This window comes from Xiphophorus couchianus, chromosome 9, assembly GCF_001444195.1.
Source record: "Xiphophorus couchianus chromosome 9, X_couchianus-1.0, whole genome shotgun sequence".
Classification (NCBI taxonomy): Eukaryota; Metazoa; Chordata; class Actinopteri; order Cyprinodontiformes; family Poeciliidae; genus Xiphophorus; species Xiphophorus couchianus.
In genome coordinates this window covers 10,072,403-10,216,581 of record NC_040236.1, presented here as the reverse complement: position 1 = coordinate 10,216,581, position 144,179 = coordinate 10,072,403, and the positions used below count along the sequence as shown (strand labels likewise).

General features: G+C 37.2%; 4 protein-coding genes across 7 annotated transcripts; 2 read left to right on the top strand and 2 right to left on the bottom strand.

Annotated features, from left to right (window-relative positions):
- Positions 1-48,922: 48,922 nt before the first annotated feature.
- On the bottom strand, positions 48,923-61,493 carry cth (cystathionase (cystathionine gamma-lyase)). Of its 2 annotated transcripts, none has more exons than XM_028027928.1 (12): positions 61,228-61,492; positions 59,019-59,100; positions 57,683-57,778; positions 57,438-57,547; positions 57,098-57,232; positions 56,953-57,010; positions 55,823-55,900; positions 55,276-55,428; positions 53,443-53,564; positions 52,887-52,939; positions 52,502-52,640; positions 48,923-49,354 (listed from the first exon to the last, which is right to left on the bottom strand). In XM_028027928.1, the coding sequence occupies exons 1-12, from the start codon at positions 61,408-61,410 to the stop codon at positions 49,337-49,339; spliced, it is 1,227 nt and encodes a 408-aa protein (XP_027883729.1). In that variant the 5' UTR covers positions 61,411-61,492; the 3' UTR covers positions 48,923-49,336. The 2 variants fall into 2 exon arrangements, with proteins under 2 accessions (XP_027883729.1, XP_027883728.1); XM_028027927.1 differs by lacking the exon at positions 48,923-49,354 and adding an exon at positions 49,409-49,541 and having other exon boundaries at positions 61,228-61,493.
- A 3,141-nt stretch (positions 61,494-64,634) lies between these two features.
- LOC114151162 (ankyrin repeat domain-containing protein 13C) lies at positions 64,635-96,035 on the top strand. The gene is made up of 14 exons (XM_028028186.1): positions 64,635-64,716; positions 64,818-65,283; positions 69,162-69,203; positions 74,424-74,528; positions 81,107-81,192; positions 82,088-82,133; positions 83,362-83,428; positions 84,597-84,741; positions 86,704-86,835; positions 88,653-88,814; positions 91,990-92,069; positions 92,193-92,291; positions 93,094-93,194; positions 93,287-96,035. The coding sequence occupies exons 2-14, from the start codon at positions 64,920-64,922 to the stop codon at positions 93,415-93,417; spliced, it is 1,560 nt and encodes a 519-aa protein (XP_027883987.1). The 5' UTR covers positions 64,635-64,716; positions 64,818-64,919; the 3' UTR covers positions 93,418-96,035.
- An 815-nt stretch (positions 96,036-96,850) lies between these two features.
- LOC114150867 (serine/arginine-rich splicing factor 11) lies at positions 96,851-103,687 on the bottom strand. 2 transcript variants are annotated; one of them, XM_028027601.1, is made up of 12 exons: positions 103,366-103,687; positions 102,036-102,169; positions 99,755-99,864; positions 99,571-99,660; positions 99,440-99,486; positions 99,225-99,358; positions 98,876-98,957; positions 98,678-98,791; positions 98,474-98,563; positions 98,319-98,390; positions 98,067-98,244; positions 96,851-97,906 (listed from the first exon to the last, which is right to left on the bottom strand). In XM_028027601.1, exons 1-12 carry the CDS (start codon positions 103,485-103,487, stop codon positions 97,703-97,705), a joined length of 1,377 nt encoding a protein of 458 aa, XP_027883402.1. In that variant the 5' UTR covers positions 103,488-103,687; the 3' UTR covers positions 96,851-97,702. The 2 variants fall into 2 exon arrangements, with proteins under 2 accessions (XP_027883402.1, XP_027883403.1); XM_028027602.1 differs by lacking the exons at positions 102,036-102,169; positions 103,366-103,687 and adding an exon at positions 100,131-101,969.
- A 339-nt stretch (positions 103,688-104,026) lies between these two features.
- Positions 104,027-127,381, top strand: xxylt1 (xyloside xylosyltransferase 1). Of its 2 annotated transcripts, none has more exons than XM_028028778.1 (5): positions 104,027-104,181; positions 105,194-105,814; positions 109,525-109,672; positions 116,332-116,464; positions 125,218-127,381. In XM_028028778.1, the coding sequence occupies exons 2-5, from the start codon at positions 105,284-105,286 to the stop codon at positions 125,612-125,614; spliced, it is 1,209 nt and encodes a 402-aa protein (XP_027884579.1). In that variant the 5' UTR covers positions 104,027-104,181; positions 105,194-105,283; the 3' UTR covers positions 125,615-127,381. The 2 variants fall into 2 exon arrangements, with proteins under 2 accessions (XP_027884579.1, XP_027884580.1); XM_028028779.1 differs by lacking the exon at positions 104,027-104,181 and adding an exon at positions 108,976-109,042 and having other exon boundaries at positions 105,683-105,814.
- Positions 127,382-144,179: the final 16,798 nt, after the last annotated feature.

Sequence of the window (144,179 nt, the reverse complement as noted above, 5' to 3'; positions counted from 1 at the left end):
TCTGTAACCAAGTAGATTATCAAACTATGTGAATGGAATGAAACGCTCCCTATAAAAGTGTGAGCTGTGTTCGCTCGAGGCTCTTTCTCCTGACTGCAATCAGTGAGCAGAACCTTCGAACGCTGTAGAGCAGGGGTGTCCAAAGTCGGTCCTGGAGGGCCGCCATCCTGTGTGTTTTAGTTCTCTCCCTGGTTTAACGCACCTGGATCCAATGATGGCTCATTAGAGGCCTTAGGAGAACATTGACAAGCTGAGAAGGTTGTTACTACAACCAGGGAGAGAACAAAAACATGCAGGATGCCGGCCCTTGAGGACCGACTTTGGACACGCCTGCTGTAGAGCCTTCGGATAAATACCAATTAAGAATATATTCTTTCTATGGTTCTTTGGGTCTTGAAACAGTTTTCCCTCATTCTGTTAAGGAAAATTTCCACAACAACATCCTTCTGTATTATATTTGAGTTGAAAACAACTTCTTCTCTCTGTCAGCCTCTGGACAAATTTCCAGAAGATAATCTTCCACTTCACCACACTGAACAAAGAACAACCAAATCAGAAAGCTTTTCTTTGAGTACTTGAGTATTCTAGTGCCCTTTTCAAAATATCGTAAAAATGTTTTTTATACATAATTGTATGATTATGAGTTTAAAACCTGGCATAAAATGTTGCCTGAATAAATATGCCTATTATGAATGTACACTGAATAAAAGTTTCACACAAGAGCGTTTTTTCTGGACCTTTTACTTCATTTTTGAAGACAGCATTGCTGCTGTTGTTGATTTTCTGAGGTTTGAAGGCAGCACATCAACAACCTGATACAGCCTCAGGTTGAGAAGGTGCATACTACAACAGAGAAAAAGAACAAGAAGGAAAGCTATACATTTCTGGGCATCAAACAAACACATTTAGAAAAGTCTTTCATCTGCTTCCATATGGAAAATAGCTCAAGATCATAAAAGATCTTGAAGATCCAGAATGTGGAACAGCTTTAACCCTGGAGTTATGGCCTGAAAACACACCTAAAGATCTAAGTTACCTAAATACACAAACACCAGAAACTATGAAAGCACCAAGTCCTTTACTCCAGGAGTTTCTGTTGTTGCAAAATCCTTAAACAATATTATACTTTTTGCACTATTGCACAATTTTTTTTTTAAATTTTGCTAATAAGAACCTTTAAAAGCTTTCTTGTCCTGAAATTAATTTCATTTATTTTTGACTTAACTGAAGCTTACATTGTTTTTCCAAAGTCATCTAACAGACAACCTAAATCTTCAGATGATCCAAAAGGCCTAATTTAAAGCTTTTATTAGTACAAGACGAGTTTTTATCTCAGTGTTAACTTCACTTTATTGAATAACTGTGAAAGCGGGATAAACAAAACATTGTTCTTCTGATGAATACATGGCCTTGCTAAAATATTAAATTTGGGTTTTTTTTTCAGTTTTGTCACGTTACATTGATTTAATGTAGCTTTGATTGATAATAAAATGACTAATTGTGAAGTGGAAAGAACACTATCCATATTTTTTTTTTTTTAAATTAAAGAATAACTGAAATGTCTGCTTGATTCAGTGATTAAACAGACTCACTCTTCTGTTTAAGGGTGAGTCTTAAACAGAAGAACTGTATTTATGAAAATACAGTTCTTTTTATTTTAACTGTATTTTTAGGAACATATATTATTCCTATTCATAACATAAAATGTAGCTCTGGGGGGTCAGAAATGAAAATTTCAATGGATTCCAATAGAAAATGCCTTTTTAAAATTCCCAGTTGACTGTGGTCCAAGTTAAACTATCCAAACTTATTATTAAAGATTGCATTTTGCATTGTATTCATCAAAGCTCAATACACTTTCCATTGCCCTCAGTGTCACTTGTGAGTAATTTGTAAGCTTAAAGTCATGGATCATGGAAATCACTGGCTTCAGTCACCTGGCTTTGCATACTGTAGTGACATTTTATTGCTGAGTTGGGGCAATATATGCATACAATAAATTTAAATGAGCCAGTTAAAAGACTAAATGTCACTTTATTCCTCACAGTTGAGGTTATTATAGCCTCCATGAAGATAGCAACAGGAAGAAAAATATTGATATGTTGGCTTTGATTGTACACATAAAAAGTGTTATACTTGATGTGAAGATAAAACCTTGTACAAATTCAATGTTCGAAAATATAACATTTCCAATATATGTAACTTTTGAAATTTTTATAGAACCTATCCAAAGAACAAAGAGCTTACATTGCTGTAAACTTTGTCACAATTATCTCATCAAAAACTGTGTGTAACTGTGATATAAATGTAACTCCAGAAGATCCTAGTTCCCACTTTTACAATTGTGTGGGCATGTTCTTAGAGGATGTAGTTCACTATAAGTTGGTAATGCTTTCCTTCCACAGACCATTATGCTAAGAGAGATAAATGTCTCTTTAATCTAATAGATATAATTAGTCTCCAGGGGCCTTTCAAGAAGAAGCAAAGGCATGACTATAACTGAATTAATTAGCATAGTGATGGATACCTCTATCTTAGCAATCTTTGCACTGACTGAGTTTGTTTTTCTTAGTGTTCCACTGTGAGCTGGAAAATAAGGCAAGACTGTCCTGCTGCGCTCTGTGTGAGGACAGAGAGACCAGAGGTCAGGTAAACAACCACAGTGAGTCAAAAGGTCGTCCACTGATTGCATCGAGGATCCAGGAACATCCACGTCTTTTCACACAAATACTCAAACTGTGGCCAAAAACATGGCTGTACTAGTGAGTGGACCTTAACATCAAATGTAGCTGTTTTTTAGTACCTCGTTGAAGACAATGAGGTTCAACGAGAAAACATCAAAGTCATCATGTTTGGTTGAAGTCCCTTGCTGTCATTGATACTTTTCAATCAAACAACAGACAAATGTCAGAGGTGTTATAACAGAGTTGATTTTCTCAAGAAACTTCATAAAAATGGGCATTTAAGCTTTTGCTCTAACCATGACAAACTGTTCAGACTGATTTTGTTTCTTGAATTGTTGATTGGTTTACACCTGGAGCATGGTGTGAGAAAATATTTTTATCTTCACTGTCACTTTTGTGCGTTGATTATATTTAGATTGCAATCCAGAAGAAAAATAGTGAGTATTACACTTGGAGGACTTGATAGATGCATTTGCACTTGCATATCACTTTTGTTTTATGAATGAGATAATAAAGTGAAACGTTCAGCTCAGCTTAATTCCTTCGTTTATCTTTAATATGTGCAAAAATATGGTGCAATAATGTGGTGCAATAATACAGGCTCAAGTCTTCAATATTAGAACAAACAGTTCCTAGTTTATTGCTGTGTAACAAATTGTTGAATCCAAGTACTTAGAGCCCCTATGTTGACCTTCATTCACTTATGTGTTTCCTGAGGGACATCTTGGAAAAACAGATGCAATCCTCAGAGGCTCCACCCCACATCAAATAGTCTGTATTGTTTTTGTGGCTGATGCCATCTTTAGGCTTACAAACAAACTAATGAACACAAACTAACACAAACTAGTGAAGCCATAAATCCATCCCACACCCACTGGGTAGCTTTACTCCAGAAAAATCTGTCACATGTGATCGATAGTTTGCTCATTTTTGTAACAAATGCCTAAAGCCCGCAGCATCACCCTGTTGATATCTCAGGGATAATCCCGGGAAGCGAAACTGTGAAGCTTGTGCTGAAGAAGATAAATATTAAGAAGGCTTGAGTTCCTCTCCAGAAGGTACCGATGAGGAAACTCAATTTAGAAAGGACCACACAACTCCGCTCTTACAAAAGCTCTTATAAATAACTGAAGAAACTTTTAATGAGAAAATGTCTTTAGTGTTTTAAGAAGTCTATGTTCTCTGAATATCAATGAGCAGAAGCCAAGGGTGTGATCTCTGCTTGGTTTGTTTCATAATCTGTGGTTGTTCCCTGAGGCCATTATTGATTATCTAACAACACACTACATCAGAATTTCTACAAGCAAAATAAGACATGTAATGTTTGATGGCACACAAAATTTTCCATAGGGTGCTGCCTAATTTGTAGAACCACATCAAAGAATGTAAGATTAAAACTTTGCTTTTCAACATCAGGCATTATTGTATCTCTGAATCTGTAATTAGTCACACACTTAAGATTCTTCTTCTGGCTCTCAAACATGGCATGTTTCCATTTACATCTTTATAGTTGCTTTAAATTCACATTCAATAACCTGTAAGTACAGAAAAATGGGAGGCTTTTCAAATTAGCATAAATAGTTTGTGGTAATGTTTTTTGTGATGTTGTTTAAATGAATAACACTTAACGAGATGTCCTTAAGATAATCGTTGCAGAACACTGTGTGATTGTTTATGCATATTGATGTTATTTGGACCATTTCTTTGCATTAAGAAAAAAAGACAGGAGCAGCATTCACAATGAGGAAATATTTAGGGTTTAATTCAAGTTTTAAACACTGTTAGTTACAGTTAGTTTGGATTAGTTGTGAATCAGGATGAACCATAATTTAAAAAAAATAATATCATCAACTATATATTTTTAAGCACAGCAACTTAGTTATGGTACTGAATTGTGTGAAAGCCTTACATCATCATCACTTCTTTATGTTTAGCTTTCAAGGAACTCTGCTTTCTTTTGCTTCGAAGTGAACACATGTAAAAATTCTTTTCAGAAACTCAGAAAATGCTACATTTTTTTTAAACCAGTATTTTTTTAGCCCATTATATGGCATTTTCAGAAGATTTGTTTGTATTGACTCCCAATTTGGCCATTTGAGTTACTCCATGTGACTAATGCTCCATGTGACTTTTTTTATTGGTAGTTGATCAATAAAGCTTTGAAACCTCAAAGACCTCAAGAGACCTCATCATCGTAATAACACCAAATTAAACCTGGGCTGAGAAGAAAGATTTAATTCGCTTTCCTGTGTTTGTCAGAGTCAAAATAGAGTCAAATGTCTCCATCTGCAGTAATGCATCAGTTGGCACTCTGATAAATGTTATTCGGCACTAAATTACACCAAATGCTCATTAATTCTGGATCGTCTCCACACATTAGCTACAACTTAACAGTTTTCTTCTACACACTACTACAGTGACATGGATTCACCTGTAGAGGCTGTCAAAGTCATTTACTTTTCAGTGTGTTGGGCTAAGAGTTGAAGAGGGCGTTGTGTTTTCTAGAACGCAAGTGTGAAATAACAAGAAGAAGGAGCACTATAAAGCAGAAACACAACAGCCAAAATGTATGCGGTAATTTACTTCATACGCCATATACTTATTCATCCATCAGTCTGCAAGATTCAGGGTTCTACAGAGCAGGTTAGCAGCCTTTTGCACAGAAATTTCAGAAACTGTTGCTTGAATAGAAACCAGGCATTACTCTGAGGTTCATGCCAAAATGAAGAACAGATTCTCAACAAAATAAACATGCCCAGACTCATTTCAAAATAACCACATTATGCACTGGTATGCACAATAAAGTTACCTCAAGTTACCTCAAAATTGCACACAAAAGCTGGATGCTAAGAAAAAAAGAGAAGTGTGACCCGAAGTCAGACCAACGCTCTATTAACTCAAGAAAATCATGCAAGATGGTGACTGTGATGGATTTACCTCCTCCCTAACAGGTGCTGTTTTTTGTGCTTCCTATATACTTGCTTTATTTAATATTTTGTTTTAATCATCCTCTCTTCTCTTTGAGGTCATGTGTTGCCATGGAAGCATGCCCATGAGCAGTGCTGACAGGGACCTGGTGTTTTCAATCAACCTCACTGGGAAGGTCCTTTGTTTGAGAAGGAGGGGAGATGTTTTGGGGATTTTGTTTGGGCCCAGCTTGTTTTTGTTTTTGTTGTGAAATTGTTACTTGTAATTCTGTAAATATTTGTGTAGGAATATTGTTTAGCACAGATGTTTTGTTTTTTTTCTTCTACTTAGAAATGTAATTGTTGCCTCCGCCCCTTGATTAGTCCTGGCCATGCTTTAAAAGCCAGGTGGTTTGGATCAGAGGAGGACGCTCCCTCCTGTTGTTTGGAATGCATGTCATGCTGTGAATTGTAGTGCAATGTCTGAAGAACTGCATAATGAAAAAATGAAGAAATTTAGAGCTCTACAATTGCTGGACTTTGTCTGATTTTTCATCGCAAACCAACAGTGACAGAAAAGACAACAGAAGACTAAAAGTGCTTTACAATTTTCAATAATTGGGGTAAACCCCAAGATAAAAAACCTACTCTGAAAGTCTTAAAACACTAATATTTCAGTTCACATTAAGCCCAAGCTGAAAAAGAGAACGTCAGCTAGGAAGGGTGGAAATCCTCACAGCAGTTGTACACACCCTAAAGAGAAACATGTGATCACTCAACCTTATGGATTTGGAAAGCAGAAACAGAGTAGAGAGCTACTCATCCTAAATCACAGGCCAGAGCCAACCTCTCTTCTTATTCCTTGAGGTTGGTGTTTTCCCCCTGTTGTACCTAGTTCTTCATGCTTCATTTGTAACCCGCCTCTTGTCCGTAGACTGCTGGAGATGAGCAACAACACCCGTTGCTGCCTTGCAAGGATATGTGTGTTAGGTAGTAGTTGAATAGATTTTATCATTTTAATATCCAGAGCTTTTGCATTTGCACGTTTCTGGTATGGCATTAAATCTGATGAACAAGCATCAGCAATGGATGATACAAACTTTTCTCTTGGCACACTAGGGGTTAATTCTTGCTACAAAACACAGTCTGATGAGATGTTTGAAAACACTATTGCTTTTTTCCCATTGTGGAAAAAGTAGTTGGACATAAAGCTCAAACAAGTCAATTTTACATAATGACCTCCATTTAAGAGCCCCTTCTGGTCTAAAAATATTTAGGAGGCTCACCAACTTTCAACACACATTTCTTTTAATTGAAATCTGCACAGGAGTAATTTTACGCATTTTGTATTTGTTTATTTCATTAAAGTTTCTGAGTCTGTTGTGATGTAATAGTTTCACACAGCTTTCATAAGCATAAACTTATGTTTGTTTTACGAGCGCTGTGTTAACACAAGCATGCTCCCATTTTCTGTTATTGACTCCACACTCTCTGTGCATTAATGACCAAGCCTTCAGGAATCAATCTACCTAATTGATTTACAGTTAGACATTTTGGGTCAATACCCTTCATTAAATTTCATTTGGTATTTTACAAAGGAGCAACTGAAGCACATTATGTACAAAACAATTGTTCAAAACTCTACGACTTCTCAAAGCTGACCTTCCACATTAGTGCCTACACCTGGGAAGAATTTTGTGTTTCCTGTAACAAAATGGAAAGTGCAAACCTTGTAAAACGCTGGGCTAGAAGCTCCTATTTGGCTTTTGTACAACGCAGTTCAGTAAAAGAAAACATAATCATGACTGAATTTTACTACAGGCTCATTCTCCAGAGAAATTATGCGTTAAAGACAATAATACAATTACAAGACAAATGTCCATCAATGCTTCACTGCAGCCAGTTGTCACACCAGACCCTTCAGCTGTAATTTTCCACAAAAAGATATACTCTAATTTTCTAATCTGTTTAAATGATCAGCTCAAATTTAGTAAGATGTACCTCTCACGTGTCTTTGTGGAGTTATGTGGATTCTGCATGGCTTTGCAGAAGATGTGATGAGGTTGGAGGCTTCCAGTCAGCTTAGTGCCGCTTACTGTATCTTTAAGAATACTTTGATCTGATTTTCTGTTCCTCTTCAAACATACAATTTGTAACTTACAGTATGTCTTTATATGTAATAATAACAAGAAGTTATTATTCCATGATAACCTCTTCCTTCAAAAGTCACCATTAGTTGTTGTTTTTAGGAGAGCAACATAAAGACTTAATTAAATGTTCATGAAATGTTTATTTAACCTCATTTAAATAAAACTGTGCCACTTTATATGATGATATATATATGATAACCAACAATGCAAATTATTATTTTAAAAGAAACATCTATGCTTCAGACTTTTTGCTCATTTTTGTAATTCCATTTGGGTTCTACCTTTTCTAGAAATAGTCCAAGCACTTAAAAACAAACCAACCATTTTCTGCCAATATTTCTTGGTGTCTTGAAAATTATGTGTTTCAAAATCCTTGTGACTGTTAGGTCCCAATCGGTGGGCACTGCCTGGTTACCTAACAACCACAGCTAAGCCCAGCCCCTCACCTAGCAACGCAAGTGGAGCTCGAGCAGATTTGGTCAGCTGGTTTTCCCCCTGTATGTGCTTTACAATTGATTGTGGAAGAAAGAAGTGTTAGTTGTTGATTTGCCATTCAGAAACCACTGCTGCATTGTCGTTAGTTGTGCAGTAGACTACACTTCTTTTGCTTCTTGGTCTGATATGCATATTTACTGTTCTACTAAAACTCTTCATTTTGAAATCAGCTCAGAATATAAACAAAAATCTCATTATCTGAGAAAAAAATGCAAAAAATGTAATAGGCATTTCTTGTATAACCCTGAGACCTAGAATAACTTGTTTGGAAGAATAATAATGTTTTCTATCATGGCCTGTAGGTTTAGTTTTTACTTGGCTATACTTGATTTTATAAATTACCATATTTGTTTTGCAAGAGAAATTAGTTAATTTCCACTTATTTTTTAACAGTTCTTTTCATATCTCTGTGAAATTGCTGTTTGATTTTGCACAATATATTGGTAACAAGTTTAGGTTTTTTGAACTTCTGCACCCCCAACTGGTTCCCATAGGTAATTTCCATATTTGTATTCAGTGTGTCATCATTCCACGCTTTTTATGTACTGCATATTACTCTTGAAAGAAACACAGAGATGGGGTGCGGAGCTACAAATCACATCCTGTTGTGATGAAATGTTCATCATAAAAGCATCAGGTCTTGCATGGATGAACAACAAGGAATTCTTCTTATACCAGAGATGAGACGCCTCTAGAGGATGCAGTCGATTCCTCTTCTGGTTTGTTCATCTTTGAAACGTCGCTTCGGCTGGATATCGTCCCCCTGTAATGACAGCTGTGTTCTGCATAATGAATCGACCTCCCTATGTCTATAATTGAATGCTTTTTAAGATGTAATGGGTTTACCTTTAATACTAATCCAGTCTCAGCAGAAGGAAAACTTCCTTGCTGAGTCTAAACAGGATGTTTTTCCTAAAGCATCTTTGTAGTTAGTGAATTTCAAAGGAATTCGAGTCTGCAATTAAAGCAACAGGGGGTTTGTTGTTGTTATTAAAGTAAAAGAAAATCAACATTCTTAAAATATGTCACAATTTTTTTATCAAGCAAAAAAAAAAATAGAACCAGCCAAAGGTTATGTAATTTTTCTTCCATTTCTCTTTAGAGCTGTAATTTGGGTTTGACAGTTATATAAAATGAGCCAGCAATGAAGCAATGCTTTCAAGAAAAGAGGCCAAACATTTCTGCACACTTACATAGTTTTACAGACAGCAGCCTCTTCAAGATAATGCTCACGAATGTGGTTCAACAAACTATTGAAATGTATCATAGACTTGGTTTTTCACATAAAGTTTTTTTTTTTTTCTAATATGGCTTTATCTTTGTTTATTAAAAATGACAGTGTGGAATCTAATATGTGTTGTTACATAATTGAAGTTAGTCACATTTAAATGACTTTGTAATCTAGAATCAGGCCATAGTTGTAGTCGTAGTGTATGAAGAAGTTTTCCTTGCTCCAATGTAGCTGAGGTCATTACCAAGGGAAATAAAAACAATTTCTGCATCAAAGATGAGCAGAGAGAAACCTCATAAAAAGACTACAATTGAAAATTAAGTTTAGAAGTTCATGACCTTAAATGAAACCTTAGGAGGTGATATAATATGGATTGCAACTGTGGTTTGTTCCTACCTCCAATAGAGACCAGAGACTCCACTCTTCAGTTTATATGTGTTCATATATTGACCATGGTCCTCCACTGTGAAGTGTTATTTAGCCTGTAATTTCCCCCTTTAATTCACTTCTAAATGAGCGGCTGAATAAGAGCAGAGAGGGAGAAGCACCACGGACAGCTAGTAGAAAGAAATTAATAGCTGTTTGAAGAGCATGCAGTGTTAGAGATGAAAATAGTTGCAGGAGATTAGTTAAGCAGGGGCGACGCAAAACAAATGCATAATATTTCCTAGTTGAGATAGGAACATGTAAGGTTGAAACTTGAGTATAGTTTTAAATATATAGTGATACTTTTGTTCTAAGACATTCAGATTTTGTGTCAAAGTTGCATTTTAGTCTGTTTGTGGTTTTGCTGTTAGTCTTGTCATGTTGTAACTTTAGTCACGTTTCAGCATTCTCCTAAATGCCAGTTAGGTGAACTTATTCTCCTTTCAATGGTAAAATGATTAAAATCTTTATCTAAGTATTGTGCTTGAGCTTCAATATCTGTTTCCGTCCAGCACTACATCATGGTGACACATCAGCATGGTGCTAATTGGCACCTGCTGAAAATATTCTAATCTAATTGTTCATAAATGTGATGCTGCAACAAGCAACTCATCATATATTAGACCCTTAAAAGTAAATTAGATTGTATTTACTGTCCCATCTGTTTTGTTTGAATTTTTTCAGACTGTATTTTTAATTAATCTCTTTAATGGGTAGAGTGTGCATTTGTTATTGTGCCTTATTGTTGTTAAAGAGCTCTATAGCAACAATTTTTGATGACTAAAAAAAAATCAGCAATGAGAAGCTTGTTAATGTATTTTCTCCTTTTTGACATCTTATCACCTAAATAAGAATTGGTGAGAATGGTTCTACTCTGACCAGCAATAAAATTAAGCTGCAGATAAAGGTAGATTTCTGCAGCTTACTTTGAGATAGATATTGACTTTTTTTGTTCTACAAAAGTCAGCGGGTTAATGTGCAAATCCTTTTAGCTCTGTTGTTACACCATACTAAATCTACCAGCAATTGATTAAATAGAAGTCGTGGGACATTAATATTTAAAGGTTTCTCTGCAGCCGCCTTGTCAGAACAGGAGGAGCGTCTTGTTGGCAGGCTATTCTTTCAGAGAGGCAGTGACATTCTGACACTCATGAAATGAGCAAATAATTAGAGGAACAAGTAACCAAGCACAACTCTTTCACACCCACACTTGTACTCTCAGAACATTAGTTCACAATGACACTGTCTCTATCTTCAAATTACAAAGGCTTCTTCTGTTTTGATCAGTACTGATTTTTGATTAGGTATAAGTTTTATCTTGTGAATTCAGCTGGCTTATTCCTTTAATGCTTTCTGGCCTTCAGCCCTGTATGACCGGTGTCAGAGTCTGGTCCGCATTGCCGGCAGTAAGTCGGGCTCGTTTCCGGTGAGAGTTGGACTCCGCCAGGGCTGCCCTTTGTCACCGATTCTGTTCATCACTTTTATGGACAGAATTTCTAGGCGCAGCCAAGGTGTTGAGGGGATCCGATTTGGTGGCCTTAGGATCTCATCTCTGCTTTTTGCAGACGATGTGGTCCTTTTGGCTTCATCAGATCGTGATCTGCAGCTCTCGCTGGAGCGGTTCGCAGCCGAGTGTGAAGCGGCCGGGATGGGGATCAGTGCCTCCAAATCCGAGGCCATGGTCTTGAGCCGGAAAAGGGTAGAGTGCCTTCTCCGGGTCAGGGGGGGTGTCCTGCCCCAAGTGGAGGAGTTTAAGTATCTCGGGATCTTGTTCACGAATGGGGGAAGAAGGGAGCGGGAGATCGACAGGCGGATTGGCGCAGCGTCTACTGTCAAGCGGGCGCTGTACCGGTCCGTCGTGGTGAAGAGAGAGCTGAGCCAAAAAGCGAAGCTCTCGATTTACCGGTCGATCTACGTTCCCACCCTCATCTATGGTCATGAGCTTTGGGTCATGACCGAAAGAACGAGATCGCGGATACAAGCGGCCGAAATGGGTTTTCTCCGTAGGGTGGCTGGGCTCTCCCTTAGAGATAGGGTGAGAAGCTCAGTCATCCGGGAGGGACTCAGAGTAGAGCCGCTGCTCCTTCACATCGAGAGGAGCCAGTTGAGGTGGCTTGGGCATCTGGTCAGGATGCCTCCTGGACGCCTCCCTGGTGAGGTGTTCCGGGCACGTCCCACCGGGAGGAGGCCCCGGGGAAGACCCAGGACATGCTGGAGAGACTATGTCTCTCGGCTGGCCTGGGAACGCCTCGGGATTCCCCCGGAAGAGCTGGAAGAAGTGGCCCGGGAGAGGGAAGTCTGGGCCTCCCTTCTGAAGCTGCTACCCCCGCGACCCGACCTCGGATAAGCGGAAGAAGATGGATGGATGGATGGATGGATGGCCTTCAGCCTAGTCTGCTGCCTCATTCTTGTTGTATTCTTTTGTTCCTGTCACGTAAATCCTGGTTGGTCCTGTTGCATCCATCCATACTTTGATTAGAATAATTTGTTCATTTTTAGTTCAAGTCTGTTTAGGACTTTCTGTTTTAGTCTTTTTTATATATAATTTGCCAGCTTATTGGTCAAACAATTTCTCATTTTTAAAGTAATCACTGTGCATAGTTTCAAGTCAATGTAAAATTACATAACTGCATTACTTAAAAATTACTGGTAGTTTATTTAAACAAATTAATACATTCATGTTGACCACACTTTTCAATGTTCAACGTATTAAACAGTATGAAATCAGTTTGTTTTTTATGTAATTAGTGAAGAACCTTATATGTTTCCTTAAATGCAAATCTTATCAAAATATATGACACAAAATGAGCCCAGACATTCTCATGTGCAAAGTATTCATATAGTGAAAAGTTAACGCTTGGAAAAGCTGTGTCTTCTGTTGATACCAATATGGCCGACAGTGTTTATAGATCATACCCATGCAAAAGTTTCCTTTATGCAACAAAGTGTTTGAAAGACTGTGGTTGTTACCTTCAGAATCGTTTTAAGTATAATAAACTCATGAAAGACATCCTCAAGCAGGTACTCAATTGAAAGAAACTTAACATCTGTTCACTATGAAAGTGTTTGTGTCTCGGAGCTACAACATGATCTGCAAAAACAAACCTCCTGTCCTCACAACATCCCCACTAATGTGAGAGTCCTGTGCAACCATGGCTGGTTTAGGTCAAAATGATCGCTGCAAGGGATTATGGTTTTACTTTAAGAAGAAAGTTTTGAAAAACTTTTGATGCACCACGATTACTTTAAGAGACTACAAATGGCTTTAATTACCTCAGCACAATTATGAATAATGTTCAAAGACATCAACTTTTCAAAGAATTGTTAACCAGTGTGGAATAATTCAGTCCAGGCTTGAATTGAACATGTACAGTTGTACTCAGAGATCTGAATATTTCTGCCTTTTAGACGCATATCACGGAAAATATGGACAATATTACAGAAATTCACCTGTCACTCTTGGTATTTGGTTCGTTGAAGCAACTCTTTATCAAAACGTGTTGCCTCTTTTTAAGTCTATAATGACCAGAGGAACTACCCAAACACTCATCAAAAGTTTACAAAATATTACAAGTGTGGCCTGATGGCATGAACATACTTTGATACATATACTGGTTTCAATTACTGATAAAGGTAATCATTCGTATACTAATCTGTGGCAAATGATTGCTATAGAAGTGCCCCGCATCACTAATGTGAGCTCTAAAACAAATTGGACCTTGAACTCACCAATTTAACTATGTCTCAATGATTTTAGTGTGTGTTCCCCTGTAATAATCGAGACTTGCAAAATAAAATTTGAGGGTGGTTATCAAAAAAGAAAAAAATGATTCATGAGAAGGAATTTCATGGTAAAGAGGTACTCTGAAAGATACCTAAGCTGACAAACTTCTTGAAGTCGGCTAATATGGAAGTTGGACGAAGTGGATAAAGTGTCACCTGTTGTGCCATACCTGGCGCAACAGGTGGCTGCTGAGTCTGGAGAGGATCAGACAAATCAAGCGCAGGAAGAACACAAAGCAGAAGATAGAGGATGCACCAAAGCAAGAAGAAGAAGATTTGTCTCGCAATGATTTGGGACGCTGGGGGAACATCTTTGGTGAACAGACAAGTTCTTTCTCTTCAAAAACTGGACGAGAACCATGTCAAAACAAATATGTTGACTTTTTCTGCATCTCTCTCTTTTTTATTTTTTCCAAAAAGCTTTTGCAACCACAAACTAAATAATAAGGAACTTGTGTACAGAGAATGGCTGACCTATTCAACTTTGAAAGGAAGTGTGATTTGTTTTGCATGTAAAATATTTGGGGAGAACAAGGAAATGCCAGCACTGGAAGCATAATATGAAGGTTGTCACAGTCACAAGCTATGCTTTCATGCCAACTTTGACACAGTGGACTCTGAAAAAAATAAAAAGTTTACTGACAAGTATGAGTATTGGACACAGGTTCTGCAGAGGATTGTTACTGTTGTGAAATATGTGGCAGAGAGAGGACTTGCTTTTAATGGAGAAAGGTCACAGGTTTGGAGGCATTGGTAATGGGAACTGTAGGCAACAATCATTTTTTTTAAATATAAAATTGAAAAGTCTAGAAATGTTGGCAGAGGAATTCAATGCTTCCTCTCCCTAAATGTTTGTGAGGATCTCATCCAACTGATGGGACAAAAAGTGCTTGATGAAATTCTCAGCAGGGTGAATTTGCTGAGATTTTCGACCGCAGATCTTTAGATGGTGATCTCGCATCTTGGCCCTGTTGCTATCTATGGATCTGAATGGAGTAGTGTGTGGGAAGATGAGAGAGAGGGATCCTACACCGATCTGTTCCTGCTGTTCTTGGTTTCTGATGTTATCAGTATTTTATTTTTCTGTAGAGGTTATTGTTGGTGGTGGTAGTATTTCTCCTTTCATGGTGTTCAGTCAAATCTTTACATGGGTCTGTTGGTTTTACCATCATATTGTTTTTCATTTTTCTAATGTCAGTCAAAAATGTGAACATACCTTCTCATTCAATCTAATGGGAAGATGTGTTCAAACTCTCTTTATCTTATGTGTGTAGTCCCAGACTAGTTTGTGATCTAATTTACGGTAAAATACAGGAAATGCCAATTTAAATTCTGGTGGTTGCCAGAATTTTAAATATTTTTAAATAAATTATACGGTAGACTTCTGGCATCTAGTAAATTAGAGACTTTACAGTATTTGTACAACTATGTGTGTAGATTAAACCACACAATTTTACAGCAGGGTCCCATAATAGGAGCATAGACTAATTTCACCATATGAAATCATGTTTCAGGCAACTTAGACACATCACCCTGAGAAGATGGCATGTTTTCTTTTTCTTAACATTTCTTAACTTTCTTTTCAGCAAGTACCGTAATACTGTCACAAACTCTATGTCTACAGGGTTCTAGTGTTCATGTTTCCTGATCAACCATTGCACGTTGATAGCATGTATAATGTTAACCTTTTAAAACACTTCCTTTCCTGCAAGGGTGTTGATCCTCCCAGTTTTATCATTTACATGAAGGACAAAGGACTGTATAGGTTTTGTGGAAAACGGACAGAAAAGTCAGCTGCGTTCGGGGGCCACATTCATTAGCACCGGTCCCTAACAATTCTACCAAATTTTATTGACTGATAACAAGACCAGAAACTGTTTAAACTGAATTTAATTGAATCACATATCAAATGTATACATTTTGTGTTATGTCTCATGCAATTTAGAAGAAAAGTACACATCATAAACAGCTACCACTTCAGAAAGTTAAAAGCCAAACTGCTTATAGATAATATAAATAAGTACGTTTATTTATGTAGCACCTTTATCAGACAGAAGTCACAAAGTGCTTCACAGTAAAAAAAACAACAACAACAAAAAACAGTAAAAGCAATAAAAACACAATTAAAGATATGTTTAGGAAATATATCAAAAAAAATAAATTGTCACAGAAGTCCAGTGACCAGTGAGGTTAAAATGTCTTAAGTAGTTTTTTTAAACGCATCAGTAGTGTTCAGTGATCACAAGTAGAGTGGAAGTTTCATTCCACAATGTTGGTCCAACAGCTTTGGAGGATCTGTCTCCTCTGGGCCCTAAAGCGAATGTGAGGGACCATAAGTAGGTTCTGCTTTAGCAGAACCAATGAGTCACCCTGACACTCTGCACCAACATCAGAAAATCTCTGGGGAAAAAAACCAACAGAAAACTATGTAAAAATATCAATTTGTTGTGTTTGAGTCTGCGTGGGAGGCTTACTTTGATGCTGAGGGCATTAACCGTCGACTGAAACAGGCTCTTGGTAAATGGGTCATTATTTCCAATTATCTGAGTTCTAAACACAAGGTTTTTTGTATTCTGCAAGGTCATTTATTTACTCTTTGTTTTTTTTATTGCTGTGTGGGATAAATCGCCCTCAGTGTTCTTGGTTTTAGAGCATACCTAAATAAAGGACGGTTTTCTGAAAGTCATGGTCAGAACTGTAAAAAGAAAGTATTGCTGTACTTTTCCTCAGAGTAAAAATCAATGGAGTGTGGTTTTACATATTCCAAAATTCAAAATAAGTCAGAATTTGCAAACATTTTACATACCTTTATTATTTTTTTCAACAATGAACTTCTTGTTGTCATTCTTCCCTGAAGGTCAGTCTGAGTGTATGATTAGTTGTCATGTCAACAGACTTTCTGTTTTGTGCCTGATTATCATTCACTGAGCATCTATTGGTAATTTCAAAATATTTATCTTTTTTTCCAATTTGAGGCTATCCTGCCCTTCATAAATTGCTTTTGTGATAAAGGAGACTGGAGCCAAAATGGTAAAACATATTTCATTACAAACTGATCAAGTCTGATATAAAATGAAGCACTGGGGATTTACAAGTAAATTCTTAACAGTAGGCTGTATTCTAAGTGAAATGTTTAGCTAATTAAAAAGTTTAGTCATTTTATCGCTCTCATAAGTCTAAGGAAACAACTACATTTGTTCATTTAGACATTATTCACTTGATTTATAAGACTTCAGTGAAAAGAGGTTGACAAAAATTGGGAAAAGCACAAAACAAAGGCAACAAAAACAATTGACCAGAATGACACAACAGTTCCGGACAGAGCCTATTTGTATAATGACCCCTTCCCACCTTTCAGCACAACAAAAGCAATATGATATTTGAAAACACACATAATGAATAGAAATTAGCTATTTACTGCACTCTCCTTGAGTGTTCATTTCCGTTAGACTGTGTCATCGCTGAATTTGTGAAAACTCAATTTGAGCAACCCTTTGTTTGGGTAAAGTGGCCATTTCTAGTTCACAACATCTGCAAAATTTAGGCTTAAATGTCCAATGTCTTTTGCATCATACAGCAAAGTACAAATCTAACCACTATTCTTTTGTTAATCAATAAATTCACATATCTACTTCATGAAAGTATTCATGTTCTGTCTTCGCCTGCATTTACAGTGTAGAAAATGCATGTGTCAGCATTGTTACCTGGTTCTCATGTGTCAAACAGCTGTTCAGTGTTTTGCTGATGCAGGGCAGCATAAAGCAAGGCAGCAGCACCAATGAAGCATTAACTTTCTGACCAGTTCTATCAGCGTGTTGCTTTGTTTATTGTGTTCCAAATTTTCTGCGGTGGTTGCAATTGAATTTTCTCCCCGGATAAATGAGTTACAAATGTATTATACCAGACGAGGGGAAGAGAATTTTGTACTCTGGATTAAATAAGGTGAATGTTTTTGCCTTTTGAGTGTTTTATGAAAAAGAATCCAAAACAGGAAACATCCTGCAACAGAAGAAGACCCTTCATCGTCCTGAGTGGTGCGTTTGAGAAATTAACAAAACAAAAGAGGAAACCGATGGAAGCAACATTTTCAAGGCTGGTTCTGCAAGGATATTTATCTTCACCACAACCTCTATTCCCAACTTTTATTTCACTGAGATAATATTACTAATAAAAAGGAGATAATGGTGCACCTCTTTCTGGATGTCTGCTGAGAAGTTGGAAGACACATTTTTATTACAAACGCCACTGCCAAGAGCTTGAAGTGGCTCCCAGGAGCACTCTTAAATTACCTCAGCTTTTATTAAGGCAAAAGTACAACTTTATGCTTGTTCATTTAAAGGACAAATTGTGTGTGAACTGAATTTTAAATGAAAGGTTTACTTTATGTTACACCTACTGTGATGAGAGATGGCTCAAAAAGAGAAGGGGAGAAGTCCTGCAGACTTCACAGACTGCAGACTTTATTTTCAAAGCTATTTATATACTGTATATACAGTATATATACAGTACAGACCAAAAGTTTGGACACACCTTTCTCATTGAATTCAATGAGAAGGTGTGTCCAAACCTTTGGTCTGAACTGTTTATATAAAAAAATTAACTCTCATCTGAGATGAGCAAGATCACTTGTTTCTCACTTAGATACTTACACTCTCTCACTTTCACTCAGATCCTATTACATAATATCCTAATTCTGTCAGAGTTACTACTAGGTATGCTACAGCTGAAATATGTATCGTTCAATAATTGAACATAAAACACTTTTACTGTGACACAGCAAGAAGGACATAAAATACATGTCACTTTTGGGAACAACTGTACATCAGAATCAGTGACTTAGCAGTTATTTCACTGTTAGTTATGGTTTCTCATCCTTAAAACATATTTTCCATTACTGGATAGCGATTTAGTTGTAACCATGTCATATTCCAAAGATGATACATCTTTGGAATGAATTCCACAGGAAGTAACAACCTCTCCTTGACACAGTCGCTTAAGCAAAAGCAAGGCTGCAAAAGGATGACTTTGTGCTTTTTGTGTTTCATGGGGCCTGATTGACAAAAATCTTTCCAAAATTTTTGAAGACAAACGAACGAGACGTTCAATGACATTCAGTTTGCTGAATGACAATCAACTCAATCAGGTGTGTTAAAGCAAAGAAACAATGAAGACATACAGGGCAGTGTGAGTTGAGGAGCAATGTCTGGAAATACGGTTTTATTGATTTATTAAATGAGTGCTTTACAAAAGTTTTTATGCATATACACATTTGAATTATGCCCTCACCTACTGCTTTTAATCATGGTCAGTGCTAGTCTCGATTATAGTTAGGCTTCATTTACACAGCTGTGAAATCAAGCAACACTGCAGCTCTGAATCACTTGTGATAGGGCTGTGTTGGTTTTCCAGATAAACATCAAAAGGTGTTTATGATGAATAAACCACCTTAAGCTATTTTCAATTTTGCAAACACACAATTTTGTGACGCAATCCACAAAAAAATAAAAACATAAGGGAGTTAAGGGAATAATCCTTTTTAAAGCTTTGCTGTTTCAAATGCAAAAACATCATCCTAGATTAGCCTCGAGGTATGTAACATTTCTTGACAGAAAAAACATTTCATTCATTTAAATAATTATATTCAGTAATTTTCTTCAACATGTATTCCTTTGATTTTTTACACTGCACTTTAAACAAATTTGTGAAACTAAATTAAATGAATAAAATACAGAATATCAAAGAGACTAATTAAAACTTGATTTCAAATTGTTTAATGTTCTCTTGTGAACTCCTTGCATAAAAAAATCTTAAAAGCTTGTTATTAATAACTGAATGCATTACACAACTGTATCAGAAATTCTCTTTATAATGCAAGCAATTTATTTGCATCTAGTTAAAGCTCCTCTAAATGTTATGTGCATCAGTGCATTATTTAATCTACAATTGGCCTTGAGCAGAAATGCCTTTGTAAATTCTCATCCTGTTTAACCTCCACCCACTGCTGATTATTTATTACTGTCATACCACAGTTGCAAAGCCACTATCTATAAAACAATAAATCTGCTGATTCTCTTTCAGCTGTGTGAGAATGTCTGCAAAGTCCTGATATAAGGAAAGCGGTCCCGGCAGCTTTCTCAGCTGACCAAAATAGTTTTTCAGCCCATATTTTTTAGCTGTGAAACAGCACATGTGCTTTTTAGTGCTAGAAAAAGTAATTAATCAAAAAGGATGACTGAATAAAACTTCCCTTTCTTCTTGTAGACAAAAAGACAACCCAAAGACAGCCCCACTGGTTGCAGTACTTGTTATTTGTGCAGCCTCATTTTTCCATGCACAAGTTATTAAGCTGCCTTCATCTATTTGTGAGGGAGGGACCGAGGCATTCGGCAGGGAACAATAAGATTTGTCATCCTATTTGAAGACATAAGGATTTCCAGTCATTCCAGTTTATAGTGATTTATGAAATTGGAGGATGGAAAAAGGAAGAAGCAGTTAAGACTATCATTTATAGGTTTGCGGGGGCAGATGTCTGGACAACTGTGTTTGAAGCAGACCTCTTTAGATATGCTCATACCTTTTTCAAACAGTATCTAATTATGCACGCAATCTCTTTGATAAGTAGATCTTGCATCTGAACAGCATAATGAAGAATTCCCAAACTTTCCTTTGGCTCCTGGCATCCAAACTCTATTTGTAATTGTGAGCGTGGGAGCTGGGATTCTGTGTATGGCTGATTATAAAGTACAAGAATCCTTATCTGCTGGTTCTTTTTCTCCATGTGGGCCACATGCCATTGATGATCTGCCACTGCTGCTTCCAGGTTCTTCTACCCAGATATTGTCGGGATCTATGTTTGTTTCTATGTGAGTCTGAGCCTCTTCTGATTGACTCCCTGTTGGGAGCAGCCTGGGGCAAAGCCGCGCACTTACAGCTCATTGGGTCATCAGCCTGAGAGGATTTAAGAAGCTGCATCCAGTGGAAAGTGGACATCTTTCTTCTGGATGATTAGTCACATGGTTCTCTGCTGGGCTTGCATGTTTCCAAGACAGAACCGAACCTTACCTTTATCTGCAGCTCCAAGCCTCACCTGTCTGACTGATTGTTCCAGTTCTCAGTTCAGCCTCCTCGGACCAGCGAGGCTCACCTCAGACGTATTGATTGTTTTCACCCAGATTCTACTTCCTCTTCCCTCACTCTGAGAAGCCTCCCAGGAAGTGTAAACTTATTTAACCTACCTCATCAAATTAACAACCATCTGCACCTCGCTCAGTCATTAATCCGTCTCTCCTCCTCCAGACGACCCTCCAACCTGATCCATGGAGAGAACTCCTGCGTGGTTCCTATCTTTGTACATATTGTGAATAAATGTGAATCTTTGTTTCCTGTGGGTCAGAAGTCTTCCTCCTAACATGACAGATATGTTTCCAACACAACCTTATCACAGAGGTTTGACCTTCAATACAACTGGAATCTCCAGTATGTATTATATGTATACAATGGGGTTATTGATAGAATACAGGAAACCACCCCAAGAATACAAAAGGTTGCATTACTATTGCAGATACATCAGTGGGTGCCTAACATGTTAATCACTGACACTAATTACTTCATTATATTAATGATGACTTTTTCAACCAAGATCTTGAATGTTAAGATTGGCAAACACCAAGTAGTAAAATATGTACTGAATATGTTGAACTTGCTTTGCAGAAGGCTTGGAGTGCAATCAAAGTGAAAACTGCTATCAAGTGTTGGATCAAAACTTTAAAGACTTCTTCCACACCTCCCACACAGCTGTATGTTGTCTGTTACAAAACAGAATCTACTGATTAGAAGTCGGCTCATGATTTAAAAGATCTGTTGGCCCACAATCAGCATTCGGAGACACAGCCAAGCTCCAAATGCTCTCTGTAATTACAAAGATCTAAAACACAAATCAAATCACGTCTCTATGCGAAGGGATGGAATGTGGTTTATTTCTGGATGATCTGAAGAATCCATTAGAAAGATGTTCCAGTGAAACAGATGAGCATACATTTTCAGTATCAGCAATTCTGTGAAGATGATGGACCCAGATGGCAAAATGCCATTATTATTGCATCAGCCCTCTTGGAGTCTTCCTGCCCTTCATAGCTAAAGAATAATAAAAATGTGTGACCTGCACATGTAGATTAGAGTCATTGGGAGTAATAAGATGTTGAAAATTGCCATGTTGGATATTAGAGTTAATGGCAACTTTGTTAAAGTGCAGCATCTTGATAGGTCATTTATTGCAGGTAATTCCATTATGAACATATTTATTCCAGCAGTTTCAGGCTGTTGAAGCAAAGTAATCAAAATATATCATCAGTGTAATTACTTGCCAAATATTTAACTGTAAAATCAAAGCAGGGATTTTAGAGGTTGCTGTTAGTAAGAATAAAAGAAAATCTTTTCTTCCTCTTTATATCTTCTTTATTGATGTCATCCAACTATAAAAGGAAGTGTTTCTTCACTCTTCAGCAGGAATGAAGTGTAAACTGCTTTAATCCCAGCATGAATGTTTCACCTCAGTGCAGCTGAGTTATTTAGAGTGCAGTGGAGTAGAAAAGCCTCAGTCACAGTCTGCCATGTGTCAAGCCAATGGACCTCTGGAAAGTCCAGGCAGTTGGACTGCTCTGCAGCTTGCTGTAGCTGTGGCCTCCATGTCTGCTAGTGGTCAGGGAGTAAAACTGAAGAAACTGTCAGCGAGTGTCAACTGCGACACAAACCAGACATGGAAATTATTTCTGTGGTTCAGCTCATAGGTGGCTTTTTCTATCTTGCAGAGGACTGTGTCATACCCTGAACACAGCAAGTAACCAATGACCTTCAGCAGTTTCACCTGGAAATCTGATCTGTGCTGTTATCTGCAAGGTTAAGCATGAAAACTTTAATACCATTAATTCTGCATTCTGTTGGCTTTTGTTCCCTTTTCATAAAGCACATTGCAGTCATTGCATTCCTTCATATTTATATTCCAGTAACGTGTTCCTTATGTTATTTCTTTACATTTTCTTTCATATGCAGTTTCTGTCTTTTTGGCCTTGATGTTTTTTAGAACATTATGAGCCAATCTGTTGTTTGTCATTGGAACAATAGCAAAGAAGGCCAGGCAGTGCTTTTATCACCTGAGATAACAAGGAGACTAATACTCCCTACACACACAAGTACCAACCAAACCATCTTGTGTGGGAGCATCACCACCTGGATAAGAAACTGCACCAGACGAGACTTCTTGTTTGTAAAAATGGTGTTTGTTCAGCCAATAAGGTCATCACATCATCAACTTAATAAAGGTTGAATGTATAGAACTGAGAGGAGATTTGGTTATTTTTCTTTTCAATGATAGCCAATGCCCAGATGCATGGATTATTCAACAATTTGACCACTTGAAAATGTAAATTTTTACAATTTATTGAAAAAATAACTACCCATATTTAAGATGTCATGTCTAAATTACTTTGGATTTGTTTTGATATTTTGACAAGCTATTGCTCCATCTGTAGGTTTCTCCTGTTTCTCCAATGTTAGTGATGTTTAAATTTATCTTGACCTTGTTTTATGGGTGTAATTTTGAAAGTGCACATTGAGCACTGATTTTGGTGAATGTATACGCTGACAAAAAGTATTTGTTTTCGTCTTTTTGTCTTTATGCTCCCAAATAGCAAAGATTATTGGTAGTTTATTAGTCATCTTTGTTTAGGTGTCACTTTTTAAAGCTGCACTACAGAATGTTGAATTGTGTAATTGGTTAAATGGCAAATTAACTGAACTTGTACATCACATTTTAGTTGTACTGACCACTAAAGGACGTTACAGTAGAACCACTCACAAATATTTATACACTAATAGCTAGATCTTCAGGCAACTTGAGGACATGTCGACATGTGGATGGAATCTAACCTACAACCCTCTGACCAGGACATCGACTCTACCCACCTAGTCACAGTCTTCACATAAATACGCATCTGCTTAGGCATTAAATAATTTTGCATTTGTTTGATACACGTGCTTACTGCACCAACCAACTGCAGAGAGCAAATGTTGTGGTTCTCTACATTGTGTTTTTAGTGTTAGGGATTCTGGAGGTTTATTATGAGACATGAGTTCCAGATTGGATTAAGAAGCCTCTCAGGCTGAAAGCACTTAGTGCTTCACTTTGTGCTGCAGATTTAGTGATTCAAATAATGGCAGCTGTCCAGGGTACCGGTGTAGGAGACCTTGGGACTGATGGTGACAGTGTGGTGAGAGGTCCTGCTAGACTGAGACAGAAATTTTGCTCAGTTTGCTTTTTTCTTTATTCTTCTCTTGTAACATATCTGTTAAGCTACAAGATCAAGCTTCAGTTATTCTTTGTAATTCAGGAAGAAGAAAAGAGATGTGACATGAAAAATACTGGAAAGCTATGAGAATTTATGTTAATTTATCAGCCCATGCATTTGTCCCAGGCTTCATTTCATTATTGTATTAGCCACACAAAGCAAACATCTTCAAACATATATTATAACAGTTTGGTATTGTTGCTAACTCTGCATCCTTGCAATCCTGTTAGTGGCTAAATGACGGGTGAGACAAACAGCAGTGACAACACACATCAAAAAGAACAGCCCTCAGAGTGACAACCTGTACAGTCCTAAACATAATTCAGCCAAAACTATGGTGACATGCTGATGACGCAACACCTACAAGCGGCCTTGTTCCTGTCAGCATCAGTCAAGATTGACAATAGCCCAATATAGGATTATGAAACTGGAGAAGAGTTTTAGTTTTTGCTTAGAGAACACTGTGATACATCTCTTAGACAATGTGTAGGGACACTTTGATACTGTATAAGACTTTAAATCTAGTTTTTAACAATTGGGGGGTTTTTTGTTTTTCTTCCATTTGTTGTATTTTTGTATTTCCGTCAGTTATGTTTTGTATTTCTGGTCACAATTTAGTCATGCTCTGTTTGTGATTGTTTCACTCATTTGCATTTTCCCATCTTCAACTTGTTCTGTTTTTTCCCCTGTGCTGCTTTGAATTGTTTCCATGGTTTCCTGTTGTAGCCATTCTCCCCAAATCCCCCGAAAGCTGCTCCATGTTCATTTAATCAGGTTAACCAGTTTATTGTTCCATTAATCACTCTTCCCAATATTTCTCTACTCCTTGCCAGATCCTCATGTTCTCTGAGTGTCTCTGTTTGGCTCCCAGTTGTTGTCCCTCTGTGATGGTATCGGTGGTGTTCTTTTAAGTTGTCATTAAATTCAACTTTATCTTGAGTCTGCCTGCTTCCTACCTGGTTTTGGGACCTACCAAGCCTAAATGTTTGACACAATTAACTTGAAAGACTAAATGCTTTTTCTTGCTATCAAAGTTGTGTTTTATGAGGTATGCTAACACAATTTTCCTAGGCTCGTCATTATGTTTGTTAACAAAATGATCACACCTCTAATCATCTTTATCATACAGTGTAAGATGAAGATTACCGGACTCCGAAGAATGAAGAGGTCCATTCTTAAGGACTGGTCATTTATCCTGTCTTTGCACCCATCAACCCTACATGCACTTTAAACAGCCATATGTGGAAAAATAAATCAATCCAATGAAAATATAACATGAACAATATTTTAATTATTTAGTTCCTAGTGATATATCCAGCATAGTCTCAACATCATCTGCTTCAACCATCACAAAAACTGTAGTAAAAGCAGCTGGGCAACCTGACCCATTTCCATCATACCTGAACTTCTGTGTCCAGGTTACATTAGCTGATGGCAGTGGAGAGAACATGTTGTATCACTGTTATGTTTGTTAACAAAATGATCACACCTTTATTCATCTTTATCAAATACATTTGGTCTTAACTAACAGTGTTTTGTGTGGTTTTGACTAAAAGTTAGAAATTAAAGGTCTGTGGGGAAATGATAAACAATGATTTTTTTAAAAGGACACATTGTCTATACAGATAATATGCTTTAGCTGTTTTACTTTTTCTGTAAGGCTCTTAAGAGGTGGTACTCAAGAGCTGCTTTCTAGGTGATATGTATTATCTATCTGCTTGTGATCTACCTTACACAAGCTACCTTATTTTTTCAGGCTTGGCTTGTTACTAAACTCCACTGCCATTATCTGTGACTTGATCAGGTTAGAGTTGCCCAGCCACTCACTGTACATACAGATCTGATTGTAGAAGTGTGATTTATCATGATTTTGCTAGTTGCAGTGCCATTTTTCTGCCAGGCATACACAGCATTAAATAAATAAACCATGATCTTAAAGCCAAGATTTTTTTCCACATCATACTGGAGCAAAGTAAAACCGGCTCTCAGTTTCTGCAATATTTTAAAGTGCATAATGAAAATGTGAGAGTTTCAAACGTAATAGCTTTGATAAAGACAATTACAATCATTTCTTTTCCCCAGAACTCCAGGCTCCATAATTTTAATAGAAAACTACTTCTATTTCTACCCCCTCATATTTTTTAAGATCGTTTTGTCATAATTCTCAGTCATTAAATCATGCCTAATTTCTCAATTCCACACCTAACAAGTCACAGCGAATTCCTGTGACTAAAGATAGTTCATATATATGGAATATTTCTCATGAAATGTCCACATTTCATGTCACCGACCAACTGAAAATACAAAAACAAAAACATCTGTTGACTGATAGTATGTAATGATTTCTTTTTCTTTTTGATACTGATGGGTAAAAAATGTGTTAAAATGAGATTGGATGACGTGATGGCACCCCGTTGTTCAGTTCTGTCTGAACATGAACATAAGACAGATATGACCAAAATAAAACTAAATTCCTTGTCAAAGAAATGCAATTTCCTATGTGCTATTGAAGAATGCTGCTGTTTACAGCAAATTTCTGAACCCAGACAAAATGTGCCAGAAAGTAAGATCCAGAATCTAATCTGAGCTGAAGTTTTTTGCTAAAACAACAGCAGACAGAAAATAAAACACACTGTATCAAAATAATAGTGTTTTTGTCTGCAGATGTGTGGCAGCAATCCAGAGGTAATAGATTTCTGTATATAATTCATCACTCATAAATCAGAGAAACTTTTGGAGGGTGAAAACACCTCAAAGTGTGAAACGCCTTAAAGTTCACAAGAATGTGACAGTACTTTACCGAGTTTGTCAAATAAGTTTGGATGAAAAAATGGATGAGTTTGCTTGGACAGGGTTGACTTTGCATTCCAGTCAAATGCAGCTTATCGAAATTTATGAGCTCCAAGTCGAACTGCACTGGAACACCACTTGGAAGTGAAATTCAATGAAAATCAAAAAAGGTGAAAATATATTTTTGTAGTATTTGCAAACTAGAGTAAATAATATGGAGAAAAATGACATTGTATCTTCAGTTCAGTAAGTTTATATATTGATACAGTTCCCATTTCAGTATTTAGAAATAGACCTGAGAGTGCTTTGAAAGCACCAAACATCTTTGGAAAAATGTACTTTTTGACTATATTTTGTGCTTAAATATGCACAGTTATCTTAAAGACAACGTAGTACTTAGTACAATATAATGCATAGCATTTTATTAAGTATACTTTTCTGTATACTTAATATAATGAAAACCCTACTTTCTACTTGATGAATACAGATCTTTTCTAGATCTGGGACTGTTGTTAGGCAACACAAAGTTTCAGGTCCTTCCATAGACTTTCTGGCCTTGCCAATTCCTGGAGATTGGCTAGGCTACTAATAGTAACTGCTGTTCTTCAGAGAGATGTGATACTTGCAGGGCTGCTAAATCAGTGATTCCACTCCAAAAGTTGGCACATATGTTTCTGGCACTGCTCAAGATTAAGGTCATGATAACGCTCCTCCACATTGTGCAGCTCTCTGATTTTTTTCTGATCCACTGAGGCGATTGAGATATTTGTAGTCTGCAAAAAACAAATAAAAAATGCAGTGACGTAAATCAGTGGCTGATCAACTAATGCAGTCTGATGTCAAACAAATCGCTTGTGCGTAATGCCCAACTTAGCGTGCCTAATACTACACCTGAAGTATTTACGAAAAACAGAGAAGAATGGTGGAGATCTGTTCAAACCTTGTTAAGGCAGACAGAGAGCAACTTTAAAGACCAACTAAGAGGTCTGTGAGACCCAGAATTGTTGCTGGTTAGAAGGTGACTTAATGCAATAAAATGCAATTTAATTATTTAAAAATCATACAACGTAATTTTAGTTTTTCTTTCACAGTTGAAGTGTAAGATGAAGATTACCGGACTCCAAAGAATGAAGAGGTCCATTCTTAAGGACTGGTCATTTATCCTGTCTATGCACCCATCAACCCTACATGCACTTTAAACAGCCATATGTGGAAAAATAAATCAATCCAATGAAAATATAACATGAACAATATTTTAATTATTTAATTCCTAGTGATATATCCAGCATAGTCTCAACATCATCTGCCTCAGCCACAATAACTGTGGTAAAAGCAGCTGGGCAACCTGACCCGCTTCCATCATCCCTGAACTTCTGTGTCCAGGTTACATTAGCTGATGGCAGTGGAGAGAACATGTTGTATCACTGTTCCAGGTGATCTTTTTATAAAGCTCAGTTCTCAATCTAGCTGCCCTCTTTCCCCGAAAAGTAGAGCTTCATATTCATATTTAAACAGGCACAAGTGTGTGCTGCCAGTTTCCAGCTGGTATAAAAAGCTGGAAACTAAAGGAAAAGCCAGGTATTTCACTTTTCCTTCAGCCTACATGGCAAAGTGAAGTAAAATTTGTTTTAATGGACGTTTTAAGACTGACAAAAACCTGTCATGCTGTAGACAGTTTAAGGAAGAAAATTCAGAAGTCTATGTTTTGCCATGTAATTAACTCTTAATCAAATAGAACGGGATAGAAATTTTAAGTATAACTACAGGAGCATTCTATTGTTTTTTCTGTTGTCAAACATGATGAACACATTGAGTTGGATGCAGTGTTACCAAAAGAGAGACGCAGTTGTCTGAAGCGCTCTACTGAGAGGAAAGAAATGTGCAAATCACAGATTTTTATATCGAGTCATTGAAGAATTTGATGCTCTAAGGCTGATGGTTCACTAAAGCAATCAGACAATTTTACAACACTGCATCATTTTCATGAGTCCAGGCTTGTCATTAGGCATGAAAATGCCTGAATGGCACTAATCCTCTGATGTTGCAAGCAACAGGCTGCTTACTAATTACTTCACAGAGCGAGGACTCATGTCCTACAGTGAGCAGGACTGTGGCATAAACTCGATTCTTGTTAACTAATCAGTTTGTCTGAATGACTGAAGGTTCTTGTGGTGCTGCGGTTTCTATGGAAATCTTCAAGAGAATTACCACTATGCACACCTGGGGTTCTCCTAACAGAGCCGCCACATGCTTCAGGGTGATGCTGATGTTCCTTATTTGGAACAGGTTCTTTTCATGCCTGCTTCATTACGGAAAGTTTTCCGTCTTATCTCAGAATAGACCATGAGATTTATGACTCTTATTGGTGTCCTAAAAAGTCTGAAAATGTTCCCTTTTATCACTTTAACCTAAGCGGCACCACTTTAACAGTGTTTGCTGATTAAAATCAGTAAATGTTTATCAATGTTAACATGAGTGGGCCTGGTGTAGAAGATGTTTATAGTTTCTTGGACTTGAGTCCTGCTTAGCAACATTGTTTGCACTGGCAACAATTGGAATAGGCACAAAATTAAGCCTCCTGCACATTGCAGCTCATCCAAACACACAAAAATGTTGTTACTGGCATTTAATGGAGCAGCTACAGCAATAAATCCAATAAAGTATATATATAAACCTTTCCTAAACGTATGATTAAAAACGCTGTACCTCATAATCATCGACTGGTCCAAACAGAGGAGAGGGTTCACAATTACAAAGAATTAGGTTCAAAGTGGTTAAAGATTTGTATGTTACAATAAATCATAAGCCAATTACTTTTAAAAGGGGGACTGGCTCGGGGCACAAAGAAAACTGGCTTTGGTGATTGTGTTACCATTTGTACTGGCCTGGTGCTGCCTCAGCGTTCTTATGATGGCGGAGAACCTGGCAGCAGCAGTAGGAAACCTCAGATCAATACGGAGCAACTCCACATTACAACAAATAAAGACATGAATAAATAAATAAAAAGGAGAAAATGAATGACTCGTGCTGTAATTACACTTTGGACAACAAGTCCAAAATGAAAGAAAGAAATGAACTATGTGAAACTGAAATGAAAGAAAAACTAAAATTACGTTGTATAAGGGGACTTTTGAAAAAATAAGTGGGGAACTTGGCTGGAGTGAAATTATATTTATGTTTAGCTGAGACTACAGGCGTTTGAATAACCTAAATTATTTATCTAATCTAATCTCCAAATAAAGGTTTCAAGGGTCGGTGCGCTGCAAGGGTGTACTGCTAAATAATGACACTTTTAATGCAAAGTTGACACTTTTAATTGGCTTTTAATGTAAGATTTAATGTAACTTTGCATTCAAAGTATCATTATTTACTCAACAATGCAAAGTTTACACTTTTAATTAACTTTTAATGTAACGTTTAGTGCACCTTTCTATTAAAAGTGTCATTATTTACCAAATGACACTTCAGGACAACAGTCATAATCATTTATGAAGAGTCCTTCCTGTTCATGACAGGTGTTATGTCATGTCATGTCAGTCTTATACACACTCCTTCAAATAATGTGTTACCCAAAAAACTGCATGTCGCTTAGAGCTTCAACAAATCTAAACATTTTCTCAGTTCCACAACTCCTTTAAAATTTAAGATAGCAAATATAAAACTGAGCTTCACAGTTAGTATTGTTGCCTTGCAGTGAGAAGGCCCAGAGTTGAAATCCTTGCTTATGTCTTTCTCAATTTTCTTTTCTTTATTGAGCTCCGTAGTTTGGTCACACAGGCCAACAGCATGCAAGTTAGACTAAATGTCCACTTTAAATTGTGTATGTATATGTGTGTATGGGTTTTTTTTGTCCTTTGTGTCTCTGTGTTTCTGCTATGCAGCAGCCCCTAACAGCAGCGCCCTGACCCTGAACAAGATTAACAGTGTAGAGAATGTGCTGCGGTTCTCTTGTATTTAAAGTCAGGGTTAGAATGTGTTTCAATGAATCGTCTGGATGGCTTTCTTAGCTTGTTTGCTTGACCTCAAAAGTGGTCCTAAATACCAGGGTATTCAATTAGGAAGTAATTGAATTGAATATACATACTGTAACTGATAGCCAGAGTAACACCAGAGTTACTTGTAATAAACCTTATTGTGAAACATTTTCTTGCCTGAGAACCTAAGCTCATACCAGGGGTTTATTACTGCTCTGTCAGAAATGAGGCACCCAATAGCGAACTATGAGCATGCATGTCAGTTAACCAGCAACTTTTTAAAAATGTTTTTCATCTCGTCTTCACAAATATGAGCTGTTCTTGCAGTCAAGAAGTGAGTTTCGTTGTGTCACTCTAGGCTGTGGACTGCTGACTCACGAGAATTGGTTTTGCCAAAACAAGGTGCTGCACTCATACGAAATGATCGATCGATAGCATAATAATGACCAACTCTCACTCCCTGCACTTAAGACATGACATGAACTTTTATATACTAGGCAGAAAATGCTTGTTAATCTGTCAGAGTGATGCCAGCAGACCTATCCGACCAGAAAACAGCAAGACAGCATTCTTGCCATTTCCAAGCTCTTTCCAACCTGGACAGAGAACCTTTTGCTCTGCAGGGAGTGAGGAATTTGTTATTGTCCAGCCTGTTTTGATTGTAGCCTCAATTTCTTGTTGTTATCTGACAGGACTGACACTTTGTATAGACTCATATATTCCATCTGATTCAAGGTTCAACAAGTTTTGCATTCAGATATGGTACTCTACACACTTTGATTGTAGCAAGTGGCTATTTGAGCTACTTCTGCTTTTCTGGCCTCTAAAATCATAAGATATTTTAATCTAGTTGCTACTTATTGAACATTTTTACCTCCCTGACCATTCTCTGTACAACTGAGAGATGGTTTAGTTTGGAACAAAGTACTTTGGAATAACATGTACATGCTACAGAAAATGTCATTTTAGTCTCATTTATGGTCTTATTTCTCCATATTTGATGGAAGGCATCTATATACAGCTGTACCTATACAGTTGTGTATATGTGTATTATATACAGTCTGCATCTAAATTCCAGCTTCAACCAGGTAATTGCTTTTAAAGATTTAAGCAGGTTTTGATTGGTTAAATATTGATTTGATTTTCATGACGAGAATTATAAATGTCCTTGCAGAAACCAACCTGTGCTGGGTGAAGACACTTGGTTTCAAAAAGGATATTTGCAAGGTCTTTTCAGAACATGACGTAACCAGGAGATAATTTAATACCTCATAAAAATATGCTTAAATATGCTTATACATCAGCACTATTTTTTATCATCACTGATTTCTTGAAGACAACATAGTTTCTTTTTAATTTCCTACAAAACAAAGAACAGCTTGTATCTACACACCTCCAGTAGAGCAAAACATTACAAAATGATTTGTTTCATAAACTTATAATAAATATTGTCACCAGAAAAATAACAATGCAGCAGTCCCTCAGTTAGAGCAACTGTGGCGACAGTGGAGAGGAACAACTCTCTTTAATCAACTTCCAGCAGAACCGAGCTCAGCGCTGGCAGCCTTCTGCTTCAATCAACTGGCTATTGAGAGAAAAAGGAAAGAAACATGAGAAAATAAAAACGTAACCCTCATTCAGGACGGCTGTTGCAAGGGGAAAGGAAAGGAAATAGAATAGTTTTCTAAATGCCCTATGAGGGTTTATGGGTTGTTGTGACTTTACACACACAAATGTTCTTCCAAAGCTGCACCAGGTTGTTGGTATGCATCAGTTTACACCTTTGTAACGTGTGTGAGGGTTCAAATTCAGGAGTCTCTCAAATGACAATTGCAGTTAATTCACCGAGAAGACAAAAATACTTCAGAGAGCACAGCTAAACACATGATGTTTATTGACTTGACATCTATTGCTTTGATCAACAATGTGGCAAAACATGGATGAGGAAAAAGAAAATGAGGTCTGCCATGTTGTTTTCTACAGTTTTTCTGTTCAGTTATTCTCACAAAAGTGCACTGAGAAATTTTGTTCAGTCTTCCATCCAACAGTATACCTCCTCATTCTAACCTGCATTTACTCCTCAGCGAAATACACTGAGCAGAGAAACATGCTGCAGGTCCATGATCAATCCTGGCTTTAATGATTGCCAATGTCACTGTGGTTAATGTTGTTCCCTGGATAAACCAGTTCCCACAACAGATGGAGTCGATGCAGCCAAGGGAAGCCTCAGCTCCTGTTTAAACAAATTAGCCAAAGACACAACCTTAAATATTTCACCGCTCAGTGCACAGGCGTGTTCATTAGATCATCTATATCAATGTTCCTGCATGTGACGGGCAGTTTCTACCAGATGGCTACAGTCGGTCCAGGCAGGATCTGATGAATGCTGCAGCAGCTTTATTAGTTTTACTGACAGGTGCTTTTATCTTCTCTCTTGAGTTAACAAGCCAAGCTAATTCTGGATGTACTTGTAGTGCAATAAGCAGGAAGTTAGTGGGAAAATATTTTTGTTCTGTGAAAAATTTACTCAACAGGATCTGACCAGTATGCAAAGACTGATCATTTTCTTAATTTCAGCTGAATGTTTTCATCTCTGAACATTTTTTGAAGTTTGTGTGATTGATTGGTTGTTTCTGTCTTGATTACATTACATGGCAGCAATTGTTCATAATCTGTCAAAGTAACTTGACAATTTGTAATTTTGCACAGCATTTAAAATTTGCATACATTTTTTAACCACCATGAAGTACATGAATATTTCTAATGTTTCTTATGTATGTCTTAAATTTTAAACATTGAAAAATCTTCATTGATAATACATAGGCCAAACTCTTCTTTTAGTTGCTGACAAGCACCTTGCATGTTTCATTTGGTAAATTGATATGTGCTGCAGTTCCGAGCCCCCAAGGCTTCCTTCCAATTACCCTAATCTTTCTTTATTTTTTCATTGTTATTTTTATTAATTTTTATTACTCTTACCATCGTCTTTCACTCCTTACACAGATTCTCTTTTAGTTTCATGTCAAGACTCTGGGAGAGCCATTCCAAAACATTTATATTGATTTAAATCGGAGGAGACAAGTTTGTAAAATTAAAAGCTTACTTTAAACCAGGGATATAAAGAATGCTGAGCTCAACTGTAGCTTTGATTTATAGTATGTCTTATTATTATGCTCAAATAATATACAAAGAGTCATGTGATTAGGTAAACGATCATTTATTTAAAGAAAACATAACAATCCTATTTAAGAGCCAGACAGTCAAAACTCAAAGCATTTATACAATTTAAAAACATTTTACTAAACCACAAAACAAAATGTCAGTACAATATAATTTAAAAAAAAACACACAGAACCTTACATATCAGGGTATTAAGTGAAATGCCTAAAAGGTGGAAAGGCGTCTAGAGACTATACGCAGCAAAAAAGACATACTGATAAGATACTGATAAGATAAATAATGTGTAGACAGATCTATAATGTTCACCTGCTCAGTGTCAGCATAAAGTGTTGTTGGCTCCATTCCTGCCAAAGATTAAAGCTGGTCATAAAAATAAACTTCTGAGAGCCTGATGTCAGCAGTATACCTAGAGGTGGTTTATGAGTTCCAGGTCCCTTTTAAAGTCATAAAAGATCAATTTCAGTGAGGTAATGTTTTCATGAAGTTCTCTGAAAAATTATTTCCAAATCAGCAGGTTAGGATGTAATAATCAGGTACAGAATTTGTTCACTTGATACATTTAGTTTTATTTTTTTCAGAAGGTTTTTTCTCAGACTTATAAAGTATCATACCTGAGCTTATTAGGTATAAAAAGTGAACAAAAATAATGAACTGGCTACAGAATTAGATTTCACAAACATCTCTTTCTGAGAGCAATGTTTGTGACATTTACAAGTCTTACAACATGTTGTGATCAACCTCCTGCAGAAATTAAAATCCCTACAGCTGCAGTAATGGAGCTGAACAGGTACAATGATTAGCTCCCCCTGTAAAGCTAAACAGACAACAACTATATTGTTTTGCAAACAATATAGTTGATTATTTATGAAAGGAAATAAATGTCTTTTTACAAAATTCTTAGTGACTGCTTCTTAGGTATTTAAGTACAGCCTCATCTCAATATATCCATCTGTCCACAGCATAATACTGGTACAGAACAGGTACTGGAACAGGCTTCACATTCTAATGCAGTATCACAGGCCAAGGATGGAAAGTGGGTAAAAAAGATGTTGTGTTAAGAAAAGGAAAATATTTTTCATGAACTCTCTTCCTCACCCTTCTTGGATAAATGACCTTACATTTTTTTAGAAATTTAAATGTGAGGCATACAATTTAAAAAAAATGATGATAAACCTTTTAAGATCATGCCTTATGCTTTCAGTGTATTATGTAACTTCAACTATTGAACTAAGCTAGTAATCAGTAATCTGCATTCACTTCACATTGCTTCTTACTGTAAAGTGTCTCTGTACCTGCTCTTTTCTGACAGATGGTTACCGTGATATACCATCTGGCACAATATCATGTTAATTTGTTCCAGAAGGTAACAAAGTCATTTACCAACCGTAGCTAATTGATATTATATGAAGAATGTCAGCAGCACTATCTAAAGAACACAAACAGTCTTCATGAGTCAGTTAATGTACAAGGAGCTTCATAAACAGGTAACAATATGTTTGGCTTTTCATCCACCATGGGTGTTTGTGGCTCATTTCTGATCCAAGTCAGACCACAACATGACTAATTTGTCATGAAGTGACAAATTAAGTGATTCTTCATGCTCACACTCAGAGTTCTGCTCAAATAGGAGTCATTTATATGCTGCACATCACATTTTTAATATCACTGCAGGGTGTGCACTGGAAAAAGTTGGCAGGAAATCCAAATAAATCGCACAACCACTTAACCCACTGCTGTGGTTAGTGGTGCATCTTTAGAGCACCTTCATGTTCGCAGCATCACATTGTGATTCTGTTCAAGGAAGTCAGCAGCGGCTGAGACGGAGTCAGACAAGTTCATTCCCACTTAAATAATGCCAGAGCAATGACAGAGTCTTGGATTTAGATGTTTTCAGAAAGGGACTGAGAGTAAATTTCTCAGGGGGTGTTTCTGTGTTTGCAAACCACAAATATAAATTGGCAACATGTAGAAAGACATATATTTTTCAGTTTAGTCTCAACTTAATCATAGGCACTCTGAGTCAGACAAAATGGATTTTCCACAAAATTTTGTGTGTGGGGGTGTGTGTGCAGATGAAAAACATTTCTTCTCAAGTGCTCCATGTGTTGAGCATACATTATACTCCTTGTTGCTTTTCATGTTGGGATTTATTTATATAATTTTGCAATGAAGTGAACTCCCACCTCTATCGGCAGCTGTTTTAAACATCAGACAATTTGATGCCTTTTATATTTTTATATGTGAGAACCCCTGGGAAAATTTTCCAAATCATCCATGGGGAAGGAGGAGGCAATTCTGACATTAATGAAGTATGCACACACACCTTAAGGCACCAGAGACTCGTGCAGAAATTTTATTTGAGGATTTATCTTCTACTTTTAATACTATGATATCAAAGACTCTTGCAGATATGCTGACTAATGAATTTTGGGCTATGGACTTGCAAGTGAGTCAGAGAAGGCTGTTTTCCCTCTGATACAATGACAACATGCAGGGATGTTTTATCACCTCTACTTCATGCATTAGCACTTTACCTAAGAGGCACTTTATTAAATATGTGGACAACTCAGCTTTGGTGAGCCTCCTAAATGAAAGAGATGCTGTGGTCCAGTTTTATATTCCCTTTTCAACTGGTTCAATAAGTCAAACCTCATTTAAACACTAATAAGAATAAGGAAATGTCCATTGATTTTAGAAGGTCACAACCCTTCTCTGCCACACTCATTAAGGGAGAGACTATTCATGCTGTCACTAATTACAAATATCTTGGCACTGTGCTAGTCAACAAGCTGGATTGGGATGGATCTCATGCATATTAAGTCACAGTAAAGAATACACTTCTTAAAAGAATTGCTTGTTTCTTGTGTCAACAGCCAAGTGCTCCAAGAAAAATACATTTATTGCAAGTATTTTAGCTTATTGTACAATCTGTTACTTAGCCACTTATGTACAGAAAAAGTCAGTCAGAAACACAGTCACACCTGCCAACAAGTTACTTGGGATTTCTCCAAGTATGAAGAGAATTTAAAAAACTTTTTGGTTTAAAAGGAAAATCACATCATCTGTGACTCTACATACCCACTAGTCTTTTCATTCAAACCCTCGCCATTGATATGTTTCTGTAAACCCTCTCCCCCTTACAAACCTGTCACTTCTAACCAAGAACTGTCATAAATTGTCTTTAATCTCAGAAGCAATTGAAACTTTAAATGAGTTGAAATAAACCAGTCATAAATCTGACCTGGTCAAACCCAAAGGTAATCTGCTGTCCAAATTGATTATGAATGGTCTATGTTTGTTCCACTGGTGCACACTCATATTAGAAAACAAGTTGCAATCCCTGAGACACCTACACACAGTCAGAAGTATAAAATTGTTCACAATGTCTTAGTATGCTGCAACATTAAAGGTCCCATTCAGTGGAACCACGTGGCCTAATCCAATGATTTTAAAAAATGTTTACATTATAACTTTACACTTGACACAATAAAAACAAATGCTATTCTCCTGACAGCTGCAGAGCCTAGATTTAACCCATAAAGACTCAGACAGAGAGGCATGATGATTAATCACTCCAGAGAACATGTTTCTGTAGTCCACAGGCAATTTGCTTTACAACATTGGAACCAATGTCTTCCATTGTACGTGATGATGTAAGACTTGAATGGAAATTTATTTCATAAAGCTAGCTACGCATCATTCTTAGATTATTCTGAAGGACCAATGAAGCTTAATGATCTGCAACTAATGCAAAAAGTTAGCTCAGCTCACGTCTTGCAGTAGCGTCAGTGACGTTGCTCTTTTACATAATCTACCACTTTATCGCTGAGCTTCTGTCATTACTAATCTCTTCCATTTTCTTGTAACATCCCTAAAACTTGATTGTGGAAAATTTAGCACAGAGAAAATTGCACGACTGGAATTATTTTTATATGAAGGTTCCCATCACAGTACACACACTTGGAATTTACTAAGTTCCCTGAGAGCCACCCATTGTTGTACAAATGCTTGCAGAAGCAATCTGCATGTGAAAATTACAACACTTTGCCCTTAACAGCTATTTTATGATGTTGTCCTTTCAGTCAGCACCATTTAATCAAGCATTTATTGACTTCACTAAATAAAGCAAATCATTTACATTAAAATGTTTTACTTAATATTGATAACTGTGAAATACTTCAAACTTAATTTCTAAATTAAACAAAAATAAAATCTTATCTGATGTCTGATGGATTCTGACGTTAACTAACTGTACAACATCAAAACAAGGCAGTCAGCTCCTCATCTTTAAAGTGTAGAGAAAACATAACCATGTCCCTGACAAATTTAGAAAAAATTGTTAACGTGGCAGACTTAAAAATAAGTGTAGCACTGGAGAATGGTATTGATGTGAAAAAAATCTCTGAGACCCCTGCTAATTGTTACTATTGCAGCCAATGCCTCTTTGAACAAAAATCTTTCAAAATTCAGGTGCTTCACTTCAAAGTCTTAATTTGATTTTCTTTTTTTCTTTCATTTTTGCACCAGTCCACCACTCAAACATCAAAGACTTGATATTCCCCTGAGTATAATCATATCGATGATGGTCTTTATGTGTAAAAATGTTCATTGCAGAAGACAAGGTCCCAAGAAATCTGGAGCATCACTAACAAGTCAATCTAACTGTTGCCATGGCTGATAGTGTGAAACCAGGTCGCTTTGTGATTCTTGTCTGCTGAAACAGATGCCTGATTTAATTACTAAACCGTAGAGTGGCTACAGATATGTCAGCCAGATCCAATTTCTAGTTTAATTTGAAACTAAATCAATGCAAGAGATGTAAAATAATTTCCCAACAGTTAGTGTAGACACATTGTTTTTTGTCAGGCAGTTTGTGATAGTATTGGTTTCATCTCTTTAAGTGTGCCAAGTCAAAAGGCAATATCATTACCAGGGAGCAACGAATGTCAATGTAAATGTCTGTTGGCTATCCAAAGATTTATCTCCTCAGGAGCAACTCTGCATCCCATTTAAATAAGTGGAAACCATTTAGCTGCCCAGCACATTCATTATTAACTTAAACTGATAATGTCTTGTATGAATAGATGACAAAGAAAAAGTTAAGATGATAAATTGAAAAGCAGAGATTTTTGTCTTTTTGCTCCCTTTTCATGTAAATGTTTGCAAAACTTTGGACAGAAACTCAATCAGTTACTATCTTGTGTCTTAAACTTGCTTGAGGTAAAAACCAGACCAAAGTAAGAGAAAGACATCAACCTAAACCTACTATCTGTCTTACAGTTATTTATTCAGTTTATTTATTTTTCATTTTGTGTAATTGAGACATACTTTGTACTATGAGTACAACTTAGAGCCAAAATCCATAATAGACTCTATGTTTATTCTTAATTCATGTGTCAGAAAGATATTATCTTGCTTAGTATGTATTTGAGGTATTTTAGCTACTAGTTCTTCTTGAGGCAATAAAACATAAAATAAAATAAAAAAAACTGTAAAAATCCCAGTATTTATCAAATATTCTGAATTATACCAACAATGAGAATTTTCATTCTTGATAAGAGAAATGGTTAAGAAGTCAAAATGAGGAGCCTGTTCAGGGTTCATGAGCTGTTGTAAACGGGACTCAAAGTGCCTGCTGGAGTAACCATGGTAACGAGCTGAGCAGATAATGGATGAAAATGTCCTCTGGATGTGTTGTAAAGTAGTGATGAAAGACTGGTGGGTGACAAAACAACATCCTGCTTTTAATTTTTTATTGAGAATTTACGAAACCATATATTCATTTATTCATGACTGGGGCATTTTCTGCTCTCACAGCCAAAATATAATCTCATTTATGCTTCTCAAGTGTAAAAGTTGTAAGAAATAGGCTTTCAGTTCAGGTGGAAACTGATTTTTATTCTGTTTATCCTTGACTTTATTGCCCTGAAGCGCCTCCTGGAGGACAGGAGTTTGAAGAGGTGGTGGCAGGAGTGTGAGGAGTCCTTGATGATGCTGCTGGTTCTCCAAAGGCAGCGAGTCATGTACAGTAGATCTCCATTTACACCACACAATCTTTTAAACAAATATTGCTGTGGCATTTTTTTGTCTAAAGATAAAAAATATATATCCCACGAGACTCTATCAGGTTGTATGTTAAAGAGCACAATAAAAAAGCAATGGGGGAAAAAAAACATTTAAAAGTTAACAATCTAATTTAACGACTAAATTTATTTCTCCATTATTCTGTATTTTTGTTATTCGAGTAGTCCTACATTTTATCTTGAAAAAATTATGATTCATAGTATTTGTGCTGTTGCTTTCAGTGTGCGCTGGCTGTGACTCATGTTGCTTGAGAGACTGAGGGTCAGATTCATCTCTCATGATAGAGTGAGATACAGTTAAAACATTTGCAAGCTGATGAAGGTCTTGCAGAAAAAAAAACAAGGACTTCGGGGAAGCAAATGAGACATCACAGTGAGCCAGAGCCAGAGATCAACACAACCCACCTACGGAGTTTAAATAATTGATACCACGGCTCTACTGAAAGGTTAAAAAATGAGTCAATAATCCCGCTAGCAAAACTCTTCTCATTCATTGTTTCTTTCCCCTTTTAACACCAGAAATTTGTTTACAGATTGAGGTGTTACTTTATCCTGTTCATGATGTTTTCAAATCCTTCTGGGCTTGGATGGTAAGGAAACAGAAAGACCAACACGCGGTTGAGTGCCCTGGAAACAGATTCTGTGCAACGAGCAGATGGAGAGTAATAATTCAAAAGAAATTGTAAATTCATGTCGGATCTGTACATTTCCAGACAGCAGCAAGTTGTGATGTCCTGACATGTCTTTTCCTACAATATGTCTTTTTTCTTTGTGTTAATAGGAAACTTTAATAACTAGCACAAACAAAACATAACATGCACATCTCTCAGGGGATACTAGTTTGTTTATGTTGTAATTAATAGTTTATCAGTAAAGGTAGAACTACTCGTTTTGGGAATGCAGCTAGAAGCATAATGTAATATTCATGCACTTGGTCACAATGCTTATCAGATGCCAAACATTAACTGCAACTATAGTTAGTGAAGAAGATTAGGCCAGAGATCATTCAGCTTTAATTTCATTCTCAGCAAAGGGATAGTCTGTATTCAACTCTAGCTGCAAAAAATAAATCACTGCAGTTCATTTTCCAAACAAGCAAAAACAGTGTTGCTTCGCATGTTCTTCTTCTATGGTTTCTAAAGGAGTTTACATATTTTATGGTCTGCTAGAAGGATTCGCGAACTGTGATTCATTTTCACTTTGTTTGAGTGGTGACTTCTTACTTAAGAGACACACCATATACAAAAAGGTTATTCATATACAAAAAGGTTTATGAATTTCCTTCTTTTTCAAACAACAACCTCACCAGTTTGGATTTTGTATACTCTCTTGCAAGTAACAAGGTGGGAGTCATTGCATTTCTTTCAGAAACATTTAGATCATGCATGTCAGTTATATTTAAAAACTTGAAACACATCGTTCTGACAAGTTTCCCTGTTTTATATAAAGCACTCCTTTTATTATATCTCCTGAAGTACCATGCAGGTTGCCTGTCACTTCCCGCAGCAGCCTGTGAGGCTGGCTAAAACCTTCTTCACCAGAATTTGCTGATCCATACTAGCTGCATTTTCCTGGACAGGGTCCATCAGCAGAATTGCTGGTATTGTTGCTGCAGAGGCACAATCTTGGAGTGGCTGATGTTTATTCTTCTGCATGTCTTTTGTTCAGTCAGCCACAAGTTGATGGATGATTTTGTTTTCTTGGTGTTATATTGTCTCAACATGTGAAAAAGCCTATTTTACCCAACTGTGTTTGTGATTACTGATATACAATAAACTGATATACTGATATATACAGCAGTTTTTACATGGCAAGGATAGATGTCCTCAGTTTTACAGTGTCATTTCATTTTATAGCACTGTCCTCTTCTAACAATTGTAGCTATGTTTAATGATCAACTATTATTAAGGTGACCAAGACTGTCAAAAGTGATACTGGCAAGTTTATCGCATTCTTTAACAATGCCTATACAAACAGTTATTATTCCAGACTGAAAGTGACCCATGCCAAGAGAAAAGGGTAAGAATGAACTCAAACCAAGAATACCTATGCTTATTTACGTTTTAGTATTTACAGATTTTTTTACTCTTAAATAACTGAAATTCCAGCTCTTAAACTTTATGACAAAGAAGCAAAGAAGTCAATATAAGAGCAGCATTCCTTGGTGCTGATTGGCTGTAATGCCCATGACTTTTTTCTTGGAGATGTGATGGAGGAGTCCCTATCTCAGGCAGCTCACTGTGCAGACTTCTGCTGTTTAAATGTGTCACTGTGTATCAGTGTTCTTTATTTATCTTTGTGTCTCATTGCAAATCTTTAAGTATTTGTTTATGTTTTTGATCATGCCCTAAGATGACCTCCTGCATTAGGATAAGAGTTTCAGGTATGTTTTGTGTTTTAACTATCAAAATGGACTTTTATAAACGTCTCCAGATGTGGTCTCAACTATTTGAGGATTTCATCAAGGGTTTATTCTATTCCCTAACACTTCTATAAAACCAGGATTAACAATAAAATGAAGTTAAAAAATTTATATACTGGTGGGTTTTTTTTTGGTCTTGTTTTATTTTTTCAATTTATCACCAATTACTCCTATTTTTCTATATTGTGGCATCAGCTCTACTGTTTGGTTATTGATCACTACTGGAGGGATGGAAGTGAAGCTTTTGCTAAAGTCAGTACACAGAAAAAAAAGAATATATAACCTACAACATGAGTCCTACAACACTAGGCATTTCATTTTACTTTGTGTATTCTTGTTGGCTTTAAAATGCAATGAAGCAATATCTGACAAAATAATATAGTGGTATTGTGCACAATATGGAAGAAGAGCTCCAGCAAATGGTGCTTGAACTCCATTTTATTGTGCAAGCAGATCATTCTCGTCACCCGTGACTTTTCTATTCCCATCCAAGGCCAAGACCAGACTGCTGTCATGATCCAGCTCTGCCGCAAAGCAGAGGCAGAAGAGTAAAATATGAGCTGTCAACCATAAATTTAATATTTGGTGCCAAAACTAAAGATAAATTATATTTGCTACTTATATTGAAGATGTATTTCAATAAAATGCAGGGGAGAAGAAAGAAAACAACATTTCCCATCAAGTTCTTGGTCCTTCACTTGTCATTTCATCTGCTGAATTGGTTCACATGACTTAGCCTTTTGCCTTGACTATCTAATGTGTTTCACTCCTTAGGCCATAAGAGCAAAAAGCAGCAGTGTTTCAACAAACATTTACTGACTAAATTAGTGGTAACGTTCCTTTAAATGTCGACTGTGGGATCCCAGCTGCATCTAGTTGTGACTGTCGGTAAGATAAGATGCTTAAACTCTTATCAACCCACAGATCAACAGCTTGGACCACTCATGGTTTTTCCAAGAACAGCAGCATAATTGATGTTAGTCACAATCGATACAGGAGTAATTACGCTGTGTTTTTTAGGTGAACACAACTCCAAGTTCCAAGACCCTGTAATCACTGCTCTTCAAACCCTTGACAGCTAAAGCATTATATCAACAGGCATGTCATGAAATGTCAACTTAAAAAATTGTAGTCTCCCTAGCAAAGATTAACGACTACAGCTTGTTAGGGTTACTCTTAACCATATAAACACTGAGTAGTTTATGCAAACTTAAAAATGCCAAATAAATATTTATCCACCTAACAGCTATTTTTTTTCCCTTTAGAAGGTGCATGATATATGAGATCAAATTCACAAAATATAACAGTTTTAGAACCGAAAACAAAGCAATACTGTCTAACATTCAGGAAAAGGAGCTAAGCTAAACATGTTGCTTATTTTTGGGCATTTTTCTTCTTACTCATATCCTGAATATAGGTATTTTCATAGTAATTTTTGCAATTTACTAAACAAAATAAGCACATTGCAAATAAACTGTTTTTTTGAAATTATATGACAGTACATAATATTGAGTAAATTGCCTTCACAAACAATAACTTTAGCGACATCCCATTCTTAACCAGAGTTTGGTTTTAACAACCTCAGCTCTACTCTGAAGGCTTTCCACAAAGTTTAGTGTGTTAAGCTGAAAATGATTCTGTCCTCCCAAAATTTATTTTGAAAATGGGAACAGATGTTAGATGAGAGGGCCTGGCTCCCGGGCTCCACTCTAATTCCTCCCAAAGGTGTTTTATTAGGTTGAAGTCAGGACCCAGTGCAGTCCAGTCACGTTTCTCCACACCAAAGTGATCCATAATTTTATAGACATTTTCTTTGTTCCCAGGGGTCACAGTCATGTTGGAACAGGAAGGGGCAGCTCCAAGCTGTTCCCACAAAGTTGGAAGAATGAAATTGTTCAGAATAACTTAATATGCTGGAGGATTATGAGTTCCAGTCAGGCAAGTGCTGTTCTGGTAACAGCAAAGCACATTGGATAGCCACACAGAGTCATGATTCATCTCTCAAGAGAAAATGTCTCCACCCCTCTAGAGTTCAGTTGCACGTTGCTTTATATTGCACCCGGCATTTTACATTGCACTTGGTGACGCAAGTCTTGGATTCGGCTTCCTGACCATGGAAACATACTGCATAAAACTTCACACACTGTTCTTGAGCTGACTTTAAGACCTCATAAAGACTGGAGGTCTGTAGTAATTTACTGGTAACCACAATTTGCCTCACAATCTGCCTGTTTTCTTCAATTGCTTTTTTATTGTCATAATACCACTAATAGTTGGCTATGGAATGTCTATAAGACAGAAAAGTTCACAGCTGGATTTTTTGGATCGTATTACACTGAAATTGGCTTAGCTCCTAAGAGCAACCCATTCCGTTACAATGAGAAATCTGCATACATAGGTTTTGATTTTTTACGTCATTGGCCATTGAAGTGAACACCTGAATTAAATTATCTGAAGGGGTGACCAGATACTTCATGATAAATTTATTTAGATCATTTCTAAACAATACCAACATAAAGTCTGTTTTAAAACAGTCCAATTCAGTTCTCAGATCCAGTTGGTGATTTAATGTAAATTAGTGAAAACAATTCTATATAAGGAGGCCCAGGTCAGGTGATTGATTGAAGTATATGCGTTTTCAGCCATCACTCATTCTGAACAACCCTCTGCTGTAGCTGACTGAGGGTCAAGCGAAGGGGAAAAAGTAACACTTTCTGGGAAAGTTTAAGAAAGTTATAGCTCTATAAATATTTTTTATCCAGAAACACAGTTTAGTAATGTCCTTTGGAGGAAGAAAAAAATGCCAAAAATGGACATACTGTCAATGGCAACAACATATTCTTCAAGTATTCTATTCAGGAAGGATACGTAAGTAAACACAAAGCCAGTGGCAGCCATGATAGCAAACTAGAATAGACAATAGAAGAGAAAAGTCGTCACTGAGTATTCCAGCAATCCAGGTCTCTCAACTTAAACCCATAGCAGTAACACTACTGAGGACACCTAAGCCACGCTGACTATAAACTTTATTTACAGAAAGGAATATTTTAAATCTCCTCTAAAAAGTAGAAAAGGTTCCTGCCTCACATGCAAAAACTGGGAACTGGAGAGGAATCTAACGGTAAAAAAAAAATATTAATGTGCATGATTGACTAATTATAAAATTAATGTTATCTAAAAATGATGTATCATGCACTGAAGGTAAATGACTGCATTATTCACATGCATAGGGGGAGTGGAATGTGTGGTTTTATTTTATGAAAAAATAAATTAACAATGATGCTGAGTATAAGAGCATGAGTGCTGCACGCTCTTTGCCTCATGTTTATCCATGTGATGAAGTGGTGATTTGTCCAGTATGTGCCTTCCCTGCCCTCGTTTCTCCCCCAGCAGTCTGCGCATACTGTGACCCTGAACAGAGCAGATCTTATGAATGACTGCAGAACAGCCATTTCATCCCTACTAAATGAAATGAGGAACATGAAAAAGTGCTTTCATGGTCAGATTCAGATTCAAAGCCCACGGGTTTCTATAAGGAGACAAAATCAAAGCTGTGTTCTCAGTGTAAATGCAAAGCTGAGGTGTGAAAACTCATGAAAACCTTTTGAGAACACTGCTTGTAGCTCGGGAGAAGTGATTTTATAAATTCTGAAGTGGTGATGCTACGAGTGCGCAATCACATCTGCAAAAATAAGGCACAAATGAAAAAGATAAAAATAACATTAAAAAAAAACAACTTTTGGTGCATGTGAAAAATATCACTGGTAAAAAAAAAGAGAAGAAACATTATGATTGATCAAATACCAAAAATTCTGAAAATAAGCAACATCTGTTAGCAAAAGCTGAAAACTTAGATTTGTTTTTGACAGCACAGTAGTTCCTGTTTTAAAATCCTCAAAGAGGCACATGGGTTGGAGTTTTCTCTTAGTCTTCTAAACAAGGAATTATGAAGAGGCTGCAAGAAGGTTATTAAGTGTCATGGACCCATTGAATTGCATGCAAGTGTTTTTGGTTTGATAAGGGGTTTTAACAAAGTTGAAACCAGACATTTGTGCAACAATTTAATTATGATTACTCATATTATCTCTATTTGCTAACAGATTGAGAGATTTTTTTCATTATATTCTTCAGACTCTGAAGCTTACATAATTAGAAATTAATAAATCTTTTGATTATGTCATAGCTTTGTAAGCTTCTGATTAATCTTTGGTTAATTGACAAGATTTTAATTAAATGTATGTACTTTAAGGCAACACCTCAAACAAACTGCTTCCTTATGTGACATCATGGGAAAAACTCAAGCAGCATATCAGGAAGAAGACTGTGGACCTTCACAAATCTGGCATAGCTTTCAGATGTTATAGGATGCCATGTTTGTCTAGCCTGCGTTGGACTGGCGACCTGTCCAGATGACCCTGCCTCTCGCCCAAAACGCTCGCTGGAGATAGGCACCAGAACCCCTCCCGACCCTGCTAGGGACAAGGGTGTATAGAAAATGGATGGATGTTTATCTAGCAATTTTAGGCATAAACACCAGGACAATGTCCCTGATCCTAATTATACTGCAAAAGTAGTCTTAATGACAAAAAAATTCAGTTTAGAAATGTCCATTCCAAGTCTTGATCTCAGCACCAAAGAAAATCTCTGGGCAGAGCTAAAAATGTTTGTTTGTGAGCAAGGCCATTTTCTGTGAGGCAACACTGACATTTCAAACCAGTTCTTTGTTGCACAAATGGCAAGGTCACCTTCAAAATTAAGTTATTTTTTTTAACTATAGATATTTCAAAATTAATATCATGTCTGACTTCAGATCAAACAGAAAGTCAACTCTTTGAAAAAGACAAAAGGTCTGTGAAACACTGACAGAATCATGAAAGAAATATGTTTATTTTACCCTCTAAACACTCCAAGGACACAATTTTATGGGTTTAAGAAATCACTATTCCCATTTAAAGTTTAGATGTACCAGGACATGTTTTTTGGTCTCTTTCCAACATCCAAAATTAGCTCAACAAAGACATGGAGACTAGGTTTGGTTAGCCAGTCATATTTTAAATCTTTAAGCATTTCACATCCGTGAGAGGCGTATTTATTTGGTAAAAAATAAATACTCAGTTCAGATGAAACTGACAATGCTGAAGGAAACAGCCAAACATCCACTAACAGGAAATTACTACTGGCTAACTTATGAGGTGTTTTTCTTTCACAGGAATTACTGTATCAATGCGACCTTATATGGGGGTGATCAGCCTGTGGCTGTGGTGAGGAGTTAAGGAAGTCCAGGTTGATTTAATATCAACCCTTAGCTTGTCTGCATTGTTGGGTCTGGTGCCTCTCTTCTTCGTCTTTATAACACCAATTAGATGAGGCCAGTTTGCATTCCAATCAGACAAAGTGATATCAGTCATTAAACCCATTTTTGGTACTTAGGATAGAGAAAATTAAATCTGTACTTTTATTGAGCTTGCCAGTCTAAAGAAGCATGAAGTGCTTTTAAATTTAATGGTAGCTGTCTGCATGATAGACTTGATCAAACACAGTGGACCAACACCAGCATGACAAGACACCCAAAACCCTGAAGGGCTGTGGAACCTACACTCTGAACCTCTGTTCAGGCTGTTCCACTCCTTCACCAGGGCTTTAGTACTTTCATTTCCAAATTAGAAACTCTAGTTTTTTTTACATCTTGAATACGTTTTTTAAATAAATTCCTCATTTACTAAAATGTAGCTTTTATAAGACCACAAGTTAAATTAACAACTCTGCTAATGTAAATAGAGTTTCGGGAATTATCAGGGTTAAATGATCAATGCATGCTTACATGTAAGGCAAAACTGAACATTGAACGGAAAGCTAAAAGATGGAAGTTCTTTTCTTTCTGGAGAAAATTAACATTTACCCTGAAATGTTATTATGAATTTGACCTTAAAAGATAGGAACTAGCTGATTTGTTTAACAGTCATTCTGTTTCTTTCCTGCAAGAGAAGCTCTAGGAAATATGAAATGTTTATTCATGAGCCTAAATTTATAACCAGAGAGCTGGTAACGTGATGGATGAGTAGGAAGGAAGGAAAAAATCCACCGACTTCTTTTGTTAATAAACCATTAAAAACGCAATAAGTCTCGACCTGACGGAAAAAGTTGCCATCCACATTAGCCCAAATGCCAACTATGAGAGGACAGAAACAACTCCTGCTCTTGCATCTTTAAAAACTCATCCACAGCAAGTACGTGCTGAGAAAATCTGCTCCAAGTAAGGCAAGTACATTCCATGGCCTTTTGATTAGTGCTGGTGGTAAATTTGTTGACTTAAGACTCTTTCTGCTCACCAAGAAACACCAAAATCCTGCTCTTTTTTGTGCATAAGGAAATTTTTTACATTTACAGGAACTAACATTTGATCAGTAGATGAAAGCAAAAGCTAAACGTGGGCTTTAAATAAAAAAAAAAGTCACTTTTACAAGTTGGCATTATAAAACCCACTTTAATACAGATTTCACTTGTAAATGCACAGTTTTTGCAGTTAAGATACTAAAAACCATTTCATGATGTCTAAATGGGATTTTTCTCTCATAAAGCTTTCAAAAAAAAATTAGAAAACATAGACAATTATATAAACAAAGCAAAACTGGCATAAGATAAATAAGCTTACAAGTGAGTGAGATAGTGCAGGCATTGAGCGATAATCGTGTAAAATTTGTGATAATTATTCACAGTTGACATCATTTGTCCTGTTTCCAGAACATTTTGTCTCCTGAAAGGTGGAACCGAGGCACCACGTGTTGATAGTCATCTGGTTTTTAGATTTCAGGTGCTTCCAAGCATTGTTACCACAACAACCTCAGGCTTGAGGACGCCAGGCAGATGTTTCAATTCTTCTTTGGGTGCTATCAGAGACAACAGAAGAAAAACACAGAGATCAATAACCTGAGCATTCAGACACGAGGAGACAGACGTGAGGTTACAGCCGATGGCTCGCAGTGATCCAGGGAGCAGAAACAGGGAAGCCTAATCTACAAAATCATTCACCTTGTCTTTATGAGCAGAGGCGGGATTCCAGGCAGTCTCTGATAATTGTGGGTCAAAGCCAGAGTAGCAAAAAAACAAACCAGAGAGAGGGTGACAAAATGTCTACCAATTAAAATTCACCAAATCCTAAGAGAGTTTTCCATGGTTACCCAACAGCCAGGTTCCTGATCCGAATACTCCGATAAGCATCACTCAACCTGGAGTCATATCCAATTAAAACTTTCACCCATGAGAGGGGCTTTTTTCCTGGGACCATATTTGTCTCCATTTAATTTCCATTTGCTACAGATGGCCAGCAGAAGGGATGCAGCTACATTATCTGAATGCAGAGAGGAGGAGGCGCAGGCAGTCGTGCAGGACACAGCTAAAGAAGATCGCAAAGGGGGTTTGGAAGAAATTTTAATTCTTTCCAAAGGGTCGTCTACCAGTAGTTGCTAATAAGAGGTGAATCATTCAAACCAGCACACCAAATCTCAGTTAATGCTGTTTTAATGCAACAGAATCTGAACCAGACTAGGTGTAACTGAATTTAATCAAGCTGTGGGATTTTAATGGTTTTATTGAACTGTGTTTTTCATTATATAAAACACACAGGGACTCACATTCATGACCCTCACGGGTCCGCTGAATAAAACAATCACAATGTCATCAAATGAGTTTGATAAAACATCCTGGCAGGGAAAGAAGAAAGGAAAGGGGCGCAATAAAACCCAACACCAGCGCCTACAGGATGGGGTGCGTATGTGTGGGGGGGGGAAGGAAAATATCTGGACAACGTCTGTGAAATCTGAGTGCAGCGGTGCGCAGCATGCACTCAGGTGAGAGAGAGGCTCAAACCAAGCAGTGAACCTCAAAGTGGATTCTGCGGTACTCATGATGAGCAGTCTGTTTGTCTGGCTCACAGATACGAGAAGAAATTTTTCACAGCAAATACATATGCAGCTAGTTAATCGAATGCATGGTTCGTTAACCAAAGATGTGTCTCTGCACAACGCAGAGTATTTGTTCTCACTTTAACTCGGAGAACATAAAGAAGAATTAATCCAAGAGATTTTTATGAGGAGAGCCATTTGTCTTTTTAGCTCTACGTGGCACTGCCTGCAGCAGAGTCAAGGAGTGATGGATCTGCCCTGGCGGCACAGAGAAGGGGTTTATCTGCTCAACTCTGGACTGTTATTACTCCTGGACTGACTCTGTAAATATTTCCAAAATATTTCCAACACTTCCTCTAGTGTGATTTGTCTTCATCTTGAGCCATCCTTCTTTAAAATTTCCTTACCACATGAGCATTAAAACGCCGGTGGCTCCCAGTATGTTTTCCTAAGACTCACTTCTTGTACCGATAAAGATTCATGCATGTTGATGTGTACCAAACAGAAAACCTCCCACATGTACTATCTCTTTAGAAGTAATGTAGTCCAGGTTTTCCCACCAGCAATATTTCTTTTATACCTTTGTGTGGGAATAGCTAAAGGCTTGATTTGCTTTTTGATGAAAAGTTTAACCTGTCCAACATGTCCGCAGTTAAAAATGAGAAAGTAATCTGAAATCAGACAGTCTGTGCACATCAGCTTGCCCTTTGCCAATCCAAAAAGTCTTTGTTATCAATCTCCTGAAAATTTCTCGATTTGAATCGGTCTGAAAAGTGAAGAGCTCATCAAAGCTGAGGTTTTGTATGGCCTCAGTTTAACTACAGATTTTGTAGGACAAAATGCCATACTTTTCCAAAAACGAATCCCTTTTATTGCAGGGATTTCTGCAATACTCAGTCTTTTATTACGGACCCTGCAAAAACCAGACCAAGAACACAAACTTGGACGGATGGATGGATGCCTTTCAGACAACGGAATAGGAAAGAATATCTGGATGGAAATTTTCAGGAATGGGATTGGGAAAAAAAAAGATTGAATGGATGGACCTTTAAGGTAATGGTAGTTGGGAGGAAAATGGCTGGTTGGGTGAGTCATTTAGAAAACGGGATTGGGGAAAAGAACCTTGGATAGATGGATGGATGGATAGAAGGACATTTAGAAAATGGATGGATAAAAAAGTCGGAAAGGATTGATTAACTCTTCAGAGAAAGGTGATTAGGGGGGAAAAAATCCTGGATGGGTTGTGGCAACCAATAATGTAATACCTGCTCATAACGCAATAACTTTGATCATATGTAATAAAGTCAATAACCTAATAACAATCTAAAATTTTTATCAATAATGCAATCTCATCAGATCCAGACTCTTAGAAAATGACATACTTGCAGCTGGTAGAGTTAAAACACTTAATTAGGTATGCAATTCTTGTAAATATTTTTTGTTAGTTTTTAAATAAAATTTTAAGCAATCATCATTGTATGTGTGTTATTGTTTTGTTTATTCTGAAAAAATATGGAAAGCGACTTTGGGATTTAAATCTGGTGGCCCTTCTGAGCTCTCTGGTGCCCCCTATATGCTGTACTAAACCACACGCTCTATACTAAATAAGCCCAGGAAAAAAAAAACATGTGGCAGCTAAAGAAACAGGATGGATATTGCACGCTTATGTAATCAGGAAACTTTAAATTATACATGCCTCTGCTTAATCATCCCATTCACACTTGGAGATCCCTTCCACAACCTTAATCTGATGGATTGCAAAAAATGCCTGTGATTGAGCCGATAGACAAACATTTTTATTGTAGTTTCTACTTAATGTATAACCTAAAAGTAAAAAAAACAAAAAAACATTCATGTTTAAATTGTAGGCATTGGATGAATTATTATTTACAATAAAGAGGGGGGCTTAAAGCTCGTCAAATACAGAAATATCAGGCAAACTGCAGTCAACTGTACTTCAGACTTACTTTCTCCTGCTGGCAGTTTTCTAGCTGGAACCCAGGAGAAACAGTTTCTGCTTTAGTCATGCTGGGAAATCTGGCAGAAGTTCAGATTCTCACTCCTATATTTAAACCCTGTTTTGACTAACAAACTGAGGTTCTTCCTGTTGTTTTGACTATTACTGATACTTACAGCAGCGTTCAGTGCCTGGTCAAGGTCTTTGATGATGTCAGCTGTGTCTTCCAGTCCCACTGAGAGACGGATCAGTGTGTCACTGATCCCAAGAATGGCCCTCTCGTTCGCTGGCACTGACGCATGGGTCATGATCGCCCTAAATCCAGACAGGAGACGGTGTAACTTCAACATGTGCTGAACACAAAAACAATTCTGATGTCCTGAAGGAAAGCAAAGCAGTCATTGCAAAAAAAAATAAAAAATCCTAAGGTAAGGGTTGTTTCTCTTTTTGAGCTATGCTGCCCTCTTGTGGAATTATTTCAAAATGCAGTTTATCTTGCAAAAAGAAATGTATAACATGTTTTAGAAAGCTCTATTAGGTGTACAGATAGTTGATACTTACGGATGTTCTGCTAAGCTTTCATAACCACCAAGGCTCTCTGCGACTGCAAACATCTGAAACCAAACAACAGACATGAAGGAAAGCAAAGAACAGCAGCAAATATTAAACCACGTAAGGATTTCTGTTTTTATAGGTTTTACTGATGTTACTGTCGTTTAAAGTCTTTTTTTTTTTGTTCTTCCATGTTTTAAAGGGTCATTTATTTAGCTTTTGTTTTTAATAAAATGCTTTATAAATAAAGTAGTAGTAGAGATTAATGAAGAAATACACAAATATTTAACCAGAAGCAGAAATTACACTTCACAGTAGGTTTGTTGAAATGTCATATGGACACAACATGCCTTTCTTTCTATCCATTTTTGTTTAAGCAAAATAATAATCAAATCAAGTCACAACGATAATTTAGTAATGATACGACGCTGCCTATGGTTGTTTTTGTCTAAACTGGGTCCATTCCCAGAAATTGCTACCTTGCAGACTGTGTAATGATGTGAATTTTCTCAATACCAACCACAACAACAAAAAAAAGACTTAAAACATATTATCTATAAATCACTTTAAGGTTGCTGAGGAAGGTGGTGGCGTGCTCAAGTTTCCCTTTGATATAGAAGGTGATCATCCCTGGACACCCGGTGCATTGTTTCTTCATCATCTCGTACTGTGGGTGGGAGGACAGGCCTGTGTGGACAGGAAAAAACATGAAAAACCAGTCGCAAACACCACCTAATCTCCCTACACAAAGCAACAGGGCTTGTTTTTCAGGCTTTTTATTCAGGATTGAGGCTTGAATAAAAACTCTAAAGTAGTGCAAGGAAGTATGTGAACTCTTGAGCTTTCAATACTTTTGCCTGAACAGCTCAAAAAAAAATCAGATAGACAACTCTGTTGAACAAATGAGAGAAATGTATTTTTTAGACAAGGTTCAGCAAAAAAATGGATACAAATTTATGTGTCAAAACCTATTCATGTCATTTTTTAAATTATATGTCTGATGTTTGTCCACATGAACCTGTTAACTTCAAGTTCTTTTCATTAAGAAAGTCTCAGAGCTACATTTCTTAGATTTAACTAATACTGCAATTATTTTTTTGATAATTTCCAAGACTAGAATACATTTTCCTTATTATAGACTACTTGTGTTTTGTCTTCTTATCATGCACGAATGTTTCAGATCATCAAACCCTTTGTCAGACAAAAATAATGTGGGAAAATGGAAATACAGTTTTCTAAATGATTTTATAAAACTAACAGCATTTCAGAAGAACAGCATCATATTTCATCAAAGCACTGTAGACAGTACCACTGTTAGGAAACACAATATGTACACTGAAAAAAGAAAGTGGAGCTCTAACTTAAAAATGATTGTGCTAATTAGCCACAAATAATTGTATAAAGTTTATCAAACCTACTCCATGTTTGTTTAGTTAACTTGACAATTAAATAAACTTCATAAATTAACACAATATATTTAAGTTGAATTACCTGTTTTTTCAGTTTAGTACATCCATGTTTTTAGTGCTATGTAAACAGCAGGGTTTCCCCCAATGTATTTTAAGCCTGGCGGGCCATCAGGCTTTACTTGTGCCCCCACCAGGCTAAGCATTGCTTATTTTTTTACGTCTCTTTAAAATGTTTGCATTTTTTAAGACTTTATAGTTGGTGTTCAGGTATTAATCTTCCAATCTATCAATAAGTGATATTTTCTAATTTCCTGTCAACTTTAAAAAATTTTAACTCAAAAACACGAGTTAAAAATTCGGCAATCATTCGCCGCTGGATGAATGATTGCCCTAGCACCCAACCACCGGGCTTAGCAAGTTTTCTGGGAGAAACCTTGAACAGAAATGTGAGAACAACTGAACACAGGAAAAGCATAAATGTATGATTCATTCAGGGATAAACGGATATGCTCCTTGAAAAGGGAAAGCTTGGCGTTGTGAATTTTTATCAAGTCTATAGTGGAATAAAACGGCAAAAGAAGAGAAAGGTCACAGATATACAGTACGCTGGCATGAACATCACAAGAAACTGGAGCCGAGAATGCTGATTATTTCATTTCACATGGTTAAAGGTTAACACAGTTTATATGTGAACATCAAAGAGTCCGCTTTTTATTATTATGAGCCAAACATATAAAGTTGAATTGCAACTTCCTGTACAAAAGCATTAAAGAAAACACATAAAAGTTCCATTACAGCAGATAAATTTGAAAAAAACCTTTTCGAATGAATTAACCTCACAAAAGTCTCCACTTTGACACTCTTCTAAATAGCTGTCTGTTCTTTACATTGTGGTTCTGTGCCAGTGTAGAGTAAATAGGATACATTCAACAGCTCTAGAAGGTTGGGAGGCATGTCTTAACAAATATTAGGTGTGACAAAGAATTCACCTGGGAAAATTACCCGTTCCACCCTGGCGTCTGCCTCCAGAAACCTGGCAGCAGCCATGGCGTTTTTAAAGTGCTGCTCCATGCGCAGGTGTAGCGTCTTCAGCCCTCGGTTACACAGGTAGCAGTCAAAGGGAGACGGCACGCCACCGATGGCTGGCCACAGGCAGAACATTAATCACAAAGGTTAGAAACAAATCTTCCCAAAAATTTTGATCAGGCAAACAGAACAAAGCCCTAACAATGGAAAGGTTTAGTTTGGTGAAGGACTTTGGCCTCAGACATTTGTGTTGGTTGCTTGCTGAATGGAAGCAGAACAGGTTCAAGTAGCCACTTCACCAGATACTAAGTAGGCAGAGAAGGACTTCGAAGAAAAAAGAAAATGAGCAGCTGACTAGCTTAGGTTAGCAAACCTGATACTTGATCATTTTGATCATTGTAATTTGGTAAAAAGACATATACTATAAGCAGACCAAGAATGTTTTTAGCACAATTTTTCTTAAAGTACCATTTTGGTTACATCTATACCAAACACTAATTATCTCCTCACCGTTTTGCAGAAACCTCAGTCGCTCATTCAGATCATCGTTGTTTAAAGACACCAGACCCATCACTACGTCACTGTGACCTGCCAAATAAACAGAAGCAACAGTTCATGTTAGAACGAAAAGTAAGACATCACGATGTGTTCCTGCAGTATTGATGTAGCCACATGGAGTTTAAATATTCATGTCTCGCGGTTTATTTCAGGGACTTTGAGTTTTCCCAAAATATCTTAATATCTTCGATCAAAATATGTGCATGCTTTTGTATTCTCCCTCCAGTTATTATTATTCAAACTACATAGAAGGGCTCTCACTCATTTTCTTGGTTCACATGCGACCCAAATAAAAAGTCTTGACATTTTAAAATAAAATGTCTGTTATTTTTTTCCATTATAAACTAAGTAGGATATTTTATATGCAAGACGTAGTCTCCCTCTCTATACAGTATATTGTAATGAAACAGTCACATCACTAGCTCCTCTCCTTCGTGTGTGTTTTGCTCTTCCTCTGCCTTGTTTGTTTTTTGTCAGTTTGCTTAGATAAATTGTAGGAATAGCCCTGACTTCCTGGGAATATTTACCTACAGTAGTGTGCTATCTTTCTCACCACGAGACATAGATATAGTCTTTCTTCACCCAGTGTATGGATACTCTCATTAAGAAAACTGAGACTTGGGAGTTATTTATTCTTTTTCTGCATTAAATGGTTTTTCCCTCTGCAACATTGCAATAATTAAAATCAGTTCCATCTTTTTGGTCTGAGTTTTGTTCTTTTTGGTCTGTTTTGACAAGCTGTTGACATTTATGGATAAACTACTCTTATAAAAACTCAAGGCTAAATGTGTTCTAAATGTTTTATTATTTTTTTACTTTAACAATTTTGACATTTTTAGAGTTTGATTGTCAGCTGGTCAAAAAACTTTACATTTTAAAAATGTTTTCTAACAGAGTACCAATAAAAAGCCTGAAAAGTATTTGTAACGCTCTCTTTGACAAAATTGAAATCATAACATTGCATATTCTCCAGAATGTTGGTCATTTGCCTTATCCAATATCTAACCCCACATCATAAAAAAACCAGTTTACAACAATTTGCAATAACTTCATGATTACATGAGGACTCTTATATAACCTACCATTCATGTATTTGGTGGCTGAGTACATACAGATATCAGCTCCTAAAGCCAAGGGGCGCTAAGGGTGCAGAAAACAAACACACAAGTTAATCATTAAATGAGTTTACACATGAGCAGGAATGTAATTGCAGGGAATCATTACTACCTGGAAATAAGAAGACATGAAGGTATTGTCAACAACCACTACAATCTCTTTGCTGTGCTCGTGCACCAAGTCAGAGCAGGCCTTGATGTCAACCACCTTCATCATGGGGTTGGTTGGAGTCTCGATCCACACCAGCTACACCAGCAGAGACAAGAACAGGTATTAGTGAAGCACATAGTCAGGTGAAATAAATATGAGGTTTAAGTAAATGGTGATTACACAAAGTGCTGACTCACAATGACTGCTCTGAGTTAGCAGACAAAATGGCATTCCCTCCAAAACAGGACAAACAATTGTGACAAAAACAAGAATAGCAAGTTCTTCCCTTCCCTTGACCTACTTTAGTGTTGGGCTTCAGAGCAGCTTTCAGCAACTCTGGCTTCGTACAGTCAGCAAAAGTTGTTTCCAGACCAAATCCAGCTGCGACTCTTTGGAAGTATCGGTTGGTACCTTTACAATAAACAAGTAAACCACCGAACCGTTCAGATTGTTCAAAAAATTAAATAAAAAATTTAAAAAAGCAAATCATTTGTATTATGGCAGACAATTATAAGAGTAGATGAATATCCAAAAGCTGAATCTCACCTCCGTACACATCGTCCATGCAGATGATCCCATCTCCTTTCTTCAGCATGTGGGTAATGGTCACAGTGGCTGCCAGTCCTGAGGCAAAAGCAAGGCCTGTAGAGGAGGAGCAAAGATAGTTATTTCATCTAGGGGGAGAATTAACATAGGAAACTCTCAGGGTTTTAAGTAGTCAGTTATCATATCATATCCTTATAGTAAACTAAAGTATTTAAAGTTAAGTCTGAAAATTGCTAGCATTAGCAGTCAATCGATTTTTACAGTTTCAAATCCTTTTAATGAGATGTCAGGGAAATGACCAGAGTTTTTTTCAGCTGCTGGGAGCAAAGAACAGTATAGTGCTACCCTTCCCCCACCTGTTGCTGGACTCTGCCAGTCAGGCAGCTAAAAGAAGGCTACTACAGTTTCTTGCATAAAAGAAAGACGAATTCTGTTGTTTGGAAATATTTCTACATAGTATTAAGCAATTAAAACCACATATGTTTGACCGTTTTTGTGTAAATACCCTGACACCAAGGCAGATTTACTCATGGTTACTATACCATGAGTATAGTAACCATGAGTATAGTAACCATGAGTATAGTAACCTCAAAGAATTGAGATTACTATACCTCAATTCTCAAAGAATTGACCTTAATACCATAATTATGTTTTTAAAAATCACAAAAATCTTCCATCATGATGTTCCTACGGTTTAATGTTCGATCAATGAGACACCATAAAAAGTACCAAAGTGAGCAACAGCATTGCAGTAAAGCAGATTTTATGGCTGCTTATACCAACAACTATACATTAAGCGATTTTAAAGCAACCAATAAAAACACAAAAAGCTCAGAGTTAAACCTTTCCCGCTCGCAATGGTCCGGGTCTGACCAATCAATGGAGAATGAAACTCCAACTTCAAAAAAAACTTTTATTTTTATGTTTAGAAATTCACATCTGTTTCACATCAAGTTCTCCATAAAAATTGCCACTTAAAATACAGAATAATGTGCTTTTGCTTATTTAAAATGATAGAAAACAGCTGGTTGATATCCAATTTTATTAGATTTTTACCTCCGCCTTTAGCTATGAAGTTGGCAAAGTTGCGAAATATGCAAGTCTACATAATCAAAAGCAATTTCTTCACTGTATCCTCCTTATCTTTAACCAGATAAAGATAAGAATGAGGTAGATACTTTTCTTAGGCCTACAAGGAAGACTAATTCAGTTGTTTGAAAATAGCTTAGGATGTGAAAATCCCCAACAGTTATGGTGTTTTAAGACATCAGATAAAACTATAAGCTTTCCATATGGTCAGAATGTTCTGAATCTGTTCTGTGATTTCACTGCTTACAGTGTTTTGCTCCATCCAGCGCTGCCACAGCCTTTTCCAGACAGTTTCTGGTAGGGTTTCCACTCCGACTGTACTCAAAGCCCTGGGAAGAAAAGAACAAGTTCACTCGGAATTTTAGTGAACATGATTACCTAAAGCTTACACTTCCAGCCCACAGGCTTGTATTTCATCCAGTGTTTCTGCAGAAGCTGGGAAAAATACATAGTTAATGGAAGGAACTACAACAGAAGTTGTAGTTCTGAAGTTATGCAGTTAAATCTGAATATTTCAAACATATTTAGGACAATGGAAAATCAATCAGTGGATGACGGTTCTGTTTACGAAGTTTTATTTGTACTGACTACTATCTTTGAGCTTTTCATTTAATTTATTGAATGAGTGGTGTGACTTTCATGCAATGAAAAACTAAAACGTAAATATTACATTGTATTTTCCCGTTTCCTGGACAAAAATGTAATGAGGCAACCTTTCTAGTGTTTTATATTTTCTGCAGCTGTTATTTTGATGTCATGTAAGTAACACAAGGTTTGTGTAGTTCACTGTGAGTGAGAAATACACCTCATCGACTTTATCTACAGCATACTGTATGAACTGCTCTATAAGGCTTTGTTTGGTTTGCACAAATCATTTACCATTTCAAAGTTCACAGGTTATTTTAGGAATTGAATAAAGATTCAGGAAACTTGTAGCTAATTTTGATTAACAGAAAGAAAATATTATATGCAGATTGGTGAGATAATATTTTGTAAAAGAGCTTAAAAAAAACATAAAAAAGTAAATAAAAAGAAAAAAAGGTGAACCTTTAGTTGGACTTGCATACTAAATGAGAAGGTGTTTTTATCTGAACATAACTAAGAGTTAACTATAAATTTATTAATCTCTGCTTACAACATGTTGTTTTAAGTTCAGTTTTCTCTATTGCACCAGCAAAATGCTTACTTGCAACACGAAAAACAAGTTTACAAATAACCAGCCATAAATCATTGACAGTAAATCGTTAGCTTGTAAATGTATGAATCTTTCCTGGAAAGGGGAAGCTTAGTAATGAGAACACTGAAGTACTTTTCCATTTTAGCCTTGATTAACAGATTTTACATTTTTGGGCATTTTGTTTTAACAATACATAGCAAGTAGTAAGAAAGGATTGGAACAAGTTAAATCATTAAACAAGTTGTTGCACAGGTAGTGCATAAAGACTGTCTTTTCAGTTAACTCTTAATCTGTAGGAGCATTTCAGTAATTTAGAATATTAGCAAAAATCTATAAAGAGGCTTCTGCTCACCGAGCTGTTGGAAACTTCAGTGGAAGGAAACCTGCGGTAGAAAAAGTTGCATATTCCAGAGTTTGGTGGAGGTCTATGCTTCTTTCTTTACGTAAAGCTTTAAGGCATTGAATTTTAAATAGGGTTGAAGCCATTTCAAAGCTTCAACCCTTTGAAATGGTAGAAGCCAATTCAAAAGCTTCATCTTAGCCTGCATTATTTATTCCAACAGCAATTTTGATGTGTATCTGGGATCATCATAGAGTTGTAACACCCAATTGTATCCAAGCTTTACCCATTTGATTGAGGTGGGGTTGAAGAATTTCTAGCCAGTCTTCTTCTATTATTATTTGTTTGATGCATAAGTATCACTGGTAACAAAAAAGACCATCAGTATAAAGCTGCCATTACCATGTTTTTTGCATGATTGTATTTGGCTTCTCTGTGAAGGTAGCCAAATAACCTTATAAACAGGAGTTAGTTTTGAAGCAGGCGGTTCTTTCTGGTTCGCTCTCTTAGCTTCTTGTTGATGGCAAACTTGTCTGGGATCTGAATTTTGGCTTTGCAATAGATATAAGCCACATCACAAAATTTACTAAAATGAGCGCTTAAAACATCGCATTGTGTAAGAAATCTGAATAATATAATAGTTTCACTTTCTAAATTTAACCACTGTGAAATATATGAAATGTTGAATTACATTCATTTTTTTAGATGCGTCTACATTTCTCTAGCTCTTTAAAAGCATATTATAGGACAATAAATCAATGACCAATCAAATGAGACTCCATGCAAGACTCATATTGTACTATTACTGAAGTCGTACACAAACAGATAGATCTATTTTTAGCTTATTTTGCTATAGGTATCTCCTATGCGTATATATTACCGCCGCCCCCTCTCTTCCTCCCCCAGCCTTAAACAACCGAGTCTTATCCGGCTACTTACAGCGTGGTTCCCCGGTGAGTGCTGTTTGAAGGTGGTAGAGAGGGAAATCGGCGGTACTACAGCCATCGATGACCACTGCTCCGGCTCCTGGCCGATGTGTATGGCATCTGTGGCGAAAGATTTAAAACCCGTGCGGAAGCCAGCGAACAAATCGCCAGCCTCCTGTTTATTTGACTGGGCCATAACCGTGAGCTTCTCTGATTCACCCGGACACACTGTACTCAGGAAGAGTGCGCATTACCGTTTAACGGTAAAAGGGAAATACTATTTTATGGGGCTGTTTCAGAAGCTCGTCTTTTCCAGCCAATCAGCGCTCATCGTCATGCAGAGCGAGGCGCTTGATTGGCTGCAGTGCTGGGGGCGTCCGGCGTCTGTTACGACACCACGTTGTTTGCGTTCCTGTCTGTCCTGCCGCTGTGATGCAACAAATCTTGATTTTGAATCAGGTTAAGAGTTTAGTTGTCTCTTGTGAATAACGAGTTCATTTGATGTTGGTTATGTGATTTTACAGCTATATCATCTCCAGAAAATATTTCAGACCGTAAAAAGGCAGGTTCTTGAAGGAGTAAAGTCACGCCACACCAACAAATCCAAGAAGTTTGTAAATCTTTACGCATGTTTGACCATAAATTACCATATTTGGACTATTTGTAAGCCACTACCATAGCAGCTATTGGGGTTGCTGAATAAATACCCAGAATTTGGTGGATTGTTCCTTTTTAAGCTAGGGAAAGAGACAGTAACTCGAACTGCACTTCCCCGTTTGAGCCACAGGGGGTAGACGTGCACCGTATTGACTTTCAATGATAACAGAAGTTAGATTAGCTGGATTTGTTTTGAAACCTAGCAGGAGTGATATTTAAGCGCAGTGTCCTGCGAAAGTGTTCATACTGCGTACATTTATGTTTCCACTTTTTTATGTTATGAGCCCTGGCACCAATTTATTTTGTTGCGTTTTAATATAATATACCAACAAAACATACTGAGCCATAAGAAAGTGACAGAATGTTTCTAAAACAAATTATCTAGCAGTTGCATTTAACTATCCTTTTGCTAAAATATTTTATTGTTGAAATTTGACAAATTAAAGTTCTGTTACTTTTCAGTTTATTTACATCTGAATTCTGAACAAGTTAATTATTTTCTTTCTGTAATTTTGAGGTGTGGACTATCTGTTAGATAAAACAAGTGAATGTTTTACTTTAAGAACTGGTCATTGTTACTGCTTTTAAAAAATTGGGATTTTTTTTTCTTTTTGAAGCAAAGGCCAAAAATAGATGCCACCTAGATTTAACTGATTTAACTAGACAAATCTATGCAAATGTGCATTCTGGTGGATAATTTCTGCATGTAGGCAATTATTTCTCAACTGGCAACAAGTTGCTTGAACCTAACAGATGCAGGGAATTGCATTTCCATTTGGTTGGGGAAAAGACGGTAGCCTGTTTAAGAATGGTCAGATTATTGGCATGCATCGTCTGCATCGAAGGAGATGGCAGAATGGGTTAAAAACTGCCTAAAGATTTTTTTAGAAACTGGAGAAAAAATGGGGAACCATTGCCTTCAAAGAACAAATGTAGTCAGATTACTACATTTGGGCAGATGAAATTGGAGAAAGAAAAACACTGTAACAAAATGCAGAATGAACTACATTTAGGTGACTGGATTCTGAAAATGCAGCTTCTTGCTGTGAAAAGAAATGTGTCTGGAAAGAATATGTGATCTAATTGGACCGCTGGATCATATCCATAACACTACCTTAATTTTTAAATTTACAGTTGCATTGTGGGATGTTAATTGGTAGGCAGCAAATGTTTGAATTCATAGCTCTGTTTAATAGTGAAAGTAAGATCAAATGCACACACACATTGTAAAGCGGACTCGAGGGATTGGGACTGAACAGCTGTGAAGCCATAAGAAAGCAACAAATCAGAGAGGCTAACTGGAGAAAAAGACTTCAGTTTGCAGGGAAGCATAAAGATTGGACTCTGGGGCAATGGAAGACAACCATATGGTCTGTTGAGTCCAGATTTACCCTCTTCCAGAGTAATGGTGTATCGGGGTAAGAAAGAAGGCGCATGAAGTGATGCACGCATCATACCTAGTGTCTACTGCAGAAGCCTGTGGGGGCAGTACTATGATCTGAGATTGCTGCAGTTAGTCAGGTCTAGGTTCAGCAACATCATGATCCCAAAGAATGAGGTCAGCTGACTATCTGAATACACTGAATGACCAGTTTATCCCATCAATGGATTTAAATTTCTTGTTGGTGTCCATATTCCTGTATGATAATGCTAGGATTCATTGCGCTCAAATTGAAAGAGGGTTTGAGGGAGATACCATTTCCATTCACACAATGAAATATTAGAGTGACCTTTTTTGGTGATGGCTTTTTTATTTTGGCCAAGCAGTGAACAAAACATTGTGTTCCATGTGAAATAACTCACTAGCCTCTGTTGTTTGTCTAAAAATGTAATAAATAAATTAAAATTAATACACATAGGCAACATAGACTAGCCTCAATATAGTTTTTTCCTGGTGTTAGTTTCAACTCTTGTGTGTTTGATACCACGACCTGTTTCTTAGTCACCACCTCCTAATGTGAACAGATGACCTATAGAATTTTCAAAAACCTATGTCCATTTGAAGTCAAGAATAGCTAAGGTTCGAGTCAAGTTCAACGTTTTTTGGGATTCACTTAGTCAAGCCTAAAGTCACCAAATTTGTGACTTGAGTCTGACTGGAGTCCATGTCATGTAATTCTAGTCAAAAAAATTTTTTTGTGTCTCAATTATTACCGATATTTTTTATTTGTTGTTTTGATTGGATTTCATTGGTCATACAATTTCAGTTCTGATTAAATGCAAATGGGTTGAACGAATATTTTTTTTCTCCAAAATACAGTAGCCCACATTGGAAATATTGTACTATTTCATTTGTTTTTTATTTTTGTATTTTTATTTGCAAAGAGCCATAAACAGTGAGGGAGTGAGGAATTAATCAACTACAATAAAGGGGGAAAATGTAAATGAATTCGTGCAGTTTAAGATGATGGCTGTTAATGGGAAAAATAGAAAAGAAAGTGCAGTTAATATTTTTAAAAAAAACCTCCTTCTCATTATCTGTGAAGGGAAATATGCTAATGTAGATTACCGGTAGTCATATCTCCTTCATAAACAAAGCAAAGATGTTCCTGATATTAGAAATTTTGCTTTTTTGTCATTTTCAAGACAATATAAATAATACAAAAATGCAACAAAGCGATGATTTGTGTCAGTAGTAAAACACACAGTATAAAATACAGTATTTCTTTTAAATCCGAGTTACAGGAACAGTAACCTGAGATAATAACCGCGAGTAACCTTTTCTGAAGTCTCGCGATAGTTGAAAGCGGAATCTTTCGTACTAGTGAGACGCTTCTGTGTTGAGCAGCAACGACAGTTTAGGACGGCGGGAGGGGAGGGAGCAGTTTGTTTTGACAATAAGCCCGTAAACAAAAGCTACCGCTACTTCTTTCTTCAAAAAAAAGTGGCGTTTTTGCGTCTTTGGTGGACAGGTATTCGTTGAATTAAATGTTGTACAATTTCCAGCGTTTGCGTAAGGAGCTCCAGCCGGCGAATCGCATCAATTCGCCCGGAGGGTCATCGTCAGCGGCGACACCCTCTGCTCCGTCAGCCTGAACCGTTTAGAAAATGACCGGAGAGAAGCTCCGCTCCCTGCGTAAGGACCAGAGGCCGAGCAAGGACGAGGATCTGCTGGAACCGGAGGAGGAAGCTGCCACCAGGACCTTCGCTGTCCCCAAGGCGAATAACAAGAGCAGGGCGAGTAAAATATTCAGCAACCACAAGTTAATCAAGTCACCGTCCACACAGTCGCAGAATAATGGCAACACCAATAACACTCTGGCAGCATCGGATGTTATTGATGACAACAACAAAAACCCGATCATCAAACCGGGACTGGACTTTCCGGTGCACGAGTGTGTCTTTAAAGGAGATGTCCGACGGCTGTCCTCGCTCATCCGGACACAGAATATTGCCCAGAAGGACGTCCATGGTGAGCATACTTACTGCTTAAATTGTTAGATTAATAAAAACACCCGAAGCAAACATTTTCTGGGTTTATTTGTGCTAATGTGCCATCAGTTTTCATCAGCAGTAAAAGTAGGCGAGGCTTCTATCACGCAAGGCCTGAGTAACTCCTGACAGATCACTACTTTTAATCCAGTTCTCTGGTATAACCTAAAAACGCACCAATTAGTCAGGCAGAGATTGGAATCAGGCGATTTTGTTTTTTCAATGTTACACAAACTCTGAAAGATCTGCTTGATTCCCCAATATATGCATCACAACTAACAATTGCAACCACAGTATGTGCACTGATGCACTCTAGTTTGAAGAGCATACATTATCATTATTACAACATTCTTTTTTAAAGCAATTTCTATTCCTGAAATCAAAAGTTAGGTAGTAAAGCAATAAAGAAAAATGGTGAGAACACAGTTGAAAGTTGCTAAAGAATGAAAAAAGACACATCTTGACTGGAATTGAAGAAACAAAAATTCAGGCAACATTCCTGTAGAAACCATAATTTCTGCTCTCTTTCTGAATTCAATGTTCATAACATACATGGATGTCGGCGCTCTCATCTTGCTCAATAACAGTTTCACTAGAATGGCCTAAAGTGTAAAAGTATATCAGCGGTTATTGGAAGCAGCAGGAATTCTCAACATCAGCATATGTTTTGTTCAGCTGAGGGTTTAACTGGATTGGATTAACATAACTATTAAAACATCAACATTGTTGGCCACTCCAGTTAAGCACAGTTTTCCCTGAAAAGTTACTTCATGCTAATGCTACTCATGTGGTGGTTGGGAGAAAAGTTAAAATCAGTCAGCAGCTGTAGTCCAACATCCACACACAGAGAAAAGATAAGTTGAAGTTGTAGGTCATTATCATAGTCAACCGTGCAGGGAGGGATTCATTTACTAGCACGATCCACAGACATCTGCAGATATTTTGTTCTAGTTGAGAACCCATTAAAACAGCAGTCAAATGGAGCATTTTCTCAACTGAGAAACCTTATGCTGACCAACATGCTTACCAATCTATTTTATCATTGACTCCCTAACCCATCTATTATAGCCTTTACAGTAATCTATTTGATATTTCTTTTTAAAAAATGTATTTGTTTCTTCTTTATTTTTAAGAAAACTATGCGTTCTCCATTAGATGTTTCAGTAGTGGTTTGTTTTCACAGCTGTGTTCATTTGTAGCCTTTTTAATCTTGTTGCAATTTGATTTAATTTAGTCTTTGCAAAGCATTTGTAATTTTTATCTGATCATTATAAATAGAAATAGTTTCTACCTCATCATCCATGTGTAATAAAATAACTATTTTTTGGTAGGAGTGACTTCAAATGCTCAGAAAAATGTGTTTTAAAATTATGTATGCTTTGAAAACAATGGTAAGTCTTGTTATAATTTATTTCTTATAATTTCAAGATTTCTTTTTACCTCTAACGTGTGGTACTACCACTTTACTAAAATTTAGAAGTTAGGGAAATATGTTTCAAATATTTTTTTTGTAATTTTGTAATTCCTTTATTTCTGTTGGGTTCAAAGCTAGCACCTCTGTCAAAGATCCTTTAGTACATTCTTTCTTTGTTATATGTAGTGTTTTTGGAAAAAAATGGAAATCATGGAAATTGGTGTAGGTAAGTCAGGCCTGAAGAAAACTGCATATCATTCCCCTAAAAGCAGGATCAGTCCATCTTTCACATAAACTAGGTCCTTCTTGTTGTCACGAAAGAAGTTGTGTAAGAGGTTTTCCATTTCAGACAGTAGCTTATCGTATCACCCCTGAGCAGTGAAATTGACAAGTTACCAGCAATACTTATAGAACCCTTATTTTAATTCAGCCTATATTCAAGTTTATAGATGATACGTACAGTATATTAAGGTGCGTTTTACAAAACTTTGGGAACCACCAGCTTGTTGCAGTTATTCTTTGGGGCAAACTCTGCTCAGATAACGGAATAGTTTCCACATAAAACCCCTTCTGCCCCAAACTGGACTGACAGCAGGACAAGATTGTCTTGTTCTGGCTCACATACCAACTTAGAATCTGGCCCCTACTTGTACCAAATGTCAACATAGGAATGTGCTCTCACATTGCCTAATTCAACAGGGTGTCAGACAGAAAGGCGTTGTTGTGGAACCTGAACCTGTACTTGTCAAAAACTTTTCCTCTGTGTCGTAGGTCGGTCTGGTTTGGCTGCTTTTTGAATGCTTATCTCCAGAGTAGTTCAGCTTCTGACAGATAACAGAAAAAAACCCAATAAATTACAGTTATGTAATGCCAAATTTAAATACAAGAATCAAACAAAAAAACATTTATTTACTTACACAAAGAGCACTTACTGACTGTAGAAGACGGTTAGAAAATGATTCTTGAAGTTTAAATCGCTGTCTGTTGTAACAGTGTCCAACCGTCCCTTTGCCAATTCTCTACCATTTCACATCTAACCACTGGCATTTTGTCCTTTCCTACCTCCATTTTATACGTTTTAAAAAGAACTCTTTCATAATCATTTACTAATTTACTTGTTGGAAATATTTTTATGAACCATTGAATTAAAGCTCAAATTTTCCTAGGGTAAAATGTAGTTTTATTGTAAATGGTCCTCTGATATTTTGTATAATCCTTTATTCACATTTATTTTGGCTCTGGTTTCTGCTTTGATGAGCCAGCTTATAAAATATGACTGAAAATATGGCTAAGACTATGATCCCTGAATAAACCAAAATAATAGCTGTGCTTGAAGATATTGTTTGCTTGAGAAGTAAAATAACATGTAGTTACAGCAAACTATGTAAGTAGAATATAGAAAATTATTTAAAAATAGTTGGGGTAAAAGTGGGATTGGAATAGACAGATTTGCTGTGGGTAGTATTCCTGTTTCAGCTAGCTGAGCAGCAGTGGGAAGCAATGTGTGGGGGAGGGGCATCACAGTGCTACTCTGCACTTTCATTGGCATCTCAGTCAAAGAAGTTCAACCGTATGAATAGTATGAAAATAACTTTTAGAACCTCAGTAGCTTGATACTGATAAGTAGCCAGTGCATGATGTTGCTTGTAGAGATTCATTACACTAATAGCTAAATTCATTATATCCACTGTTAAATTTTCTAGAATGGATCCTTTTAAAAAGTTATAATTGATTTGGAAGTGTATCCTATCTTAATGTGACCGACCTTAAAATCTCTAAAAACCCTATCAGCAAGATCACACCCATGTGCTGTAAGAAACAGTTTTATGGCTGCCAGTAAAAAGGGAGATAAGTATCTAGTGGGCATATAACACCTGTTCCTATGTAAAATACTCACACCTCTAATCATTTACCACAGCATCATGTCAGAGTTGTAGCTTGTATTTTACACCATATCAGAGCGTACATCTTTTGAAGGCACTCCTTACAGTGAATGCCTGTTCTCATCATGTCTTTTGCAGTAGAATCCTCTAAGGAGCTGACTGGGCAGTTTGGCTTCCTTTGAGGCATGTTTCTTCTTGGGAAGAAACATGCTTTTTTTCCCACACACCTGTGAAAAGTAATTTTTTGGGATCATATATATAATGTTGCTCTTGCCATGAAGTGATTATATTTAGCTATGTGAAGTGATTATATTTAGCTATGTCACCACCAGTTAGTTTGTGGTGCAGTTGGTTGTTTGCTGCTGAAAAAGGCTGTCAGTGAAAGAACTCATAATAGGCATTTATCATTACATTTATCATTTTGAACTCTGTGTGTTTTGCTTTCCAGTATCAATGTACAAATTGTCCAAACTGTGGCAGCTCTACAGATAAAGTTCTTGTCTTTGCTTTTTCCTGTTTCTATTAGTGACTATAGAAATTATTTTTTTCTGTCCTCTACAGGAAACACACCATTACACCTCGCTGTCATGATGGGACACAAAGGTGAGCAGTGTTTGAAGCTGTTCCTGCCATGTGGTGTATTTCTGTTTCTGACTGGCTGTCTGCTCCTGTTTTGTGAATGAAGATGTCTGTAAGCACATATGACATGTGTTTGTGTTTTTCTTTGTTTCTGTTGTGTGTTTCAGTTTATTTTTCTGTGTCTGTGTCTAAGCACCACCAGACATTTGTGACAGATCACCACACAAATCCCAGCAGGCAAGATGCTTATGCATGAGTGAAAGGGTGTTGATGGTGTTTTATTTTGTCTTCTGGTTAAAAATCAGAGCTTAACTCTTTATCATTAGGATTTTCTATCATGAGTTTATTGAAGATAATAATTCTGATACTGGAAATATTCACCTCATTAATTTAACTCATGTGTGGAACAGGCTTTTGACTATCAGACCAACATACTTACCTGTAAATAAATACTTATTGAGTGAATATTAAATATATAAAACCATGATGGAACATTCCATTTTAAATGGTATAATATAATAGGGATGCAAAATGTCAGGAAAAGATATAATTGCGATTTCTGAAAAATACGAAAATGAAATGAATTATGATTGGCAGACATTTGATCTTTAGCATCCTACCACTAAAAAAATAGATCAGGTGTTAGCATTAAGGAAAGTTAGAGTTGTCCCACAGGTCACATCAAAATGCAGAGCTTGAATACAAGACACTTCATATATAATATTGTACCAAGTTTTGTGTCCAAGCAGTCCTTTTACATCATGATGACAATTATGATATTGTGTAACTTTATAGTATAATTACAAAGACAAGATGAAGTGTCATACTTTAGATGATATTCTACTGTTAGCCTGATAACTATAAACCTGGGAAATTATGCTTCAACATTGAATAATTATTCTTTGATAACATTTGCCATATCTTGTAAGTGTACATAAGCCAACCTGTTATGCTTTATTGGTATAGGTTGGAATAAGAAAGGAAAGGCATTTCTAAAAAAATGTTTGTATATTTGAGAACATTTAAATATATTTTTCAATTATATATTGAGCATATTATGACATCAAACCCTTGCTGCTGTCTTTTAAGCGATATTGCTTTTAGCTGAATTGAATGGGACTGAAGGCATGTGTATACAGAATTGAAGTATCTTATTTGTGTTACAATGAAAAATTTACTTTTGTTTTTTACTGCTGGAAATTGGTACACACATCAGGCACATAGTTGCATATACTGCACAGTTCTATTCGTTCAGTGTCAGTCATTGAAGCACTGGTTTCAATTGATTTCACATTCACTAAGGTCAATTCCTGTCACTGGCATCGGAGCCCCGCCGCTACTCTTTTGGTAACTCCGGCAGCCAAGTGACAGTGTTGTGTCGGATAGGAGGCCATGGCATTGATTGCGCTAATGAGGTTACTTGTTTTCTTCCCTGTCCTCCAGGGAGGCTCAGGCGAGCCAGGCTTAAGGCTACAGCATGAGATCACTGTCTGGGCGTGGCTGCCCTTTGTGGATGGAGAGGACAAGACCCTCTTTGTGTGTAGTATTGCATGTGCAGATGTTTATTATTTACCATTCCAGCAGTGACAGTTATGCATATGAGTGGCTTGAAAAACTGGAACAGTTACACTCTCTTACTGGCATAAGCTGCTATGCAAAAGTGTCAGAGAATCCAGTATTGCAACAGACAATGCTAAGCATAATGCCGGACATATGGGCGATGTTGTTTGAGGTGTAATACAGGTTTTGCATAAAACTTGCCACCTGCTGTATTATTTTACAGCTTGACTCCGTCACAGATTGTGCATAAAGGGGCAATTTAATTATCAATTAACATCTTGTTTTGTTTTTATTCATTTATCTTAAATACTATTGTTTTATCCTCATTATACACCAAAGACAAGCAAAGACAACATAAAGTTCTCAATTAAAGATAAAAACAGGTGGCAATGAAAAAAGCATATAGAATTCCAACAGTACTTGAAAGGGGAGCTGCACCTGCCACATCTCTTGACCCCAAGCAGCAGACACAGTATGGCAGCAATGTCTCTCAAACAGCTGGTGTCCAGTCTCTATGGTAGTCAACTGCTCTTCTGCTCATAATATATCATTCAAAGTACATTTAGATGCAGCCTTGTTGTTGTTGGTTAGTGAGTTACTGCTGTTGAAAAGGATAACATAGTAATAGGCAGTTACCATAGGTAATTATAAAATAAGTATACTATGTAGAGTGCTGAGATCAGCATAGTTGTTCCAGAACAGCCCAGTGGTTATAAAAGTTATAGCAATATACTTATTTCATCCAAATAGGAAGTGGTTGAAGGTATTGCATATAGCAGAAATCTATTACCAAAAAAAAGTCTGTCCGTGTTTTATGCTGACCTACAATATCACCACTCCATCTACATAGCCAGACAACGTGCTTAAAGTGCCTAATCCCAGACCAGAATGACATATGGCCTGGCTGCTCTTCCCATGGTTCTGCATATCTGCTAAATGCTCTTGTTGCTATTACACAACCACTAGATTTAGCAGAGTGATGTAGAGGTCAAAGGCCTTTAGGGACCTAAGGCTTACATCAGAAAGGGAGCGTACATCTGTGCATTTGTTCGCCTGCATTTTCTCAACATCAGCTACAGTTATCAGATGTTTCAGCCCCGGGCTCTGTCACAGGTCGACCGGTGCATTAGCAGGGTACTGCTGTTAAGTTTCATGGTGTGGGGCTGTTTGTGACGCATTCTGCTGTCTTTGTATTTAATAAAAGCCTGGGATTTGACTAGAATGAAACTGGAAGTTAAAAGCTCGAGAACAGTGTTGGAAAAATGTGTCAAGAGAAGCAGAAAAGGGAGATGTTTTATGGTTGTCTTTGTTTTAATTGTCTTTTCTCTGTCTCCCTTTTGAAGAGCCAATAATTGCTTTAAAGGAAAGCAGCCGTAGTGCTTTTGTTGCTGTCACAGGACCCCTTTTATTATTTTTCTGTGAATAAACTATATACAGCCATGCATGTTTTTGTTGTGTTTTCATGTTTATTCAGGAAACGTTTCAAGTGTTTCACTCTCACTTATTAAGAATACATGGGACCCTGGCTGCTTTCTCATCTATTAAACATGGCGAGGATGTAGGTGGTTGATGTGGGATTGTGAAAACATGTTACACTCAAAAGGCAGAGGTTATGGCATTTTTTCATACTGAAATTTAATAAAGGACAAGTCTGAACAGGAGCGCAAAAACTTGACGTAGTTCGTATTGACTCAGAATCAGCTAAAATACTTTTCATTGCCGCCTCATGTGAGAGCCCAGCATATGCACTCAGCAGCAGTTAGGGCTGGATTTGCATTTGTTTGCTGCAGTGCTCACAGGACTGTAAGTGCTCAGCCCATGGCTGAGACAGAGCTGTACAGATGCCAGCATTATAATAAATTATGTCACAACAACACTGACAGCTGAGCCGGAACAACAGACTTCATTTTTGGCTGGCTGTAGTTTGCTGACAAGTTGCCCAGAGAGTGGAAGGATTTCTGTGCTGCTCTCAGAGTTGATCTTTGAATTAAAAAGAAGTGACTGTCTGGCCAGTTATCTGTTGTTGTACTATAATTACAGTTCTGAGGCTCACTCTACACAGTACCAGTGTGTTCCTGTGACTTAACTGTTTTATTCACTTGGATCTGGACTTTTAGTGATAATTAAAGGGTGTTCTGTGTCTTTTGTAACTGTAGGTCCCATATGGCTCGGTTTATTAAAAGATCAACTGTCATTTCAGTCCTACATAATCTGTCTTTATAATCAGAGTTAGTCTCAAAATGCTCAATTGATTCTGTAGTTTAATCAGACATGATGGAAGTAGCTGACATCACCCACATTAGAGTACACTGGACCTGGTTCGATATGTTTACAATAACAGTATAAACAGATACTGCAGATACATGTTTACCACAAGAAGAATAAACCTGTAATTTGTTAAATTCAATGGATGATGAATCTGAACAGAAAACTCTATGACCTGCAAGTAACCATAGCAACATCAAACATTCTGAGAATATATTTTTCAAAAAATAGATTTCTTCAATCTATTTCAAGAAATAGACTCCTTGATTGCTGTGTAGTGCTTTACAGCATCTTGTCACATTTTACAACTACAGAGAAATGCATAACTAGAGGAAGGAAAAATCTACAGAATTTTCAACAGTTTCTACAATAACGAAATCTGAAAAGTTTGTTTGTATTCATACCCTTTCTCTTTGATAGCCCTGAATAAGATCAAAAGCAACCAGTTGTGGCTAGAATTCTCTTAATTAGTAAAAACCAGTCAATCTATGTGTGATATGAGTACACCTTTTCTGCAAAGGTAACTGAGGTTTGTTAGAGAACATTACAAGCAAAAAAATATGAAAACCAAAAAACAGCACAGCAGACAAGTTGTCAAAAACATTTTTTAGAAGTTTAAGGTAAAGTTAAATTGCAAACCATTATCTCCAATTCATCTGACAGGACTGGAAATAAAATTAAATTCACAGTGTTGATGTTTTTCTGTTTTGGGTTCATAACAAGTATAAATGCTACCTGCTGAAAAAAATAAAAATAATTATTTCTATCTTAAAACAAGTGTCTCTAAATTTACTTTGGGGCTAAGGAGCCTACATGCAAAATATGTAAATGTTAGCATTTATTATAGCCCAAAGGAAGCACATATTTCCAACATGTAAGTTACATACAAATGAGATTGATACATTTGCCATATATTGTGCAGCTTTTCTGCAAACGTACTAAGACATGGCTTTCCTCCTAAAGTGATACGCATGGCAAAACTCATGGTTATTCTGGAGGAGATACAGAGATCCACATTTTTGAGGAATGAATACAAGGAAATAATTCACATCAAGGCCTGTGTTATACTAGCTCAGCCAAAGTCCAGACCCAAACCTAATCTGTGATGAGAGTCAAAAATATTTGTCAACACATTCTCCCCATCCAATTTTAATGAGCTTGCAAAGAAGAATATGAATAAATTTCAGTCTTGATAATGTGCAAATGTAAAATTTGAGAAAATTGTTTGTCTTCCATCAAATAAACATTTGTAAGACAACGATAAGCTACAAATGTACTAGTCAAATATGTCTATGTGAAAACGTGTCTTTGGGTTTGTGTAAGACAAACCGTTCCTCTCTGTCTGCGTAGCTTGTCAGTGATGTTCGGTAGATATGCTTTCAATGTTTATGATTGTTTACTTGACTGTCCTTTTCACAGAATGTGCCCATTTGTTACTGGCTCACAATGCACCCGTGAAGGTGAAGAATGCTCAGGGATGGAGCCCCCTTGCAGAGGCCATTAGCTACGGAGATCGACAAATGAGTAAGTATCTGAAACAAACAAGAACTGTGAGGCCCTGCTATAGGTACATTGTGGTTGCATAATGTCAGTCAAACAGCCCACTGACAGTCATAACTGTGGGTTCAGTCAGATTTTTTTTTTTCCTATGTGAAAACCACGATGGAACAGAGAAAAGTCTTGATGCAAATCAACAAAGACCCTGCACATTCCTCCAAACTGCTGCCTCCCAGCAAGGCCATGATGGTGGCCCGCTTCATTTGTTCATCAGAAAGAGGGTACATTCCTCAAAGTTCTCAGAGCTTCTGTTTTAATGAAAGGATATTCACTAGACATTTCTCTCACTCATCATACACTGATTGTGCTCAAGCTCTTGCAACTATAGCCAAACCTATCATCCACATACTTAAGCGCAGTATTGGCAAAACAATTGTATTTCTGCCCTTTAAAAAATAAAAAGGAAATCACATTACATCAAAAATATATTAGGGGATTGCTTGAGATATTTAATCATTTATTTTACAATGACATGTTCATTTAAAGTTTACTTGAAGCTGATAATTCTACAACTACAGCGTCTTGCAACCTCTAAAGTCCATATTTTCTCTACAACACAAATATAAAGGCAGAAAACCCCCCCAAATAAAAGGAACACATTTGAACAAAGTATGTCAAGACACATGTTAGAATTGTGGTTTTATCTGGATGCTGGAAATGCTTATTCCTACCAAATAAGGGTAAGGTATTTGAAATTGACAAAACATACTTTTCTTGTGGAGCATGATGTTTTGTGATTTTTTTATTTTTTATTTTATTTCTGCCAAGTTCTGTGGGAACATCAAATAATACTGTAGTGTGAATACAAAGGAACCAAACAGTTTCTGTCACGTCTCCTGATACCAAAGCAGCACCCATGTCACGTCCAATTTTGACTCAGAGACGCACCACAAAACAGTTAAGCATACAAACATAATGAGAGCATACCTGCAGGAGTACAAAACCCACCCGGTTATCTTCTGAGAGAACCTTAAGAAAAAAAGGCAAAATGGGGGAGTTGACACGCAGCCAAATTTAAGGGGAAAATTCAGAACAGTCATTCTGTTCTCTTAACTACTGTATGTAGCCAAAATTATGTTGTCCAGTAATTTTGTTTACAATCCCGTAATTCAGTCTTATTATGGTATACTGAACAAAGAAGGACAGTAATCATTCTGAGTTTGGAGGATGCTGTATCTTTACACCTCCAAAACCCTCAACTTTCCTACATAATAGTCAAGATTACAACATTTCACACATTTTAACAATCTGTGTTGCCCAGGATGTTGACTTCTCAGTTAGCTTAATCATCCCATTGTTGTAGCACTTATGTGTACTGCAGCTACACACTCCTATGTGTCCAGACAATAGAATGAATCACTCCCAGCATGCTTACGAAAACTATTATGGTTTTCTGGCTGTAATTATTCTTCTTGCTATCTTTATCACAGAAAGCCATTATGTTGCAGTATTTAACATACTGCCTAATAAAAATATAGCAGTTCCAATAAAAGTATACTTTAACGTATAGTATTAGTATTTCATATCACCAATGCAAAGTAATGCATAGTTGTGAATACATACAGTGTGAAGTCCCATGAAGACATGCATTTGTATTTTCTATAATCATTATTACAACCACCTTTTCCCTCTTGAATCTGAAACAATGCTAAACATCTTGCGCATAGATGCTACAGTCGGTCTGTCTTAGCTGATGGATTTGAAAGCCAAAAGGGACTTGAATCTCTGATGCACTAAAACAAAAATGATCGGGCACAGCCACTCTTGTGTCAGCTTAGCCACAGATGGCTGACTTAACACTTTGAAAGGCAGGGTCTTGCTTGGGTGATAAGAGTTTGCTTGATCTGTGGCTTGCCAGATCACTGCATTCCAGGGTTTTTTTCCTTTATGCATATATTTTGATTGTCCCCTTCCAAGCCTGATTCACATGTCTTTTTTGTTTGATTTGAAACTCACTGTTGGCAAGAAAATATTAATTAAAAGAAGGGATGATACTTCACCTTATTTATGTGTAAGTCACAATAAGGATATAAGAAAAGTGCTGAAGTATGTAAACTGTAACAATTGTTTTCTGTTAAGCATAAAAATGCTGAGTATGTTTCAAAGTTAGCTTGATAAAGCTCTAGACCACAGTTATCCAGTGTGATCTGAGTAAGTGTTTGTCAGGGCTTCAAGATGGAAGTGGAACAATAGAATGTTTTGTTTGTTTTAAAGACAGAACAACATCCTGGGTTTAATAGGACTGAGATTAGTTCCAGCTAGTCATTTGTTTCACTTGTTGTCAATTCATAAAGCTCATAAGCTGTTTGTGTACGTAGTGATAATTTCAGACATTTTTGTCAGCAGGCACATGCGTCTTTGACTTTTATTTGTGTTTGAACAAACACAAAACAAAGCAAAGTGGGGCTCAAAAGTAGACTGTTTTGTGGAAAATAGCTGTTTCTGTCCTCAGTTAATTTTCTACTCTCGCAATTGCGTTCTCTGCTTTAAGATCTGTTTTAAAGGCTGTCTCAGTAATGTTTAGTGTTATATGATTGGGAGCGGTTTTTCCAAAGGAGTGTCTGGCTGTAATGCTTTCTGCAGAGGAAATAAACAACCAAGCTACACCAGAGCTGTCTACTGAAAAGCTGAGGCAGAAAAACGTGTGCTCAAGCAAATTAAAATCTCAAGCAATGTTTTTCAAATGCTGCCACTTACTCTCACCCAGCAGTTTGAGGAAGCTTGAAGCCTCTGTGTTGCACACTAGCATCTTTTTTGGGGTGGGACGCGATATGGTTTCAGACTGTTTATTTAGGAAGCTTTAATTTGCACCCATATGTGAAGTATGACACAGGGCAGTCAGCACACTGCTCTTATCAACAGTGCTGTTTCTGTAACACTCCCAGTGTCTGGACACACATTGATCCATATTTAGATGTTATTTTCTGACCTAATAATTTCTGACTTAAGAACTAATCTTAGATTTTGTTCATGTTTACAGCCAGTTAAGCTACTGAAAAACAAAGCGTTGTAATGTTTCCAGCATCACGTTGTATGTTAGTTCCAGTCAATTTTTAGGTATCACTTAAAGATCAGGCCTTTTCGGACCAATGCCTATTTCTTTGAGATTTGCAATTGATATTGATAAATAATTTTTTTTTTTTCCAAGGACTGTCACAGAAAGGTAAACAAATGTGGCAGGTTCCATGAAAGAGGTGCATCAAAGCATATGTTCCTAACCTTTATTTATCTTTTATCTTTTTATAATAACTGGCCTTCCTGATCACTGATTAGACCTAATCAAACCAATTCCAATCTCTAGTTAAGTGTATCTGTAGTGTCAGAGCAAATATCCCTTGGCTACTTATACTTATTCTGGTTCTGCTGGAGGTTATCCAGCAAGTACCTGTTCTCATATTCTTTGAGTGCTTCCAGAAGCAGTTGCGTTATTAGTTCCATGGACTAATTAAGTTGTTGCAGTTTGTAGTGATGGAAAATGTCTGTTTTCATTAGAAGGTAGTAGTGAAGCCCCTACGGTTAGTCACTCAATTAATGCCAAGAAAATCTCCCAATGTCTCAAGGATGAAGGGTCAGTTTGGTATTGTGTTGCGGTGGTTCGCATTGGTTCCTCAGCCTGTGTTGGCTAGGTGGTCCATGGCCAGATGGTGAGATTATGCTCCTTTCCTTGTCATAGTGAGAGGCGTTGAGGATCAAGAGGAACCCCGACCAGTGCTTGTCAGCATTCATTAAGCCAGCCCACAAAGATCCCCACATCCTGTGATTGTGTCAGGTTCAGTTGGCACAAGTGTCTTCATGTGTGTCAATTTGTGTGGTTGCCTGAGCTCCAGTTTGGCCCAATTCTACCTCTGAATCTGCACTGCTACATGGGGGGCGCCCATAAAATAATAACAACAACCTGTTTGTAATGTTGACTCATGGATTTGATAGTTAGGTTAATGATGATCTTGGTCGAGACGTTTTTTTAGTCTTTTTCAAAAGTAGGACATTTGGACGGTTATAGACAAAATAAAACTCTATTAAGTGTTTCAAGACCTGTAGCTGGTAAAGTTATGTGGGCATTTATTCCTTTACGGGCTTCATCAAAGAACCACAACTATGTCATGAGCTACAGATGGCTGGTTATCTGCTGAATAGGAAGTAGCACTTACATAAACACAATTCTCAGATGTGAATCCCTATTTTTCCTGATGGGTTTAAAGAGCTGTGAATGCTTGATAATGTGACTGGTCATAGTTAAAATGACCAGAGGGAGAGGCAAGAATATGCCTCTCCCTCTGGTCAATAAGGAGGTCAAAGGCAGCGCTTAATACCAGTATGCCTCATCTCTGCCAGGCTCATTCCCTTTGAACTTTCTGTAGATTTTTGTTCCCTGCAGGCAGAGCATCATGATTGCTTAGAAGAATCAAGTGTCTTATCTGAATGCAGAAAGTTGGCCTATTTCTCAGGAAAAATACATTATGCATTTTAGTTGGATGTTCTTAACCTCTAGTCTACCCTATTGCATCGTCAGACATTTCTAGGGAGAAACTGTTAGTTTAGTTATGTGTCCTTGCATGCCCACTGTATTTACCCATTGTTGCTGTCTGCCAAACATCACATTATACCTGCCATGGGGATGTTTCATACTAGGCTGCACAATAAATCATGACTATGTCATCTTCTCTATATCTTCTATCTGTGTGCTCAATATTAATATTGCGGCTATCTGGAAAGTTAAAGGGTGGTAGATTTTAAGTGCTGTGAGTTTACACTTAGCACACTCATAGGATATTCAGCCAGGATGGAGTTTAGTAGCTCACACTTAACACAGGTTACAGAGTTCAAGATGTTAAATGTCACAGATAAAGTTGGAAGTGCAGCGAAAGAAAGTCATTACATTCATTACATAATCATTACATTATACCAATAATATATTGCCATCAAATGATTTGGTAATGTTATTCAGCTCTATTTTTTGTTCTTGCTTTTACAACTGATGAGGATTTAAAGTCATTTTGTATTAGCCACTCTTCTCATGAACCGGTCATTGTTGTCAATGTATCTCAAGGTATTTAAAAATGCTAAAATTCTTGATATGATAGTTTTAAAGCTGAAAAACTTCCCACCATACTGTTTGCATGTTTGTTTGTTTTTTTCAGAGATGACAGAGATAGTGTTGTAGTGGTAGAAGGAAGGTTCCCACACATTTCCATCACTTCCAAGAAAGCCAAATTTAGCTGTCGGGAAATATTTCCAGCTGCAAATAATATGGCATGGAAACACAAGGAGAGCCATCCATCACCCTTAGGAAGAGGACATACAATCTACAGCTTAAAAGTTAAGAACAGCATGTCTGCAAGAAACTTCAGACTCTCCCAGACCAGCAAATATCTGGGCATACAAACAAATTATTGCCAACTTTAGTTTATGTTTATTCTCTATACTATATAATTTATACTACTATAAATAACTGGTAAGTATAGCATCATCTATATCTGTTATAATCAGCATGATGTGTTGTTTTAGGAACAGAGCATTGGGAAAAAATCTTTGTAATTCATTTAAAATATAAATTATTAAATCTTTATATATGCACTGTTTTTTAATATGTTTTGTTAATACTGATACAGTAAAGCCTCAGGATTTATACTTGAAGTTGTCAGTCAATGAGAATTTCAGCTTGTACTCTACTGTACTAAAATGCAGTTGTGTGAATCCAACAAATACTATCTACCAAAACGAGGTCAATAAGAGTTATTTTGTTTTGATCCAGAGCCATGATGTGTGGTAATTTGTAAATCAAGTGATCCATGCAGAGAATCATATTTAAGGGAAATAAGGTGCTACACAAAGTTGCTAGAAAATAATCTACAAATAAATCCAATTATAGATATCATTTAAATCATTTTATGACCATCTTTCTCTATAATGCCTCCACAGAAGGAAAAAAAAACTTCCCAGAGAAAAAAGAAATGTGCAATAAATAGCTACATGTATACAAATTGGCTTTCTTGTCCTGTGAGTATAACATTGAAGGAGGTTAGGACAAAATGACAACAAACGTCATTTTGTTTTCATACTTCAAATTTATACCCGCAATTTATAAAATGCTGGTATAAATTTGACTTATTCCAAAGTAAATCCCCCAAAACGTTAGATTGTTAGACAATTTTAAATTAGGCTTTTAGAGAGTCTAGGGAAAAGTTCATAAAATAAAGATCAGTTAACCACTAAACATAAACATAAAAATTGAGCTTTTAAAGCGAGTTTCTCAGTGATCTGGTTGATTTTCAGGACATGTTGAAAAACACAGTTTCCTTCTGCCAAACTGTAGCAGCATAACAGAGTGCATTGATGGCCTGCTTAGAGGTTGTAAAATGGGACTCAGATCCATTAAAGCAGAGTATTAAAAAGTCAAGAGTTCTCTTCTGTTTTTGGAGCTGATTGCGCGCATTCAGTGTTCTTTTTGCTGTGCTAAAAAAGTTTAAAAGGCAGTCCTTTTTAGAACAGAGATGAAAAGCTTCTTCGGTGTTAATGCTTCTTTTTGTCTCCTTCCTCTCCCACAGTCACAGCATTGCTAAGGAAGTTGAAGCAGCAGTCCAGGGAGAGTGTAGAAGACAAGAGGCCCAAACTGCTGAAAGCCCTCAAAGAGGTATGTAGTGCTTGGTAGTGCTTTTCCTGGCAACCAAAGATGTAGCTCTTTTGTCAAAGTAATGTTTTCTTCTCTGTTAGTTGTAATAATAGTACTAATTAGTTCCTAATTTTCATTAGTTTCTAAATTCATAGGCATAACATGGATTTTCAGGCCTGTATACGGCAACAAGCAGGATGTTTACACACAGGGGGGAAAAAAAATTATTTAACCTTTTTCTCAGCATCTGAGATTAAACCAGAGTAAACATTTCATGTTTTATGACATAAGATAAATAAAATAAATTCTATGTGCTAATTGCCAGAGAATCAAGGGGTATTTTTATTACTATCTTCAAAATCAGACTTTTACACACATTTCTATTGTATTTGTAATTATTGTCCGTAAACTGTATAGCCTATCATTATGCAGCTGTTGACGAGCACCCCAGAAGAGAAATGAAATTCACTGTTGAATGAGAATCATTTGTTGGAAATGTTGTGTAAATAAAACTGCATGTTGACATACAGTACACACTGTTAAGGAAATATGACGTCAGCCGCCACCGGTTAAAACGTACCCTAACCCTTACCCTACCCATCTCTGATTAGACATAAAGAGATCATACGTTTATAGTGAAGCATGGTAATTTTTTCCGTATCATAATGTCTCAGAGATGATTAAGACTTTGCAATTTATTACAGACTTGAGTTAGTTATGAGTCAGACTCATTGTTAACTTCCTATTTCTGTAAATCCTCAGTTGATGACTCAACAGTTATTGATACAAAGCTCAATGTAGTTCCCACTCACAGTTTATTCCAGTTTGAGTATTATTTGTACAGAATCACAGTTGCAGTAATCAATCTTAATCATTAATCATCTTGCTCTAACTAATACTGAGTCTTTATTACCAGCTTGGAGACTTTTACCTGGAGCTTCACTGGGACTTCCAGAGTTGGGGTAAGTTAAACACCAGTTCTGCTGTTCCAAAGCAAAATTATCCATACTCCTCGAACATTTTGTTACATTTCAACCACAAAATCCGGACAGTAGTCTGCATTGTTATTCAGCCCACTTTACTTTCAGAAATCACCCACTTAATAAACTCTCTATAGTAGTGAACCACTATAAAGATGTTCTGTAAAGGCCTCTGCGGTTTGTAAGAGAACGTTAGTGCACAGACAACACGAAGAAGACAAAGTAACACACTAGAAAGGTGTCAAGCGTCTCACCAAGCACTGTTCAATACACCGTTTGGAAAATTGTCCCTCCACTTCACTGTTATGTGCTACTTTGTGTTGGTTTAGAACACAAAACTCTAAAAATACACTGAGGTTTGTGGTTACAGCATGTCAAAACAAAGGGCTTGTAGAGCAACAGTTTAATTTAATTTTGTAAATGACCCTCCTAGATTCAGTTAAGATGATTTAACAGTTTAGTCAGACTGATGTGAAGCGTGTTACGGAATCAGTTGGTTTATCAGCTCAGTGACTTCCTTCCAGTGCTATTTGGAGAATGGCCACTGGGACACTACTCTCCCAGCTGGATATGAACAGACACGTCCTCTTTAAAGTGGTTTTCCAGGATAAGACAGTAGTTATTTGTAATTTCAAGTATTATTAATGTTAGATCTTTGATGAAAGTCAAAGTAAGAAAAATGTTTACTCTGGCAAAAGAGTAAGTATTAGCCAGATTAAGCCAAGGGTAAATGCTCAATCTTTGTTTATTCTGGGGTAAACATGACCCCTGGGCATGTTTGTAATTCTGTAAATAATTGAAAAAGTGGAAAAGAGTAAATATCCATGCATTTTAAAAGCTGAATTTAGTTTTTATCACATTCATGGATCTGAACTTTACAGAAAACGTATTTCTCCCTTTTTGACTCTAGACGGCCACAGCTATTTTTTCTACTTTTCACTTTATACACATTTGCAGTTTTTCTTTAACTGTTAACTGTCTTCAGTTTTGTAGAGCGATAAAATGCAGGAAACACACTGAAAGCCTTTGGGACATGAAAGTACTAAGCTGTAGAAGTGCATGTTATTGCCACTGTAGATAACACTATCTGCACATCTACACGCTTTTGTAACTTTAAAATTCATTTTGCCCTTAATTATTCGCAATCTTTGTCAATTGGGATGTAGTTGAGATGTTTCACATGTGCTCTCTGTGTCTCTTCATGTTGCAGTGCCTTTGCTGTCCAGAATCCTCCCATCAGATGCGTGTAAGATTTACAAGCATGGCATCAACATCAGGTGAATCTTATAAAAAAAATGGACTTGAGAAAAGTTTTTTTTAGTAAAATGAGTGTAGTGAAATTAACTTTAGAACTTCTATGTACTGCTCTCAACAACTGCTCTTCTCAATTCCCCCTCTGCTTCCTATTTGTGCTCGTCAACTCAGTTTTGTGAACTAGAGTGTGAAATCATAGCCTGCCTGGGAGAAAAGTGAATGGCACGGCCTCCGAGTATAGATCTGTAACTTCTGTCTGCCTGTTTGAGTCGAAGCCTTGTAGATGGAGTTACTGTGCTGTGTAGCTCACTCAATAAAAATGCCAGCAAAAAGTGGTCAAACTGACACATGCCGACACAGTCACAGTAAAGAATCTTTGGTGGGAATCCATATCACTTCATCGGCTTTTGGGCAAAAACCTGAAGCTGTTGGGGCAAAGCTTGTGTATCTGTGACATGTAGTTACACTCTTATAAGCTCCTTTTAAGGTTATGAAAATAAGAGCGCCTCCTTTATCCAGAATATAAACATGAGCCTCTACATTTTAGTGCCATAACCTATCACCTAAACCCATTTGAAGTATGAATTTGAGTTTTTCTGTCAGTGTGCTTTTCCCGTAAGAGCCAACCTCGATGTGGAGCTTCTCATTATCATCTGAAACTGCTCCTGGCTGTCTAATTTGGTATTCAAAACGCCCTCTCATTATTCTGGGGACCTAGAAATGGAAAAGAGAGACTGAGAGGGTGAAAGGAGAGAAGGGGAAAGAACTGCCACACCAAGTTAATTTGCATTCTGCTTCTACAGCATGTCACACTTTTCATACCTACTCATGGCATCCTCCACTGTACTGTCTGGTGTTAAAATGCAGATCAGTAATTCTCTTTGCTGTCGTGCTTTGGTTGAAAGCTGCAGCACACACAGACAAACAAGCACACACATAAGGGGTTCGAAGTTCATTTTTGATCTCCCATGGCAGTGATTAGCATCCAGAACCCCTGAAGCCTGATAGCAAATATGAAACATTTCTACACTTCATAGTATTAACACTGTACTTTCTACTGGTTTTATTTGATCACTAAGTTTTGCAAGGGAGTTCTTTGGTTGTCATGTTGCAATTTATTTTAACATCCCACCCCCACTCTTTTAAATAAACCTTATTTTTTGTCTCATTAAATATAATTTGTGGTTATAGGTTGGATACAACCCTGATAGACTTTACTGATATGAAATGCCAGCGGGGAGACCTCAGTTTCATCTTCAACGGCAATGCTATTCCCTCTGAGTCATTTGTTGTTCTGGACAATGAACAGAAGGTCTACCAGCGGATACACCATGAGGTGAGTGAGATCTGGTGGTTCCCAAACCTGCCATGTTCATTATAATGAACACAAATGAGCTGTGTTTGGGAAAAACACAGCAGTGTATCTTAATGGATTAGAATCCCATTAAGAAGTACATTTATTTATCATTCAATTCAAAATCTTGCTCTCACTCACTATACAAGTTCATTACACATAGACATGTGTATTCCAAGCACTCAATTTTGTTAATTTTGATTATTACTACTTTCTAAAGACACAAAATGCACCTCTATGAGGAGTGTAAACCTCGAAAGGTAATTGCCAAAGAAGCTTGTTGTTCACAGAGAACTGTATCCAAGCATGTTATTGTAAAATTCAGTGGAAGAAAAATTTTGGTAAAAAATGTGCCCAAGAAACAAGGATATTCTTGAGAGGATTGTGAAGCAAAGCCTATTCAAGACTCAAATTGGTTACATTCATGAAGGACAGGATGATGGGAATCAGAGCTTCAAGAGCTACTGAACACAGACATAAGGACATGGGCTACAAAGGTTACAACTCTTGTGTTAAGCATCTCCTCAATAAGAAACGATATCAGAAGCATTATACCTGGGCTGAGGAGAAAAACAGTTGAACTGTTGCTTACTGACCAAAAGTCATGTTTTAATATTTATGTAAATGTTGTGTTTCATGTGGAAATTAATGTCCCAAAATCTAGAGAAAGTGTGAAGAGGGACAGCATTCAAGTTGCTCGAAGTCCAGTGTAACGTGTCCACAGTCCATGATGATCTCAGGAGCCATTTCTTCTGCTGGTGTTATTCCACTGAATCAGTACCTCCTATAATTACACTATGCTTGAATTACAAGCAAACCGGCTGGTTCTCAACCTCTCAGGAGATCTATGACATATTTTCTATAGGAAGATGAAATCAGATGCAGGAGCTTACAATGCAGACGAGCTGAAGGCTGTTATTAAAGTGATGTGGGTTTGCTGAACACTTCAGGAGTGCTGCAGGTTGATCACCTCAGTGCCACTCTGCAATTATTCATGAAAAAGGATCTCCAACCAAGCACTGAGTGCAAATATGTGGAGAGACTTTTCAGTAAAAAAAAGAAAATATATATATTTTATTTGACTTATATAATATTCAGTTTGTGTTTTCATAAACTGTTAGCCATTATCATCAAAATGAACAGAAAGAAACACCTGAAAAACATACATGTAATGTAGTATGAATTAAAAATTTTGTATTGAATTAAAAAAATACTGAAAGCAATTAACTCTTCTCTGCTGTTCTAGTCAGAAATTGTTTTTCTTATTTTAGGTCATTTAGGATCACCAGGAATCTAAATGACCTGTTTATTGGCACAATAAATAGAGAATGAATAGGTCAGATTTATTTTTGGTAGCATTGCTGTTGTACTGTGTGACTTCTGTCAAATCTTTTGGAGTTCCTTCCTCAAGCTTCTCAGAATAGTTTACTGGAGTTCTGGGCCATTCTTCCTAACAGAACTGGCAGAACTCAGTGACCGGTAAGATGATTGGACAATTCCATTATTGTTATGCTTGAATATTATTGTTTGAACGGATGAACGCGGCACCTTCTCATTGTGTCAAACCAGAAAGCAATGTGTTTGAGGGGTGGTCTTAATATACCTCCATAGGCGTGTCTCCAATTAACTCATATATCTGAATTAACCTATCAGAAGTTTCCAAATTCATGACATCATCATCTGAGCTTTTTCCTCGTTGTTTAAAGAAATGGTAATAATTCTGCACATACATTTCTGATTTGAAGAATTCATTAATGAATCTCAGACATATTCTTTCTCTCATTATTGTGGCACTTAGCAAATATAAATCATTTTGGTAATTCTATCTGACCTAAAACAAGACAAGTTGCCTATGATTTCAGCTGTATTTGTCTCAATATTCGCTGTATGTAATCTCCTGGTGTCAACTGTAGGTATTTATGTCCCTCTGTTCTGTCTTCATAGGAGTCGGAGATGGAGACCGAAGAGGAGGTGGACATTTTGATGAGCAGTGACGTTTATTCTGCCACACTTTCCACCAAGTCCATCACTTTCTCCAGGGCACAGACTGGATGGCTTTTCAGAGAGGACAAGACGGTTGGTGATGGTTATTATGAGGTTTTTAAATTTCACACAGACTCACCTTTTAATAGGATGTTCTCAAGTTCATAAAGATCTACCTGGCCAATCTCTGGAGTTGTGGTCTGTTCCCAGATATGGCAAAATAGAAATTTGATTATTGTTTAAAAAAGGGGTCCTGAGCTGTTCTCTTTTCACAGTATTATGTAAATTATTGACTCTTATTTTAAAAACAAACTTTCTTATTTCCTGTGGTGTTTTGTATTCATAGTTTAAATGTATAAATCACCCCTGTGATCTACATTTTTTTATATGTGTAGTTTCTTTCTGTCATCCATCAATGTTAATATATGCAGTCAAGTCAAAAAAGATTACTACACACAAATAAAAAATAAGCTTTTTATAAGTAATGTTCACATATTGATGTGCAGTCTTGTTTTTATTTGTCTGAGAGCCACACAACATCTTAATTGGATTAGGATGCTCAATTAGCCATTTCAGGCCAGAAATCCCCATTTTCTTCTTCTCAACCAATTCTTGGTGGATTTACTGATATGTTTTGGGACACTGTTATGTTTCATTTTTAGTTTTCTCACAAATGGCTTCACATTTTCCTTAAGCAACATCTCATACATAATAGAGTTTTTAATGGTGAGCTAACCAGGTCTTCCTGCAGCAAAATATCCCTGAACCATGACACTTCCACCTCCATACTTCACAATTAGTTTGAGGTTCATTTCTTGAAATACTTTATTGCATTCATGCCAAACAAGTCCTCTATTCCGGTGTCCATTGTTCCATTTTAAACTCATCTCACAAAAGACCGTTGTTCCAGAGGCCTGATCTTTGTCTTTGGTCTCTCTAGCAAACGTTTGTACTATTTTCACTGTTTTCAGAGGTTTTCTCCTGGGACATTTCCCATGAAAGTAAAACTATTGCAGTCTCTTTGTGATTGAACAGGGATGTAATTTCACATCAACAGTAGTAAGACCTTGCTGTAGGTCACCACAAAGATATGTTAGGGAATTTGTTTTAGCTCCTGTCCTTGGGGTGAATTTATCTGGACAGTCAGGCATGTTGGCAGTTTGTTTTTAATGTTGTTGATTATTTCCCCTAACAGTGGAATGATTTCATTTATTTTTGAGGCCTCCTTAAATCCTTCACCACATTTAAAGAGATGTTTACGTCATCTTTCTGAAGACCGGAGACAGACCTTTCTATCTCAGCATTGTGTTTTGTCTCTCGTCAACCAGTCTAAATGTCTGAAGTTTAAACTGGATAAATCTTCTTCATTCTGGCGAATAATGAGGTTCTACTCATGTCACATGATGTGATACAATTACATGTGGTGTTAGCGCTTTTAGAAGAGGTGTACTAATTTATTTTTCACCAGAAATTGTATTACTTAGCTTCATTCTAATGAACATTTTATGATCTTTTCTTGCGTTGTGTGTGTTTTGTAATACTACTTAACTCTCTCAGTATTGTCAGCCTTTTTGTTCAATATTTCTAAGTATGTTAATATTTCTAGTATATGTTAGAAAGACACAGGCTTTCACAGTGTCATATTTTTTCACACGACCTTAAGCTATTTGCTTTTACAATGTGATAACTTTGTGCTATTCTGACCCGAATACTCATATTTTCCTGCTATATTTGTGAAACCCGGCATGAAATAGAGTAAATAAATAAGAGAGGACCACAGGTGATGGGCCTGAGGTCAAAAATAACAAAGATGGGGCAGGAGGACACAGAAGCGGTGAATGATATAACTTCTGTTTAGAGAGGAAATTGATGATAGAGGAGGCAGACTGATCTGTTTCTTCTCTCTCCAGGAGCGCGTGGGAAACTTCTTGGCAGATTTCTATTCTGTGAACGGCCTGGTGCTGGAGTCCAGAAAGAGACGAGAGCATCTGAGTGAGGAGGACATCTTGAGGAATAAAGCTATTATGGAGAGTCTGAGCAAAGGAGGAAACCTCATTGAGCAGAACTTTGAGGTGACACTACATATTGTTTGGATCTTTTATTGTTTATTGGAAAAACCGTAACCCCCTATTATCCCTTAATCTTTGTTACATTTTGTCTCTACTACATAAATATGAAATGTTTCTGGTAACAAAGTGAAGTCTGTGGTTCACTGAAAAAGTAGTCTGCAATTGGATGGAAAGGTCGGGGTTGCAATTTCGTCCCCCGCCACATTTCAGTGTTTCCTTGGGCAAGGCACTCAACCTCAACCTTTGAATGTCTGTGACGTTATTATACATAAATATAAATCCTGTTTACTTGTACCTGCAGCGTAACCATCAGTCCAATCTTGACACTGCATTGTCCCGCTGGATCCTTGGGGTAGGACCTGAGTCTCTCAGACTAAATAAGTCACAATATCTCACTGCTATTTGCATTTGGGGATAAAGCCTGTGGAAACACCATGGATTTCCTGATGGACTTTCTTCAGAAATTTTGCATGACTCATTGAAAAATTCCTGCCTGCTTTTGGGACAGATGATTCTTTGATGTCCTGTCAGCCACCCGGTCTGCATTTTAGACCCACTTCTGCCACCTTGTGGAGAAAGAATTAAAACTACACCTCCCCTCATGACATCCCCTCACTGTCGTATGTTCCAGTTTGCTTAGCAAGCTGTTGTCTGAACTCAACATTGAACTGGTCACACGGGAAAGACAAAGCCTCTCAACACCCACTGGATGCCTTTTAACGGCTCTCTTGTTTTTTTTGTTCTTGTGCACTCTCTCTTGTTCTGTGGTAGGCTTTGTTTTTTCACATTGCCCTCTGTTGTCATTTAGTCCATTTACAGAGCTACGAACGCGAAAAGCCATGGTGACAGTGGACCTTAGCTCCACTTTAGGAATAGTTCGCCTTCAATTTCAGCAAATAGGGCTACAACTGATGTGTTAACAGTTGCGTGAGAGAACATCTGTGGGCTCAAGCAATTGTGCAAGACCTTTAAACTAAGCATGACAGCATTGATGACATGAGGGATTCGTTAAAAAAAAAAAAACAAAGAGAAAAAGTTAGAGGCCAAGGGGACTGACACACCAGTAGATTCGGTTCTGAACAGCTTTTGTGTTCTCTGTTTTCATCACAACAACATGCCTGCCTGGAACACAACGACATGCAGGAAAAACACATCTGTAAATCTAAGGTTGCTTTTCTTGGTTTTTTTTCATAAGTTGTTCAACTTTCTCTTGGGACATTAAGATGACCTGTCATTGTCCCATAGTATTCTCCCCTTGTTGCTTTACCACTGCTCGAAAGAGATAGGTCAAATGGAGTAATAGTCAAATATTACATGAACATTGGCAAGCAGGAGTTAATTCTGGGAGAATGTCAATTTTAGGATTAACAGGATGGCACTTGTCCCAGATCCAGTTCAGGGACAGTCACAGGTGGTAGGAAGTGTTTCCTTTGGGGGGTAAAATTAATCAGAGGAAGAAATCTGATCTACCTATCCGCAGCAGCAATACGTTTTACACCGTCTCACATTTCAAGATCCCTTCACTACAGTTGAATGGTGCACCTACAGTGCCTGTAATCACTCTGGTCCCCATCCTGTTCATCAAATAATCACAAATATCTATAAATTCTGTGTTGCTTTTATGTTGTAGACCATTACATAGTAGTTCATAATTGTGATAGGAGAGGAAAATGATGCATGATTTTCAAAGTTTAAAGGAAAAACATTAATAATCGAGCACTTTTCAAAACATCTATCACAAAAAGCTTTGGATAAAATTAAAGATAAAACCAAAATGAAATGCAGCATTAGTAAGAATATTACAGAATACTCAGGCATTCACATACGCAGACAAAAATATTAAATACAATTCAGTAAAAAAAAAAAAAGTTAACATCTTAATGGAAAGACTCTTCCATAGGTTCAGAAACACCACAAAGCAGAGTCACCTTGTGACGTGATAAGAGCACCTTGGTCAAATGAGCAAACCTAACTGGTTTAAAGGGCTAGAATAAAAATCGGAACAGTGTGATGTGCATTTATGTTCAGCTTGTCCTGAATCAACACTTTGATGAAGAATCATTCACTTCATTTACATCTGCAGCTCATTTGGGGTGTGTCTCTGTACACACTATCGGAGAGGACAGAGGCTCCCTGACGAAAATATTTGTGAGTTGTTTAATTGTGAACAAGAAGTTTCCACAATTTAGGAGGATTCTCTTTAATTGGGGGAACTAATTTAAGAGAAGCCTTCTTAATCATATAAGTCAAATATTTAAATAACTACAAACTAAAATCTGACTGTTGTTATTTTTTGGAGGATCTCTGGAGACGACCTTACTATGTTGAAAAAGTTTTTAGGTATCCCCGTCATCCTGGGGACTGCATTGTTTTAGGCTTAAAGTCCTAGCAGGGTCTCCGTACATAAACCAGGCTCAATGGAGCAATCAGACTACAAGCTCACTGACAATATGTATACAGGTGAACCACAGCCTACTTATTGGGTAATTATGTTACATAATCAGTCCACACTCAGAACCTGAGATAAGGATTTCAAACGGCTGTTTCCTCAGAAAAGAACTGATCTTGTGATGTATTTAACTCCAGATCTTTTATCTGCATGGCTGCATGATTATGAAATAACATTAACAATTCTTCCATTGTCTGAACAAAAGATATGAAGTTAATTATTTCACCACATCACAGGCTTGCATTAAAAATAATTCTTGATGATTATAGTCCCGCCGGAGTGCAAACCTGAACTCAGTTAATGTAATTAGGAGTACCTAATAAAAACAGGTTTGTGGTAATATTAATATTGCAAAGGATTGCTTAAATAGAGTATTTGTTGACTTTTTCTTAATCATAAATTCTTGCCTTGCATTCCAGTAATATATTCAATGAAAAAGTGGATAAAACATTAAAGGTCACATAGTGCTGTGACATGTTAATGTGGATTTAACTATGTGGACTTATCATAATTGCAATATTCAACAGTATCTTCATAACATGACTTCTTAATAACGTACATCCTAACTGTAAATATTTGCAAATAACTATTCCTTTCCTTTCCATTTTAGGAAAATAGATAAGTTTAAATAAAATTTTACTTCCTTGATTATTTTGTTAATCTAGGATTAACAAAATCCTTGATTTTGGCGATGATTTTTAAGTTCAGCCTTCCCTTTGTTCCTTTTAGCCAATGAGAAGGCAGTCTTTAACCCCCCCATTACCCAACACTATTTCCTGGGAGGAATACATCACTGCAGACAATGGAAGGTAAGTGTATAAAACTTGCTTTGTGAAAGATAAGTCTACATGATCAATATATAAAGAATTTTTAATTGGTACATGATGGCATATTTTAAGATGTCGTCTTGTGTGCTGCATCTCTCTCCACAGAGCACCTCATTTAGGAAGGGAGCTGGTCTGTAAAGAGAGCAAGAAAAACTTCAAAGCCACGATAGCCATGAGTCAAGACTTCCCTCTGGGCATTGAATCGTGAGTGTTTAATTTTAGAGGCCCTCTAGTCAGTCATTAAATAGATTAGTGATAAAAATTTGACTTCTCCAGTGATGCTGAGAAGTTTACAAAATTTTCATGGGCATTTATGACATATTGTCCAAGTTTTAACATATGATCCTCGTTAGATGAAATGAAATTGGCTTAAATATTCTGGAATGACCCAGGAAACACCAAGGCTCAAACCTGGCAGATGCAGGCGCATCAATGCCACTGTGTGCAGTGAAGCAAGTTAAACAAAAGCCCAGAATGAGAGTGTTATGACCAAGGAATAAGTACTGTTTCAGAGTAATCACTTTCAGGTTTTACTGAAATCTGCAGCTGCCCACATGGGCAAGCTTTTCAGGTCTCATGGTCTGATGAGAGAAACTGAATTTAGCTTAAAACTCAATTAGAAGAAGAATGAAGAATCAAGATGAGCTTATTAGTCATAAAAACACTACAACAACTCTCAGCATGTTGGAAACAGTGTCATGCTAAGTGTCTCTTTTACTGGTGGGACAATGAAGAATAAAAACTTCCTCTAATCAACTTCCTTTCAAGTCTTCAACTGGCAAACCACTTTAAGTGAGCTCTGTCTGTCATGAAGAGCCAAATATTCAATCCAAGGTATGCCAGGTCCTCGTTCATAGCTACCAATCAAATAACTTAAAACCTAAAAACATGACAACATACTGTACATGTTGATCTGGAGTGCATGTAAAGGTCTAACATGCGTTGCATATTTGTTCTGGTTGAGAAAGCTAAATCTTTGACGATTATTGCTTTTGCCCTCCTTCAGGTTACTGAATGTCCTGGAGGTGATTGCACCCTTCAAGCACTTTAATAAACTCAGGGAGTTTGTTCAGATGAAGCTCCCCCCTGGCTTTCCTGTCAAACTCGGTAAGCAGACACTCACTGCAGACCGGATCACGGCGGTTTGGGGAAATATTTCCATTTCACTCAGTGACTTGTGTTTTTGTGGTTTCTTGCAGACATCCCTGTCTTTCCTACTATTACAGCCACGGTCACGTTTCAGGAGTTTCGCTACGACGAGTTCGATGAATCCATTTTTACCATTCCCACTGACTACAAAGAAGACCCAAGCCGCTTCCCTGACCTTTAACCTCTCGCCTTGGTTTTTAATCCTACAAAACACACCTTTTATGAATGGAAACCCCTGTCACATGCTCAGACTCTGAACACAGACTGTACAGCAGCAGGATGAGAAGACACACAGGATCAACTCTGCAGAGGAGTTGACCTCAGTCGAGATGAACATAAGCTGAGGCGTTGCGGATTCTTACTCTAACCTCCAAATCTGACACAGCGCAGCAGGAAGTGTAGGTAACTGAGATTTTTCATCAAAGGGCATTGAAGTGAAAAAAATGGCAGCAGAGTGGGGGGTTTATTTATATGAGGTAAGAGTAGAATAAAGAACTACCAGTTCAGTTGACCTTTTGTATTTAAGTCTGTGTTGTTTTTAAAGGGATTGTGTCTAACTGACATGTAGTGATGCACTGATAATACTGTGTGAGATGCTTTTATGGGAAGTCTGCTCAGAGTTCATTTTGGGTTCTTTAGCTATTTGAGCACAGTGGACAAAACCATCTCAAAATGCAAAAACCTTTCAAGTTTTTTCTATTTACTGCCAATACAAAGAGTAAAATCATATACTGCTGATACCAGATATTTATATACATTAAAAAAAGACACATTTTTGTCACTGACACGTTCTTGTTTTAAATCTTCTAGGATTACCGAAATTATTTCTGCAGTTTTGGGTGTGTTTTTTTCTTTTGTTTTTTTTTTTTTTTCCTTCCAAAAAGTTTCCATTTATTTCCTTAGTATTTAAACTGTATGACTTGAGTTAAGCTGGTTTAAATATGTTGGTGTCTTGCTCACAGGTGATTGTAGGACAGAATGGAAAATGGTCCATTTGTTCTAGGATTTACACGCACATTTCAAACCAAAACACATACTTGTGTAAGTGTGTAATTCCCTTTCCAATATCTTGGCCAAGTTCATTTGATTTTTCCGTGATATCACACAACATGGGATTAGTTTGAGGTGTTGACATAAAATACATTCACAAGTGAACAGTCAGTTAACTATTAAAAGCCTACAAAAGCATCACCTGGGCTAACCAAAATTATTAAAAAGGAATTGTAATATGTAAATGATGAAAGTAATCAAAATTCATTCAATCAATTTTATTTGTATAGCACATTTCAGCAACAAGGTGGTTCAAAGTGCTTTGTTTCATAAAAACACAAAAAGTCATAGAAACAATGTAACCACTAATTGAGGGACCAGTAACAACATTACATTTTGTTGATTTGATTTAAAGGAACTCAGTGTTTCAGCTGTTTGGCGCTTTTCTGGACATTTGTGCAAAACAGCACAAATGTTTTGTTCCAGATTTGTGTGCTAAGCTGTTTTCTTACTATTCTGGTATTTAGCAAATAGAAATATTTTTGCTGTCCTAACTGATTTAAAACAGATAAATTTTTTCGTCTTTTCATACAGTGTATGTAAATGTCTGGTTTCCACCTTAAAATTATTGTAATGCTTAATGAATTACTTCCACCAATCACTGATAACACATTTACTGGATCAAAAGACATGCAATGACAAATGTACATTTGGGAAAATAAGTTCTTTTTTTTCCCCTTTTTTTAGATCAAAATCAGCTTTTTAAAAAAAATTATTCCTCCTTTGCACATAGCAAAAATGTGTAATTGTTTGTGTTGAGCAAACATTTTCACAAGCATGGAGTCGTATCACTCTACTTGGTCACTTTTAGACTCTCTAGGACAGCCCTTCAGTTTAAAGACTCTTGTTTTGTGATGTCAAACTTTCAATTGAGCTTCCGAAAGATCAAAGTTGCAGCTGCAGATCTTCGCGGTACATCAGTCTCAATAAGCAGCAGTGAGTCTTAAGTTGTGCTAATTAAACCTTTTGTTTTTTATTTCATGTTTTAATCTGAGTAGCAAATCTGTTCAAACAGATTGTAAATGGACAACACAGATTTTAAGGTTTTAACTATTGCAGCATACATACAGAGTTAACACATAGAGCCAGGGCTTTTCCTCTGTGCAGTATATTTGTTGGGTTTTGGGTGTTGGTTTGTCTTTTTTAATTCTTTGAACTGACAAGAGAGTAATTTCATTTTTGATGTAGCATCCGGGGTTATCTCAAAGTCTTTTTGGTTTGTAAGTTGTGGTACATTTTTCTACGTACATTTGTTTAAATGAGCAGTAATCTCTGAATTGTTTGATCATCTTTTTCTTCAGTAATGCACCTCTCTGATATGTTTGGAAGAATTTATTTGAGGTTGTGTTTAAAAAAAACAAGCACAAAACACCTGCAAAGATTTCGTCTGAAAAGATGAAACAAAGAAACTGACCTGTTATTGTTCATAAAAACCGGCGACTGCAGGATATTCCTGTTGTACAGGTGGATCAGTCTTTCAGCAAATATTGCTTTTATTTAGTTCCAGTTTTCTTTGTTTCATGATGTTCCAAACTACTTTAGGTTCAGCTAGTGGAGGTGTGTCTCTTCTTCCATTTCTGTGTTTTATTAATTTCCTGGATCCACTTGTTCCAATTTTAAATGTTTTCTATAGGCATTTCTCCATTAAACTTCATGTCAGTTGTACAGCGAAAAACTGTTGTATAAGTCAGCAACACTATTTTCATATAAAATATACTAAAAAATAAAAATTCCTCATATCTGTCTGGACATCATGCCTCTCCACTTTAAGGGCAAAACATACATGCTGCTGTTCTCTTATTACAAACTTCAGGAAACTACATAAGTCAGTAAAAATATTTTTAATTATTTCATTTTTAATGATCTGGTATTGTTGCTACAGGTAAGTTTTTCTTGTTTCCTTGGAAAATACGTACTATAGATGTGCATATTTTCTATAAAGAATATATTTAATAGTTTTAGATTTTATATGAAGTGTGTTTGAATCCTTGTTTTTTTGCACATATTAATCCTTCAGATCATCAAATGCATTTTTGATATCAAAAATATCTTGTGTAAATACAAAAAACAGTATTCAGATGATTTTATTTAAGGAAACATTTTTAATTAACCTGGCCTTATAGCACATTTCAACAAAGTGAACAAACAAAAGAAACAGAGTGGCGACATAGAGAATAAAAAGTTATAATTCAGACAAAAATGAATCAATGTTGTAGTTATTAGTCAAAGGGAATTCTAAATTAATTCAATTTTAGCCTTGACTTAAAGCAACTCAAGTGTTTCAGTAGCAGTTTTCTAGGAGTTTGTTCCAGATTAAAGGAGCATTGAGCCTGAATGCTGCATTCTCGGAGCTACATTATTTCTATACTTTATGTTCAGATGTTAAGGTAGAAACATTGTCAACCTATAAACATCTTTATGATTCCAAACTTGACTCGGTGCAAAACACAAAAAAGATCAAACAATATTAAGTACAGGTCAGAAGTTTTCTGATTAAAGCTGAGCACGCCTGGCTCCTCTTGTAATAACAGACGTCTGCGTGGAACAGTTATTCAGCAACACAATTATTTAGACAGTGCTTTTATTTAAAACCCAGTTTTCATTGTTCCATGACATTCCTTTGTACAGTAAAGTTTTGCTAGTGTGTTTGTGCCTCTTGACCTGATTCAACATGTACATTTAACAGACATTTCATCCTGACTTCAGCTGCTTTAATCCCAAATGTTTTCTGTGAGAATCTATATCAACTGTACAGCAAAAATCCCAACATACTAAAAAGTAAAAACAGTGGACATTATGCTGCAGCAAAAGCTAAATTGTTAGTTAGCTACAGTAATTTAAAAGTACACTTCCAGAAATAACATGATAGATTCATTTTAACTGCATAAATGTTTATGTATTATTAATTAAATCAATTATTACTGCTCTGCCTTAAGTAGAGTTGAAGCCACTTTGTTTTGAAATTGTTATTGTATTGGAGCCAGTTTACACACAACTATATTTCTGGTTAACAGCTTCATGACAGTGCATTAAAGTTCATCTTAACTTTGCCACAATTTAAAGAAACATGGTGCTGGTTGATAAATGACAACAAGGAAAATATTTTTAAGTCAAGACAAGAGAGGTGGGGAAAAACAATCCTACTGAAAATGTTCAGTTTTCAGGAAAACTATACAGCATTAAAAACATGATCGCTAAACAAATGGCATAAATCATAGTTTAAAAACCATATTTCATGTCATTTGTATTTTAGTCCCGATCTTATTATCTTTACAAAAATGACCAGATCTAGGCCCTCTGTCCACAAGGATTTTGCTGTTAAGATAAAAACCTGCTAACAGTTATCAGGCACAGACATAATGAGGCCCAGATTAGGAATATGAAAAGAATTCAGTAGATGGTGGCACAGAAAGTTCTTAGTCGCTCATCTCCATGTCCTCCTGATGGCGATCGTCTCCGTTTAGTTTGGACCTTTTGGACGTTTGACGCTCGTCTCGCTCCATGTCCTCCTGATCTTTGGGAGATGACACAGAATCCGATTCGCTCCTCCTGTCATCTTCCTCCTCCCCTGCTTTGTCGCTGTCGTAGCCTTGCTCCTCTTCATCGTAGTCCCGTGTAACCTGAAACACCAGTGTCCTGTCACTCAACAAACATGGGAGGTTTTGTTTGCATATGAAAGCACAGATGAAGCTAAGTAGCTCCAGCATCTACAGAACAGCTTTCAGTCTGGGGTATTTTAAGATCAGGGCTACATGTGAGAATTCGTTTCTGGACACGTACTTTTACGTCTCCTTTCTCGCTGTCGGATTTGCGGTCTCGCTCTCGTTCCTTGTCTTTGTTCTTCTTTTTCTTGCTGGTGGAGCGTTCTCGTTCGTCTCTGGTGTGGTTCCGCTCTTCCCTCCTGTCCCTATCGCGGTTCTTCTCGCGGTCCTTGTCCTTCTTCTTTTCCTTCTTGTGGCTGTTAAAGTAACACATCCAGCCTGTCAGTCGGCTCGTTTCGATTAGTTATACAGAAAAGACAAGAAAACTCACCGGCCGACGGACGGAGACGTGGAAGGCCGTTTCCTTGGGGACCGGGAAGCAGTGCGACTTCGCCTGCGCCTCCTAAAAGCCGAGCAGGATTAGACTATAGATGAACCACGCAAGATGACGCCTGTCTTTCCTTTTAGCAAGACACAGCAACTCACCGACTGATGCTGCGAGACCTCCTGGCACTGCTGTAGCTTTTAGGAGGCGTCTTGGATTTTTTCTTGGACTTTTCTTCTTTTCTCCTGTCCCTGTTAAACAAATAAAACATCTAAAAGTGCCTCGGTGCTAGCAGACCTGGGTTTTGTCATGACGACAGCAGTAACCCAGACATGTGGTCAGTAAGACTTCAAAGAGCTGTGGACCTGGATCTGCTGCGACGGCTTCTGTCCCGAGAGCGAGTCCTCCTCCTCCTTGGACTCTTGGATCGCCTCCGGCTCCGTGAATGGGAACTTTGCCTAGATCTGCTGTTTGAACGTCTGCGTAAAATATATATGAGTATATATTTTAAGTAATTTGAAACTGTTAGTGAAAAGTTCATTTTACTTGACTGTTTTCTTTACTTGTGTTTTGACCGAGACCTCGACCGTTTGCGGCGCGACCTTGAAGGAGATCGGGAATGTTTGCGCTTGTCATCTTTCTTACCTGCAGGCATTGAGAAGACAAAATAAGTTGAGCAGTATAAATCTAAAACCTAAAAATCAACTGAGTTTTTTTCCCATTAGGTATTAACAATAATTACTAAAAGAGCAACATAAACCCCTCAAGTATTCTCAGTGTCTGTGTAATGAATCTATGTGAGTTTCCTTTTGGAAAAAAAAAATCTAATTTATGGAGATGCATTTCAAGCAAATTAATTCCTAAAGCTTCACAACGTGGTTTAAAGGTTAGAGCAATAAAAACTGAACTCACTTCCAGGTTCGATGGCAGCAGAAATCAGAGACTGGGCCTCTCGGACTCTCTTCATCGCCTCTTCAATCTCCTTGTTGGAGGAATCTGGCTTCAGGCCTGGGGCCAGGTTTAATCCGGCTGCCAGTGGGTTCAGCCTGCAAAAACCATTCTTTACATTTAAAAAAATATATATGACAACAGTAACACTGCAAATTTAGAAAATAGTAGTTACTTACTTTGGGTCAATAGACTGCATAAGCTTGAGGAAGTCCGCAGAAAAAGCCTGAGAAAGAAATGAGAGAGATGATACTTTAGTAAGAGAATTAAATTTTTCCATGTTGGAAGTGTAACTGTAGCAGATTCTTACGTGGGGACTCATGTTGGGCCCCGCAATTCCCATAGCAGCTATTTGGTCCATGCTGGGAGCCCCAAGACCTCCGAACGGGGTTGCTCCTATCTGCAGTGTTGAACGTTCACACACTTAACACACTCAGAAACAACAGTTTTAATAACAATAATAATCATAATGCAAAGGTAATATGAAGACTGACCGAGGCCAGAGGGTTGGGTGTTGGAAGAAGACCTCCTCCTGGCATCATTCCTGCTACAGCGTTAGCTGGAGCCAGAAGCGACATCGCTTTAGATTCATCAGGAATGACTCCTGAAGAAAAAATGAAAAGATCTCAGTTCATGTTTGGGGGGGGGGGGAAACGTCAGCAACACTAAGACAAGACTTTCAGACAAGCCACCTCTGTTTAACTACATTGTAGTTAAAAACATGGAGAATAAAAATCCGCTTTTTTGTCTTGTCTGTAAATCTTGATACCTGATTTTTTTTGTTTTTTGTGAAATTGTGGGATTAGTAGCTATGAGATTAAGAAATAATCACAATACACACTGTGATCAACACTGCCAAGATTTTATCACCTGTACTTGTTTTTTAAGTCATGAACCAAACGTTAGCAAGCACAGCCAGTTGTCCCGTGGGATGTGCTCTCAAATTTCATTATGAACAAGCGACCTGCGCCGGCTGCTTCGCTATAAAGCACACAAAAACATTGAGATACAAAACAAAAAAAAACAAAGTTCATGATTTAGATGTAGAGACAAAGATACATTTCAACATCACTTACCATAACTTCTATTAAAAATACTCAGTTGTACCTTTACTCGCCCCTTCCTTACATTAGCATTAAAAAATAAACGTGGCAACCACATTTCTGTAATGCTACATTTAAACCAAAAGTACATTGTGCAAAATGCTACACAAGCATAATATGTGCTAAACAGTTAAGGTTCAATGCCAGCAGTAATGAGAAAATGACATGAAAGATTATGTCCAAAGCTGAAGAGAACCAAACAGTAAAATCAAAAAGACAATTTTATCAGATGATCATCCATGGCTGTGTAATCTGGAAACAGGCTAATTTAATAATAAAATATTTCCTTTTTTTAAAAAAAAGAGAGAGAGAGAGAGAAGAAAGGGAGGGAGGCAGGGAGAGACATCTGATTTCACACACACTCATTCACACAGACAGACACTTGAGAAACGGGGTAAGGCTGCGGAGGACAAAACTGTTGGTGGCATTTTCAGCAGGGCCTGGAATATAGGGCTGGCTGAACCAGGAAAAACAACTGTAAAACACAACAACAAAAGAAACACCACTGTTAAACGTTAGAGTGACTCAACTCCATCAGAGCTATATGTATGGAGAGGGACAGTTTCCAAAAGGTATTTTAACATGTGGCGCCATGTGGCGACTTTAGCATAACTATAGATTTCCCAGCATGCACACCTGACTGTTCAACTTATCATTTGATCTTGCTGTGTGATGTCCCATATATCGTTTTTCTAAATGTGACTGATTTAACGCCTTGAAGCAACAACAGATTTAGATTCAGTGTTTATCATTTTCTATAAATCTTGTTTTGCAGAGAAATTTAGGCTAATGTAAAATAAATTGTGAAAGTTCATCCAACAACAATTTCTATATCTAACTAGTTTCCTGAGACCAATTAGGTGCTTTTTGAGGTTGAGGCAAGTTGTTGGACCCAACTAAATGTTTTTCTGTGTGTGTGCGTGTTTTAGCTATATAAGTCATATTTCCTTCAATTTAAGTGTCTAACCTGAAAGTTTATTAAAATTGTAAAAAATTAAATGGCAAAATATGTCCAATTTAATAAATCTTTTTTCTATGTGAACACTTCAAAAATATCAGCGTAAAATAAAACATAGATAAATCTACTTGTCAGTTAAATAATTTTGTTTGAGCTGCATCATATTTGATCTCTAGATTTAGCAGTGTGGCGCGTTCCACAGTGCCTATGATCATCATGGATTGTGACTCAAGGATGCCGCATTTTCTTGAGGGTGACGGATATTTTATTCTACCTGGTCTCTATGTATTCTACCTTGAGAAATATCTCTGCACCGCTATCTTTTAAGAAAGGATGCCTTGAACAGAAAGAGAGAAAAAAAATCAAGTTAATATTTTACTGCAAAGCAAGAAACCGGAGGGGCTTGTGAATCGGGTGCCATTATTTTTTTTTTCTAACCGCCTGACGGCAGCAGAGGACCACTTTCAGTCTGCATGGATGGCGCTCTCTGCAAATGACTTGTCCACTATGAAAACCACAACACAAATAACAGAGAGAGAAGTTTACAGCTGATTGTAAGACAGAGACACAAATGTACATTTCCCTTAAAAAATATATTTTAAAAAAAGCTAATAATGGTTCAGGTTCAGCTAATTCTACCCAGTATACCTTAAACCTGTGATATACAAACAGAAATAGAAATGTGAATGGCAAAGGGACAGACTGGACACCCACCTTCAGCAAAAGGAACCACGATCAAGGCCCTGTCCACGAAGACGGTGTTCGTCAGATGCTGGGACACTCCGACAGACTCAGGCTCATTGAATTTTACAAAACAGACACGGGAAGTCACAGGCAAGGGAGAGTCACTGGAAGAAAATACAGACGTGTTGTGCAAAGAATACGAAAATCAGAGAATCAACAAGCCCTCCTTGCTGCCGGAAAAACTGGTTCATAATGGATTTCTGCGACAGCGTCCTACCAGTTCCAAAGTAATCTAGTTTTACTATTTCCATTACATTTATCTAACTGTGACTTTTAGGAAAGAATATCTGTTTAATTACTAATTTATTTTATTTATTCACCTCTCCTAAGGGGATCTATACACTTTTGTATGTAGAGCTGCTGCAGATAGCTGTCATAGCTAAGAAGATTAACTATTATAATACATACATTCTAGTTTTTTGGTCAACACAATTTTATTTTGTCTTCATTCTGTTTTTTTAAAGCAAAAGTATAGATTGTTTTCCTTCCAACCACTTTATGTGTTTACTGCCATTTGCAGCAACCTTCGTCTATATGTTTGTACACTTAATCATGTTTTCGCAACATTTTCAAAACGTAAAAGTTATTTTTAATCAACTTCAGTGTGGTCCACACAAGAAACCCATTATGAGCCCAGCCAGACTAAGTAATCATCCAGCTGAGTGAAGTCTAAACTGGGTCTGGGTTAGTCTAATGTAAAGAAAAGAAAAAGAGCAGATTACAATCTTATTACTTTATACCCAAAGACAAAATACAACACATGATCTTCTCAGGCACCAGATACATTTACAGTGGCCCCAATAAGATAAACAACAAGATGCAGCACATATTTTAAGTTGTTTATTATTTCCCTCTTACTTATTACAACTCTACTTATTTTATTCTGAAACTTTTGATAATAGGAAAAGCACCAGTTGCTTTACTTTTACAAATCAATAACAAAAAAAAAAGCTGAAAACCTCTCGGAAGGTTTTATTTAATTATTACAAATAGTTGGGTAAAAAAACCACTACATTCTATAATAATTTATTACTACAACAGTAAAAGCAAAAACAGTTATTATTTGTTTAGTTGGCCTCATAATTACGGTCTTAAGAGAATTTGAAATTCAAATATGTGTTCTTGGGGGGGAAAAACAACAACAACAACAAAACCATTGAGGATTTCCATGGACGAACTGACGGGGAGGCGGTAAAATATTAGCATTAGCATACAGCCAGGCCTCTGGTGATTCCAAAGGCCTCAGCTGCCAGAGACAAGCTAACGCAGACTAAGCAGGGCTTTATTTCTGAATACTCACTCAGGTGGAAACAGCTTGAGCTCCTCTATGGTTCCGAGAAACCCAAACAGAGTCCTCATTTGCTCGGACGTTGTGCTCGGGGAGACGTTTGTCACCTGGATGACGTGAGTGCTGGAGCTCATTTTCACACGCGCTAATTAAGCTAGCCAGCCCTATGCTAGTGCACTGAAGTTAAAATTAAGCAAATATTAAAGCTCAGAGTTTAAAAAGCAACAGGCCTCTATGAAACCCGAGCATGTCTTCTGTAGGTATAAAAATGGGGATGCTTTCAGCGGACAGAGCAACTGTGCTGCTGACGAGACTAGCGATGCTCTGGTGCTGCTTTCAGGGACAGTTAGTCACGCTCCCAGTATGCATAAACGTAATAAATCTGAAACTGGATGGATGGATAGATGGATAGATAGATATCTTTTGGAAAGGAACTTGACATAAAACCTGTAGTGCATGTTTACACTACTTGTACTACTTCTTCTGGTGTTGAGAGTGAGAAATATTAATTGAAAGTATCTTTTAACCTAGATACCTTTAATAAGTAGTATTTTCTTCATAATTAGTGTGCTTAAAACTATCGAAGACTGACGGCCTGTGAAGGGGTTAGTGCAGTCTTGCCTACCTATTTTAAAGGAATAGGTCTCATAATTCGGATCGTACCTGAAGGAAGCACGACTGAAGTGGGCGTGGCTAAATTTGTGTCACAGGATCTGGTTAGGTTGTTAGCAGGCGACTTCTGCTGCAGACATTTAGACATGTGCTTGGCTTAAAATACCGAAAACCAGCGACCTATGAAAATATCGTGATGTGTTGAGAGCCACAGAGGTATGAAATGATTTAAATTAGTTTCAACAAGTGAAACTTTCTACCAACATATCCAAAATAAACCTTAGCGATATACATCTTGGAGCAAATCCTGTCGCTTGCTAACGTAGCAGCACCCTTATTACTTGTCAACAAGTTACTCTTGTGTACATTAATGTATTACATTTGATTGCATATCAGTTAGTAATAGAGACGTTTCTGTCCAGTAATAGAAATAATGACCGTGCTATGCTCTAACAAACTGTTGAGGTGAAGACAACGGCATTAAACAGCCATTTACTTTCTGTAACTGCATGTACAAATTGAATTAATCCTTTTTGCTTAATGAGTTTTGAATGGTGATAGTTGAGTTTGTCTCAGTGAAGCTTTGGTTCATGCTGCTGCTTTGGGTGAAATGTATTTTATTTATTTTTTTTGCTTCTGAGCTTTATATTTTGCTTGCTTTATGAAGACTAAACTGTCAATGGTAGAAATAACAGAATGCTGAGAAATGCAAAAAAAAAAAAAAGTAAAGAGGACATCCATGTAACCTCCTATTAGATCATTTCCAATGTGTTTATGCAAGTAATAATTAAATAATGAAAAAATAAACATGCAAAATCAAAGCATCATCCCATACAGAAATACTGATAGGGATTAAAACAACCCAACCACTCTGTTAGCTGTATGCAGACAGGAATAACAAGTAAATTCTTTAAAAAGACTTGATTGCAAAAAAGCACAAATATAACAGATTAAATGTTTTGAAATAATGTATTTGGTGCAATTTTATTGTTTTGATATATATTTCTTTCATTATTTTGTTAAAGATATTTTTGAGGACGTATTATATCCTGGTGGTTTGATGGAATATTAAGTGTCTTTTTTTTTATCTACCTGGTAAATGTCATTAAAAAATGTAAGATTTTTTTTTTGAAAAAGGTAGAAAACATCCAATGCCTCTAATGATATACTTTACAATCTCTAAGCTTATATACTTTTATCTAAAACTAGATTTTTTTTTTTTTTCCAGGTCGCACTTGGAAATTTGCAATGACCGTCAAGTGCAAAATGGTGACTCCCTTCTCACCTAAACCTCACTTCACATGACTAGGGTGTGAATATGGGCTTCCTAGTGCTGATAGTAAGAATCATGGGAAGGATCAGCACATTCAGATCCTATCAGTTTGTACTTCTACTGGCTGCAACGCTTGCTGTAATTGCTTTTTACTACTTTGGGTCTGAGAGGCACAGCTTCTCCAGCACCACAAAGAGGATAAGACAGACCCAGGCCAACACCAACAGAAATGATGCTGACCTAACGGTGGACACCAGGATTTCACACCTTCCTGCATCAGAACAGCAAAGAGGGGAAGAGCTAGATGTAGGAGAGGAAAGTGACATTTTTAGGTCCAGAAAAGGGAGCTCCGAAGCTGGCGGCCAGCGCTACCATGCTCTCATGATGTTCACTAAGGTGGACAGGAGCAGAAGCCTGCAAGATAAATTCAGGGTGGCCATGTTGTCCATGGTGAAGCTTGCACATTTCCTGGAAGGAGAAGTATTGGTGCTTCATTTTGTCAGTGATCAGGCTAGCCAAGAGCTGGGCCAGAGGATGCTGCAGGAGTTTCTGCAGGATGCACCATTTAAATATGAGGTAAGTGTTACCTGTAGTCGCATTTGAGGAAAATTATAATAAATGTTTTAATTTCTGACAAAATTCCTTTTGATGTAAAAAAAACCCCCAAAACAATCTGAGATATGGTGTGCATTTCTGTTTAGTCCCTCTGTTTCCAGACTGTAGATATTTGGAGATATGACTCTTATTAGCTTTTCCACTTACATGCAACTATTTCTACCTATTCTTCTGTTGATAAAAGTTCAAGATTGGATGGTAATTAGCCATTTTCAATTCCCAAGTCATATTGTTTCAATTACATTTAGGTCATATATCACTAATACTTGATTCTACTTTAATTTTAGTTGTATGTTTAAAGCTGTTGTCCTGCTGGAAGATGAGTCTCTTTCCCTGCCTCAGCTCTGTTGCTGCATCTAACATGATTTTGTCCAGTCTCTGCATTTACCCAAAAAAAAAGTATGATGGTCCTTCCACTTCACAGTATGAACAAGTTTGTATTTTTCTATCATATAAAATCACTGAATTCACTTGGTCAGATGACTTGAGAAGGTGGTAGCGATATTATCACTGAATGGATTGAGTTGGCAACTTATCTTAGACGGCCCTGAAAATAGTTCAGTTTAGATAACACTGGAAAATATGACCTGATATGACACTCAAATCCCCAAGACTCCATCAGCTGGAGGTGCAGCTTAAAGTTGGGACACTTGGGGGCAGTGTTTGCCCGCTTAAATAGCCCACCACCAGTGAATGGGATGTAGCTTGTTTGTACTGTTCTTCTTGCCAAAGAGGAGGATTATGTTTCTAGTTTGTTTTGTAAAATGTCCTGGCCAGTTTGTCCTTCTTTGTGTGCTTTTCACAGCTCGCCATCTTAAACCAATTAAGTTTCTTCCATAAGAGCTTGTGTCTGTTGTTTTTTATTACAAGAAACATCTCATCAGGTAAAACGTGCATTTCCAGGCATTACCTGAAGATGACTCAGTCACTTCCTGGGATCGTTCAGGTTTTATTGGTTCAGTTTAACATCTTTCCAGGTTTAGGCCTGAGTGATACTTTGTCTTCTAGACTGTGTATGTGCAAAGATGGAATATAAAATCCTTTTTCCACTGTAGGTGGAAGCTTTTAGATACTGCTTTTTACAGTACTACCTCTACTAAGGTTCCTATCAAACTGTCCTGATGATAAAGTGAAATGGAAACTACAGAGCACCAGTCCACAGCTGTGGGAGTATCTTCAATACCAGCTGTTGCCCTCACACCTACACATGCTCTGGCTGTCTAAAGGATATTAAACAGAGCTCCAACCAAGTCTGGAAAAGTTTGGAATTTGATTGAAGTGTTTTCCAGGTGTGGACAAGTACAGAAAAAATATGTTTCCAGACTTTTTAGTTACTGTATCTATTTTCCAGGTACTGGTCCGGTTTGTCCAATCATTCATCCGTCAATTGAAAATTGAAGTATGTTCAATTCTGAATGCATGAGTTTTAAAACATAAGAAAACATCATAAATTGTTGGATATCATGTCCGTAAAGTTTTTAAACTATGGGACCTATTCCAGATCAGCAGGTAACTAAAAGGTTAGTTGTGCTAACCCTAAAGCACTAATCCTTAACTTTTGTTATGCTAATGCTAAAGTCCTACACCAGCAGTATTTATTGGAAGTGAATTCTAAAGCTTTACCTTTAATTCATATTATATTCATATTATTTCCCCATACTTGGGGAAAAACTGCAAACGTCAAACACAAATTAAATTTTGACACATTTTCTATAACACCTTTAGTTATTCTGTTTATGTTTATACCTTGTTCATTATTGTCTGTTTTTTGTTTAGTTCCTGCATGTTTCTTGTTTGAAATAAGGTTAATGGTGGAAAAAAGGAGAGAATGTGAGGAGAGGAGATGGAACTGCCTCATAAACACTCAATTCAAAATAAAAAGCAGGAATGTAAAAATCTTTGAGTCCTCAAAGATTGATATCCTGTATTTTGTTTTCTCCCTGGTTTAACACACCTGCATCTCATAATGGCTTGTTAGCAGGCCTCTGCTGAACACTGACATTCTGAGGACGTGGTGACAACCACCAGAGAGAACTAAAACATTCAGGACACCGACCTGTAAGGTCTGACTTTGGGCATGAATTTTAGGGAAGCTAATTGTGCTAAACATTTTCAAAGTTAGCAAAATGCTAAAACGCTAAGCAAAAAATTTGCTCCAGAAGTGTGAGTAGCTTGTACTCCTTGTTTTTTGGGTTTTGATGCTTGCACAAGCTTTTTTTTATTCTTATAGAGGAGCTAAAAGCTGTTTAGGACAGAATCAGTCTTTTATAATTTAAAAGACTCATTTATATCTGTTTGTTTTCCACCCAAACATACACACGCCGTCAGACAGACACACACATGGATAACGCCTGGACTGAACCTACAGGCTGTGCACTCACTGCCTCTCCTAGTGTTCTGGTATCATTCCAGACTTTTTAAACATGGTCCTTTTTAGGTTTTGAACCTTGAAACATTGCTTCAACTACTTTGACATAAGCACTGACACAGCCTTTTCTGATGTATGTATGAACAATCATACAAACACTCAGCTCTGCTAGGGTTAAAAATGAGACAGGGAATCCCCAGGGGGTGATTATACGATCACCCCTCTCAGCTCATCTTGAGTTTAACTCATTTTTATTATTTAGCATTAAGAAGTACATAGATAACACAGTGGCTAGATAATATGTCTTCAGCCCCATTACTTCCCAATAGCCAAATATTCAGGGAGCTACTTGACATTTGCAGCAAACAGCCTGCAGAGTCACACAGGCCTGCAGCTGTGCTCATTACTGCTGCATGTCCTTCATAGAACATCCTGGAGCTTTTTGCAACCTGTTATTTATTGCTAATGATGGAGAAGTAATGAAGCAGAGTCGATGTCTAGTTTAAAAATTTATGTTGGATGTATGAAAATTTGCTGATTTAAAATAAAAGATGAAAATATTCAGGCTGCAAGAAGTACAAAGAATAGCTGAACAGGTAATTTGATGGGTCAAATTCAGAACAACAAGCAAATGTTTCTGAAACATGGAAAATAAATAAATAATGGATTCCAATTTTACATTAGTGAAAAACCTGCTGACTGCAACTCTGCTGTTCACAAAATTTGTTTAGCAATCACATAGCATTTCTTACAGAAATGTGGTGCTGCTAAGACCAGACCTTACCCAAGCATCCCTTCAAAAAGCACCACAAAGAATAAAGGTGACAGCTGAGAAGAGAAAACCTTTTTTAAATTGTCTGTGTCCAGTTCTGACCTTTTATAAAGGCTGCAAGGGTTTGGTTTAGTTTTTGTTGAATATTTGGTGACACGGTGTCACAGTTGGTGTTTATTCCAATATGGTTCCATTTACATGTCTTAAATATGTGATTGGGACTACATAGCATAAGACATTGAAGTTAATAGATGAATTATGTAAAACATTTACCCAAAGTCTGCTTTGGGTAAATTTCTTTTGCATATACAGTAAGTAAATGTTAGAATACTTAAGGAAGTGTATTTAATGTAAAGCCTAATTGTTGGGACCATCCAGCAACACAAACATTTATGTCTTGCACACATAATGCTGTTTCTGTTTTCTCCTTAAATAGTTTATACTTTTGAAATACACAATTAAAAAGACTTTCCAGGAAGTCATAACAAACATAATGAAATAATAAAATGGTATCATGTCATTAACTTACAGATCATCTTCCATGATGTGGTGGAACTCACACAGAAGCTCTTCCCCATTGTGGAGGCCATGCAGAAGCATTTCAGTGCAGGATCTGGAGCGTACTACAGCGAATCCATCTTCTTCCTGTCTGTAGCCATGCATCACATCATGCCTGAGAGTAAGACGAGCAATATTCTCTTCACTTTTGTATCAGTGAAATTTAGCTCAGAACAATTCCGCCCTACTATGTTGTGTAGTAATTATCTCCCAGAGTGCTTTGCATTGAGTCACATGCTTACTTATCTAACTTAGGCGGTGCACAGCTGGATAAAGCAGCATGGGCAGGTATCTAAGAGACACGTGGCGAGCTGCAGAGACCCTGTAGAGTGAGGAAGGAAGGATGGGCCCTGTCGCTGCTGCCCACTTTAGAGCCCCCTGGGCTGGCGCCGGCAGTGATCTGTCCTCTGTTGTGCACTGTTTTGGCTCACTTCAGTGGGAGTGCAGCATGGGGCATCACTGCAAAGATGAACCAGACTATTAGGCTTTGAGGTTTTAGTCGATAGCATTCAGAGGCACACATGTGAAAGCTGTTTGGTTGAAAAACACCATCCCAACTCAGGGGGCACAACAAACCATTAGGTAATTCTTAAATTTCGAAAAAGACGACAATATTTATACCTTCAGGTAGAAGGCTGCAAGAAATGCAAAAGAACCAGCTGAATAGGTCATTTTAAGATTTTTGCTAAAGATAACTGCGATCTGTAACAACTGTTAAAGACTGAATAAGATTAAGACTCCAGCAATGCTCGACGTACTGAGAAACATTAAGAGTAAGTGTAAATATACAAAAATCAGAGGAAGATTTTTATTTATTATTTTAAAAGTCAATTTACTATAGTATAAATATGCTTATCTTGTTTCACTGAAGAGTAGCTGACTACTCTGGCACTAAGGTGTTCATTATTTTCATTAGAGAGACATCCTTGGGGAAGAAGTGCAATTACCAAAAAACAAAAATATGTGAAAGTTTCTCAATAAAAATATTTAATACAGGGTCCTATTATTTTCCGTTAATAGAGCTCTTTTTTTTTGCTCTGGAGCAGATGTTGAAGCTTTGTCAAATTAGACTTCAAATTACTTCCCCCTTCACCCCCAAAACAAAAAAAGCTTCTTCTGTCAGTGTTTAAATCACTGACAGTCTCCTGGCTCTGCATTTGGGCTTCCATAATATTTTACCCTTCTCACCATAATGAGCTCTTCTTATCTGTATTGTGAAGTTGTGAAAGAACAGAGTTGTAAGTTGTGGAGCTCAGAGTGGTTCAGGCTGTCCTTTGACACCATCTTTAAGGAGGATTCGCTGCTGCATGTGACAAAGAGTTCGAGTGGTGTTGTGTGATTGGTCCCTCACGTTTTGCCCTGAAATGATTATTGATTATCCACATGCTCCACCAGTGTGCTGCTGTGAGTGTTGGTGTGTTTTCCACATTTCTATTTAAAGAATGCTTTTACCAGAAAGGGCATAATGTATTGTCTATCTCAGGAGAAACAGGTGGGTGGGAGTGTGTCACGCACGTATGTTCTGTGTTATTTTCTCCGCAGCCTTTCTTTGACTTGTTTTTTTATAATGTCTTGTCATTCGGCGAGTCACACTGCAAACGGGGAACATTGTTTGCGATTAATGACAGAGTGCGAACAAAAGTGATGCTCACAAATTACAGCTGTTAGAGGAGGCTCAAACTTTTATTTCGCTCTCCGTCTCCAGGAGAGAAAGATGTCATTTATTGAAGGAGACATTTGCAGGCTCATATTTAGCTGAGCTTTGTCTTGTTTTTACTGAACAGCCTGTTTTATTGGAATTGATGAATTGTTTTTGTACAAAAAACCTATTTAGCATTTAATAAACAGGCACATAAATGCTCTAACTTTTCGGAGGAAAATGAGGCTTGATTTTAAGTGGAGAAAATCACATAAGGTTGAATGTTTTGTCAGATGCTCTTTGCAGTGAAACCATATATATATACAGTATATACAGTATATAGGGGTGTGTGTGTGTGTGTGTAGGTAAATAGTTAGGGATTGTGATGCTGTTTTTACACCATCAGCCCCTGGAGAACATTGTGTTAATTCCACAATAAAAAAACTGTTATAATTATCCAGAAGGTGTCCAAGAGAAAACTGTTTGCATTAGTGGAAATTTGTTGTATTTAATTGTATCCCCTTTAGAGTGCTTAACATGCAGGGACTTGAGGTCCTCCTGCAGCATGAGACTTTATTTTCCAGTCTATTAATGTGCCACTACTAACTCACCTCTACTAGAAATCTGACTGTACAATTAAATTCGTCTTGCATTGCCTCAAGTGAGGCAAATTTGCTCTTAACTTCAAAAGTCAGAAAATGTATGAAAAAAAACAGCTGTGAGGGATGTGGGATATAGATTTAAATATTTCATAATGTGGTATTTATGGTAATGAAGAGAAAAGGAATGACTAAAATTGCATGAATGCAAAACATCACAAAAACAGATTCTGCTCAGAAAATAAAACTTGCTCATGGTGCAAAAACAGACACGGTTCACTACAACAGACACCTTCAGTAGTGCAGCTGTACTGCTGCTGTGCATTTTCTGATGCGCTCACGGAACCAACAGGGGACACAATAGTTGCAACAGTAATAATAAACATCTCTGTCAATATGCTAATCATCTGCAGCAAATCATCTCCAAACCATGACACCTCCACCTCCGTGCTTTAAGGTTGTTTTCCAGAGGTTTGGCTGTTTGATTTATGCCAAAAATGTCCTGTGATCTGTCAAAAACATTATTCCAGAAGCCCTGATCTTTATCTGTGTTCTCACTGGCACACTTTGTCCAGCCTTTGTTATTTATATTTGAGAGTAAATGTTTCTGTCTTATACATCTCACATAAAAGTCAAAGATGTGGAATTATCCTTTGACAGTTAGACTACTCTAAGTCCGACTGTGACATTTAAACTTTTTTTTTTTAATTTTCGTATAAACCATCACCCAAAAATAAAGCCAGAAAGGGTTTTTACATTTTACCTCAACATGGTTTCTAATCAAACCAATTTAATCAAACCAATGATCACTTTTCAGTGTTTTTTTTTGCAATTAGTGAAGGAGAAACAAAGCATATGGACTTTTTACAAAAGGATTTTAAACATATGGTTTGGATAGCAAATACACTAAGTGCAGCTTTCAAAGTGTTCATGCTGTGACATGTGCTTGTGAATCTTGGTGTTTACACCAAGCAGTTTTGAAACAAACACACCTACAATTGGATTCACTTGAGCTTAATGAAGCTGAAAATAAACAATAAACAAGCTGTTTTTCTGTGCTGGTGAAGGCAGAGAACAATGTGACTCACAAATTGACCGTAAGTGCTCACATCAAGAACAGTTTAATGGCTTAATAAGGGTGACCTACTTCCTGAAAAATGTGCTGTTAGATAACACTGTTGCTGTTGTTGTAAAGCCCTGGTCTGAGTTGAAGTTTAATGAAACAGAAGTGAGGGATCTGAAAGCTTTATTCCTCCCTTAGGGTTTTTCTTCAAACCAGTAGTTCGTATTTTTGCAAAGTGGTCTTCAGTTCTCATTTCACTCATGCCTCATTTCAGACCATGTCTTTAATAGTCTTCAACTAAAACTTCCATTTGTTTTATGATCAATGTGATTATATATAATTTAAATGTCTGACCCACTTACTATTGGTGATATTTTAGAATGCTTTGAAAAAATATTCATGTTTCTTTAAACGTTTTTCTTATTTTTGCACTTAACATACTCAGATTTCAGAAAATTTTAATCAAATTTTATATGATCAACCAATACCGTCTATCCTCCCATTATCCCATACAAGCTCTCCCATCTCTGCTGACAAAAAGGACTCCCACATAATGATGCTGCCACCACCATGTTTCACCAGAGGGATGATGTATTAGTATTCCTTTCAACAGGGCTTTTCTCATGTTGTTGGTTAGAAACTTTAATTTCGGTGTAGTCCCGCTAGCCACTTGTCCAAACTGAGTTGTTGAATCTCTGCACCTCCTCCAGTGTAACCATAGCATCTTGGCTTTTTATTTGATTAATGTTTTTCTTGCCTCAGCTCAGAAATCAAGCTTTCATTGATTTGCAGTTGTGCCATACACCTTCTATTATCAGGTGATAGATTGAACAGTGCTTCATGACATGGACAATGTTTGAGATATTGTTTTGTTTTAAACTTCTCCACAACTTTCTTAGCCAGTCTGCTGTGTTCTTTGGTCTTCATGATGCTATTCGTTCAATAATGTTCCCTAACAAATCTTTGAGACCTACACAGAAAATCTGCTCTTAAAACAAAATTAAATACACTTAGCATTTGGTTTCGTTGGAGTTTATTTAGACTAAATTAGATATGACTCTATCATCACAAAGGAAGTTTCCTCTGGGAAGTTACGTTTCCAGCTGCAGTACACTGACAGAAAAAACATCTTTAGCAGTAAATCTGCAAAAAAGAAAAACATAACAAGGAAGATGAGTAAAAACAATATGCAAAATATGAAAAAGAAAAATGTGAAATGTAACAGTAGTGATTGATAAATAGTTTAAAAATTATTGAACAGCATGTGGTCTATTACATAGTCAATAATGTTGTTTGTGTGGCACCAGGTGATACCAGAGTCCTCATCTCCTCTTAATGATGGATCCTAATTCACCCCGTAGTGGACAAACTTCTGAATGTGGCATGATTCAGACTCATGTCAGAAGTCTGAGGTCTGCAGGTTGAAGAGGAGATGGGACGGCACGGTTTCCTGTGGTGCTGCTGATCACAGTGTCACATGCGATGTCCTTCAGCTTAACATTCTGTGATCTGTTTGTTAGGTAGTTGGAGATCCAAGCAACCAGGCCGCGGTCCACTCGCATCCTTGTCAGTTTGTCTTGTAGCAGACAGGGCTCGACTGTGTTAAAGGCACTAGAGAAGTCCAGGTACAGAGTACTGAACATGCCATTTCCCTTGGCCATGTGTGAATGAGCTCGATTTAGGAGGTACAGGACGGAACATTGACGATCATTGAAATAATCGTCAACTAATTTAGTAATCAATTAATTACTAACTGGAGTATGCAGACTCAAAACGGCCATTTGCTGATAGAAAAACACAGTAAAGGCAGTAATTAAGTCAATTCTGTAAAAAAAACAAAAACATACAGTTTGCAATTAAAATTAAATAACCTTCATAAGTTGAGTCCATTTACCATTTGTCTGTAAATGATATAGTTTTCACTTCACCCAGTTCAAATTATGTAAAAAATAAAGAAAATCCTATTAATCACCTCTTACTATCCAATCCCAATCATCCATCCCTATCCTGACCTTGACATCATTTTGTGTCGAGTCATTGGTCCGACATAAAACCCTCCATATCCCAGTATTGTAACAACCGAAGGCCCCCTTCCTGTTAAACTTCCAGCAGTTAAGCCCCTTTAGTGCAAACAAACAGCACTGACCACGCAGAGACTACGCTCCCATGTTTCCACAGTGAATAAAGGCATTGTCGTTAGCAGCCTCCTCGTTTGGAGAGCACATAAAAACAGGCCGCTGTCACATTGCTGACATCGTCATTTTCCCCTCATACTTGAACAGAAACCAGTCTAAACTTGACCTATGTACAGTTACATGGGAATATTTTGTTTTGTGTTTTAAAGTTGTTGCTTTTTCATCTAGCTTTCCTCATTTTAATTGCTAACAAGTTAAATATTTGATGTTTCTTTTTGAACAGATGCAGAAAACAAATATAAATCCGACACTTGTCCTTAACCTACTTGAGACGAACAGAAATGCTAGATATATTTGTTCAAATTTGGCTCAGTAAAAGTTTAGTGGCGTTTCAGTGTTACTGATGCAAACATATATTTTGTCAAGAAAAATGCAGAACAAAAACAACTACCATGAACATCCCTTTATGCAAGACTCTGTTTTGGGGAATGCTAGCAATGCACATCAGCCTGACCACATCATTCTCATAGGAGAACATGGTGGTGGCAGCATCATTCTGTGTGGAGGTTTTTATTCTGCAGGGAGAAAGAAGCTGGGAATTGTTTGAAAGATACCTCATGTTGCAAAGGTTGCAACCAGTGGCTTCATCTCACACAGGAATTTGGAGGAAAGCAGCAGTAACTTTTGTTAAAAGGTTTTAAAAAAGAAAAAAATTAATTTGTTTTAAAAAGTCATCTGTTCACTAACAGGTGCTGACAGATGTTTTGTAGTTGGCATCAGTGATTAGTTGGATGCCCAGCTTTTAAACCAGCGCATCCATATTTTTAGCCTCAAACTACAAGCCATCATTTCTCATTTCTGACAGTGTCTCCAGGTTCATGTTGTGCCCACTGTGCACCAGTCATGACTATTTCCTCTGCTTTCATCACCATAGCTACCAGCAAAATATAGGAAGCAGAAACAATGAACAGATGATGGTCTGAATATCCTGGTTACAGTTGTTAGGATGTTGTTCTTTAAGCAGCAAAATACATTTCTAGGCTTGTCTTCTGCTCCGGGCTCACGGCTTTACTGTGATTTCATTCCTGGAACAAAATATCTGGTGCATTTCTGATATGCTTTTTTTGAGTCACTTAAAAAATTGCAAAAAGTTTACTTTTTCCTCTTTAAAAAGCAATCTTCATCTTTTATTGAGCATGGTTAATTCTACAACTGATTCAAGTGAGGAAAATTGTTATGGTTGATGCATCAAGGTGTTAGAAAATAATTTCTGCAGATGTTTAGATTTTTGTTTGTTTTATTGTTTGGTCTTTTAGTCATCAGCATTATGTTTTTCTCCCTTAGGTCTGACACGAATAGTACAACTCGACCTCGACCTAAAATACAAGACCAACATCAGGGACCTTTTCCAGGAATTTGACAAATTTCCTCCAGGAGCAGTCATAGGAATCACCAGAGAGATGCAGCCAGTCTACAGGTAAACACACTCATCTCGAGTAAAACTGGTCAGTCGAAAAATAAAATCATGGTCAGAAAAATGTATTTCCACATAGAATATCTATGTTTAGCAGTTATTTTTTTTGCTCTTTACCCATTATCTTCTTGGTGATACTTTTAGTTTAAGAAATGGTGCTTCTAATGTTCACGCAATGAATATTTACCAGTAAATCTGTTTTTTGTGTGTGTGCGCAGTCATAAACAAGGGGCACCAACTTTCAATCTCTTTGTTCCTAAACAGATTTTTTTCCATCCCTCTTAAAGATAGCAAATCAAACCCTCCTGGTCTGTTCATGTCTGTGAAGCATCACTGTTTCCACCCGGTTGCAACATCAAAACAGGACGTCACTGTGTGCGTGTTGGGAGGGTTAAAAGTACATGATGCAGGATCAGGTGGCATATTTTGTGCAGCAGCTGCTTGCAGGGACAAACAGAGGCAGGTGGTTTTCTCTGGGGTCTTTTGGACCATGGCTGAATGAACCTGTGAATGTCTGGTTCGAGTAAGAAGGCAGGACTGGGCTGCTGTCAGTAGGCCTGTCATGATAACAAATTTTGCTGAGCGATTAATTGTCTCAAAAATTACTGCGATAAACGATAATATTGTTTGAAGACCTTTGTACGCTTATTTAATGGAAATAACGTAATAATGCATGCGATTTCCTGCCAAAGATAGATGCACATTATTTTCAAAAGAACACTTAACACTGAAACTGATAAACAAAATAAACAAAACAACCAAAAACAAAAATAAAATGGATTCGCAGTCTCCATTAACAAAAAATGCACTTGAATAAAACCTAAACAACATAAAACCAAAGTGGAAATAAATACCGCATTCAACCAAAAGAGTGCAGATTATGAAGTCTGTATATTATATTGCCCTTCAGTAATAATTAGATTTAAATAGAGACGATGGGCACATCCGACTACCTGATGCAATAGTTCACACTGCATGATTTTTTGCCTCTATTTTTCCCCTTGCGACAATCTTAGAACGTTGGGTGTTCTAAGATTGTCGCTTGAAATTTCGTAACGATCATCCTGTAGTATGTGGTGTGTTACGGTAGATCGTAGATCTAATGTACACAAATGGTTTAGATCGATCACTGGAGATGATATGTGGAAACAACATTAATGTTTATTCAACATTTCGTGAAAAGAATATAGAAATGACAAGGGGAGGAGTTGGAGTGAAATTGCTACCGCAGTTGATAAACCCGGTAACTTTTCAGCTGTTCTTCGTTAACGTGACATAAATAGGTTAAAGTGATTTTCATTCTGTCAGGACTGACACTAGCCACATGCATTGCAGGTAGATTGTAGTAAAGCATTGATTAATGCCTGGTTTTAAAATTTGTTAACTGGACTTGTAGCCAGTATTTTGCGCCCATTGTTGGACACCACACGGCAGGACCGAACCCGATCGAACCGTTATAGCTAGGATTTCTGTCGGCTAATGTGTGGTCTCTCAGGTTTTGAAAATGGGCCGGCGATCGGCCGACAGCTCTAAGATCGTGTAGTGTGCGCTGGGCTTTACACTAAGGAAATGAGGAAGGGAGGGTCAGTGGAGAGCACCGGAGTTGAGCCTTTTTTCATTCGGTGTCATCAACAGAAAGAGAAAAAGGCCAGGAGAGGCGATAAAGCTGATAATTAAAATGAGGTCAATAGTTTTAATTTATCGTACAATTAATTGATTTATTGTTTATCGCGACAGACCTAGCTGTCAGCTGTTTATTGTTTCTGTTTACCAGTTTTTGATTTTATTCAATGTCATTCAAATAATATTGCATCGTCACAGCTGCCACATTTAATAAGCAGTTACACTCACGTCTTGTAAAGTACTTGCAGCTTTCATCATTAAATGTGTTGTTTTTTTATTAGAATTGACCTGCATGGGTAATTGCAGTGCATGTTTTTTGGTTCCTGGCTGCTGCAGAAGCTGAACTGCAGTTTTCCTGCCAGGCTCCACTTGGCTCCTGCCTCTCCAAACAGATCTCTATCTCTGCTCTGCCACTGTGTTGGCTAGGGGCTTTGCCAACCCTGAGAAAGCCCCTCTAATGTTGTTCTTGTGAGGCCGGACACACTTAATTTGAGTCGGCCAGCATCATAGCGGAGTGCTGGGCCTCTTGGCTCACACCGCTCTGCTGGTTCAAAGCTCCCACATAAGGTCTCGGAAATGATTGAAAAGTCACTTTATTTCTCTAGTTTTATTCACATTGATTTTTTTTTCAAGAATTCTGCTGTTCCTATTGATTTTGATTATCATTGCTTAAAATTACATTTTTCAAACAATTTCAAGATGTAAACTCCCCTCAAATAAGAATTTTTAAAAACAGAAATATAGAAATATAGTTTATGCACTGAGTAATTGGGTGAGATTCCTTATATACAAATTACTGCATGATTAAAGTGAACAGCTGGTGGCTCTGCTGAGGTCTTGGGAAGCCCGTGGTTATTTTAATGGTGGCCTTCAGCTCATCTCCCTCTTCTCAATAAGCTATAGATTCTACTAGAAGGTTTAGATTAGAGACCAATGAAGCTCAGTGTTTTGACATTTATCTCCTCTGGATCTCTGGAAAATGATAGTTTTTCGTCTCCTAAAATGCCTGATTCGTGTGGACGCACAACCTAAACGCCAAAAAATATTTCTGAAATATTAGGTTCAACACAGAAACCTAAAATCGTTTCTGTGTTGACATGGTCTTAGATTAATTGAATAAATTTACAAGAAAAAAAATTTCTGTGATTTAAAAGTTGTTAATTAGTAAAGTCACAATATTTCATGATTAAAGGCATAAATTCATGGTAATTTTTTGTCACAAATTTTTACTTTTGAGATTTTTATGATAATTTAAGTTTTTTTTTCTTATTTTACCAAGTCATTCAATACCATAATTCTAATGTCAGAAATTTATGCTTTAATCATGGAAGAATGCAATTTCTTTCATGTACACTTACAACTTTTTGACATGAGAATATTCTGGGGTTTTTTTTCCCCTTGAAAATATGTGAACTTCATCTAGCCTCTGATTTCTTTGACAGACATGAACTCCTCCATTGCCAATTTTGTTTCAGTTATCTATCATTTCTGAGTTTTTAATACCCCTATGTAATATTCATTTTCTGAAAAACTGAACGTTTGTATTCAGTACCTCTAAACCATAATCACATCAGTTAATGTTTGAAAAATATCACAATGTGTAACAAGTATTTTATGATTTACAGTTGATTTGAATAGCTGAGATAAATTAGATTTTTAGTGATATCTTAAACTGAGAAGATGTACATGTAAATGTAGAGCAAATTGAGATGTTTTTTTTATTATTGGCACGTTCCCTGACAATCAATTCATTCTTCCTTTATATTTTAGATAAAATTTTAAATTCTGTCTTTTTTGGCATTTATGTCCTAAAAGCCCGGGAAATATTTATTGCCACCCAGGAAACAGTGACACCTTGCACAGCCATGACAAATGAAAGTAACCATTCCAGTACTTTAAATGGATTTGCTACTTGTTTGCACTATTAGTCGGGAGGCTTTAAAATATTGTCATTTTAAAAGCCTGCTTTTAGTGAAGCACAGCTTGTATCCTTCCTATTGTAGTGTTCTCCTTTGTAGACAGAGGGGACTCTCAACTCCCACTCTGTTTTTGTGTGAACGGAGGGAACATCATGCAGAACAACGCATCCTCCCACCAGCCACATTTACAGCACATCCTGCCACTGAAAAGTTCATTTTTTTACTTTTTTTTTTTTTTTTTTTTTACAAAATACCTCTCACTTCCCTGCAGCTGAGTCATTTTTTTCTAACCACAGAGGATGAGACCCATTTCCTTGAATGTCCTATGAACAAGAACACAAACACACTCTTTATTTCTGCAAGAAGATCCCATTAAAATGCAGAATCTTTTGAGAGTGTTCTGGGCTTTCACTGAGCAGGAAGGGAAATGCTCTTTCTATGCTTTTTGTGATGAGTCCCCACTGTGTAAAGTTCTCAATATTAAATATGTTTTTGTGAAATCAAGAAAGTGTAACCAGTAGGGCATACTGATATTAATAGTTAATAATGTCATGTCCATTTCACCCACTACCTCTAATGTGTATTCTATTTTACAACATCCTCTCCAAATAAATACACTACTTGTTCAAAATGTGTAACAAACCTTGAAATAAATGACTGTTAAAACTACGTAACAAGCTAAATCTATCTCTGAAAAAAGTTGCACACATTTATTCAGTACAAAAAAAATAATCCAACTGTAAGAAAAAATAGTCAAAATGTGTCAGAGATAAAAAAAAAAAATTCTGAGCTGCTATAAATAATGGGAAGGATGAGAGAAAAGGCCATGTAAAGCAGATGTGGGTTGATTGCCATGTCAAAATATGACTAAAATAAATATAGCTACTTCCCCAAATTTACTGTACATTCAGTTCAGTAATAATAAGAAAAACTAATAAACTTGAAAACCGACTTTAGCTGTGACATCCAAGAATACCACTGATCTAACCACCAAACAAAATAATGAGAATAATGGAGGTCAGATCTTCAAAGAATGTAGTTTATGGCATAAAAATTACTGCATACCAGTAGCTCAGATGGTCTACATGTGAAACAAAAGCACATTGCGAAGTAGCTGTTCCTCTAACAAACACAATATATATATATATATATATATATATATATATATATATATATATATATATATATATATGCAGATATACAGATTAAGTAATCAAAGTTTTACCAATATTTTCTGCAAGGAAGCTAGACTCCCAGCTTGAATCTAACAGATTCATGGGGTCTAAAGATTAAAATAATACCAAGGAGATCTTCCAGCTTTTGGGAGTATTTTCATTACACCCAAATTGCTTAATTATTATTATTTTTTAATTTGATTGATTTGATCTTATATCCCAATCTATATTGCTGATTTATTTTGTCCATAAGCGAAAAATCATTATGATTAACAGAAATAAAAGCTTGAAGGCATCAGTCTTGACTATAATGTTTCTGAAGTGAATTGAGTTACTGAAATAAATTAACTTTTCAATAATATTGAAAAATTGTAGCTTCCTGAATACATGTCGACATCCTTTTTACACATCATTACAAGGCATGAAAAAAACTTATACTGTTTAATATTTTCATGCTTTAATGTTTAATTTTTTCCCCAACATATGTGGTATTTTTTTTATTATTGTGCAGCCAGTGCACCTTGCCCAAGCAATCCTTTAGTGTTACCAGCTGAACATACAGCCTGGTGTCTGCCTGTGGGTTTTATAGAGCCATCAGAGAGAGCAGGCTGCTTGTTGTCCCAAGCGAATGAAGGACACATTAGGAGGAGATAGCGGCACAGAGTGTCCTTGTCCCCCGCTAATGCTTTCCATTCTTTCACAAGTCAGAGAAACTTCACTGGGAAGATTGGCAGCAAAAACTGACTAGAGGATGAATGTGTGAATTGACTGCAATCTAAGCTGGAGCTGTGTGAAGTCTTACTGGCGTACTGGGTGTACTGGTACAAACTACAGAAAATAAAAACTGTCTTTGTGTTGGAGAGCATAGATGCTCTCTATATCACTCACTTCAACATGTAATGTTCTGTAAAACTACAGTGACCGTTGTTTTTGCTTCACATCCTAATAAAACAATTCCCAGAGGAAAACATTGGCTAAAGTTACTCATGTACAGCCTTTGCAGTCTGACATTCCCCCTTTTTCTGCAACCATTTCACCAAGATAGTAGAATCCATGTCCTGAGATAAATAAAAACCCCAGAAATTCAGCAAATTACATAAGTCAGATTTACCAAAACAAGAATATGTTGCAGCTTTTTAGATGTACAAATTTAGCACATCAACTATCTGAGACTGATGATGGCAGCATTAGCTAATCCAAAAAAAAAAAAAATCCATTTCTTTCTAATTAAAACGCTACTGTAGGAAACGCATATTGAAAAACAAGGAGAAGCTAAAGTAAAAAAAGTTTATAGAGTGTAGAAAAAGTGTTTTAAAACAAACTTTAGAGTGATATTAATGGAAAGTTGGTTGGAAGGACATTGTGTAGCAGAAAAATGTACACAATCAACAAGAGAAATGTGTGAAATATATTGTATTAGTTTTATATATTCTATAAATATGTATGTATATTCACTTGTTGAACACAGAAAGAAAAGATGAACATTAAGCTAATTTTCTGTCATATTTTATAAAACTTAGCCACTTTAACACACAAATAAAGGTGAACATTTTTCACATTCTCAATGCTAACTGTTGCAGCATAGCCATCTGTGGCTGCAGAGCCTCTATGTTTGTTTCACATGAACTCTTGAAAACATTTGTGCAGTTTGTTACATAAAAACTGTGTTCCTTCAGTTGTGCTCATCTAATAACCATTGTGGTGTCTGTTGTTTATTTTAGCCGTCTTGACACTGATGCCGTTCCCCGTTGGCCCACACAGTAAACTCCAGCGATTAGAGCAGCCTCATGGGACAGTGTGTGTAAATGTTTCTTGCTGACCTCACTCACCCAGTATGTGTTTTGGGGCACGTAGACTCATCTTCATAATGCTACATACTCCACAAAGCCTCAGATACCAACAAACTACACATAACTAAAGGAACAAGCAACAGGAGCTGAATGTAGATCAGTAATAATATCAAAGCATGACTTGGAGAATCTGCAGCTCACACTAAATATGATCGCGTTTCACAAACAGAATACATTGTATGACCCAAAACTTCTCAAAAATCCTTGCATCTGAAAATATTTCTGAAACAGGCAGCGTGAAGGTTAAGAGTGTTTCTAGTTGCTTTTATAAAAGTAAAATGTTCTTGAGCTCCATTCATATTTTATTTCCTGCTCAGCAGGAACTAAGAATAGTCCAAATGTTCTGGTATAGGTGTTCGTGTTCACAAGCAAGCATGCAAGGTTACTTTTCCATTCATCGCTCAGTACAGATGGAACATTTCAACAATAAATGTTTTTAACGGTGAGGACAAGAGCTCTCTTTTCTCTGAATCTGAACCATCCACAGAGAAAAATGTTGAATTACAGATATGCAATTGATTTTTTATTTCCTCAGGTTCCCTGAAAGCATAAACTAGCACAACACAGAGAAAATATTTAGAAAATAACATCATGTCAAAAATTATGAAGGTCTGTGTTATTTGTATTGATAAATAGTATATGCCATGCACTTTTGAGTTGATTAATTTTAGAAAAAGTTTTGTTTTACAGAAACACTTAAAATATTCTCAACATCTTTTCTTTGCAGTCTGGAAATATTTTGCAATGTCAACAGTAAAAAGTCAAACCAAAATATCTTTATTATATTTACTTTATTTGAGACAGCACTTTCACACTGCACCAGAAAAAGTTTTTTTTTAGCCCCTCTTCTCTTTTTTGGGAAAGAGCAGAACTTCAGAAACACTTTGAACACAAATATGAGTTTAGGCAGGATACTCTATCTGCTGATGCACTACTTTCTGCACCCTGTGTGTTGTTTATACCCTGCTATATTAAATGTGTTTGTTAGTTACAGAGAACAAGATTTAGACAATCTTTAAAGGTTTCATTTTGCTCATCAGTGTTAAAGCTTAGAAAATAAAGAGATTTTTAGCATTTCTCTGACTGTGGTCTTTGACGATGGATTGTACAGCTACAGGACTAATTTTTAAAGCACACTAAATATTTCTAAATAATTCCTTTTTTTTCTTTTACTGTGTTGAATTAAATGATTCTGCAAAGCACATAGGAGTCCAGTGCTTAACCAACACTGATAATAGAACCAGTTCCTAAGTGGTTCTGTAAAAGAACTGGATCCCTTTTCCATAAGTATGTAAGGCAAGTCGTCATTACGTCCTGACCATTGACTTCTCCAGTTAACGATGTAAGGATCATTGTGCATGAAGACAGTCCAACTACAGGTGTCGCTAGCGAACATTTCATAATCCTAACTAGATTATTTATTGGTTGATTGTTGCTCTCCATGAGTTCACATCTGGCAGCTTTACTTCTGACCTTGCTTTAAGTTTGAGTTTTGAAAGATCCAGTTTTTTGGATGGTAACAAAAAACTGGTGCTAAACCAGTTTGGTGGAAAAGAGACAGTGGATTGTTGCCACAGCATGACGCTGAGTGATGGGTATTTTTCCTTTTGAACCTACATAAAAGAAAGAACCACAGACAACGTATATGAATTTCATGTCAAGCTTTTGCAAAAGGAGAAGTCTCCGTCAACTGCTCCTCCGAGCCGTTCACAGAGCGTTCTGATCTGCTTCCGCATGAGCCCCTGTTTTTATTGTCAAAGAAAAACAGGCAAGGGGGCAGTCAGGAAAAACAACAGAGATCGTAAAACTTCTAACCCAATTCCAGGTGTGATATCTGATCAAAGGTCTGAGCCCGGTTCAAATCTCGGTCAATACTGTCAACAAAACAAAATACGACTGCTCACAGGTAGTTACTAAATTAGGAGGTGTTCTTGCAAAAGGATTTAAGGTCTGAGAAACTCAGTGTTAACTATTTCTCGTGAAGTTGAACAGACAGTAGTGACCTCCATACACACATAAGGAAGAGAACACTTTAAACAGAAAATCACAATGATCTATAGGCTGAATGTGAACTAAAGTAATAATAAAATGATAATACCAAAAAATCTCTAACAAAAATGATAATACCAAAAAAATCTCTAACACTGAGTTTTGCCAACTAATCAACATCCTAACACTTCTTTCCTTAGACACACCTTCTGGCTGTATCGTAAGGAGAACCCCAAGACCCGGGTAGGAGAACCTCCTCCCGAGGGCCTTCCAGGCTTCAACAGCGGTGTGATGCTATTGGACCTGAGCGCCATGAGGGCTTCGACTCTCTACAACCAGCTACTGAAACCCAGCAACGTGGCCAAATTAGCAGAACAGTATCGCTTCAAGGGCCACCTGGGGGACCAGGACTTCTTCACAATGATTGGCATGGAGCATCCTGAACTTTTTTACTCTCTGGCCTGCGGCTGGAACCGACAGTTGTGCACCTGGTGGAGGGACCACGGCTACGGAGATGTGTTCCAGTTGTATTATGGTTGTGATGGGCCCGTTTACATCTATCATGGGAACTGTAATTCCCCTATTCCAGATGATTGAACTGACATTTATTGCATAGCAGAGGGAAATATTTTTCCTGCTAATGTGGGATGTAGGACTTGTTTTCCAGAGACAATGGCTTTCCTTACCAGTCATGGAGCCTGCCTCTCTGCTGGCCAAGAGGATATGAAAGGCTGCCAACCACATGACTGATTTTTACTGCTTTATTTTATGTTCAGCCTAAAGTCTAAAGCTTCTGTCTTTGACAACAGCAGTGCAGAGGGAGCATGCTTTTGCATTGATGGGATTAACTCATTCAGCGCCTAATGCTATGATAATACATTACATTCCCATTTCAGTGAAATTAAACCTGGTGGTCGGTGGTCAGTGTTGGAGAGAACCGGGAACCTTATTTGCCAGTATAATCTTGAAAGTCCTGTTGGTTTTTGTAGCTTCTGTTGTTGGGTTTTTTTCCATTAATTGCTGCGATAAAACATTTATAATTTTTTTCTTTTGGTCAAGAGCGTTTTTAAAGCACAAAAACATTATGGATTTTACCCCAAATGGCAGCTGAGCATGCAGGACAGCACCGATGAAGCCAAAGCATCAAAATGTTACAACAGTTTGAAACAAAGCAAGCATCAATAAGCTGATGCTCTTCATGAACCTGTTCCTGTTTCCATTCTCAATGGCTGTATTTATTTCCACTGTGGCTTTGCAGAAAGAAGGTCGTCCAACTTTCTGCCACAGTGCAAAAACACGCATATTAGGTTAATTAGCCTTTAGTTTTGACATTGTTCATGTATTGCTGTCTGTCCTCTGTTTCTCATTATTATCCTCTGGTGGACTGGCAACCTGTTGATGGTGCACACTGACCCTGAAGGCAGACACCAGTTCCCCCTGTGACCCTGTCAGGATAAATATAGCCTGAAATATAGATGGATGGAAATTGTACATGAATTCAGCTGACTAGATGATAAATTAAAACCCCCTAGCCTTCATGAGGACACTGGTGTCCTCAAGGAAGTATGGACTTACATGTTTAAATGTTTAAAGGCTTAAAATTGTTCACTTTGTGTATTTAATCCAGGATATTTCATCCCCATATTGACAAACCTAAGATTTACCCATTTAGTTTAGTTATTTATATATTTTTTCCATTGTGTTTCACTATTTGTTGGAACCTCCAGAAGTTAAGACCTGGCTATGATTTTAGCAGGTATAGTGTTAATATTGTGTACTCAAATGGCCAAAATGTTATAAAAACTGCAATACCATAAAGTTAAGTCTGAAAAGAGTCACTTTGCAAAGAAAAAAGTGTTGGAAGAGTGATCAATGTGGAGCCGAACCAGAAGAAAGAAGAGCTTTCAGCAGATACTGGGCGGCTGGAGGACAAGTAGTTGAAATGCTGTAGTGGTTATGTTTTATTTAACTAATTTAAGAAATAAAACCCAAAAACACAGAGCCTCAGTACTTATTGAAAGGTCACGTTTAGATTTGTTCTGATTTTTTTGTTTTACAATGTCACAGATTATAGGTGAGTCACTCTACTGCACGGAGCTGCTTTCCGTAATATTTTCCCGATTTAGTTTTTAAACACTGGTGATCTTTAAATGACAGCAAATGTTTTGTCCTCATTCAAATGAACAGATTCACGGATGTAACCATGAATATAGCCTGACAAATGATACATTACCGATCTGTCTTTTTATCAATTGTGTAATTTAAATGAATGTTGTGTTTAAAGCCATATGAATTATCAATAACTTAACATTTATTGATTTTGGAGCGTTTACATTAATAAATATACATTTTCTATTCAGATTATGACGGCTCGTGTTTTATTTTTGCTTCATTCGGGCCAAACGTTAATTCAGTTTCTCCAAGTTTCTCCTGTATTTTCTTTTCCAACAACCTGAGTGCTAATTTTGTGTTTTTATGTCTCACTTCAGTTCTGTGTTTACGGCTAATGGACTTCAGAGCCCCGTGGAAGGAAAACATCCTTAATTTCAGGTGGACCTTCTTGTGGGAATTAACATGCAGGTGAGACGGGCTCCAAACTAAAAGAAGGTTGACCAATTAGTGTTAACAGCAGCGGCATTGACAGCCATGGTTGCTCTCCTGATTTGAACTTCAGCTGCTGAACACAGTCCTCTATCAGCCAGCACACATGACAGACGGCAACAGAGCCAGAAGCGTGACTGCAGACACTGACCCATTTTCAGTTTTCTTGCTGTGCTGATGTTCAGATTCTAAGAAATATCAATGCTCCATAGCTGTCACTGTCTGACTTGACTCACACTTTTAACATAGAAACACAAAGGGAAAATTTCTTTCAGCACAGTAGGAATGGACTACAAGCTCAATGCTAATCATTTTATTTTATTGCATCTAAACTACTGTATACTTGCATTGAAAAATTTATTTCACTTTCTCCTTTAGGCATCCACCCTTGTTTTGTAAATTGTTTTGTTTTCATGCAAAGTGTAAAAAAAATATTTTTTCACATTGCAATGCTTAGAACTGAAGTTTTACATATAAAAGAACTATCTAAAATGTGCAAATATGGGAGAAATATTTTGAAATAATTACTCATGCAGGCCTCAGTTGAATTTCATAAGAATATTATAAAGATTCTATCAAATTCAACAATATTAACCATTTAACCATATATTGTTTTTATAAAGCAAAAATACCAAAAGCTGGTCTTTTTGTTTTATCTTCTATTATCCTTTTGAGTGTAATGAAAACACCTTTGTTCAATTCGATTTCTCTCTAATTCAGGACAGGTTAAAAATGTCCCATAAATTAAACTATCTATTTCCCTATGATAGTCAACATTATTTGGTATTTTAAATTTGGATTAAATTAATCACTTTTCTCAAAATAAATTTAGCAAATTTATATAAAGTAGAAAACCAATCAGTCACATTTACGTGTCTGTAGTCTTAGTGTCTGGACTTTCTTCTAAAAATCCTATTTAACAAACTACTGTGTTGGGATTTCTAAATCATTTTCTTTCCCCCGTCAGTGATAAAAACGGAAGAGACATTAGGGTTCATGTAATTAGCAGAAACCTCATAGCTGCTTCAGATTCGATGCCTCTACAATCAAATCTGCCTCTAAATAAATGAATCAGTGACTCAGTCTGGAGCATTTCTCAGCAGCAGCTTCAGGAAGCAGGAAGATAAAAACAAATATGCAGTAAAATCTGTCACTGTGGTTCCCGCCTGTCATGGCTGATTAATGAAACATGCACTTTACTCGAAGCCAGTTGACCCCTTAATGATAATCCTGCAGAAATACTCACAGCTTGAGAACCAAATAGACATATATATATATATATATATATATATATATATATATATATATGTGTGTGTGTGTGTGTGTGCGTGTGTGGGCGTGTGTGTGTTTGTTTTGCAATTTCTGAGCTATGAAGCACTCTTTTAATGTAGTGAAACTGTAGTTTGAAGTTAATCACCTTTTATTCTCTTATTCTTATTAAATGGGAAAGCAGTTTTTGTCCTTGTTTCTCTTGTGTTTTGGTATTTTATTGTTAATTTTATCTTAATTGTCAATTAGAAGAAAGGCATCCTCAAAGCATGATGGTGCCTACACCATGTTTCAAAGGGTTTTTTGGTGTTAGTCTTTGGTAACATATAGGGTTTAACATACAGGTAAAAATAACACATTTCAGTCTCATTTGAATCTCTTTCCATGTTTACTGAGTCCTATTTCTTTCTTTCAACAATGTTTTTTTTGTCTTGCTGTTCTTCTATAAAGGCTCGGTTTTCCCTCTATATACAGATGTCACAGGAGTGGAAAGAAAACTGATATTTGCAGGAAAATGTACTATCTGCTGATCCTGTCTTTCATTCATTTATTCTCCTGGTCCATCTGTGGTCTGGTTCCCTGCTGTGTGCCAGCTCTCACCTTCTTTGACCAATATCTCTGACCCACTATTATTGACAGACATTAAGGTGTTTTCATTCAGAGAACTGCCACAAAAGCTGCTGAACAACTTATTTTCTGTCAATTTGACAATTCCCCAAGAACTGTCAGTGTCACGCCAAACGTCAGCACTAAATCAAAAACACGAAAAGATGTTGCTCTCCATTTGAAAACCCTTCACGTGACAGTGGCTCACGTTGCTTCGTCCAGAAAACAAAGAATGTCACATCACGTTTAGTCTGTTATAGCTTAGCCCGAGTAGAGTTTGTGCCTTTTCAACAAACAAATATTTTTCCTTCTGAAACAAAATATCTCTGCCCAGACAGGAATGCAACCGACTAATAATAACCGTAACTTTTTTTAAAGACGTCGATGAGACTTCATCATTAACAGGCTATAATCTTATCTTGTACAGTAATAGCCAAAAGTTTTGGTTGTGATACAAATGTTGTGTTATGTGGTTTTCACATAATTTTTTTTAAACATATATCAGGCTGTGGCCATGACTTATCACCTTTTGTTAAATAGTGTGATGGTAAGTTGACCTGGAGGTAAAATCTAAATATTTTGTTTCCAGAATATGTGTTGTCTGCAGAGACCTAGATGTCTGTAGACCCCTGTACAAGTTCTACATTAAGGAAAGGTCTGCTCTGATGATCCTCACTGCAGATGCGATTGTTCATTGCAGTCTGGCCCTGTCATGCTTTGTGGCAGAACCAAACCAAACAGTGATGGATCGGCAGAGAGTGTAGAATAAAACCAGCAGTTCCTATGGAGGGTTATACTTCTACATAGTTGCTGCAGGAAGCACGATATCTGTTGGGTCTTCTTCTGGACTGCGTAATGTGTCTTTCCTAGAAAACGGAAGTGATCCGCAGTAGCCCCAGGGTTGAGGAGAACAGATGAAGGGAGTCTTCTGATGGGTGTTCTGACAGCACATTAAAAGCAAAACATTGCAATAACTGTTGAAAATATTTTTCAAAATCCTGATGCTGAAAGAACCACAGTCTCCATAATAAGCTTATCTAGATATAAGAGTATAGCTGTGTTTGAAGTTTGGTGGTAACATCGGATTAATTTAGGTGATGCATTGTAGGCAGACAGGGATGTTTGATCTGACTGTCTCAAGAGTCACATATTATAGTCATTTATTCAGAAACTGTGATGCTGTGATCTGTGATCTGTGATCCTAGATGACGTTATCTAGGAAGATAACGTCCTGGAACATTGGCTAGGAGCCTGACCCATATAATAGATAGCACTGTCAGGTGGAAATTAGGTCTCTGTGTTGCCCCACTTTAACGCCCGCAAGCAGAAATGTCTCAATAAATGTCCAAGCTTGTCTTTTGTGGCGAAGAGTGGACAACAGGTGGCTCTTACCTGAAACTCTGTTTTTGTCTACCTCATCCATCTTTTAAATACTTAGATTGAATCAAACATTAAAATAATTTAAATTAAGCAAATAGAAAACTTCCTTACAAGGAAACTGTTGTCCTTTGGTTTGTTTTAGTCCACCATCACCACACGCTACCATGACAAATACAATCTCTCTGGGTGCCGTTAACCCGGTCTCCTTAACATCTGTGAGGAATTGTGAACCGAGGTACCATTCAACTGCAGTGTGTATTTGAACATCTTGAAACTGATGCAGCTAAGTCAGAATACCATCATTAGTTAGTGTTGGAGTTTTTAGTTTGTGACAGTTTTCTCTGATCTTTGTGCCATTCTTTCATTAAGGTCAGCTTTATGGGGTACACCTGAGCTCTGGGTCTCTGCAGCTCCTCTAATTATCATGGACCTCTTGACTGCTTCTTTGATCAACCCAGACCAATTCTTTATTTATTAAAACATTAGCTGCTGTACAATTTGATCTTCATAAATGTGACAAGGGATCTAAAATCTTAAGTGGCATCATGTAACAGAGATGATAAAGAATAACTGGAAGTTGATGTGATCACAAAAGCAAACAGAACATCTAGTTCCCTTTAAACTAAGACCTGCATTAGATTTTTGTTGTGTAATGAGTCACAACCTGCAGTGAGGGATCTGAAATGACATTGTGCTTTTCCTAAAGAGTCAAAACTCTTTGACCCCATGTGTGGTATTTGTTGGTGATATGACATCTTTTGCTGATTGAGGTCACTCAGATTGCTCCTGGCAGAATCCTAAGAAGGGCATTTGTTGGAGTTCATGGAAGGAAGCAGATTTCAGGTTGTTTCTATGTAATGCTAAAGGACAACAACGCTTACAAAACAACCATGATGTCCCTGTGCTGATTTAATCCAATTGTTTTCACCCTTCTCTGCTATGACATATTTAACTGAGCTGTAAGACTTACACAGTCACATGTGCAAATGCATGAAGCAAAAATAGTCGTTGCCATAAAGTGGCCCAGATATATGTGGATTTTTCTGATTTGTGATTTTCAGACAAGATATAAGACAGAGGACTGCATATGTAGGTCAGTATGCTACGCTGCATCCAGCAAGCAAGCAGTGTTGAAGTTGCAGGGGAGCTTAGCTAGGCTTTGCAAGTTTTTAAGTACATTAGACATTTTAACATGGAACAGGAATGTTTTCCTTACACAATACTGTCTTAGGGTAAAACCATTTAAAGCTCTTCAGCTTGGTTAATGTGATTAAAATATTCACTCATTTCTGAAACTCACTTCATTCAGTTTGGAAGGAAGCTATAAAATGGCATAAGAGATGATGTCTGTGAATCAGAACCAGAGTTCAAGGCTGCTACCTGCGGTGAACTATCACTAATGCAGACAACAGCGCCTTGTGAATGTATTCTGCTTAAGAAAAGTACACACTGAATGATACTGTAACCACCATGTTTTGAGGTAGGGATAGTTTCCCTACATCTATCATGTATTTACATTTAAACTTGACTTTTGACTAAAGCTGTATCTACAAAGTGGTTTCTCTCCTATGTGGATTTTCTTATGTGTTATCTTTTTTTGTGAAATGCTTTTTCACATTATGTAAAGGATGTTCGTGCTATTAGGACTGTCTTTTGTTAGTTTAATGTTTTCTTGACCAAAATTAATTTCTTACCAATCAAACAGCTTGAAGACCCTGTTTGTGTAAGATGTGTCATGTCTCTCTTCAGTGTATGCTGTTAACAAATTGTTTTGTTCGGTTTTGACACAACACAGGTATCTACCTATTGTGAGTGGTGTTGCAAAAATAAAATCACTTTAATTGGATTTTATTTAGGTATATGAGAGAAAAGAGGGAAGAATACAGAAGTATCTCAGACCTGTCAGGGTTATTTTTTGTAAAAACAGTTGAAATCAGTGACCAGTCTCCTTTTACTGTACTGTTTTGTCCTAGCTTGTGCTAATCTATCACATATAAATCCCAATATAATACTTTGAAATTTGTGGTTTTGTGTGAGTATAAATCAGAGTATAAATACTTTTCACAAGGCTTTCTTGCATTAAACACATTTGTAACTTTTCAACAAGCAGTGACAATTGCTGAAGGGATCTTTGTTAGCCCTACCAAATGGCCTTATGCTGCTTGGCATGCAACTCTGCCCCCATTCCTTGGCCCAGATGGCCAGCATTCACGCCATCTGTCTCTGATAAAGCAGTGGTGGCATGGACTCACTGGTATTCATCAAGTCAAATGGTCAGAGCCTTCTGAGCTGATACAGGCTGTTTCAGAGGACTAACCTTACTGGCCAGGATGCATCTTAATCACACATGCCTCATACTGTAGGTTCAGCACATCGGCAAAGACAGTTCGGGTGGGTTAATGCAGACTTGACAGTTTTTAAAGTATCGAATCAGCCTTTAATTAGCTGCATGCTTTGCAGTGATACAGACACCAACTGCTGTGACTGATACAATGTCGACTGTAAAAATATGTTTTAGGTCACGAATACATCAACCATTGAAATTAATAATTTGAAAGAATAGTGATGGCTGAAAGTTTGACTAAGCCTTGTGCACTTAGGCTTTATTTACAGCAGTATAACAACCTTAGTTTACTGAATGTTTTTTTTAAAGCTGGAAATCACAATAATGAAAATGAATAGTGTGATCATCAGCAATGCTAGAGAAACGTCATGAGAGTGACATGAAAGGGGTGAATGACGCAAAGTGGAAAGAATGGGAGCAGATGACCGATAACGCTTTTCCTCTAGCTTAATGAAATGAAACCACTGATGCAAAGCAAATTGACTGTGTGTGGAATGCACTGTTGCACGCAGATGCAGACACATGAAAATTGCTGCAGCATTATTTAGTTCATCCTGGCAGACAGAGGGTGTATTGTTGACGCTGCTGGGTTAGAGCGTCAGTGTTCCTCAGCTTGACCCACATTTTGCTTCCAAATAAGACACAGGTGTTCTTGCTGCTCCGTCTCTTTCTTCTGTCTCGGGGTTGATTTCTCTTCAAGTGGATAATCATGCTGCGCAATAAGAAGAATGACTAAACATTATTCCTCTCCATTAGAAGGTGATTTAGGAAAACAGCAAGGTGCCCAACAAAAGAGTCACTGCTAGAAATATGCAGTTATTGGCTGGATTAAGTTCATATTCTGCTTGCATTTTAAAGACACTGGGTGCCACTGTGTGTCTTTGTGTTTTAGCTACTGACTGATTTTATTGACTAGATGATTGCCTCATATAACTATAAACTGACACTCATGATGTTGTAAGTTTTTCCACCAGTTGCACCCTAAATTTCTGCTCATGTTCCAGCAATCCATCCATGAACAACTGCTGCTCTGCTGAAAAAATTTAATACTCACCACAAATGTGAATATTATGACTCAGTTAATGAGTCATATGAGACTGTGCCTCAGGAAACAGCAGCTGATCAGCTGCTTAGCAAGGCATCACCGTGTTTCGTATGCACACATGCTTTCAAAGGCATTTGGCTTTTACTTCTTCAGCTCTAAGCTGCATTTCAGATATCTACTCTCTTGGTCTTTTGATAGAGCCCAGCATCTTCTCTAATCAGTTTTCTGCCTCAATAAAAACCTGCAAGATGTTTTCCATATATTTTTTTGTGTTCTTACTTTATTCATCCCAATATTAATGCTATTTCTTGCAGCAATATCATTACACTCCAACTGCCCTTCCCTCCGCAGCAATATCATTACACTCCAACTGCCCTTCCCTCCCCACATGGCACTGTGACTTCCTCCGTCTGCCTCCGAGAGGATGCCAGTTCTCCCCTGGCAAAATGTCCAGATCCACCACTCAGTTGTAACTTCTGTGCCTTTTTTCCCAAACTTGCCAACTATAATAAATCTTGCAAAGAGCCTATATTAGCTTCACAAACCTTGAAACTCACATTCTTCTTTGCAAAATCACACTTGCTCTGTTGGATTGACCACATAGCATCATCCATGAACTTCAGTTGGACCATTTTATCTAAACTGTTTCATTGTAGCTCTTTGTTTAGGGTTGTTGTTCTGCTGGAATGGAAACACTTCCGGCTCAGTCTCAGCTCTCTGCCAGCCTCCGGTAGTTTTTTTTTTGTTTGTTCCAGGATTGTGTTGTGTATAACTCTGTCCTTCTCATCAACACTAACCAGATTCTCTGTCCCTGCTGAAATAAATCTGCACAGTATGAATCTGCCACCATCATATTTCACTGAGATGATGTTATATATGTGTTACATATATACATATATACATACTGTATACATGCAAAATAGCATGCAAAATTGTAAAGGTAAGAGAGAAACAAAAAAATAAGGATATTTGCCATGAACAAGATTAAGAAAGTGTCCCCTGCACCTTTAACAGCAGTTAGTGAGAGGCAGTCATTGATGCTGATATTTGCATCACAGGACAGTGCTGCTGTGCCGGCAGGACTTTGGTCTCGACTCATTATTTGCAGCTTTTACCACAGGGGAAGTTTGATTTATCGATGCCAGTTTGATTGCTGCTGCCCTCATTCCTGTCCGTGGTAGCACTGTTGTTTGGGTTACAGGCTGCTGGGACTAAAAGGCTGTCTCCTGTCTGTTCTTTCGTGTTAACTTCAGTCTGAACACAAAGTGCATCAGATCATTGTGCTCTAGCCAGACTGAAAGACTGTTTTCCTGGAACACACAGTGTTTTGTGCTCCAAACACAAAATGAGAAATCTTTACTTTGGCTGATTTGGCCTTTGGGTGACATTGCTTTGGGTCTTTAAACCAGAAGGATTAAAGTCCTTATTGACCAAATTAAGTGGGAAAAAAGTTCTGAATGAATTCTGGTATTAGTTTATTAAATGAGTGCTCTTGGAGGTCAAAAAAGAACTTAAAACGAAAATAAAAAGGGAAATAAAAAAAAAAACTGTCAGAAATGAAAGTTAGTAAGTCATTACGTAAAGAGGTATGTAGCACTTTCACTTAACTGAGGCCCATGGGTGTAAAACAGGAATTCAACCTTCTCAGCTGTACATTTTGTTCTTATTTATAAATCTGATTAAACACACTTCAAAGTTCCCATGAGCTGCCTAAAGGAGGTGCTGCTGTACTCTGATGTGCTTTTTTTTTGGACCGTTTGCATATAAATTCATTACCTCTTTTCTTCACATCAGTTAGGAAAGACTCCATGAAATCAATGTGTTTTAGCTACTGGGGATGGCAACAAAGGTCTGGATTTGATTCATTGTTTTTATAACTCCAGTATTGCCATTATTCAGTCATAGCATGGGTTCAACTAGATTCTAAAATCCTAAACATTTTACATTGCATTCATAATGAATGTGAGCAATAGTTTTACCAATAGTGGAACAGCTTTGTGCACAGTGATGAACTCATGTAAGAGTAATTATCTATTAGGTCTTACTACAGACACTCACTAAAAACAAACTAGGCATTTTCTTTCCTTTGATAATATTAGATTTTTTTAATGTTGCTGCACCTTGAATACTTCAGTCTGACACACAATTTGTCCTTATCCCACCAGCTCATATAACTACTGTACCCTAAGCAATCTACACCTCACAATAATTATTATTAGAAATGTTTTTTTCTCTAATTTTACTTCCTCCTGCCCTTTCCTAACGCTCCCTCCAATTAATTATCCATTAATCCGTTTATCTTTGATTAAACGCGTTTTTTCCGTGTCTTGCACGCAACTGTCTGAAGTTCTGTCTCTTGCTTTTAACACACTGACACACATTTCTGAATTGCTGACCTACATCAGCAAATCTGTGCTCATTACTCAGCCCCCCCTCTTTTCCCCTTTTTCTCTCTCCATCACCTGCTGTCATCCTCTTTTCCAGTCACAAGCTGGTTTCCTGGTATTCATGACTAATTTTAATGCCTTAATATCTACTGAGTGGTGAAGGAGATTAAAATAAGGTTTGATCTTTCTATTAGCCCTGGTCTAAGTATTTAATCTTTCTAGTGCTTGTGCCTTATTTGTGCCTTATTTCACAAATTTAAGAAATCCTACTCCTGGAGTAAAGTTGTATGGTTGACTAAAGTACTGATTATCAAGTGCTTTGTTTTGATTAATGTCTGTGGAAGGATGCAAGAAAATCTTTGCGGTATCAACTGTGTTCAAAAGCACGGCAGCCATCTTTATTTTTCCATAACAGAAGTTTGGAGCTCCCAGGAGAGCAGTAGTCTCGTTCAGGCAAGTCTCCAAGCATGATAAATTCAATTTGAGAGCCAGCAGTTAGGAAAACTGCAGAGCAGAGGTGGGAAAACTCTGCCGTTTAACAAGAAGAAAAGAAAAATTAGAGACAAAAATTTGTAAAAGTGTCTTGTCTTTTGGGGACGGTCAGTACAGGTTTGAGTGGTAGCCTGGTTAGTCTGAAGCCATTCCTCACCAAAACTGAAATTGTCAAAATACAATAGGAACTACATTCACACTCCTGTTATTATTAGTGTAAATATGGAGATGCTCCAGCCCCTCCCAACACAAACAGTCTTTACCCAAAAGGTTTAATGTGTTTAGTGAAAGGATCGATGGGTGAGGGGCTTTGAAGCCTGGCTCTGGCCCTCATGGCCCTCACTTACCAGCTGACTTGTGATAGAGCAAGCATAGCAGGTCGAGAGAGTAGTAGTAGTGTGCAGGGAGCCAGATGTTACATTTAAAAATAGAAATCATTTCCAATGAGAAGAATAAGAAGCTGAGATTTATAACTTTAGTTAGGAGCATTGGCTTCGCTCATAACAGGATTGCTTAACTGAGTTCATCATGATTATTGTTTAGGAAAGAATTTGGAGTATGGAGAGACTCCTGACAGATTTTCTGCAGATTGCTGATGTCAGTGCCACGCCACAGTCACACTGCACAGATGTTGTAACTCACACACAGCTGTGAGAGGTTTCTCCAACCTCATTTCTGATTTATGATTCCCCAGAAGCGGCTTAAAGGTCTTCTGGGTTTATGACGAAAATGTTTTGTGACTTAGAACAAACAACCATCAACGACAATACCAGTTTCAGACGTGTGCAGACACATGTTGAATTTTAAGAATGAGAAATCCTCAATGAAACCTGTCCCTTCTTTAGTTTGTCATACTTTTTTTTCATCATCAGTAATTTGTGACTCACTTTATTGGCTGCTGCTGGTAAACTGTGAACGTGATGCGCTGCAATCAGCAGAGGAGAAGCCTCTTTGTCATCACATGAGCTTGACGCATGCACTGAACTTGATGAAAGCAAACATGAGGAAAAAAAATATCAATTCACTCCACCACCTGTGTAGCCCTCCAGCTGCAACTTATTATCATCCATCCACCATCTGAGTGTTTCTTCCATAAATCTTCTGCCTCTTTGCTTTCATTTTGCTTTCATGCCTGTTTTTCAACATGCGTCTCCACTGTATATTTTTCCGTCTCATTTGCTCTATCCTGTTATGTTTTGAATTTCTCTGCATCCCTGATAATCCCCACATCCTTGTTCTCCAGCTATTTCTGCTTCCTTCAATCACTACATTCTCTGTGGGCTGCCGCCTGCCTGACTGACTGATCCCTCTCTGTGCAGCAGGTGGTCTATCAGCACTTGTTTTTTCCCTCCCACAAGGCGACAGGGTGCCACAGCGGCCACGTGCTCACATCATTCCCGCTGTAACACCCGTCTGGTTGCACTTTTATCCAGTACCTTGAAAAAGCATTAGTACCCCATAAACTTTTCCATGTTTTCTACCTTCGCAACCAGAAACATTTATGTATTTTGCTGGAATTATGTGATTGACTGAGGAGCACATGATTGGATTTTGGGGGTATATCTCTAAATTTGCACATCTAGCTTCTTAAAATGTTTGCCAGTTCTTTCAGAGCTCTGTGTGATGTCCATAGTTTGGGATAATGGTTTTCAAAATTCTCCATAATTTAATTCCTGTCTTCCTCTGCCTCTTCTTGGTGTGGGCTTACAAATGTTCATTAACAAACCTTTGAGGCCTTATTTACAGAATAAATTATATATATATATATATATATATATATATATATATACTATTTACTAATCTGTTGTCTTTTGAAGGGAGTTGCCTGAGTATCAGAAAAGATTGTTATGTCAAAAATTTATATAAAAACAGGAGTTTGAAAGATTTTGGTCTCTTTTTACTCTTCATACTGCACTTTTTACTTTTGTTTTGCAAACTTTTGTGGTCTAGAGGATCTGCTGGGGCTGATGTATTTATTTATACATGGAAAAGTTCTTTATACATTCTTACCAGATAAAGAATTAGCCACAGTTCTTGTGTAGCTGGTTAGATGCAGAGCTAAACTCTCACAAGGTTGTTTAAATGCAGCATGATACGTTTTATTTCCCACAGGCATCGTCTTCTATGGTTCAGCCCACACAGTTTTGCAAAACAGCCCACACAGATTTAAAAGTTCAATGTGCCGATTTTTAGCATTGTTCAGTTAATGTGATGCTGATTTTTCTTTCCTTCATGTGGCCTCAAGAGCAAGTTGTGCAGTCTGAATTGCTTTTTGATGATTACACTTTAGCAGGTCGCTGGTGGGTGTGACGCAGGCTTTAAGTCATGTTTTCCAGTCTGTTGGATGTTTTAATTCTTTATGTTGTCTTGAATCCATCACCCTTCATCAGGTGATCTTACATTTATTCATACATAATTTAGCTTTAGAATAAATTGTCTCACATTAAGTAGAAACCCTTTGTTCCATTACTGGCAATCATTCTCCACCTCAAAAACCATGTTTAATAGCTTTCTACTTCCTGATCCCTGAGGTAAATGAAAAATAAATTACAGTTTCACTTTTATGTATTGGCTGTGTTGAAATTTGCACCATTTTTTCAGTTTCTCTCACAGCGGTGAGAAAATATTCAGCACGACTGCTGTCTGAGCTGGTGGCTAAAAATAGGCCTCAACAAACAAGCTAAGTCATAATCAAAGCAACAGACGAAAGTCCCAGCCACTGTCATATTTTTTTAGCTCTAATGCACCTATTAGCCAATTACATGACAGTGGAGTACTTAATAAAACAGATTAATATTCATGCTGCTTAAATATTTAATGTTGTTTAACAACTGTATCAGTTTTAACGCTGCACATGCATATTTTGATCCAAAAGCTTTTCATATTAGCAATTAAAATATGTTTCAATATATTGAAATTATAGAGAAAGAATAAAGACATCTGTAAACAAAAAGGTGAAAATACCTGATGATAATCTAAGAGAAGGAAATTCAACAAAAGAAAAGAACAAACTAGGAAACTGAACTGAATATGGCAATCCTAAAATAAATCTGGAGCTGACTTTGCATGACTTAAAATATGTAGAAGAATCACATCAGATAGAAATGTATATTTCAAAACCTCTCTGCAGCAGCAATAGCATCTTAATGGCTAAACCTTGAAACAGATGTATAGAAAGTAAACTGTGGGCCGAGTTTATCAACTTGAACTGAGTATTTATATTAAAACATTAGATTAAGATTCTTTATCTTGCTGCCCAGTTATTAATCATTAAAAAAAACATTTAATGACTGAAATTACGGTAAGTTGTTAAACTTTTATTTTTGCACATTTAAATGTAAGTCAAATTATATAACCTGCATTCCCATTAATGACACAAATATTACATGAACCATAATGAGAAAGTGCACTTACTGTCAGTTTGACTCACAAAGAAACACTAAGCAGAGGGAATCTGGTGGAAGTACAGAGAGACGGGCTGGAAAAAGTCAGTAATCTCAGTGATCTTAGTCTAAATGTGAACAACCAGGAATCCAGGATTACTCCAGAAATGTTGGCAGAGATCTCATTTCAGTCCTTAAATGGGTTGAATAGAAGGAGAGTTCGGGATGTTAGGCAAGATAGCGAGAGAACACAAAAAAAAGAAAAAAGAAACAGCATATCTGCCCTCATCTCGCACATTCATCTGACAGGGAGGAAGAAACACTATGTTCTCATGTTTCAGGGCATTCAGTTTCGTGCAGCAATCAGAAACAAAAAAAAACGGACAGCGAAGAGCAACGTTCATTGTAACGTGTGAAATTACAATGAACAGGATTTAAGATAGAAAATTGAAACTGGTATTTCAAAAAAATAAATCTGTTTATTTTGTGTGGTTGTTTCATCATAATGTGTTGAGGTATGTTTTAGATTATCTCTGAGATAACTTACTTACACATTTTACATTTACTCAGTTTATATCCATGAAAATAATAGCAAGATACTGTAAGTACATTGGTCTTAAAGTACTAAGTAAAGTATGGAGTAAAATAAACATTTCCCTAAAGAATTCTGCTAAGTCTGTGTGTTTGAAAATAATAATTACTGCAAACTATTGTTGTCCTTTTATCACCACAGCAGACCAACCTCCACACTCTACAGCTGCATGCACACAGACTTGGCACATGTTTTTCACTGGATGCTCTTCCCAATGCAACCCCCCTGATTGTTTTCAGGAAGGAATGGGGTTAAAATATGATCAAAAGTAAACTTTAAAGAGTGCACATTTAAGATCTGTACCTGATAAACAATGTTCTTGAATTCATCTTACCATTGTGAGAAGGGTTGCTAGATCATTAAAAAATGGTAATTCAATAGTCAATCTTGATACATTTTTGTAATTTCAGTATTGCATAGGTCTCCAGAATCATCTCTTGTTAGCAAAGGCACTAGCAGATGCTTTAAGTAACCAAACAATCATAATTGAAAAACTTCAGCTACATATTACTACTTTATATTCTGCTATTCAGGAAACTGTTCAGCTAAGTTTCTCTGCCTGGGAGACAATTACTTTTTCATCAAATTTAAGGCTGTATTTTCCATTCTTAAAGAGCATCTACTGCAGGAGCTTCAGACATAAGATCTGTCCTGAATGTGTCATTTTATTCTCTTATCTTTTTCTCTTCAGAATTTGTTAGTCAAATTCCCAGGATGGGTTTTCTTGCAGACAATAAGATCTCAAACTGGAGACTCTGAGCTGCACACCGGAGAGAGAGTCGGCTCATTAGTCTCATTGCTGCAGGTTTATGTGAAATCATTTAACCGCACTGCTATGTAAACCAACACATGGACAAACGTGTGTCGACTAAAGACCTTAGCGGTGCAGTGCGCTGCAGCAATTAGTGGGCATTCTGTTACTTTAAATCCCACTCAGCTCTCTTATTATATCTCAGCATTAGCCTTCTGTCTTTCTCTTTCTTTCTCCCTGTGTTTTCTCCAACAAAAGCTGGATGGACAGCTCAGTGGCTCAGCGACAGCAGTCTCCTGCATTCCTGCAAGATTTCCTGATATTATATGGGTTTACCAGTTGTGTAACAGCTTTTTTTTTTTTTTTTTTTTTTTTCTAACAGCCCTGGTATTTTGTCCACACTCCTATTCAGCTGAGCTTTCAGCAGCGGTATTGAAAAGTGCCACAATATAAATGCAAAGTAAATCCATAATATCAGCTACTGAAATGTCACTGATGGATTTGTGTAACCTTATAGATATGCATTTCTTTTTATGAATGAAAATCAATTAAAGTAATAATGCTGATCAAGCCTGCAGAATCTAGCATTGATCTAGCATCTAGCATAGCAAATGATCTCATCTTGGGGAATGAGGTCATTACAGTATGTGGCTCCTTTAAATTAAATAAAACCATTTTCTGTTACAAGAAATACATTGGCCTTATGCAATTACAAAGTTACTTTGGCTGTGCTAAGTCTTTAGAAGCTTTAACAGTGGATTATGTAGGCATTTATGAAGTCAGACTCATGACTTTTGGGATTTAACGTGAATTGAAAGCTGGGGGAATATCATGCAAATTTAGCCATATACTGTATATATACCCAACTATTCTTATTGATTCCTATCCTCCACTGATCATTGGGCCACTGTGCTCCACAGCCTGGTGGGGTACAACCTGACAAGTTGCCAGTCCAACACAGATGAATATCTAAGGGCGATTTTAAGAGAACTATTAGCTTAACATTAATCTTTTTGATTTGCAAGCTCCATGCAGAATGATTTAGGTCAGGATTTAAATCCTGGATCTTCTTCTTCCAAAGCATCAGTGCTACTTACATCTCCACTTTGCACCCCATCATGATCAGAAAAATGTGTGATTTCCCACAGGCATAAAAATAATTTTAAAAACATCCTAAGAAAGGTTGAGTACCTTTTCTGGAAAATTATTTCTTATTTGTTGTAATTAACTTAGAGAAATATTGCTTTCAGCTTTAGAGAGTAAAATAAATAATATTCTTTGGATTTAACTTACTTTTCCAAGAACTGTTTGACAAAATCACCTGTTTAATATGAAATCTATAACACTTAAATCAGTCTGTCTGTCACACAGTCATTCTGGTGTGAATGACAGGGCAAAGCACCAACTCAGAGGTTTCCTAAAACATCTCTCAGTGGTTTTAATTGGTCTGCCAGTCGGCTGTGGAAGCTCTCTCTATTCCCAGAGCTCTATTCCTCACTCTGCTCTGGGAATAGAAGTGAATAGAATTAAAGTGAACTTAGAGAAACTTTTTATTGAATAAGGTAATGAAGATAGATTAGGTTGCTTCAGAAAGCTGAGGGACAGTTCGACTTTTCTTTTGTTCTCCAGATTTCTTAGAAATACTGATCAGAGTATTTTAATTGTCAGTAACTTTTACAAGCTAATTAATGTGGAAATAATTATCCTTTTTGTATCAAAAGTCAAATTATTTGCCTTAGGAATATAATAAGCTTTACAAAAGTGACTGCGGCAAGATTTGCTTTGAAAATTGAACACTCGAGGAATTCTTAAAGTTTGTGTGATTAATGACCTTTGTGTTAAAAAATAATTTTCCATGATGCATTGTGAATTATGAGTGGGGTCTGCAGGCATTTTGTTTGCCCACAACAGCTTCATGTTTGGTGATATTGCAGAACATGATTGCTGGGTGAAGCTGCAGTTTGTGCTGCTGCAGGACCAAACCCTGCTTTAAATCTCATACTCAATGAGGAATGAAGTTGTGCTTTTTCATGCATGTCTATAGTCTGCCTAAGCAAAGACTCTTAAATTATTCATAGAAATTATTTTCTTCCTAAAAATAAGACATGCAAAACTAAAACATTTAAATAGAAATAAATATAACTTCTATGTGCACATTCCTACCCATTTGACTGTGCTGTTATTGATACTTTAATAACTGGCTGCATGAGATCTACATTTTTGCTTGTGGGGTAAAGTTACACGTCTAGTTTCTCTACCTCCTGTCATTTGCACGGTGACAGAGACTCTGTCTGGATCCTATGATGACCTTT

Bases quoted from the DNA above. Each gene is read 5' to 3' on its own strand.
- LOC114150867 (XM_028027601.1), bottom strand. From the start codon at position 103,487: ATGAGCTCCAGCACTCACGTCATCCAGGTGACAAACGTCTCCCCGAGC. The intron at 102,170-103,365 runs GTGAGTATTCAG...ATTTTCTTCCAG, and splicing joins CTCAAGCTGTTTCCACCTGA to TGACTCTCCCTTGCCTGTGA. The intron at 99,487-99,570 runs GTAAGAATCTGC...TTTCTTTCTCAG, and splicing joins GGCCCAACATGAGTCCCCAC to GCTTTTTCTGCGGACTTCCT.
- cth (XM_028027927.1), bottom strand. From the start codon at position 61,410: ATGGCCCAGTCAAATAAACAGGAGGCTGGCGATTTGTTCGCTGGCTTC. The intron at 57,548-57,682 runs GTGAGATTCAGC...TTTATTGTAAAG, and splicing joins CATGGACGATGTGTACGGAG to GTACCAACCGATACTTCCAA. The intron at 57,011-57,097 runs GTAGTAATGATT...CTGCACCCTTAG, and splicing joins TCATGTCTTCTTATTTCCAG to CGCCCCTTGGCTTTAGGAGC.
- xxylt1 (XM_028028778.1), top strand. From the start codon at position 105,284: ATGGGCTTCCTAGTGCTGATAGTAAGAATCATGGGAAGGATCAGCACA. The intron at 105,815-109,524 runs GTAAGTGTTACC...ATTAACTTACAG, and splicing joins ATGCACCATTTAAATATGAG to ATCATCTTCCATGATGTGGT. The intron at 116,465-125,217 runs GTAAACACACTC...TTCTTTCCTTAG, and splicing joins GAGATGCAGCCAGTCTACAG to ACACACCTTCTGGCTGTATC.
- LOC114151162 (XM_028028186.1), top strand. From the start codon at position 64,920: ATGACCGGAGAGAAGCTCCGCTCCCTGCGTAAGGACCAGAGGCCGAGC. The intron at 81,193-82,087 runs GTATGTAGTGCT...CTTTATTACCAG, and splicing joins TGCTGAAAGCCCTCAAAGAG to CTTGGAGACTTTTACCTGGA. The intron at 93,195-93,286 runs GTAAGCAGACAC...GGTTTCTTGCAG, and splicing joins TGGCTTTCCTGTCAAACTCG to ACATCCCTGTCTTTCCTACT.